The sequence below is a fragment of the Pseudophryne corroboree genome, chromosome 1, assembly GCF_028390025.1.
Source record: "Pseudophryne corroboree isolate aPseCor3 chromosome 1, aPseCor3.hap2, whole genome shotgun sequence".
NCBI lineage: Eukaryota > Metazoa > Chordata > Amphibia > Anura > Myobatrachidae > Pseudophryne > Pseudophryne corroboree.
In genome coordinates this window covers 697,923,141-698,067,319 of record NC_086444.1, presented here as the reverse complement: position 1 = coordinate 698,067,319, position 144,179 = coordinate 697,923,141, and the positions used below count along the sequence as shown (strand labels likewise).

The 144,179-nt window shown below is 45.6% G+C and overlaps 1 protein-coding gene, 1 non-coding gene and 1 pseudogene across 2 annotated transcripts; all 3 read left to right on the top strand.

Moving 5' to 3' along the window:
• Positions 1 to 63,782: 63,782 nt before the first annotated feature.
• ABHD17A (abhydrolase domain containing 17A, depalmitoylase) lies at positions 63,783 to 106,590 on the top strand. Its single transcript, XM_063914820.1, has 4 exons — positions 63,783 to 64,940; positions 66,952 to 67,146; positions 98,663 to 98,842; positions 105,252 to 106,590. Exons 1-4 carry the CDS (start codon positions 64,489 to 64,491, stop codon positions 105,478 to 105,480), a joined length of 1,056 nt encoding a protein of 351 aa, XP_063770890.1. The 5' UTR covers positions 63,783 to 64,488; the 3' UTR covers positions 105,481 to 106,590.
• On the top strand, positions 89,792 to 89,899 carry LOC134932391 (U5 spliceosomal RNA; annotated as a pseudogene).
• On the top strand, positions 91,584 to 91,697 carry LOC134961233 (U5 spliceosomal RNA). The gene has a single exon (XR_010187871.1). It is a non-coding gene; the product is annotated as a U5 spliceosomal RNA (small nuclear RNA).
• Positions 106,591 to 144,179: the final 37,589 nt, after the last annotated feature.

The window sequence follows — 144,179 nt, the reverse complement described above, 5'->3', positions numbered from 1 at the left end:
GGACTTGGTACCCGGAACTGCAAGAAATGCGCACAGAGGACCCATGGCCTCTGCCTCTCAGACAGGACCTGCTGCAACAAGGGCCCTGTCTGTTCCAAGACTTACCGCGGCTGCGTTTGACGGCATGGCGGTTGGACGCCGGATCCTAGCGGAAAAAGGCATTCCGGATGAAGTTATTCCTACGCTGATAAAGGCTAGGAAGGACGTGACAGCAAAGCATTATCAACGTATATGGCGAAAATATGTTGCTTGGTGTGAGGCCAGGACGGCCCCTACAGAGGAATTCCAGCTGGGTCGATTCCTGCACTTCCTACAGTCAGGGGTGACTATGGGCCTAAAATTGGGGTCCATAAAGGTCCAGATTTCGGCCCTATCCATTTTCTTTCAAAAAGAACTGGCTTCACTGCCTGAGGTTCAGACGTTTGTTAAGGGAGTGCTGTATATTCAGCCCCCTTTTGTGCCACCAGTGGCACCCTGGGATCTTAACGTTGTGTTGGATTTCCTGAAATCCCACTGGTTTGAGCCACTTAAGACCGTGGAACTAAAGTATCTCACGTGGAAAGTGGTCATGCTGTTGGCCTTAGTATCGGCTAGGCGTGTGTCGGAATTGGCGGCTTTGTCATGTAAAAGCCCATATCTGATCTTCCATATGGACAGGGCAGAATTGAGGACTCGTCCCCAATTTCTCCCAAAGGTGGTGTCATCGTTTCATTTGAACCAGCCTATTGTGGTGCCTGCGGCTACTCGGGACTTGGAGGACTCCAAGTTGCTGGACGTAGTCAGGGCTTTGAAAATATATGTTTCCAGAACGGCTGGAGTCAGGAAGACTAACTCGCTGTTTATCCTGCATGCACCCAACAAGCTGGGTGCTCCTGCTTCAAAGCAAACTATTGTTCACTGGATCTGTAGCACGATTCAGCTGGCTCATTCTGCGGCTGGATTGCCGCATCCAAAATCAGTAAAAGCCCATTCCACAAAGAAGGTGGGCTCTTCTTGGGCGGCTGCCCGAGGGGTCTCGGCTTTACAGCTTTGCCGAGCGGCTACTTGGTCGGGTTCAAACACCTTTGCAAAGTTCTACAAGTTTGATACCCTGGCTGAGGAGGACCTTGTGTTTGCTCATTCGGTGCTGCAGAGTCATCCGCACTCTCCCGCCCGTTTGGGAGCTTTGGTATAATCCCCATGGTCCTTACGGAGTTCCCAGCATCCACTAGGACGTCAGAGAAAATAAGAATTTACTCACCGGTAATTCTATTTCTCGTAGTCCGTAGTGGATGCTGGGCGCCCGTCCCAAGTGCGGACTTTCTGCAATACGTGTATATAGTTATTGCTTAAATAAGGGTTATTGTTATGAACCATCCGTTGAGTGAGGCTCAGTTGTTGTTCATACTGTTAACTGGGTAAGGTTATCACAAGTTGTACGGTGTGATTGGTGTGGCTGGTATGAGTCTTACCCTGGATTCCAAAAATCCTTTCCTTGTAATGTCAGCTCTTCCGGGCACAGTTTCCCTAACTGAGGTCTGGAGGAGGGGCATAGAGGGAGGAGCCAGTGCACACCAGATAGTACCTAATCTTTTCTTTAGAGTGCCCAGTCTCCTGCGGAGCCCGTCTATTCCCCATGGTCCTTACAGAGTTCCCAGCATCCACTACGGACTACGAGAAATAGAATTACCGGTGAGTAAATTCTTATTTTTCTACAGATGGTTTTACTCCACACAACAAATACACAGCATTCAAAACATTCAAAATTTGTGTTCCCTACAGGAAAAGGCGGTCTGGAAGGCGAAGGGATATGGTCAGGAGTCCTCAGGACTTTGGACAGATGGACACGGAAAGCCAGTGGCTCCCAGAGCATATCTTCCAAGTCTAGCTGAGGCGGCACACGGTCTGACTCATCTGGGCAAGGAGGGTATGTGCAAGCTGGTAAGAGCCTACTGGAATGCGCCAGGATTCTCTTCTCATGCAGGTAAGAAAGCAATGACATGTCTTGCTTGAGGAAGAATATTGGTAAGGCAATACCAACGGAGCCATCCCATATCCCTCCTACAGACGGACCTTTTCAGGTAATACAAATTGACTTCATACAGTTACCACCCTGTAGGAATTTGAAATATGTGTTAGTATGTACTGATGTGTTTTCCAGCTGTGTAGAAGCATTCCCCACTGCCACAAATACTGCTGTGTTCACTGCAAAGAAATCGTGCAGGAATTTGTGTGCAGATATGGTATCCCTAGAATGATTGAAAGAGATAGGGGTACCCATTTTACAGGTGAAGTCTTTCAGTTCATGTGCAAACTGATGGGAATTAATAGCAAGCTGCATACTCCGTACCGGCCACAGGCGAGTGCGAAGGTGGAGAGAATGAACAGCACTATTAAGAATAAGCTGAGCAAAGTTATGGCTGAAACTGGATTGTTGTGGCCAGAAGCTTTGCCACTAGTGTTGTACAGCATCAGAACCACTCCCAGGTCACCGCTTAACTTATCACCCTTTGAAATTCTTTTTGGTCGACAACCCCATGTAATGATAGACCCCCAGGATGATTTGAAATGCAATAACGAAATAACTGTGAAATATGTGGTCAGGATGAGCCAGCAGCTGAGAAATCAACAAAGAAATCTAAAGCTGGTGATCCCTGACCTACCGAACAGTAATTGTCATGACATTGAGCCTGGGGATTATGTGATGATTCGAAATTTTTTACGCTCAGGTTGCCTCATAGACAGGTGGGAAGGACTGTATCAAGTCTTGTTAACTAGCACGACAGCACTAAAGGTCGCTGAAAGACAGACTTGGGTCCACTCGTCCCACTGCAAGAAGGTCGCTGACCCGGAGAAAACTAGTGACAAAGAGCAAGGTGAAGAGAACCTCGTATCACTAGAGAATTTGTTCTGGGAAAGCTGAGAGGCAGGACTGTTGAGACAGCACCTGAGTGCGGAGAACAACAAAATCAAAGACGGTTGTCGTACCATTTTTCTTTTTTTCACCTCACCCCCACTGCATTTTCCTTTATTTTGTTTCCTTTCTTAATTTCCTTTCTGCTCCTTAACGAAATGGATCTACCTCAAGAGACTGCGTTTCGGGTTTTTCTGGTAATTCTGTTTTTGATCAGGACAATCTGTTTTGGTGAGGGTCCCAGAGACGTCGAGCAAGGATCTGGAATGGGTTCTGATGGCGAGTACGGATTTGTAGTATCTCAGGAGCAGCACATCACTCTAGTAAAGGCTGGTATCAGTAAGCGCTCTGGTAGTCACGGAGCTCGGAAGCAATGTGAGGGGTTATTGTCTGATGAATATTGTATTTGTAGAAATTGCGAGAACATTGTCGAAGATGGGTGCATCCAGAGATGTCAGTCCAACATTAATATCGACATGGACCGACATCCGTTGAGTGATTACCACTCACTAGTGGGTAAGGTCTTAAACCAGACAGAATGCTGGGTGTGCTCACAGGTACCTCAAGGACAGAGTAAGTCAGGATTAGTGCCGTACCCTTTAACAATAGATGAGGTACTCGAATTACGGGGTGGGAGACCGGTGGACAATAAATTCAATATATCTAGGCCCCCTAGCTTGAAGCTCCACCAGTATCATGTAGTTAGGTCACTATTGTGTTTTAATATTTCCAATTTCCGAAAACCAGGAAATTGGGAAGTGATGTGGAATAACCAGACAATGACCTTTTCGCACAGAGCTGATAGGATACCTATCGACTCTGAACTTGTACGCAAGATAGCCAACAGTGGAAAGTATTTTCGGTACCGGTATACACGTGGAAGCAAAACCATGTGGGTTGGAAAGGTATTGCATGGGTATTGTGCCCACATCATCCAGCCCGATACTTGTACTGAACAAATGGGAGAACTAGGGACTGGATTCTTTACATGGAAGATTTGCAATATGGTGTTGTTACATTTTATCCCCTATGTTCTCCCAGATGATGCCTATTTCATATGTGGGAGGAAAGCGTACAAGTGGCTTACTCCGAGCTCCGAGGGATTGTGTTATATTGGGAGAGTACTACCAGAGGTCATGACCATAACCCACAACAAAATGAAAGACGTTCAGCGCAACGCTCAGACTCCTTATACTCATACCCATTATGAACACATCATCAAGAGACACCTCATAGATAGGGCAGAGCAAGCAGCCTCTGATTTGATCCATGAATCCACCAGGATTCAGTTCATACTCGCATTAGATATCACCCGTACTGCCAGAGGAACTATAAATTATAGGTACATCCATGCGCTGGTAAACTTGATAGATAATATCACTGAGATGTATGATGACACCTTCAGGTATACAGGAAGGGAGTTACAAGCCTACAAAAAGGATGGGTGTGAGAAAGTTTCTCCTTTGTATCCTGGGAGTCATCATAATTATTGGTCTGATATTCAGGTGTGTTCGAATTCTAACGCGGCGCAAGCACTGCACAAATTTGATGAGTCTAAGGAGCGAGGGCGTTGTTACCACAGCAGATTTGATTTATGACCCATCTATAGAAACAGTGTTATGATAAGGATTGCAAATGAATTTCGTGGCCTGTTTCTTTCACCATTTTTCTCTGTCTCCCCCTTTACCCAGAAACATCCAACCGGAAAAGACGTCAACCCTACCCAATGTTTATGTGAATGTGTTTTTATATATGTGTCTTATCTTCATCTCTGCAACCCTCAGTTAATGGCACACATAGTCGACAGGTGTTTTACACATATAGTAGCATTCACATATGTTCCCCCTCCATGTATCATCAACTAAATGTGTTCCATATTTGTTGGTATTAGAAGCCGAAGAGGCGAGGGTCAAAATCCCTTGCCCGAAAGGATCTCGGTAGTGTTTGTTTGCCCAAGTACAGACCCTTAATACAGGATAAGAAGGATTTAATGTATACTTCGCAATACCTCGAAACTTACTTAGAACATATACGGCACAATGATACATGCCCCTCAGACATTGAGTCATACATACATGCTTTTACTATTCCACTAGGCTATACATTTCCCACCTACAACTCTCCCCCGATCATCCATGCTTTGTATATATTGTATAGGTAATATTTTTAGTTTACTAGTTAAGAGTGGCAGTTATTGATGACTGCCAAAGGGTGGACTGTCGAAGTCGGAAAATATTACGGTACACACATCACGTGCAAACACCACACAGATGGCCTCCATGCGCGTGCTTGTTCTGCCATGCGTACACATACACGCAAGCTACGTATAACCCCTCACGTGTATTAGCACGTGGTATGGGTAAATACGGTAGCATACGCATTCGCACGGGAAAGCCATCAAAAGCCATATTCAATATTTTACCCATATAATGCATAAATCACACACTGTACATCCTTGTAATAGCAAGTTACTGGTCACACATAAATTATCCTCCTAGAAACTCAAGCACAATGTACCAGACTAACTTGTTTACGCAAAGCTTTGTAATCCTATGAAGAAGGCAAATACCTTTGGTTACCCCCATTGTTCTAGAGTTGTCCAGTATGTCGAAGACAGTAAATACTGGACTGTCATTGTCTTACTTGAAGCTAGGACAAACAAGAAGACAATATCCAGAAACCTTGTTTAACTGGAAATAACTCGATTAGCAACAGCTGACAAACTACATACCAGACATTTAGATATCTGAGGTAATAACATTCATAGTCTAAACTTTTGGAAATATATATATATATATATATATATATATATATTTCCTAACAAATTGTAATAGCAGGAATATATGTGAGTGTATGTATATGTATCTATATATATGGATATATGGATATCTTGAGGATGGAAATGGATAATCATATCATGTGTGGGATCATAATGTTCAGGGTCACATAAGCAGTAATCTGGTGGGTATGAAAATATTGTCACATATTGCAACAATAAGTTTTCTCTGACGTCCTAGTGGATGCTGGGGACTCCGTCAGGACCATGGGGATTAGCGGCTCCGCAGGAGACAGGGCACAAAAATAAAGCTTTAGGATCAGGTGGTGTGCACTGGCTCCTCCCCCTATGACCCTCCTCCAAGCCTCAGTTAGGTTTTTGTGCCCGTCCGAGCAGGGTGCAATCTAGGTGGCTCTCCTAAAGAGCTGCTTAGAAAAAGTTTTTAGGTTTTTTATTTTACAGTGAGTCCTGCTGGCAACAGGCTCACTGCAACGAGGGACTTAGGGGAGAAGAAGTGAACTCACCTGCGTGCAGGATGGATTGGCTTCTTAGGCTACTGGACACCATTAGCTCCAGAGGGATCGAACACAGGCCCAGCCATGGAGTCCGGTCCCGGAGCCGCGCCGCCGACCCCCTTGCAGATGCCGAAAAGTGAAGAGGTCCAGAAACCGGCGGCAGAAGACTTTTCAGTCTTCATGAGGTAGCGCACAGCACTGCAGCTGTGCGCCATTGTTGTCACACACTTCACACCAGCGGTCACGGAGGGTGCAGGGCGCTGCGGGGGGCGCCCTGGGCAGCAATGAAATACCTATACTGGCTAAAAGATACATCACATATAGCCCCTGGGGCTATATGGATGTATTTAACCCCTGCCAGGTCTCAGAAAAACGGGAGAAGAAGCCCACCGAAAAGGGGGCGGGGCCTATTCTCCTCAGCACACAGCGCCATTTTCCCTCACAGAAATGCTGGTGGGAAGGCTCCCAGGCTCTCCCCTGCACTGCACTACAGAAACAGGGTTAAAACAGAGAGGGGGGGGCACTTATTTGGCGATATGATTATATATATTAAGATGCTATAAGGGAAAAACACTTTTATAAAGGTTGTCCCTGTATAATTATAGCGTTTTGGTGTGTGCTGGCAAACTCTCCCTCTGTCTCTCCAAAGGGCTAGTGGGGTCCTGTCCTCTATCAGAGCATTCCCTGTGTGTGTGCTGTGTGTCGGTACGTGTGTGTCGACATGTATGAGGACGATGTTGGTGAGGAGGCGGAGCAATTGCCTGTAATGGTGATGTCACTCTCTAGGGAGTCGACACCGGAATGGATGGCTTATTTAAGGAATTACGTGATAATGTCAACACGCTGCAAGGTCGGTTGACGACATGAGATGGCCGGCAAACCAATTAGTACCTGTCCAGGCGTCTCAAACACCGTCAGGGGCGTTAAAACGTCCTTTTACCTCAGTCGGTTGACACAGACACAGACACGGACACTGACTCCAGTGTCGACGGTGAAGAAACAAACGTATTTTCCTTTAGGGCCACACGTTACTTGTTAAGGGCAATGAAGGAGGTGTTACATATTTCTGATACTACAAGTACCACAAAAAAGGGTATTATGTGGAGTGTAAAAAAACTACCTGTAGTTTTTCCTGAATCAGATAAATTAAATGAAGTGTGTGATGATGCGTGGGTTTCCCCCGATAGAAAATTATTGGCGGTATACCCTTTCCCGCCAGAAGTTAGGGCGCGTTGGGAAACACCCCTTAGGGTGGATAAGGCGCTCACACGCTTATCAAAACAAGTGGCGGTACCGTCTCCAGATAGGGCCGCCCTCAAGGAGCCAGCTGATAGGAGGCTGGAAAATATCCTAAAAAGTATATACACACATACTGGTGTTATACTGCGACCAGCGATCGCCTCAGCCTGGATGTGCAGCGCTGGGGTGGCTTGGTCGGATTCCCTGACTGAAAATATTGATACCCTTGACAGGGACAGTATTTTATTGACTATAGAGCATTTAAAGGATGCATTTCTATATATGCGAGATGCACAGAGGGATATTTGCACTCTGGCATCAAGAGTAAGTGCGATGTCCATATCTGCCAGAAGTTGTTTATGGACACGACAGTGGTCAGGTGATGCAGATTCCAAACGGCACATGGAAGTATTGCCGTATAAAGGAGAAAAAGACAACGTCTTTTCAGCCTCAGTCCTTTCATCCCCATAAGGGCAAGCGGGCAAAAGGCCAGTCATATCTGCCATGGGATAGAGGAAAGGGAAGAAGACTGCAGCAGGCAGCCCATTCCCAGGAACAGAAGCCCTCCACCGCTTCTGCCAAGTCCTCAGCATGACGCTGGGGCCGTACAAGCGGACTCAGGTGCGGTGGGGGGTCGTCTCAAGAGTTTCAGCACGCAGTAGGCTCACTCGCAAGTGGACCCCTGGATCCTACAAGTAGTATCCCAGGGGTACAGATTGGAGATTCGAGACGTCTCCCCCTCGCAGGTTCCTGAAGTCTGCTTTACCAACGTCTCCCTCCGACAGGGAGGCAGTAGTGGAAACAATTCACAAGCTGTATTCCCAGCAGGTGATAATCAAAGTACCCCTCCTACAACAAGGAAAGGGGTATTATTCCACACTATATTGTGGTACTGAAGCCAGACGGCTCGGTGAGACTTATTCTAAATCTGAAATATTTGAACACTTACATACAAAGGTTCAAATCAAGATGGAGTCACTCAGAGCAGTGATAGCGAACCAGGAAGAAGGGGACTATATGGTGTCCCGGGACATCAGGGATGCTTACCTCCATGTCCAAATTTGCCCTTCTCACCAAGGGTACCTCAGGTTCGTGGTACAGAACTGTCACTATCAGTTTCAGACGCTGCCGGTTGGATTGTCCACGGCACCCCGGGTCCTTACCAAGGTAATGGCCGAAATGATGATTCTTAGTCAAAGAAAATGGACGATCTCCTGATAAGGGCAAGGTCCAGAGAACAGTTGGAGGTCGGAGTAGCACTATCTCAAGTAGTTCTACGACAGCACGGGTGGATTCTAAATATTCCAAAACCGCAGCTGTTTCCGACGACACGTCTGCTGTTCCTAGGGATGATTCTGGACACAGTCCAGAAAAAGGTGTTTCTCCCGGAGAAGAAAGCCAGGGAGTTATCCGAGCTAGTCAGGAACCTCCTAAAACCAGGAAAAGTGTCAGTGCATCATTGCACAAGGGTCCTGGGAAAAATGGTGGCTTCTTACGAAGCGATTCCATTCGGCAGATTTCACGCAAGAACTTTTCAGTGGGATCTGCTGGAAAAATGGTCCGGATCGCATCTTCAGATGCATCAGCGGATAACCCTGTCTCCAAGGACAAGGGTGTTTCTTCTGCGGTGGCTGCAGAGTGCTCATCTACTAAAGGGCCGCAGATTCGGCATTCAGGACTGGGTCCTGGTGACCACGGATGCCAGCCTGAGAGGCTGGGGAGCAGTCACACAGGGAAAAAATTTCCAGGGAGTGTGATCAAGTCTGGAGACTTCTCTCCACATAAATATACTGGAGCTAAGGGCAATTTACAATGTTCTAAGCTTAGCAAGACCTCTGCTTCAAGGTCAGCCAGTATTGATCCAGTGGGACAACATCACGGCAGTCGCCCACGTAAACAGACAGGGCGGCACAAGAAGCAGGAGGGCAATGGCAGAAACTGCAAGGATTCTTCGCTGGGCGAAAAATCATGTGATAGCACTGTCAGCAGTGTTCATTCCGGGAGTGGACAACTGGGAAGCAGACTTCCTCAGCAGGCACGACCTCCACCCGGGAGAGTGGGGACTTCATCCAGAAGTCTTCCATATGATTGTGAACCGTTGGGAAAAACCAAAGGTGGATATGATGGCGTCTCGCCTCAACAAAAAACTGGACAGGTATTGCGCCAGGTCAAGAGACCCTCAGGCAATAGCTGTGGACGCTCTGGTAACACTGTGGGTGTTCCAGTCAGTGTATGTGTTTCCTCCTCTGCCTCTCATAACAAAAGTACTGAGAATTATACGGCAAAGGGGAGTAAGAACGATACTCGTGGCTCCGGATTGTCCAAGAAGAACTTGGTAGCCGGAACTTCAGGAGATGCTCACGGAAGATCCGTGGCCTCTACCTCTAAGACGGGACCTGCTTCAGCAGGGACCGTGTCTATTCCAAGACTTACCGCGGCTGCGTTTGACGGCATGGCGGTTGAACGCCGAATTCTAAGGGAAAAAGGCATTCCGGAAGAGGTCATTCCTACACTGGTAAAAGCCAGGAAGGAGGTGACTGCACAACATTATCACCGCATTTGGAGAAAATATGTTGCGTGGTGTGAGGCCAGGAAGGCCCCCACGGAGGAATTTCAATTGGGTCGATTCCTACATTTCCTGCAAACAGGATTGTCTATGGGCCTCAAATTGGGGTCCATTAAGGTTCAAATTTCGGCCCTGTCGATTTTCTTCCAGAAAGAATTGGCTTCAGTTCCTGAAGTCCAGACTTTTGTAAAAGGAGTACTACATATACAGCCCCCGGTTGTGCCCCCAGTGGCTCCGTGGGACCTTAATGTAGTTTTGGATTTTCTCAAATCCCATTGGTTTGAGCCACTCAAATCGGTGGATTTGAAATATCTTACATGGAAAGTAACCATGCTACTGGCCCTGGCTTCAGCCAGGAGAGTGTCAGAATTGGCGGCTTTATCGTATAAAAGCCCATATCTGATTTTCCATTCGGACAGGGCAGAACTGCGGACGCGTCCTCAGTTTCTGCCTAAGGTGGTGTCAGCGTTTCACCTGAACCAGCCTATTGTGGTGCCTGCGGCTACTAGCGATTTGGAGGATTCCAAGTTGCTGGACGTTGTCAGGGCATTGAAAATATATATTTCAAGGACGGCTGGAGTCAGAAAATCTGACTCGCTGTTTATACTGTATGCACCCAACAAGCTGGGTGCTCCTGCTTCTAAGCAGACGATTGCTCGTTGGATTTGTAGCACAATTCAACTTGCACATTCTGTGGCAGGCCTGCCACAGCCTAAATCTGTCAAGGCCCATTCCACAAGGAAGGTGGGCTCATCCTGGGCGGCTGCCCGAGGGGTCTCGGCATTACAACTCTGCCGAGCAGCTACGTGGTCGGGGGAGAACACGTTTGTAAAATTCTACAAATTTGATACCCTGGCTAAAGAGGACCTGGAGTTCTCTCATTCGGTGCTGCAGAGTCATCCGCACTCTCCCGCCCGTTTGGGAGCTTTGGTATAATCCCCATGGTCCTGACGGAGTCCCCAGCATCCACTAGGACGTCAGAGAAAATAAGATTTTACTTACCGATAAATCTATTTCTCGTAGTCCGTAGTGGATGCTGGGCGCCCATCCCAAGTGCGGATTATCTGCAATACTTGTACATAGTTATTGTTACAAAAAAATCGGGTTGTTATTGTTGTGAGCCGTCTGTTCAGAGGCTCCTACGTTTGTCATACTGTTAACTGGGTTCAGATCACAAGTTGTACGGTGTGATTGGTGTGGCTGGTATGAGTCTTACCCGGGATTCAAAATCCTTCCTTATTGTGTACGCTCGTCCGGGCACAGTATCCTAACTGAGGCTTGGAGGAGGGTCATAGGGGGAGGAGCCAGTGCACACCACCTGATCCTAAAGCTTTATTTTTGTGCCCTGTCTCCTGCGGAGCCGCTAATCCCCATGGTCCTGACGGAGTCCCCAGCATCCACTACGGACTACGAGAAATAGATTTATCGGTAAGTAAAATCTTATTATTAATAATACCAGATTTATGTATGATTAATGTGATGGGTTTAACTGGTCATGGGGCGGGAACTCAGATGCAAACAACAGAAATCACATCTCAAGACTTAGCCATCGCCCACCGCTTGAGCTGTGCACAGGATATGTCCCACCCCCGAACCAATGGAAGAAGAGCATACAGTGTCTATTGTATCATGAACTGAACAAATGTATAAAAATCCAAGCTGCTTGGCCGGCCACACATTCTCTGAAAGTCATCTATCTTGATTGACCGAGGACCAGGACAGGGTGGCGCTTGCGAACAAACGTATGTATCATTGATTGTAGCCTGTATCTCTTATTGTGATTGTATTATTATTGTAACCCCTGTTAGTAAATAACTGTTGGTGGGTCGGACCTCAACATATTTAAATACAATTGGTGTCGTGTTCCTTTCCAGCTAGGGGTTATAAAGTGTATTCCGCCTCACGTGTAGCTACTCCGTGCTTACAGCGAGACGGCGTGCTTACTCAACGTGTATGTATCTGTTAGGGGTTACACACAGACGCTTAGCGGTCGCAGCGGCCTGCACAAATATAAGTCAAAGGTAATGCTTTTTCTGTCCTGTAAGATAATCAGCTTTATCAAAGGCCGCGCCGGATTGCGATAATAGCGTGCCAAAGAGACCCCTTACCTCCTCTTGTACCTGTGGCCACGCAATTCCGGAGGGCAGGCAGCGGCGAGTGTGTGTGACTGACCAGAAGGACACCGGAGCCTCCGCTGTAGTTACCCGGCAACCAGGGAGCGGGAGTATACAGCACCGCTGGTGGAGTGATGGAGCTGCAGCAAAGGATGTCTGACATTCATGAAAGCTGCAGCCCTTGAAGTCTTCAAATTTCTTCTTTTCTTCTGAAATAAGCTTATTATATGGGCTGCAGGAGCAGCCCCCCTGTTGATTGCCTGCTTACTGCATGGCACCAACTTACAAACTGAGCTCCTGTGCACGGAGGCGGCGCTGTGCATCTTGGGAACAGTCAAAGCTTTGAGCCTGTTGGTGCCTCGGATCAAGATCCTACTCTACACCCCGATGTTAATCCTTGTGGAGCCCAATGTACCCCGCAGCAGAAATATAATTTTTTTCTCTTACGTCCTAGAGGATGCTGGGGTCCACATTAGTACCATGGGGTATAGACGGGTCCACTAGGAACCATTGGCACTTTAAGAGTTTGAGAGTGTGGGCTGGCTACCCCCTCTCCTACCAGACTCCGTTTAGAAAATGTGCCCGGAGGAGCCGGTCACAGTTAGGAGAGCTCCTAGGAGTTTTTCTAGTTTTATTGATTATCTAAGAGTTATTAGGTACAGGCAGGCTGCTGGCAACAGCCTCCCTGCTTCGTAGGACTTAGGAGGGGGGGGGGGGGAGTAGGAACCAACTCTAGAAGTTAATGGTTCTCTATATCTGCTGACAGGACACTGAGCTCCTGAGGGTGCTGATCGCAAGCCCACGAGGCGACCGCTCACTCCCGCAGCATGACCGCCACCCCCTAACAGGGCCAGAAGATAGAAGAGTGGTGAGTATGTCGCCTGCAGGAATGGCGGCACAAGGTTGGGAGCGCAGCTCTGACAGGAAGACTCAGCGGCACACTGTGTACGGCGCTGTGAGGGGCGTCCTGGGCCAGCGCAACATACCCTACACTGGTCACATATGCTAACGGGCTAATCCCACTGTTATCAGCAAAATCACCTCAGGCCAGTATAATCTGTGAAAGCAGGAAGATGCGCCATTACAGTTGGCGGGGCTTCTCCTCAGAGCGGAACCAGCACTCACCAGCGCCATTTTCTCCCCGCAGATCACACTGAAGAGACGCTGACAGGGAGCGCTGCCCTCCACATAACTTCAACATACGGTACCAGGGTGTTATAGATGGGGGGAGAGTGTTAGAATCACTGTTTAATCATATTAAGGTTATTCAGTCAGTGCCGACCGTTAAGTGTATAACTGCCTACTGGGGCGCTGTGTGGCTGGCTCCAAATACTCTGTGTCTCTCTGAAGGTACTCTGGGGGGAAACTGTGTCTGCATTTTCCTGTGTGTGTGTGTGTGTTTATATAGCTCACATAAGCATGTCTAGGAACTCTGGGGGTCATTCCAACCCGTTCGCACGCAGCGGTTTTTCGCTGCGGTGCAAATGGGTGCGGAATGCGCGCGACTACCGGCGGAAGCGGTCGCAGCGGTGACCGCTAAGAAGATTGACAGGAAGGAGGCGTGGATGGGTGGATCCGGACCGTTGGAGAGCGTTTTCGGGGAGTGGTGAGTAAAACACAGGCATGTCCAGGACAATGGAGGGCGGAGGAGTGACGTCAATGCCGGGCCCATCATCGCAGGATCCATCGCACAGGGTAAGTATGTTCAGCCCTAGTCTACTTCTGCTTGAATTTTTTTTAGCTTAGCAGGGCTGCACAAGCGATCGCCCTGCTAAGCTAACATACACTCCCCCATAGGCGTGGACTATTGATAGCAGCAGCAGCTAAAAGTTTAAGACCCACTTGTGCGTGGATTTCTAAAGCCATAGTAAAGTGGTCAGGCACATTACTAGAGGAATTAGATTCTATGGATAGAAGTGACATTGCATTGTTTTTACGTCACATACAGGATTCTGCAGGTTTCATGGTGGAGGCCATGAAGGACCTTGGCCATCTTAATGCAACGGCTTCTTCCATGGCTGTCTCGGCATGCAGGGGACTCTGGCTGCGCCAATGGTCTGCGGATGCAGAATCCAAGAAGAGTGTGGAGAACCTACCCTTCACAGGTCAGGCTCTGTTTGGGGAAGCGTTAGATGCGCGGATCTCCACGGCAACTACGGGTAAGTCAACATTTCTTCCCTCAGCAACACCGCCGACTAGGAAATCTTATCCTATTTCTACAATTCAGTCCTTTTGGACCGTGAAAGTTAAAAAGTCCAAACCCCCTTCCACTTTCTTTAGAGGAGGTCGGGGGAAATCCATAAAACCTGCACCAACAGGTTCACAGGAACAGAAACCTGTTTCTACTTCCTCAAGATCCTCGGCATAACGGTGGACCTCCCAGCCTGGAGGTCGGGCAGGTGGGAGCAAGACTAAGAAATTTCAGTTATGTCTGGGCGTCATCAGGCCTGGACCCCTGGGTAAAAGATATTGTTACCCAGGGGTACAGACTGGAGTTTCAAGAACTCCCATCAGGCTTACCGGCTTTGCTGACAGAAAGTGCTATCCTACAGGAAGCCATTCAAAAATTGCTACAGTCAAATGTCATTGTTCCAGTTCCACCTCGCCTAACAAACAAGGGTTATTACTCAAACCTGTTTGTGGTACCAAAACCGGATGGTTCGGTCAGGCCAATATTGAACCTAAAGTCATTGAACCCTTATTTGAGGGAATTAAAATTCAAGATGGAGTCACTGAGAGCGGTAATCTTAGGTCTGGAGAAGGGGGAATTTCTGGTATCCCTAGATATCAAGGATGCGTACCTTCACATTCCGATCTGACCGCCTCACCAGGCTTATCTAAGATTTGCGCTGCTGGACTGTCACTATCAGTTCCAGGCACTGCCGTTTGGCCTCTCCACGGCACTGAGGGTGTTCACCAAGGTCATGGCGGTGATGATGCTACTCCTCCGCAAGCAGGGTGTGAACATAATTACTTATCTGGACAATCTGCTGATAAAAGCGTCTTCCAGGGAGAAGCTGTTACAGAGCATTGCTCTCTCAATTCAACTACTCCAGGATCATGGATGAATCCTGAATCTCCCAAAGTCGCATTTGGAGCCGACAAGGGGACTCTCCTTCCTGGGGATGATCCTCGACACAGAAGTACAGAGGGTGTTTCTGCCGGCGGAGAAAGCATTGGTGATACAAACAGTGGTCTGGGATATCCTGAAGCCAGCCCGGGTATCGGTTCAACAGTGCATTCGCCTTCTGGGGAAGATGGTTGCCTCCTACAAGGCTCTACAGTATAGAAGATTTCATGCACGGTCTTTCCAACTGGATCTCCTGGACAAATGGTCGGGATCTCATCTTCACATGCACCAGAGGATACGTCTGTCACCGAAAGCCAGAATCTCGCTCCTCTGGTGGCTGCAATCTTCTCACCTACTAGAGGGCCGCAGGCTCAGGATTCAGAATTTGATTCTCCTAACCACGGATGCAAGTCTCAGAGGTTGGGGTGCAGTCACCCAAGGGGAAAACTTCCAAGGAAGGTGGTCAAGTCTGGAATCCATCCTTCCGATAAACATTCTGGAACTAAGCGCCGTGTACAACAGTCTTCTACAAGCGGCACATCTTCTCAGGTTTAGTCGGACAATGTAACGACAGTGGCCTACATAAACCGTCAAGGCGGAACGAAGAGCAGAGCTGCAATGTCAAAGGTAACAAGAATCATCCTCTGGGCGGAAAAGCACGCTGTGGCGCTGTCAGCCATCTTCATTCCGGGAGTGGACAACTGGGAAGCGGACTTCCTCAGCAGACACAATCTCCATCCAGGAGAGTGGGGCCTCCACCCTGAGGTGTTTACGGAGGTGACAAGTCTTTTGGGCGTACCTCAAATATACATGATGGCCTCCCGCCTCAACAAGAAGCTTCGGAGGTACTGTTCCAGGTCAAGAGTTCATGTGATCCTCATTGCTCCAGACTGGCCAAGAAGGGCTTGGTACGCGGATCTTCTAGAGTTACTGCTGGAAGATCTGAGGCCTCTTCCTCTTTGCGAGGACCTTCTGCAACAGGAGCCGTTCGCTTATCAAGACTTACCACGGCTACATGTGATGGCATGGAGGTTGAACGTCAGATCTTGGCTCGGAAGGGCATTCCAAACAAGGTTATTCCTACCCTGATACAGGCTAGGAAAGGAGTAACATCTAAACACTACCATCGAATTTGGAAAAAGTATGTGTCTTGGTGTGAATCCAAGAAGTTTCCTATGGTTGAGTTTCAACCAGGGCGGTTTCTCCTCTTTCTGCAAGCAGGTGTGGATGTGGGCCTGCGTTTGGGCTCCATTAAAGTCCAGATTTCGGCCTTGTCCATTTTCTTCCAGAAACAATTGACTGTCCTCCCTGAGGTTCAGACTTTCTTGAAAGGGGTTCTGCACATCCAGCCTCCCTTTGTGCCTCCTTCGGCACCTTGGGATCTTAATGTGGTGCTGCAGTTCCTGCAGTCGGATTGGTTCGAACCTTTACAAGAGGTTGATGTTAAGTTTCTTACTTGGAAGGTGGTCACACTATTGGCATTGGCATCTGCTAGACATGTGTCGGTATTGGAGGCATTGTCCTGCAAGAGCCCCTACTTGATTTTCCATGAAGATAGAGCTGAGATCAGGACGCGTCAGCAATTTCTTCCGAAGATTGTGTTGGCTTTTCATATCAACCAACCTATTGTAGTGCCAGTGGCTACTGACTCCTCAATTACTTCAAATTCCCTGGCTGTTGTAAGAACTTTGAAGATTTATGTGAAGAGAACTTCTCGTCACAGAAAGTCTGATGCTCTGTTTGTCTATTATCATCCCAACAAGGTTGAGTGTCCTGCGTCTAAGCAAACGATTTCTCGCTGGATCAGGTGTACTATCCAGCATGCTTATTCTACAGCAGGCTTGGAGTGTTCAAAATCTGTTAAGGCCCACTCTACTCGTAAAGTGGGTTCTTCCTGGGTGGCTGCCCGGGGTGTCTCGGCTTTACAACTTTGCCGAGCAGCTACTTGGTCAGGATCGAACACGTTTGCTAAGTTCTACAATTTCGATACTATGGCCTCTGAGGACCTAAAGTTTGGTCAATCGGTTCTGCAGGAGCCTCCGCGCTCTCCCTCCCGTACTGGGAGCTTTGGTACATTCCAATGGTACTAATGTGGACCCCAGCATCCTCTAGGACGTAAGAGAAAATAGGATTTTAATTATTTCGTAGTCCGTAGAGGATGCTGGGCGCCCGCCCAGCGCTTTGTTTTTTTTGCATTTGTTACTTAGTTAAGTACTGCATTGTTACTTGGTTAAGTACTGCATTGTTACTTGGTTAAGTACTGTTGTTCAGCCATTGCGGAATTGTTTCAAGCTGGTTAACTTAGCTTTTTGTTGTTATGTGTGAGCTGGTGTGAATCTCACCACTATCTGTGTATTTCCTTCTCTTGAAGTATGTCCGTCTCCTCGGCCACAGTTTCTAGACTGAGTCTGGTAGGAGGGGCATAGAGAGTGGAGCCAGCCCACACTATTAAACTCTTAAAGCGCCCATGGCTCCCAAGGGACACGTCTATACCCCATGGTACTAATGTGGACCCCAGCATCCACTACGGACTACGAGAAAAAGATTTACAGGTAGGTAATTAAAATCCTATTATCACCTCCTCCTCCCCACCCCCCGGGGTCTTATAGATCTGCATCTGTAACATAGATATGTGTCAACCTCCATTTAGTTGTCTTTTGAAAATGTATCTTTTAACAAAGGGCTGGGACTAATAGTCTTTTGAACATTTATCTTTTAACATCGGGCTGGGACTAATATCATTGCTATACGCTGAAATGTATCCCTTTATTATTCCAGGTATGTTACTATTCTCAGTGATAACAGGGGCCTAATTCAGCATGGATAGCTGCATTCGCAGTCTGAGGCCCTTTGTGGAGTACGCACACCACCCAAGGAGGCCCAGTGAGATGTTAAAAATCATCTCAGAGCTGCGATCGCCTCTGCCTGATTGACAGACAGAGGCGGTCACGGGGCAGCCGTGGCATGTCAGCGGCGTTAGAACGCTGTTGGTGGGCACAGTCTGGACAATGCAGGCGTGTCCGGACCATTGCTGGGGCGGGCCGCGGTGGCTTTGTGACATCACACGCAGCCGCTATGACCCGGGATGCGGTGGGTAGCCGTCTGCCTGTGCAAGGGAGCTACTTGCCGGGTGCAAGAGCATGTCTGAGTAACTGATCGTAAAATCACCCCTTAAGTCTCCCAATGCAGATTCACTGACAATTTTTATGGCTCTTCCTGTATATTGTGCATCTGCTGCATTAAGTGTAATGTGTATTTTGTAACCTAGTTTTCTTGCCTAGGTTGCAGGTCCTTTCAGTCATCACTATGACCGATAGCCAAATTAAACAAGTGTCTGGAATACCAGTGTGCGTCTGCAATGATGACCTAGTGCGAGATAAGCTTATAATTCACTTCCGGCATCGCAGAAATGGCGGTGTGACGTTGATGTTCATTACCCCACGGAAGAGGAGGGTGTGGCCAAGCTGACATTTGAACAGGAAGGCGATACATTACTTGGTCATTGTATTTTTGGTTGTTTTATAATACGTCTTTTCCTTGATCAGACTTGAATCATAGGGGATAATTCAGACCTGATCGCTCGCTAGCATTTTTTGCAGCGCTGCGTTCAAGTCAGAACTGCGCATCCGTATGCACCGCAATGTGCAGGCCCGTCGCTCAGGTACAAAGCGGATCGTTGCTGTGGGATGGGTTTTACGAATAATCCATTCACGCAGCCAATCGCAAGAAGATTGACAGAAAGAAGGAGTTTGTAGGTGTCAACTGACCGTTTTCTGGGAGTGGTTGGAAAAACGCAGGCGTGTCCAAGCATTGCGTTTGCAGTGCGGGTGTCTGACGTCAATTCCGGTTCCATACAGGCTGAAGTGATCACAGCGGCTGAGTAAGTCCTGGGCTACTCAGAAACTGCAAAAGATCTTTTTGTACTGCTCGGCTGCACATGCGTTCGCACACTTGCACAGCTAAAATACACTCCCCTGTAGGCGGCGACTATCTGATTGCAGCGCTGCAAAAAACTGCTAGCGAGCGATCAGGTCTGAATTACCCCCATAATCCGGCAGCAGAGGGCCTAATTCAGATCTGATCGCAGGAGCAAATTTGTTAGCAGTTGGGCAAAACCATGTGCACTGCAGGGGGGGCAGATATAACGTGCAGAGAGAGTTAGATTTGGATGGGTTATTTTGTTTCTGTGCAGGGTAAATACTGGCTGCTTTATTTTTTCACTGCAATTTAGATTTAATTTTGAACACACCCCACCCAAATCTGACTCTCTCTGTACATGTTATATCTGTCCCCCCTGCAGTGCACATGGGGGGTCATTCAGACCCGATCGCACGCTGCCGTTTTTTTTGCAGCCGTGCGATCGGGTCTGAACAGCGCATGCATGGGGGCCGCAATGCGCAGGTGCGTCGCTGGCCGACGACGCCGTCACCGGGCAGCAACAAAAACAAAGAGGCCATCCGGGGTTGTCAACTCACCGTTTTCTGGGCGTGTCGAGGAAAACGCAGGCGTGCCCGGACGTTTCCAGGGAGGGATCCTGATGTCAGCTCCAGGAAGGATCATTGCAGTGGGTAAGTCCTGAGCTGTGCAGAGCCTGCACAAACGTTTTGTTTGTGCAGCTCTCTGCACAAGCGATTGCAGCCCTGCACAGTGAATCCCCCCTTCCCTGTGGGAGGCGATTACCTTGTCGCAGCAGTGCAAAAAATAGCCTACGTGCAACCAGGTCTTAATTAGGCCCCCGGTTTTGTCCAGTTGCTAACAAATTTTCTGCTGCGATCAGATCTGAATTAGGCCCAGAGACGTTATTGGCTGCAGAAAGACTTTTGGCACCATATGGCCTGTGGTTGAGTAACTGCCTAATTCTACCACATAATATCTGACTATTTACAATTATTTGGTGATTATAGATAGTTGTGATGGTGAATTGCTGATGACCGGATTTTGAACCTTCCAGAGTCATATTTGGAACCAACCCAGAGGTTGTAATTTATGGGAATGATCCTAGACACAGAAGTGCAGAGAGTGTTTCTTCCGCAGGAAAAGGCGTTGGTGATACAAACAATGGTCCGGGATGTCCTGAAGCCAGCCCGGGTGTCGGTTCATCAATGCATCGCCTGTTGGGGAAGATGGTGGCCTCTTACAAGGCTCTCCAGTATGGGAGGTTCCATGCTCGGGCCTTCCAACTGGATCTCCTGGACAAGTGGTCAAAGTCTCATCTCCACATGCACCAGAGAATACGTCTGTCGCCGAAGGCCAGGATTTCGCTCCTCTGGTGGCTACAATTACCTCACCTTCTGGAGGGCCGCAGGTTCGGGATTCAGGAATGGGTCCTTCTAACCACGGATGCGAGCCTTCGGGGCTGGGGAGCAGTCACTCAAGGAGTAACTTTCCAAAGAAGGTGGTCAAGTCTGGAAACCGGCCTGCCCATCAACATCCTGGAACTAAGAGCCGTCTACAACAGTCTTCTTCAGGCGGCCCATCTTTTAAGAAATCGGGCCATTCAAGTACAGTCGGACAATGTAACGACAGTGGCTTACATAAACCACAGGGTGGAAGGAAAAGCAGAGCTGCAATGTCAGAGGTGACAAGAATCATCCTCTGGGCGGAAAAACACGCGTTGGCGCTCTCTGCAATCTTCATTCCGGGAGTAGACAACTGGGAAGCAGACTTCCTCAGCAGACACAATCTCCATCCGGGGGAGTGGGGTCTCCATCCGGAGGTGTTCAAGGAAATAACAGACCTTTGGGGGTTACCCCAAATAGATATGATGGCCTCTTGTCTCAACAAGAAGCTTCAACGTTATTGTTCCAGGTCGAGGGACCCACAAGCAGTGGTAGTGGACGCCCTGGTGTCTCCGTGGGTGTTCCAGTCGGTGTACGTGTTTCCACCACTCCCACTCATTCCAAAACTTCTAAAGCTCGTAAGGAGAACAAGAGTTCAAGCGATCCTCATTGCTCCAGAATGGCCAAGGCGGGCTTGGTATGCGGACCTTCTGAATCTCTTGCAAGAAGAGGCGAGGCCTCTTCCTCTTCGGGAGGACCTGCTGCAGCAGGGACCGTTCGCCTATCAAGACTTACCGCGTTTACGTTTGACGGCATGGAGGTTGAGCGCCTGATACTTGCTCGGAAGGGCATTCCGAAGAAAGTAATTCCTATCCTGATACAGACTAGGAAAGGGATAACGTCTAAACATTACCATCGTATTTGGAAGAAATATGTCTCTTTGTGTGAATCCAAGAAGTTTTCTACGGTGGAGTTTCAACTTGGACGTTTTCTCCTCTTCCTGCAAGCAGGTGTGGATATGGACCTGAGGTTGGGATCTGTGAAGGTCCAGATTTCAGCCCTATCCATTTTCTTCCAGAAACAATTGGCTGCCCTCCCAGAGGTCCAAACCTTTTTGAAGGGAGTTCTGCACATCCAACCTCCCTTTGTACCACCTACGGCGCCTTGGGACCTTAACATGGTGTTGCAGTTCCTCCAGTTAGATTGGTTTGAGCCTCTACAGGAGGTTGAGGTAAAATTTCTTACATGGAAGGCTGTCACGTTGATGGCCTTAGCTTCTTCTAGATGTGTGTCCGAATTGGAGGCTATATCCTGTAAAAGCCCTTACTTGATCTTCCACGAAAATAGAGCTGAGCTCCGGACACATCAGCAGTTTCTTCCGACGTTTGTGTGCATTTCATACAACTTATTGTGGTGCCAGTGGCTACTAACTCCTCAATTACATCAAAGTCCTTGGATGTTGTGAGGGCTCTGAGGATATATGTGAAGAGAACTTCTCGTCACAGAAAGTCAGACTCTATGTTTGTCCTATATGATCCCAAGAAAATTGGGTGCCCTGCTTCTAAGCAGACTATTTCTCGCTGGATTAGGTTCACTATCCAGCACGCTTATTCTATGGCAGGACTGTCGTGTCCAAAATCTGTTAAGGCCCACTCTACTCATAAGGTGGGGTCTTCCTGGGCAGCTGCCCGGGGTGTCTCGGCATTGCAACTTTGCCGAGCTGCAACTTGGTCTGGGTCGAACACGTTTGCAAAGTTTTACAAGTTCGATACTTTGGCTTCTGATGATCTGAAGTTCAGTCAATCAGTTCTGCAGGAGCCTCCGCGCTCTCCCTCCCATTCTGGGAGCTTTGGTACATCTCCATGGTACTAATGTGGATCCCAGCATCCTCTAGGACGTAACAGAAAATAGGATTTTGGTTACCTACCGGTAAATCCTTTTCTCGTAGTCCATAGAGGATGCTGGGCACCCGCCCAGTGCTTCGTTTTCCTGCAACCGTTATCTGGCTCAGTACTTCTTTGTTTAGTCATGTACTGCATTGTTACTTGGTAAGTAATGTTTCAGCAGTTGCTGAGTGTTTCAACCTAGTTATCTTGATGTGCCTTGTATGTGTGAGCTGGTGTGTATCTCGCCACTATCTGTGTTAAATCCTTCTCTCGAAGATGTCCGTCTCCTCGGGCACAGTTTCTAGACTGAGTCTGGTAGGAGGGGCATAGAGGGAGGAGCCAGCCCACACTCTCAAACTCTTAAAGTGTCAATGGCTCCTGGTGGACCCGTCTATACCCCATGGTACTAATGTGGACCCCAGCAACCAAAATCCTATTTTTTCATGTCTCAGTTGCTCACTGAAGGAGAGATAAAGGGCGGTATCCTATTAGCAGTGAAATCGCAGCAATTTTTATTGCAATTTTTTTTTCACATCTATCGTGCGAAAATTCCCACGAGAACGCCTTTTTCGCGGGTATGCGAGCTCCCGTTTTTCCCCTATCCTTTTCCAGACGTGCAAAAATGAGACATGGGTGGAAAAAAAAGAAGTGAAAAATCAGGGTGAAAATGTGGAAATCAGCCTGTACCTCAAAAATGCTAAACTTACATAGGACAACATTATAAAAGTGTGTTATAGGTCATATTAAATATATATGGAGTACTTAAATGGGGTCAAATGGCTGATAAATGCATTGTTTTTTTAATGGAAAAATACTATAAAAGCAAAATAAGTGCTCATATTGAATTCAAGGTACATAAAAATGGGTATAAGTATATACTGTATTTGGGTCATTTTATGGTAGTTTTACAAAAAGTGTAAATAGAACGACTTCTCCCATCTGCAAGCTTTAAAACACTTGTCCCTCTCATAAAGCACCCCAATATACCTATCCTATCCCTTCAACATGTCATTATTGGCCAATTAAAAATAATTAAAAAGTCTAAGTGCCTAATTAGTCTTTAGGAGGGGTGTCCCGGGGGTACTGAACCAAATTCCAACATTTTTACCTTAAAATAGAGATTGTCCCCAAGTTTCCAACTGCTATGAGTAGGTGAAGTGAAATTTGCAATAAATTATCGTGGGAAACGTTTTTTCTGCTAATTGGATAGGGTTTGTTTGCGAATTGCAGTAAAAGTCTGTTTTTTTTCGTGCGAAAGCAGGTTATCGTGGTTAATAGGATACCCCTCAAAGTAGAGAAGTTGCCCAATGCAACCAATCCGCTTTTAACGATCATTACATAGAGTGTGCTAGACAGATGAAGTTGTTTTGGCAACTTCTCCACTTTATCTCTCTCCAAGGCTTCACACTTCTCCCCAAACTCTTTTGAACCAATTACCCAAGAAAACTCTCATTGCAGTTTTTGAGGAATCATCAAACCCTCCCCCCATTCCAAATGAGATGTAACCAGCAGCCATCTGGTGAGTTTGGCTGGAGCATAGGTAGTGGTGACAACAACTATTTTGTGCATTCTCAGGGGACCTAGCGACAGTCTGTGCAAAGGAGACACTATGATTGCGCAATGTGCTGATGACTTGGCCACCTCATACAGACTACACTTATCTCTGCACTGTCTCTTTCTGTCTCTCACTCTGTGTATCTTGTTAGTGCTCCTTACACGTTATCTTACCATCTGAAGATCCTGTTTACCACATATTTTGTATGACGTCGTTTATTAAAGGAAACTGCAACATAAAATGTTAGGTACTGACCCACAGGGGACTCTTAGCTAGAGTTACTGGTCCAAACTATGAAGGCTTTCATTCTGTATTTGTTATTGTTGTCTGTGACCTGATTGAATAATTGCCCCAGTGCTACTTACTGTATATTATAAAATCACGGACAAAGTAGCTGTAGATCAGACAAAGGCATTGGTTAGTGTTCATTAAAGAGAATCCAAGTCTATGAAGTGTACTAATTAATGAGGGGGGGTATATAAAGTCCTTTCAGGTCCATGGGGGGAGATGTATCAAACCTTATAAAGAGCGGAAAATTGGTGAAGTCACCCATAGTAATCAGCTTCTTCCTATAATTGTATAGAATGTACCACATAAATGCTAGCTAGGAGTTGATTGGTTGGTATGGGCAATTCTCCACTTGTACTGTTCCCCACTCTTTGGAAGGTTTGATACATTTTCCCCAAAATTTGTTTAGTCTAAAAGAAAGAGGGTGAAAGGTAAATGTGCCACGTATTCCACAGCAACTTGTGGCTTTTCATCACTTGTCTCCGTGGATTCTCTCTTGTAGTATGCAGCGCTTTGTCACATGTCCTGTCACACACAAAAAAAAGGAGTCATTTCCTCCAGCACACTGTAAAGTATCAGCAATGAGATTTGAATACTGCATAATAATAGAAGTGCAGAGATCTGTCATCGCATATATTTACAAAGATATGATTAAGACGCCAGGCTGCATCAAGGTGTCTCTGTTAGTGGCAGTCCCTACTGTTGAGTGATAATAGCACCCCCCAATTAAAATATATTGTTACATGTCCTGTAACATGTTTTGTTGCATGCCCTGTGATTATTTTTTTATTTTTAATAAATTTGCAAAAATCTTTAAAAAACTTTTTCACTTTGTCATTATGGGGTATTATGTGTAGAATTTTGAGGGAAAAAAATAAGAATTTACTTACCGATAATTCTATTTCTCGTAGTCCGTAGTGGATGCTGGGGACTCCGTCAGGACCATGGGGAATAGCGGGCTCCGCAGGAGACAGGGCACATCTAAAAAAGCTTTTTAGGTCACATGGTGTGTACTGGCTCCTCCCCCTATGACCCTCCTCCAAGCCTCAGTTAGGTACTGTGCCCGGACGAGCGTACACAATAAGGAAGGATCTTGAATCCCGGGTAAGACTCATACCAGCCACACCAATCACACCGTACAACTTGTGATCTGAACCCAGTTAACAGTATGATAACAAAACGAAGTAGCCTCCGAAAAGATGGCTCACAACAATAGTAATAACCCGATTTTTGTAACAATAACTATGTACAAGCATTGCAGACAATCCGCACTTGGGATGGGCGCCCAGCATCCACTACGGACTACGAGAAATAGAATTATCGGTAAGTAAATTCTTATTTTCTCTAACGTCCTAGTGGATGCTGGGGACTCCGTCAGGACCATGGGGATTATACCAAAGCTCCCAAACGGGCGGGAGAGTGCGGATGACTCTGCAGCACCGAATGAGAGAACTCCAGGTCCTCCTTAGCCAGAGTATCAAAATTTGTAAAATTTTACAAACGTGTTCTCCCCTGACCACGTAGCTGCTCGGCAAAGTTGTAATGCCGAGACTCCTCGGGCAGCCGCCCAGGATGAGCCAACCTTCCTTGTGGAATGGGCATCTACATATTTCGTCTGTGGCAGGCCTGCCACAGAATGTGCAAGCTGAATTGTACTACAAATCCAGCGTGCAATAGACTGCTTAGAAGCATGAGCACCCAGCTTGTTGGGTGTATACAGTATAAACAGCAAGTCAGACTTTCTGACTCCAGCCGTCCTAACTATATATATATATATATATATATATTTTTAGGGCCCTGACCACGTCTAGTAACTTGGAGTCCTCCAAGTCCCTAGTAGCCGCAGGCACCACAAGAGGTTGTTTCAGGTGAAAACGCTGACACCCCTTTATGAAGAAACTGGAGACGAGTCCCAGTTCTGTCCCGTTCAAATGGAAAATTTTAATATGGGCTTTTGTAAGACAAAGCCGCCCATTCTGACAATCGCCTGGCCGAGGCCAGGGCTAACAACATGGTCACTTCCCATGTGAGATATTTGTCAACAGCATGGTCACTTTCCATGTGAGATATTTCAAATCCACAGATTTGAGCGGTTCAAACCAATATGATTTTAAGAAATCCCAACACTATGTTGAGATCTCACGGTGCCCCTAGGGGCACAAAAAAGCTGTATATGCAATACATCCTTTACAATCTGGACTTCAGGAACTGAAGTCAATTCTTTCTGGAAGAAAATCTACAGGGCCGAAATTTAAATGTTAATGAACCCCAATTTGAGGTCCAAAACACTCCTGTTTTCAGGAAGTGTAGAAATCGACCTAGTTGAATTTCCGTCGTGGAGCCTTCCTGGCCTCACCCACGCAACATATTTTCACCACATGTGGTGATGACGTTGTGCGGTCACCTCCTTCCTGGCTTTGACCAGGGTAGGTATGACCTCTTATGGAATGCCTTTTCCCCTCAGGATCCGGCATTCAACCGCCATGCCGTCAAACGCAGCCGCGGTAAGTCTTGGAATAGACATGGTACTTGCTGAATCAAGTCCCTTCTTAGCTCCCCAGGCCCTTAGTCCTCTGTGAGCATTTCTTGAAGTTCCGGGTACCAAGTCCCTCTTGGCCAATCCGGAGCCACTAGTATAGTTCATACTCCTCTATGTCTTATAATTCTCAATACCCTGGTTATGAGAAACAGAGGAGGGAACACATACACAGACTGGTACACCCACGGTGTTACCAGAACATCCACAGCTATCGCCTGAAGGTCTCATGACCTGGCGGAATACCTGTCCCGTTTTTTGTTCGGGCGGGACGCCATCATGTCCACCTTTGGTCTTTGCCAACGGTCCACAATCATGTTGAAAAACTTCCCTATGAAGTTTCCACTCTCCCGGGTGGAGGTCATGCCTGCTGAGGAAGTCTGCTTCCCAGTCGTCCACTCCCGGAAAGAACACTGCTGACAGTGCTATCACATGAATTTCCGCCTAGCGAAAAATCCTTGCAGTTTTCACTGCCCTCCTGCTTCTTGTGCCGCCCTTCTGTTTACGTGGGCGACTGCCGTGATGTTATCCCACTGGATCAATACCGGCTGACCTTGAAGCAGAGGTTTAGCTAAGTTTAGAGCATTATAAATTTGCTCTAAGCTTATTTATGCGGAGAGAATTCTCCAGACTTAATCACACTTCCCTGGAAATTTTTTCCTTGTGTGACTGTTCCCCAGCCTCTCAGGCTGGCCTCCGTGGTCACCGGCATCCAATCCTGAATGCCGAATCTGCGGCCCTCTAGAAGATGAGCACTCTGTAATCACCACAGGAGAGACACCCTTTTCCTTGGATATAGGGTTATCCGCTGATGCATCTGAGGATGCGATCCGGACCATTTGTCCAGCAGATCCCACTGAAGAGTTCTTGCGGGAAATCTGCCGAATGGAATTGCTTCGTAATAAGCCACCATTTTTACCAGGACTCTTGTGCAATGATGCACTGACACTTTTCCTGGTTTTAGGAGGATCCCGATTAGCTCGGATAACTCCCTGGTTTTCTCCACTGGGAGAAACACGTTTTTCTGGACTGTGTCCAGAATCTTCCCTAGGAACAGTAGACGTGTCGTCGGAAAAAGCTGCGATTTTGGAATATTTAGAATCCACTCGTGCTGTCGTAGAACTACTTAAGATAGTGCTACTCCGACCTCCAACTGTTCTCTGGACCTTGCCCTTATCAGGAAAGCGTCCATGTTTCTTTTAAGAAAAATCATCATTCCGGCCATTACCTTGGTAAAGACCCGGGGCGCCGTGGACAATCCAAACGGCAGCGTCTGAACTGATAGTGACAGTTCTGTACCAGGAACCTGAAGTACCCTTGGTGAGAAGGGCAAATTTGGACCTGTAGGTAAACGTCCCTGATATCCAGTGACATCATATCGTCCCCTTCTTCCTGGTTCGCTATCACTGCTCCGAGTGACTCCATCTTGATTTGAACGCTTGTATGTAAGTGTTCAAATATTTCAGATCTCACCGAGCCGGTTGGCTTCAGTACCACAATATAGTGTGGAATACTACCCCCTTCCTTGTTGTAAGAAGGGTACTTTGATTATCACCTGCTGGGAATACAGCCTGTGAATTGTGTGAGGGGGAGACGTCTCGAATTTCCAATGTACACCTGGGATATTACATGTAGGATCCCGGAGTTCCCTTGCGAGTGTTGCTGAAACTCTTGAGATGACCCCCTACCGCACCTGAGTCCGCTTGTACGGCCCCAGCGTTATGCTGCGGACTTGGCAGAAGCCGTGAGGAGCTTCTGTTCCTGGGAATGAGCTGCTTGCTGCAGTCTTCTTCCCTTTCCTCTCCCCCTGGGCAGATATGACTGGCCTTCGCCCGCCTGCCCGTATGGGGACGAAAGGACTGAGACTGAAAAGACTGTGTCCTTTTCTGCCAATATGTGACTCGGGGTAACAAAAGGTGGATTTTTCAGCTGTTGCCATGGCCACCAGGTCCAATGGACCGCCCCTTTATACGGCAATACTTCCATATGCCGTCTGGAATCTGCCTCACCTGACCACTGTCGTGTTTTCGTCTGGCAGATATGTACATCACATTTACTCTTGATGCCAGAATGCAAATATGCCTCTGCGCATCACACATATATAGAAATGCATCCTTAAAATGCTCTATAGACAATAAAATCCTGTCCCTGTCAAGGGTATCAAAATTTTCAGTCAGGAAATCCGACCAAGCCCCCTCAGCGCTGCACATCCAGGCTGAGGCGATTGCTGGTCGTAGTATAACACCAGTATGTGTGTATATACTGTTATGATATTTTCCAGCTTCCTATCAGCTGGCTCCTTGAGGGCGGCCGTATCTGGAAACGGTAACGCCATGTTTTTTATAAGCGTGTGAGCGCCTTGTCCACCCTAAGGTGTGTTTTCCAACTCGCCCTTACTACTGGCGGGAAAAAGGGTATACCGCCCATAACTTTCTGTCGGGGGAACCCCACGTATCATCACACACTTCATTTAATTTATCTGATTCAGGCAAAACTACAAGTAGTTTATTCCCACCCTACAAAATACCCTTATTTGTGGTACTTGTGGTATCAGAAATACGTAACACCTCCTTCATTGCCCTTAACATGTAACTTGTGGCCCTAAAGGAAAACTACGTTTGTTTCTTCACCGTCGACACTGGGGTCAGTGTCCGTGTCAGTGTCTGTCGACCGACTGAGGTAAATGGGCGTTTTTACAAGCCCCTGACGGTGTCTGAGACGCCTGGACCGATACTAATTTGTCCGCCGGCTGTCTCATGTCGTCAACCGGCTTGCAGCGTGTTGACATTATCACGTAATTCCATAAGTAAGCCATCCATTCTGGTGTCGACTCCCTAGAGAGTGACATCACCATTACAGGCAATTTTCTCCGTCTCCTCACCAACATTTTCCTCATACATGTCGACACACACGTACCGACCTACAGCACACACATACAGGGAATGCTCTGATAGAGGACAGGACCCACTAGCCCTTTGGGGAGACAGAGGGAGAGTTTGCCAGCACACACCAAAAGCGCCATAATGTATATAACAACCCTAGAAGGTGTTGTTTCTATATATGGGCTCTTAATATATAATTATATCGCCAATTTATGCCCCCCTTCTCTTTAACCCTGTTTCTGTAGTGCAGGGGAGAGTGGGAGCCTTCCTCACCAGCGGAGCTGGTCAGGAAAATGGCGCTGAGTGCTGAGGAGAATAAGCTCCGCCCCTTTCACGGCGGGCTTTTCTCCCGGTTATTAGGAAAACTGGCCTGGGTTAAATACATACATATAGCCTTAATGGCTATATGTGATGTATTTATTTGCCTCTAAGGTAATCTATATTGTTGCCCAGGGCGCCCCCAGCAGCGCCCTGCACCCTCCGTGACCGAGATCAGTGAGCCGTGTAGCAACAATGGCGCACAGCTGCAGTGCTGTGCGCTACCTTCATGAAGACTGAGGAGTCTTCTGCCGCCTGTTTCCGGACCTCCGTTCTGCCGTTCTTCAGCGTCTGTAAGGGGGATCGGCGGCGCGGCTCCGGGACGAACCCCAGGCTGACCTGTGTTCCGACTCCCTCTGGAGCTCAGTGTCCAGTAGCCTAAAACTTCAATCCTCCTGCACGCAGGTGAGTTGCAAGTCTCTCCCCTAAGTCCCTCGTTGCAGTGATCCTGTCGCCAGCAGGAATCACTGATTAGAAACCTAAAAAAAAACTTTTCTAAACAGCTCTTTAAGAGAGCCACCTAGATTGCACCCTCTCGGACGGGCACAAAAACCTAACTGAGGCTTGGAGGAGGGTCATAGGGGGAGGAGCCAGTACACACCATGTGACCTAAAAAGCTTTTTTAGATGTGCCCTGTCTCCTGCGGAGCCCGCTATTCCCCATGGTCCTGACGGAGTCCCCAGCATCCACTAGGACGTTAGAGAAATGTATTTATTCCATTTTGGAATAAGGCTCTAACATAACAAAATGTGGAAAAAGTGAAGCGCTGTGAATACTTTCCGGATGCACTGTATGTCCTGTAACGCAGTGGTCAGGGAACAGGGGTAAATTACCCCAAATGGGGTAAAAATGAAATTCCTGGGGGTAATAGACGGTTGCGCTGCCGAGACACAGCCCCGTCCAGCACCGGCTGGCTCGCGATGTTACATGCTGATGTCACACCGCGCTCCCTCCTGCCCGCCCTGCGCTGTGCTCCTGGCCGCCCTGTGCTGTGTTCCTGGCTGCGGTGTGACGTGCTGACGTCACACCGTGCTCCCTCATGTCTGCCCATCCTGCGCTGTCCTATCCTCCCGCCTGCGGCCCGGCAACCCACACACAGAACTTGAAGTGTTCTGTGGCTGACCACTGACGGAGTTCCGCAGGATCAGACAGTGGCCCACATAACAGTGGGAAATTCCCACTGACATTACTGAGGTGAGGGTGTGACCATCTGTCTGCTAAAAGTCGTGTCCCCCCCCCCCCCCCTCCACCCCCCCTTCCTACACCCCTCATCCATCTTTCTTACAGTCATTCTGTTGTTTTGGGGAGAAAGTGTTAATTAACCCATTCATTTGCAAAAATTAATTGGCAAAAAAATAATAATTTTATATGCTTTTGACACTGTTGACCACTCTCTTCTCATACAAACACTACAATCCCTAGGTATTCAGGACACAGCCATTTCTTGGTTCTCATCCTGCCTATCTAACCGCAAGGCTCAGTCTTAGGTCCTCTCCTTTTCTCTACCTATACCACATCTCTTGGCAAACCAAATCAACTTTCGGATTTCAGTACCATCTGTATGCGGATGATACTCAAATCTATCTATCCTCCCCTGATTTGTCACCATCTGTATTGGGCCGTGTCACTGAATGTCTTTCTGCCATTTCATCTTGGATGTCATCTCGCCATCTCAAACTTATTATTTCCAAAATAGAATTAATTATATTTCCTCCGGCCAATAGTAGTTTCCAACCTGATATCTCTATCACTGTTGAGAACTCGGCAATCATCCCTACCCCACAAGCTCGCTGCCCAGGTGTCATTCTTGACTCTGAACTGTACTTTGTTCCCCACATTCAATCTGTCTCAAGATCATGTTACATACATCTAAGAAACATATCCAAAATATGACCATATCTTACACAAGACACAGCAAAAACTCTAATCCATGCTCTCATTATCTCCCGCATTGATTATTGTAATAGTCTCCTGACCGGTCTTCCCAAACATAGGCTCTCACCACTACAATCCATTTTGAATGCAGCTGCGAGACTAATCTTCCTAGCTAGACGTTCATCGTCTGCAGATCCGTTCTGTCAGTCCCTCCATTGGTTACCGGTATTCTACCGTATTAAATATAAAATACTTTTACTGATATACAAGGCTATTAACCAAACTGCACTAACATACATCTCTGCACTCATCTCAAAATATCTCCCTACCCGACCTCTCCGCTCTGAGCGCACAAGATCTACGTCTCTCATCCACACGCATTACTTGTTCACACTCAAAATTACAGGACTTTATCCGGGCTTCACCCACTCTGTGGAATGCCCTCCCATGCACAATAAGGCTCACCTCTAGTCTCCAAACCTTTAAACATTCCCTGAAAACTCACCTCTTCAGACAAGCCTATCAAATTCCAGACCCACCCACATAATCTTCAGTGCTTCCCTATCTAATTACATCCTCTCTGTACAGTATACATATCATCACATATCTTGTCTTTCTTTACTCTCACACCCTCCTGACACTTGGCCAACATTGCGGGGTATCATCATACAACCCATTAAGAACCTAGAAATCTGGTGGACCATTATGCAATAGATAGCACCTATCCTTGTGTATCTGTGCCTATTTCCCTATAGATTGTAAGCTTGTAAGCAGGGCCTTCCTACCTCTATGTCTGCCTGTTTTTACCCAGTTTTGTTCTATTACTGTTGTTCTAATTGTAAAGCGCAACGGAATATGCTGCACTATATAAGAAACTGTTAATAAATAAATAAATAAAATAGAGGCCCTCATTCCGAGTTGTTCGCTCGCAAGGCGAATGTAGCAGAGTTACACACGCTAAGCCGCCGCCTACTGGGAGTGAATCTTAGCTTCTTAAAATTGCGACCGACGTACGCGCAATATTGCGATTACAAACGAGTTAGCAGTTTCAGAGTAGCTCCAGACTTACTCTGCCTGTGCGATCATTTCAGTGCTTGTCGTTCCTGGTTGACGTCACAAACACACCCAGCGTTCGCCCAGGCACTCCCACCGTTTCCCCGGCCACTCCTGCGTTTTTTCCGGAAACGGTAGCGTTTTCAGCCACACGCCCCTGAAACGCCGTGTATCCGCCCAGTAACACCCATTTCCTGTCAATCACATTACGATCGCCGGAGCGAAGAAAAAGCCGTGAGTAAAAATACTTTCTTCATAGTAAAGTTACTTGGCGCAGTCGCAGTGCGAACATTGCGCATGCGTACTAAGCGGATTTTCACTGCGATGCGATGAAAAATACCGAGCGAACAACTCGGAATGAGGGCCAGAGTCCGAAAAAAACTCACCTGACCATCCGTGTGCTGTGATCTGAAAAAGAAGGAAGTACAACCGCCTCCATCTCCACAGCATTAGACAAGGAAGACGCACCAGCCTGACTAATGTTCTGCTGTACCACAGGCACTGCCACAGTGGCCGGAACATTTTGTTAAACCAGGCCAGGAACCAAAACTCTCAATATCTGTGCCAACCATTCCGCTCCTGCCACACTGATATTAGCTGGAGTCATGGCTTGTGTATGTAGCGCTGGTACTTCTGTCACTTCAGCACACAGCAGCACCGGCTGGGCAGTGGCCAGCAGTACTTGACAGGTAAGAAGTGTTATGGGGAGAAAGGGATTTGCCCCTGAGTGGGAGGAAGTAATCAGTTGGGAGGAGGGGCTACATGCATTTGTGGAGTGAAGTGGGAATGCCGGAGTGTAAAGGGAGATAAGATCAGAGATGTAAATGGGAGAGGAATGGATGAGAACTTTGTAAGTGAGTTTGAGGAACTTGATTTTGATTCTGAAGTGGAAGGGGAGCCAGTGTAGTGCTGGTAAGAGAAGGGACACAGACGTACGTTTGGAGAGGAAGATGAGCCGGGCAGCAGCATTGAGGATAGATTTAAGTGGAGAGAGGTGGTAATCAGGGAGGACAGATAGGAGGAGGTTAGAGTAGTCCAACCTGGATATGATCAGTGAGTGGATGAGGGCCTTAGTAGCATTCAAGGTCTGATCCTGGAAATATGTTTGAGATGGAAAAGACAGGACTGCGAGAGGTACTTTATGCGTGGTTTAACGGAGTCAAGGATAACTCCAAGACAGAGTACTTGGGGGCTAGAGGATATAGTGGTGCTGTCAATAGATAGTGAAATTGTGAGCCAGGTGAGGTTTTCCAGAAGTGTGGGAAGATGATCATCTCAGTCTTAGACATGTTAAGTGTAAGAAATTGGTGGGACATCTAGGAGGAGATAACAGAGAGACAGCCGGAGAGGAGGAGAGGAGAGATCTAAGTATCATCAGCATAGAGATGATATCGGAGGTCAAATAAACTCACCTAAAGAGGACATATAAAGAGAGAAAATGAGATGTCACACTTGGGGGTTTTGTTAATAGAAACAGAGTCAGGGACAAGTCTGTGTGGGTGTCTGGAGGAGTGTAGCTGAATCTGACAAGAAAATCCATAATGCCTCCCTGACTGGGAAACGAGAATGCCAGATCGTAACCACTAGACCACTAGGGACGTCTGTGTTGGTGATAGGATGATATATGTTGCTGAGAAAGTGTGGCAGTAGATTAACCAAGATGGATACTGGATTGATGCTGTAGATATGAGAAATAACACTCTCCTTACTTGATAACTGTAATCTGGAAATACTGGAGTGTCAGACTTGGCAGGGTATTGACCAGGGTAGTACTGGGTTGTTGAGGTGATCCGAAGTCTGGAAGCACTCAGATGAAGAAAAAAAAAGAATGTTTTTATATATATATATATATATATATATATATATATAAATGCCCGTATCCTGGCTAACACTTTTATTTATATAGCAGCACCTCTGCAAACTGTTGGATCCATGGAAGGAGACACATGTGGAGGCTAGCTAGCTGTCATTTTACTACTATTGTGGACAAATCTAATTAACCACGGAGTGAGACTTGAATTTTGCATTTAATGATTCAGTTATGTTATGAACATCCACCATCTTGTGAAAGACCTTTAGAGACACTTGTTGTAAAATCCTTGTTGTGAATATCTTTTTATGAAAATGATATAACCCCTGATGAAGTCCTTGGGACAAAGGGGGTAATTCCAAGTGGATCGCAGCAGGATTTTTGATAGCAATTGGGCAAAACCATGTGCACTGCAGGGGAGGCAGATATAACATGTGCAGAAAGAGTTAGATTTGGGTGGGTTATTTTATTTCTGTGCAGGGTAAATACTGGCTGCTTTATTTTTACACTGCAAATTAGATTGCAGATTGAACACACCCCACCCAAATCTAACTCTCTCTGCACATGTTATATCTGCCTCCCCTGCAGTGCACATGGTTTTGCCCAATTGCTATCAAAAATCCTGCTGCGATCAACTTGGAATTACCCCCAAAATGCGTAGGGTTGCTCAAACATCATCCACATTTGTATTGAAAGCTTCTATCAACGGATTAACCCCAAGTATTGGAATTCAAATATGAATTCTTCTTTTGTGAAAGGCTAATTGTGCATGTACATACTTTTATGATTGTAATGTTTTTAATATGATTAATTGTCTGTTGGATTTTAAGATTTCTAGTCATTGGTAGCCCAAAAGTGTAAAATTTCTGGGTGGAATGAATACACTTACATTTCAACTTAACGCCCTCTAAGATATACTAAATATATATATATATATATATATATATATATATATATATATAAAATTAACCTTGCATCTGTGCCGCACTCCTGGATCGTTAAACATCACTCTGACACCAGTTTCTGCATTATCAACGTTTCATGGAATACACCATTTCATCAGGATACAAACAGTTTAAAGTGTGCTCACCTTATAAAGGAACCCACCACCATGTGCTCTGGTCAAACAGACGCCGGCCGGGGCCCGCGATCCCCTCTTCCGGCGCCATAGTGACGTCATCATTACTGGACAGCTCTCTGTTTGCACTCCAACACCGGAGCATGCGTTCCACTGCCACCTGAACACACCCCCATCACCGTGGCTACACAAATACAACAGGATATACATAGTAACAATACCAAATGGATTACAGCTTTACACTGCCTGAATCTTTAACATTAATATCAAACATCTAAGTTGTCTTAAATATAGATCAAGTTACACATATCTTCTGCTGCAAATCACACCCATCTCCAGTACATAATAATAATATATAATAATGCCTACAGCAGCTCTGATCATGCCAATAAAAATTATAGGTTAATTCATGATTATAACAGTATAAATATACCATACTACAAAAAATAATTAAGGCCTAATTGTTCGTTAAGTCCTTTAGGGGTTAAGGTATTAAGTCGGTAAATCCATTCAGACTCTCGTCTGAGCAATTTTAATGATCTGTTACCCCGCCCCCCTAATAGATTCTGGGATGTGATCAATCATACGGTACTTCAATGACACTAATGGGTGTCTAAATTGCACTAAATGGCTGTTATGATTCTAATACTCAGGTCTGGGGTGATCTTATATGAAAGGACCTGAATACCAGAACGTAATGCTGGGAAAGGGGAAAGGAATGGGAATAGCCCCTGGCACCCTATCTCCGTTGTCTCGCCCGTGCTGTCAGTACACTCTTGCGAGACTATGGTTGCTTGGGCCCATGGCAGCCGCGTTTGAAGGGCGGATTACGTCTGCCCAACTCCGATGCCCCCTCAGGTCTTAATGAGAGACAAAGAGTGAACCGAGACAGGGTGATAACAAGGGGCCCTCTAACTAAACAACAAGGCCAGGGGCTACTAACAAACCTAAAACTAAAGTATGCGTGGATTACCGCCAGGGAAAAGAACAACCAAAATACTCCACTTGTCCACTCTCCTACACGGCACCGCCGAGTTCCGGAGAGGACTGTGGAAGCGGATACCTCCGCAAATGCTCCAAAACCAGAACACAATATAAAGCGGCCTAGGCCGCAGCACGCGGCAGAGCCGCCACTCACGAAACCAAACGAGATCCTCTAAAGACTGTCACAGGTAAATGAGGACCAGGAGAACTCCTTGGGATAAGATGACAAACACCAAGACTCAGGAACTCAGAGGACTGGAATGACCGGGCACAGCAGACCAGGAACAGACGTTCACCAACATGAGCAGCATGCAGAAAACTATCACCGGCGTCTGTGTGAGGCACTGAGAAGGTATTTAGCAGGGAATCCTCCAATCAGAGTCCAGAGCCTGATTACAATGAATGTCGTGCAGCTGCCTTGCTGCACGACCAGAAAACATGTGTGCACAGTTAAATAATCAACCCAGCAACGGGGAACGCGGTCCGTCCGTGGTGTCCCCGTTGCTAGGGTCCCGGCGGCTCGGCGCGCCCGGCGTCCTAGCGTTGCTAAGGGGCCAGCGGCTCAGCGCGCACGGCGTCCTAGCGTTGCTAGGGACCCGGCGGCTCAGCACGCTCGCCGTCCCTAGTTGCTAGGCGCCGGGCCGGGAGGAAGTCCGGACCGCGGCGCCTAACAGTACCCCCCCCCTTGAGGAGGGGTCAACGAACCCCTAAAGCCAGGTTTCTGAGGAAATTCCTGAAAGAATAATCTCTTGAGTTTAGGGGCATGTAGATCCTTATCCAAGACCCAAGACCTTTCCTCCGGACCATAGCCTTTCCAGTGAACCAAAAAATAAAGCCGGCCCCGGGAAACTTTTGAATCTAACACCTTCTCTACCAAGAACTCCTGTTGTCCCTGCACATCCACTGGAGATCTACCCTGGGAGGTCCTCCGAGGAAATCTGCTGGAAGAAACATATTGTTTCAACAGGGAACAATGGAAAGTATTCCCAATTCTGAGAGATCTTGGCAAGCGTAGCCGAAAAGCAACTGGGTTGACCTTCTTAATGATAAGAAACGGTCCAATAAATTTGGGTCCCAGTCTAGCGGAGGGTTGTCGAAGCTTGATGTTGCGAGTTGACAACCATACCTTATCTCCCACCTTAAAAGTGCAAGGACGTCGGAGCCTATCAGAAAATGTCTTTTCTCGGAAGGCCGCTTTTCTGAGGGCAAGGTGCACTTTTCTCCAAATTGCTCTGAGATGGGAGGTTAAGGTCAACGAGGAAACTGGAGAATGATGGAAAAAAGAGTTGGCTCTAGGATGAAAACCAAAGACTGAAAAGAATGGGGACTCCTTGGTGGAGGAATGACAAGAGTTATTATAAGCAAATTCGGCCAAAGGAAGAAACTCGGACCAATCATTCTGGAGTTTGGCCGAATACAAGCGTAAGTACTGTTTTAATGACTGGTTGACTCGTTCGGTTTGCCCGTTAGACTGTGGATGGTAACCCGATGTTAAAGTCAGTTTCATCTTCAATGAGGCACAAAAACGTTTCCAGAATCGTGCGATGAATTGTGGACCCCGATCAGAGACAACATCAGTGGGCAAACCATGGAGCCTGAACACATGGCGGAGGAACAAAACTGCCAACCCTTGAGCAGAGGGTAATCGGGGAAGAGCAATGAAATGAGCCATTTTACTAAAACGGTCCACTACCACCCAAATGACTCGCAATCCAGCTGAAAGGGGAAGGTCCACCACGAAATCCATGGAAATATGAGACCATGGCCTGAGAGGAACGGCTAAAGGCATAAGTTGCCCGATAGGCAACGAACGAGGAACCTTATGCTGTGCACAAACCTGACAGGAATGGACGAATTCCTTAACGTCTTTAGAAAGACTAGGCCACCACACTGAGCGAGAGACTAACTCCAAGGTCTTAGTGATACCCGGATGCCTCGAGACTTTGTTGTCATGAAACTCAGTTAAAACAGTGCCTCTCAAAAATTCAGGGACAAAAAGACGACCAGCAGGAGTCAGTCTAGGAGCTTGGTGTTGAAGCTGGTTTAACTGAGTAAATAAATCCTGTGTGAGGCCTGCCCGGATGACTGAAGATGGAACTATGGAGGTAGTAACAGGATTGCTATTGTGAACCGGAAGAAAGCAACGTGACAGGGCATCAGCTTTCGTATTCTTGGAACCAGGCCTGAAGGTGATTATAAACCTGAAACTAGTAAAAAACAATGCCCAACGTGCCTGCCGAGCATTAAGCCGTTTAGCTGATTCAATATATTGCAGGTTCTTATGGTCAGTAAAAACAGTAATAGTATGCCTAGCTCCCTCCAGCCAATGCCTCCATTCCTCGAAAGCCCATTTTACTGCCAGTAATTCCCGATTACCAACGTCATAGTTGGATTCAGCGGAGGAGAATTTCCTGGACATGAAGGCACAAGGATGTAACTCCTGAGACTCCGGATCTTCCTGAGAAAGGATAGCCCCCACTCCAACCTCTGAGGCATCAACCTCCACAATAAAGGGAAGCTCCGGATTAGGATGTCTGAGGATAGGAGCTGAGACAAAGGCCTGCTTCAAGGCCCGGAAGGCTAACTCAGCTTCAAGCGACCAATTGGAGGGATCTGCTCCTTTTTTAGTCAAAGCTACTATGGGAGCGACCAGGTCAGAAAAAGTATGAATGAACTGCCTATAATAATTAGCAAACCCTAAAAAGCGCTGAATTGCTTTTAAATTAGTGGGTTGCGCCCAATTAAGGATGGCCTGGAGTTTTTTCGGTTCCATGAAAAATCCCTGGGGAGAAATAATGTACCCCAAGAAAGACACCTCTGTGATGTGAAAATCACACTTCTCAAGCTTGGCATATAAATGATTCTCTCGTAATTTTTGAAGAACCAGACGCACCTGGGTAACATGTTGTTCCATAGACTCAGAGTATATCAAAATGTCGTCAAGATAAACGACCATGAACTTCCCAAGGAAGTCACGGAGAACATCGTTAATGAGGTCTTGAAAAACCGCCGGAGCATTTGACAGGCCGAACGGCATCACCAGGTATTCATAGTGACCCGACTGAGTGCTGAAAGCCGTCTTCCACTCATCCCCAGATTTTATTCGGATGAGGTTGTAAGCTCCCCTAAGATCAATTTTCGAAAAGATCACGGCGGAGCGTAACTGATCAAAAAGCACTGAAATTAATGGCAAAGGATAGGTGTTTTTCCACAGAGATCTTATTCAGAGCCCTAAAATCAATACATGGTCTAAGTGACCCATCTTTTTTCTCAACAAAGAAAAATCCTGCACTCAACGGAGATTTTGAAGGCCTAATAAAACCTTTTTTAAGGCTTTCCTGAATGTAATTATTCATGGCCGTGGTTTCTGGCCCGGACAGGGCATATAATCTCCCCTTAGGCAAAGTGGCACCTGGTACTAACTCAATTGCACAATCGTAGGACCGATGGGGAGGCAGAATGTCCGCATTGCCTTTGGAGAACACATCGGCAAAATCCTGATATTCCACAGGAATAAGCTCTGGGACGATTGCTGCAACCCGGACTGGTTAAGAAATACATTCCTTAACACAAAAAGGACCCCATTGGGAAATCTCCCCGGACCGCCAATCAATGGTGGGATTATGAAAGGCAAGCCAAGGGTGACCCAAAACTACAGGAACTGCCGGACAATGTGTAAGGTAGAATTCTATATCTTCAGAATGTAAGGCTCCTACTGTAAGTAATACTGGAGGTGTGCGGTGAGTAATTATCCCATTGGAAAGCGGACCCCCATCTAACCCGTGCATGGTGATACGTTTATCCAATGGTATCTGTGGAATGCCTAAGGCCTTAGTCCAAGTTAAATCCATAAAATTTCCTGCAGCTCCACTGTCGACAAAGGCCGACACCAATGAACTGAGGCTGCCAAAGGAAATTTTAACAGGGACTAAGAGAGAGTCATTTGAGGAGATAAGCTGCAGACCTAAGTGAACCCCCTCACAATTCACTTGGTCAGAGCGTTTCCCGACTTGTTCGGGCAGTTGCGAGCAATATGTCCCTTACCACCACAGTACAAACAAAGTCCAGAACTTAATCTTCTGGTTCTTTCCTCTGGGGACAGCCGGGAGAGACCCATCTGCATGGGCTCCTCGACGTCCTCTGGAAAGGTATAAACACAAGGACTAGGCCTAACAGTTGTTCCTCTTTCAGCCCTCCGCTCTCGGAGACGACGATCTATTTTTATAGTCAGCTCCATGAGTTTATCGAGAGTCTCAGGAGCGGGGTACTGGAGGAGACTGTCTTTAATAAGTTCAGATAAACCGAGGCGAAACTGACTGCGCAGGGCCGGGTCATTCCAGCCACAGTTGTTCGACCAGCGGCGAAATTCGGTACAATACACCTCTGCTGGATTTTTACCTTGTTTGAGAGCACGCAGGTGACTCTCAGCTGACGCCTCTCTATCTGGGTCATCATACAACAGACCTAATGATTTAAAAAAGGCGTCTACAGATAACAAAGCAGGATTTTTAGCTTTTAACCCAAACGCCCAGGTCTGTGGATCCCCCTGGAGTAACGACATAATAATCCCAACCCGCTGAGATTCAGTACCAGAGGAACTAGGCCTTAAACGAAAATATAGCTTACAAGCTTCTTTAAAATTAAAAAAATCTTTTCGGTTACCCGAAAAACGGTCGGGTAAATGCATCTTTGGTTCTGGGACCACCCTCGGGGAGGCTCGCAAAAGATCTTCCTGCGATCTCACCCGAAGAGAAAGGTCCTGAACCATCTGAGTAAGTTCTTGAATTTGGTTAACTAAAAGCTGACCGGGATTTGGTCCTAACCCTGCCGGATTCATGAAGCCGGTTAACTCTTACCAAAACTGAATGGGGAAAAATTTAAAACCCCTCTTTTTTTTTTTTTTTTAAAGTTTTTTTGGGCCGGTGATAATGTTATGATTCTTATACTCAGGTCTGGGGTGATCTTATATGAAAGGACCTGAATACCAGAACGTAATGCTGGGAAAGCGGAAAGGAATGGGAATAGCCCCTGGCGCCCTATCTCCGTTGTCTCGCCCGTGCTGTCAGTACACTCTTGTGAGACTATGGTTGCTTGGGCCCATGGCAGCCGCGTTTGAAGGGCGGATTACGTCTGCCCAACTCCGATGCCCCCTCAGGTCTTAATGAGAGACAAAGAGTGAACCGAGACAGGGTGATAACAAGGGGCCCTCTAACTAAACAACAAGGCCAGGGGCTACTAACAAACCTAAAACTAAAGTATGCGCGGATTACCGCCAGGGAAAAGAAAAACCAAAATACTCCACTTGTCCACTCTCCTACACGGCACCGCTGAGTTCCGGAGAGGACTGTGGAAGCGGATACCTCCGCAAATGCTCCAAAACCAGAACACAATATAAAGCGGCCTAGTCCGCAGCACGCGGCAGAGCCGCCACTCACGAAACCAAACCAGATCCTCTAAAGACTGTCACAGGTAAATGAGGACCAGGAGAACTCCTTGGGATAAGATGACAAACACCAAGACTCAGAAACTCAGAGGACTGGAATGACCGGGCACAGCAGACCAGGAACAGACGTTCACCAACATGAGCAGCATGCAGGAAACTATCACCGGCGTCTGTGTGAGGCACTGAGAAGGTATTTAGCAGGGAATCCTCCAATCAGAGTCCAGAGCCTGATTACAATGAATGTCGTGCAGCTGCCTTGCTGCACGACCAGAAAACATGTGTGCACAGTTAAATAATCAACCCAGCAATGGGGAACACGGTCCGTCCGTGGCATCCCTGTTGCTAGGGTCCCGGCGGCTCGGCGCGCCCGGCGTCCTAGCGTTGCTAGGGAGCCGTCGGCTCAGCGCGCACGGCGTCCTAGCGTTGCTAGGGACCCAGCGGCTCAGCGCGCTTGGCGTCCCTAGTTGCTAGGCGCCGGGCCGGGAGGAAGTCCGGACCGCGGCGCCTAACAATGGCACGCGACAGGTTGATCACTACTGTTAGTAGTCAGTGCTGCCTTAATGGAAGATTTGTGGCCTGCCATTCTCTCACGGAATGTCCGCTCGGTCTTCCCTATGTAAGAGAGTCCGCAGGGACATATTATTTGATATACCACAAATTTTGTGAGGCAGGTTAGACAATGTCTAATAGAATATTGCTTTCCTGAATGGCGGTGGTAAAATTTGTCACCTGGAATTAAAAAACTATAGGTGGTGCATGAACATTTCACGCACCCCTTTCTAGTATTCACAGCATACTGCTTAGTGTCTTGTCCCGTAATATCAGTTTTCACCAACCTGTCTTTAATATTGCAGCTGCGGTTATAGCAAGCCATAAGTCTAGTATCACCCAATTTCAGTTCTTTGATATACCATTGATATTAGAGCTCATATCTGTAAATTCACTCACCCATGGGATCATGGCTTTTTAGTTTTAATAGTTTTCTTTTTCAAGAGCTCCTCTCTACACATACTGAGTACCTTATTTTTATTTTTTAGATATCATCAGTAGTTCTAATGGGTAACCCCTATCCAGGAATTTCACAATGAGATCATCCATTTGTTGCAAAGCAACAGACTGATCAGTTGTTATCCTTCTGATCCGCAATAATTGCAAATAAGGTAGTCCTCCTTTGAGGGATTTGGGTTGAAAACTACTTTTATGGAGTAAATTATTTCTATCTGAACGTTTTGGAATATAATGAGGTTTCTAATTTACCATTATTGACTGTTATTTTAACATCTAAGAATGTAACATCTGTACTGCTGATATTAAAGGTAAATTTAACAGGATGGTCTTTGCTGTTATGCTCATTGATAAGATCAATAAATGCCTGCTTAGGACCTCTCCACATAATCAATAAATCATCAATAAACGTGAAAAAAACTCAGTATTTGCTGTAATGTCCGGATTGTCAAAAAAGTCTCGTTTTCAACTAAAAACATAAAAATATTTGTGTATGATGGGGCCACAGAGGACCCATCGCACACCCAACGAGTTGTAAATAAAATTTACAGTTGATCAGAAAATTATTTTTTGTCAAAATCAAATATAACAATTCCACAATCAATTCCATCCTAGGTCCCTCATAGTTTGGAATTTCTTCTATGATTTTTTTAACAGCTGCTACTCCCATATCATGCGGTATTATAGTGTACAAATTGCACACATCCACACTACAAAGCCACACGTCCTTCATATCTTCTGGTACCTCTTGTAACTTCCTAAGGATTGCTGTATCCAGCAAATAATTGGGGTGTTGTTGAATATATGGCTGTAGTATGGCATCCAATAAACTGATATGGGCTGAAACAGTGAATTTACGACTGATATGATAGGCCGTCCTGGAGGGCACGTCATACTTTTATGGAGCTTTGGTGTGGCTAATTGTGGATGTACATTCTTTTATGATTGTAATGTTTTTAATATTATTAAATGACTATTGAATTTTAAGATTTCTAGTCATTGGTAGCCCAAAAGTGCAGAATTTCTGGGTGGAAAGAATACACTTACATTTCAACTTAGCGCCCTCTAAGATATACTATATATGCTCGGTCTACCCCATCTGTGTCACCCCTGTCTGTCTGCCCCTCTCCTTTAGAATGTAAGCTCTCACGAGTAGGGCCCTCTTCCCTCATGTGCTTATCCTTTTCTTACGTTAATAATCCTCAACTGCCCAAATCCTAAAGTTTTTTGACCACGTTGAAACTTACCTCTATGTCTTTTACTGGTGTAGTTATGCTTGGTTACCCTGTACTTGTCCTATATTGTCTTCAACTGTAAGTCACTGTTTTCCTGTTTTGATTATGTGCATATGTACTCTGTAATTGGGCGCTGCGGAACCCTTGTGGTGCCACATAAATAGAGGATGATAATAATAATAAATATATACATGTTGAGTATCCCATATCCAAATATTCCGAAATACGGAATATTCTGAAATACGGACTTTTTTGAGTGAGACTGAGATAGTGAAACCTTTGTTTTTTGATGGTTCAATGTACACAAACTTTGTTTAATACACAAAGATATTAAAAATATTGTATTAAATGACCTTCAGGCTGTGTGTATAAGGTATATATGAAACATAAATGAATTGTGTGAATGTAGACATACTTTGTTTAATGCACAAAGTTAGTAAAAATCTTGGCTAAAATTACCTTCAGGCTGTGTGTATAAAGTGTATATGAAACATAAATGCATTCTGTGCTTAGACTTAAGTCCCATCGCCATGATATCTCATTATGGTATGCAATTATTCCAAAATACGGAAAAATCCGATATCCAAAATACCTCTGGTCCCAAGCATTTTAGATAAGGGATACTCAACCTGTATATATATATGTATATATATTGGATCAGTTCGGCACTCCCCACTTTATGCATTAAGGTGGCTACATGCCCTTACACCCTGCTTAAGACAAAAGGCTGTGTCTCGAAACGTTGAGGATTAAAAGTTAATCATTTAATCAGTGCTGCATTGCCGTGCTTTTACTCACACACCTTGTGACACTCTCTCTCTCTATATATATATATATAAGTTATTTACCGGTGGCGGAATCCTGACAGTCGACAAAATGCCGCCAGTTGGAATCCCTACCAAAGCCCCGAGTTCCCACTCAGGTGGTGGTCCCTCCGAAGCGTGAAGTGTGCAGCAAGCTCGCAAGGGGACTCACTGCACTAAGATTCCAGCTGTCGGCATTCCAACGTCGGTCTCCTGAGATCCCGACCGTCAGTATTACATATGGGACCCATATACTGTATATGTTTGTACTGTTCTTTCTTGTGTCTCGCTTGACGGGAGCCCACTCGTAAAGATGCTATTTTAGACTTGACACTCACAAATTGTGACAAAATATCAGACGTAAATGTGGGTGAGAACCTGGGATCCAGTGACCATCGAGCAGTATGATTTAGTATAAATAATAACAATTATTTTATTTATATAGTGGTCTTTCTACAATAGTACTCAAGACGCTTAACAGATAAAATGAACATATGAAGTACAGAAAAGCTTTACATAAACAATGAAGTACAGAAAAGCTTTACAGAGCATGGAGATACTAAGGAAATGTCTGAGTAAACAGGAAAGTCTTGAGTGTTTTTAAAGGATTCTAGAGTCGGCGCCCCTCGAACTGTGTGGGGAATCAAGTTCCATAGAGTCAGAGTCGCATGGCTAAATGCTCGACCCCAGATGAATTATTGGAGATTCTTCATACTGCTAAAAGTCCTTCATCTACAGATAGCAGTAATCGAGCGGAGCAGTATGGTATCAGAAACTGCTTTAAGTACAGGGTCCGACTTATGCCACACAAAAACAAAGGTGTTAGGTTTTAGGAAGGCTGACTTTGCAGAGATGGGGAGGTGTATTACTGATTCATTGGCAGATTGGAGGAACTTGGAAGCACTGCAGAAGAGGTGGGGAAAAAATAAAAGTTGCAAAACTAAAGGCAACTGACCTTTTGTATCGAAAGAGTTTGGAAAAGCACCAGGTAAGGGAAGCCAGTGTGGTTTATGCAAGAAGTACAGATATGTCCTTATACATCTTTACAGCAGTCACGCCATAAGGCTCCTCTTGGCACATCAGGTTGCGTGAGAATCTTCTAGCTTTAGGCATCTTTTTTTTGCCAAAAATGTCTTAGTTGCAATGTAATGTGACTAGGCCGCACCAGAAAACTGCTGATGACACTTGTGTATAAGATGTCACTTCAGTCTCACCATACAAATCATCTCCTGTGTAAAGTGGTATCAGCCCTCTAGTGTATTGCACAAACATACAGTAATAGCTTTTTATTTTGAGATTTGCGTATCTTTGTTTGAAAGAATTCACTGTATATTATGTGGAAGATCCACAGTGTATGAAAGAGGTTCACTTCTGTGGGAGTACACTTTATAATTCTATATGCTATCATAAGTGTACACATATATCTGAACTTGTTATAAGTGCTGTACATGCATGTATTTAATGCTCCGTAAGTGTCTATTTCACATAATTATTGGCTGTAAAATGGTGAATTCCATAATTGTAAATATACTAATACTGCAGGAGATGTCCTGTGTAAATATACACCTCCTGAAAGCTTCTGTGATCCACTGCTGCATCCAAGAACACCTACAGAACCCGTCCCCTTTTTGCAGAACGGTCCAATGCTCCACCCCCAAACGGCTGCAGCCTGTCGAACAAGCTGCAGCTTGGGGATACCGCAAGGACCTGTTTTGCACATGCGCAGGCCACCCGCCATCAGAGTGGTACGCAGACCTTTAGGTTTGTGTACTGACTACTGGTGTTTTGTATGTATTTCTGTGTGCCACACTAATCTGGGTAAAAAGGCAAAAGACAGAGGTCCAAAATGATTGAGCCATGCCACACCTCATGCCACGTATCATTATGCTTAATCTGTGACTTTATACCAATTTCTCTGACGTCCTAAGTGGATGCTGGGGACTCCGTCAGGACCATGGGAATAGCGGCTCCGCAGGAGACAGGGCACAAAAGTAAAAGCTTTAGGATCAGGTGGTGTGCACTGGCTCCTCCCCCTATGACCCTCCTCCAAGCCTCAGTTAGGTTTTTGTGCCCGGCCGAGAAGGGTGCAATCTAGGTGGCTCTCCTAAAGAGCTGCTTAGAGTAAAAGTTTTGTTAGGTTTTTTATTTTCAGTGAGTCCTGCTGGCAACAGGCTCACTGCATCGAGGGACTTAGGGGAGAGAAGTGAACTCACCTGCGTGCAGGATGGATTGGCTTCTTAGGCTACTGGACACTAGCTCCAGAGGGACGATCACAGGTACAGCCTGGATGGGTCACCGGAGCCGCGCCGCCGACCCCCTTGCAGATGCTGAAGAGAGAAGAGGTCCAGAAATCGGCGGCTGAAGACTTCTCAGTCTTCATGAGGTAGCGCACAGCACTGCAGCTGTGCGCCATTGCTCTCAGCACACTTCACACCAACGGTCACTGAGGGTGCAGGGCGCTTGGGGGGGCGCCCTGGGCAGCAATGAAAGTACCTATGCTGGCTAAAAATACATCACATATAGCCCCTGGGGCTATATGGATGTATTTAACCCCTGCCAGGTTGTCAGAAAAACGGGAGAAGAAGCCAGCCGAAAAGGGGGCGGGGCCTATTCTCCTCAGCACACAGCGCCATTTTCCTACACAGCTCCGCTGCTAGGAAGGCTCCCAGGCTCTCCCCTGCACTGCACTACAGAAACAGGGTTAAAACAGAGAGGGGGGGCACTTATTTGGCGATATTATTATATATTAAGATGCTATAAGGGAAAACACTTATATAAGGTTGTCCCTGTATAATATAGCGTTTTGGTGTGTGCTGGCAAACTCTCCCTCTGTCTCCCCAAAGGGCTAGTGGGGTCCTGTCCTCTATCAGAGCATTCCCTGTGTGTGTGCTGTGTGTCGGTACGTGTGTGTCGACATGTATGAGGACGATGTTGGTGAGGAGGCGGAGCAATTGCCTGTAATGGTGATGTCACTCTCTAGGGAGTCGACACCGGAATGGATGGCTTTTTTAGGGAATTACGTGATAATGTCAACACGCTGCAAGGTCGGTTGACGACATGAGACGGCCGGCAAACCAATTAGTACCTGTCCAGGCTGTTATGCACACCAGTGCCTGCAGGAAAGTACTAGTGTCAGAACTGTTATGCACTCCAGTGTCTGCAGGAATGTACTGGTGTTTGAACTGTTATGCAAAACAAATGGACTCACAGACAAACTGGGGAATATGACATAACGTACACAGAAGGTGATAGGGTAACAAAATACACACACAGTGAACAGAGAAGCCCAGAGGCTAAGGAACTGGGTATCTCCCTTGTATTAGAACTGCTCAGATGTAAAAAGCAAGATGTTGTGTTTTAATACGTAGAGAACCCGAAATGCTGTTGCTAAGGGCAACAGCAAAACCCTAAAGGGTTACCAACGGGTGTGGCAGTAAACTCCTTGGTCAGAGATGGAATGATAGACACAAGGAGAGCCTCCACAATCCTGATTCTCACTTGCAGTGCACAGGTTTAAGCTTACTGCCACTAAACTGACCCCTGACACCTAGCACAGTGAGACAGGATTAGACAGGCAAGTGTTAGAATACAGCCGCAAACTTGCTAAGTTCACAGAGTAATAACAGAACCCCAGCAAGCTAAACGACTGACTCCAGTCTTACTGCTAGGTCTGGATTGGCAGAGTGTAATACCAAATCCCCAGGCCTATTTGCAGTAAGCAACAAACAAATACAAAGCTACACAGTACTGGCTAACTTTCATGAACTGACTAACCAACAGAGATTCAGCAGCATCTGCTTACCCTGAAAAGAGGCCTTATAAAGCAGGTGCTGTCCACGCCCCACTCAGACCTCACAGACTGTGAGCACAAAAACCAGCACCGAATCCCCTGCCGTGCACAGAGCCTATAACCACTGCACAGCAAAAGACCCGAACCGGAGTATCAGCTGCGCTCAGGTTACTCCACTAGCACTTGTCTCCCGGTTGCCATGACGACGTGGCAGCACAGGGCAGGAGACCCTAACAGTACCCCCCCTCTGACGAGGGGTCAAAGAACCCCTACCACCGGGTTTATCGGGGAACTGCGAGAAGAAAGAGCGTATCAGTCTGGGGGCATGAAGATCACAACTGCGCACCCACGACCGCTCCTCCGGGCCATACCCCTTCCAGTGCACCAAAAATGACAGCCGACCCCGAACCACCTTGGAGTCAAGAATCCTTTCAACAACAAACTCCCTCTGGCCACGTATCAGAAGAGGGGAAGGTCTTCCACTGGAAGAAGGATTACTAATCGCCCGTTTTAAAAGGGAACAATGAAATGTTTTATTGATACCCAAAGAACGGGGCAGATCTAACTGAAATGCCACCGGATTGATAACCCTGGTGATCTTATAAGGGCCGATGAACCGGGGCCCTAACTTATGAGATGGCTGTCTCAACTTCAAATTCTTGGTAGACAACCAGACGAAGTCTCCTAATTTGAAGCTGCAGGGTCTTTTCCGCTTATCAAAAACCCTTTTGGTCACTAATGACACAGACACAAGGGCTTTCTTCACTTTCCGCCAAATACCTCTAAGGACCGAAACCACAGAGGAACCACCAGGCGTGGAGTCCAGGGGGTCAAAAGAATTGGCCTTAGGATGATGCCCATACACACAAAGGAAGGGAGAGATCCCTGTAGCAGAGTGAGCCGCGTTGTTATAGGCAAACTCCGCCATGGACAGATGAGCAACCCAGTCAGTCTGACACTTGGAGACATAACACCTGAGGAACTGCTCCAAGGACTGGTTCACCCTTTCAGTCTGCCCATTAGACTGCGGATGGTAGCCTGACGACAAGCTGACAGAAATCTGGAGATCGGAACAAAATGCCCTCCAGAATTTGGCCACAAACAGGGATCCGCGGTCAGAGACCACATCAAGTGGCAACCCGTGGAGACGCACAACATGCAGCATAAATAATTCAGACAGGCGTCTGGCTGATGGCAGCCCAACCAGTGGAACGAAGTGCGCCATCTTCGAAAACCTGTCAACGACAACCCAGATGGCTGTCATCCCCGAGGATTTGGGCAAGTCCACCACAAAATCCATTGAAATGTGGGTCCATGGCTTAGATGGGATAGGGAGTGGATGTAATGGGCCAACAGGAACCCCTCTAGGAGTCTTATTTCGGGCACAGATGTCACATGCCCGAACCCACTGATCCACATCCTTAGCCACCGAGGGCCACCACACCGCCCTAGATAGCAACTCCCGAGTTCTGGCAATACCCGGGTGACCTGCCGACTTCTTGGCATGGAATTCCAGGAACACTCGCTGTCTTAACCTAGGAGGCACAAACAAAAGACCTACCGGAAGGTCTGGAGGAGCCTGCTCCTGTGCTCTAAGGACTAATGATAAGAGGTCCTGGGTAATGCCCACTTTAATACATGATGGGGAAACAATGGGCAACGGCTCCTCGGTGGTCTCCTGGATTGGAGCAAAACTCCGCGAGAGCGCATCAGCCTTGATGTTTTTTGACCCAGGGCGATATGTTATCAAAAAATTAAAGCGAGCAAAAAACAAAGCCCATCGTGCCTGCCTGGCATTGAGACGCTTCGCTGACTCTAAATATGCCAGATTCTTATGGTCAGTGAGAATTGAGACCACAAACTTAGCCCCCTCAAGCCAGTGTCTCCACTCCTCGAGTGCATCCTTAATAGCCAACAATTCCCGGTTACCCACGTCATAATTCATCTCGGCAGGCGAAAATTTACGGGAAAAGTAAGCACAGGGATGAAGGCGATTATCAGACACTCCCATCTGAGAAAGCACTGCCCCAATACCCATCTCAGAGGCATCCACCTCCACCACAAAAGGACGCTCTGGATCTGGGTGTCGCAGCACCTTGGCCGAAACAAATGCCCTTTTGAGACGGGCAAAAGCCGCTTTAGCCTCACAAGACCAGTGAGCAACATCCGCCCCTTTCTTAGTGAGTGCCACCAAGGGCGCCACTATAGACGAAAATCCAGCGATAAATCGTCTATAAAAATTCGCAAAGCCCAGGAAACGCTGAAGCGCCTTCAAACTAGTGGGCTGCACCCAATCCAGGACTGCCTGTACCTTGGAACCCTCCATTTGGAAACCTTCTGGGGAGATAATATATCCTAGAAATGCGATTTGCTGAACTTCAAATTCGCACTTCTCCAGCTTCGCCCCAAGCCGGTGGTCTCTGAGTTTCTGGAGGACTAAGCGTACATGCTTCCGATGTTCCTCCAGGGAATGGGAGAAGATTAGGATGTCATCTAAGTATACAACTAAGAATCTATCCAAATATTCCCTGAGCACATCATTCATGAAATCCTGGAAGACTGCCGGGGCATTACAGAGCCCAAAAGGCATCACCAAATATTCATAATGCCCTGAGTGGGTATTAAAGGCAGTCTTCCATTCATCCCCCTCTCTTATTCGGATTAGATTGTACGCACCGCGTAGGTCAATCTTAGAAAAAATGGTGGCAGTACGAAGCTGGTCAAACAAGACCGAAATGAGAGGCAGTGGGTATGAGTTTTTAATCGTGATACGGTTCAATTCCCTGAAGTCGATGCAGGGTCGCAACGAACCGTCCTTTTTACCCACGAAGAAGAACCCCGACCCAACTGGAGACTGTGAAGGTCTGATAAATCCCTTAGCCAAGTTCTCCTGAATGTACTCTGCCATAGCCTGAGTCTCAGGACGTGACAGGGAGTACAACCTGCTCTTGGGAAGCTTAGCATTTGGCAACAAATCAATGGCACAGTCATAGGGGCGATGGGGAGGTAGTACCTCTGCAACTTTTTTGGAGAACACGTCCGCAAAATCTGCATAACACCCTGGCAATCCTGGCAAACTTAGCTGCGAGAGCCTGACTGGAAGGCTCAAGCAACTCCTGAAACAATCAGTACCCCAACTAAGAATCTCCCCAGAGACCCAGTCAAATTGAGGATTGTGGGCCCTTAACCAGGGTAACCCCAACACCAATGGGGCAAAAGTACAGACAGTCACATAAAAGGACAATTTTTCAGAGTGTGTGGCTCCAATAAACAAAGAAATCTGGCTAGTGCAAGAGGTAATTTTACCTTGGGATAATGGTTCCCCGTTTAACCCACAAATCTCAATTTCCGATGCCAAGGGTACTAAGGGAACAGAGTGTTTTAGGGCGAATTGGCGGTCCATAAAAACCCCGTCGGCCCCACTGTCCACAAAGGCCTCAGTCTTGACAGTTTGACCGAGGATCTTCAAGGTCACCGGAATGATAAAAGTCTTCTTGGGAAATTCTGACTTCTGGCCTGACAGGATATTTCCCATCACCCTCAGGCCCTGAAGTTTTCCGGCTTTTCTGGGCATGATACTACCACATGACCTTTATTCCCACAGTACAAACACAACCCCTGCTGTCTCCTCCGCGTCTTCTCACGCGAGGAGAGGCGGGTAGCCCCAATCTGCATAGGCTCCTCAGAAAATTCCTCAGAGTCTGAGGTTCCCTTGGGAAGGAAGGAAATCTCAGTCTCCCTTTCAAGCCTACGCTCTCTCAGCCATCTATCCACCCGGATGGATAACTGCATGAGCTGATCCAAGCTATCAGTCAAGGGATATTGTACCAGTTGGTCCCTTATCTGGTTAGAAAGACCTCTTCGGTACTGGTGTCTCAGGGCTGGGTCATTCCACTGGGTATCATGGGCCAACCTCCGAAACTCCGTACAGTAAACCTCAACTGGCCTTCGCCCTTGCTTAAGGATCGAAATCTGAGCCTCGGCTGAGGCCGTCTTGTCAGGGTCATCATACAACATGCCCAGTGCCGTAAAAAAAGCATCAACACTTTTAAGCGACGGACAGTCAGGCTGCAACCCATATGCCCAGACCTGTGGGTCTCCTTGTAGCAAGGAAATCACTATGCCCACCCGCTGAATCTCCGACCCAGAAGACTGAGGCCTAAGCCGGAAGTATAGCTTGCAGCTCTCCTTGAAACAAAAGAACTGCGAGCGATCTCCAGAAAAACGATCCGGGAGATTTACTTTCGGCTCCTTAACCCCTGCAGGTGCTGCTGCTGCGGGAGCTCCGCCAGCAGCCTGGGAGGTGTGCATTTTAATGGACAAATCATTAAATTGTCGAGTCAGGACCTGCACCTGATCGACCACCTGTTGCAACGTATTTTGAGGGGTATGCTCCATATTCCCACAAAATTTCAACAGGAGTATTAGGCTGCTGAATATGTTATGCACACCAGTGCCTGCAGAAAAGTACTAGTGTCAGAACTGTTATGCACTCCAGTGTCTGCAGGAATGTACTGGTGTTTGAACTGTTATGCAAAACAAATGGACTCACAGACAAACTGGGGAATATGACATAACGTACACAGAAGGTGATAGGGTAACAAAATACACACACAGTGAACAGAGAAGCCCAGAGGCTAAGGAACTGGGTATCTCCCTTGTATTAGAACTGCTCAGATGTAAAAAGCAAGATGTTGTGTTTTAATACGTAGAGAACCCGAAATGCTGTTGCTAAGGGCAACAGCAAAACCCTAAAGGGTTACCAACGGGTGTGGCAGTAAACTCCTTGGTCAGAGATGGAATGATAGACACAAGGAGAGCCTCCACAATCCTGATTCTCACTTGCAGTGCACAGGTTTAAGCTTACTGCCACTAAACTGACCCCTGACACCTAGCACAGTGAGACAGGATTAGACAGGCAAGTGTTAGAATACAGCCGCAAACTTGCTAAGTTCACAGAGTAATAACAGAACCCCAGCAAGCTAAACGACTGACTCCAGTCTTACTGCTAGGTCTGGATTGGCAGAGTGTAATACCAAATCCCCAGGCCTATTTGCAGTAAGCAACAAACAAATACAAAGCTACACAGTACTGGCTAACTTTCATGAACTGACTAACCAACAGAGATTCAGCAGCATCTGCTTACCCTGAAAAGAGGCCTTATAAAGCAGGTGCTGTCCACGCCCCACTCAGACCTCACAGACTGTGAGCACAAAAACCAGCACCGGATCCCCTGCCGTGCACAGAGCCTATAACCACTGCACAGCAAAAGACCCGAACCGGAGTATCAGCTGCGCTCAGGTTACTCCACTAGCACTTGTCTCCCGGTTGCCATGACGACGTGGCAGCACAGGGCAGGAGACCCTAACACAGGCGTCTCAAACACCGTCAGGGGCTTTAAAACGCCCATTTACCTCAGTCGGTCGACACAGACACAGACACGGACACTGACTCCAGTGTCGACGGTGAAGAAACAAACGTATTTTCCATTTGGGCCACACGTTACATGTTAAGGGCATTGAAGGAGGTGTTACATATTTCTGATACTACAAGTACCACAAAAGAGGGTATTATGTGGGGTGTGAAAAAACTACCTGTAGTTTTTCCTGAATCAGATAAATTAAATGAAGTGTGTGATGATGCGTGGGTTTCCCCCGATAGAAAATTATTGGCGTTATACCCTTTCCCGCCAGAAGTTAGGGCGCGTTGGGAAACACCCCTTAGGGTGGATAAGGCGCTCACACGCTTATCAAAACAAGTGGCGGTACCGTCTCCAGATACGGCCGCCCTCAAGGAGCCAGCTGATAGGAGGCTGGAAAATATCCTAAAAAGTATATACACACATACTGATGTTATACTGCGACCAGCGATCGCCTCAGCCTGGATGTGCAGCGCTGGGGTGGCTTGGTCGGATTCCCTGACTGAAAATATTGATACCCTTGACAGGGACAGTATTTTATTGACTATAGAGCATTTAAAGGATGCATTTCTATATATGCGAGATGCACAGAGGGATATTTGCACTCTGGCATCAAGAGTAAGTGCGATGTCCATATCTGCCAGAAGATGTTTATGGACACGACAGTGGTCAGGTGATGCAGATTCCAAACGGCACATGGAAGTATTGCCGTATAAAGGGGAGGAGTTATTTGGGGTCGGTCCATCGGACCTGGTGGCCACGGCAACAGCTGGAAAATCCACCTTTTTTACCCCAAGTCACATCTCAGCAGAAAAAGACACCGTCTTTTCAGCCTCAGTCCTTTCGTTCCCATAAGGGCAAGCAGGCAAAAGGCCAGTCATATCTGCCCAGGGATAGAGGAAAGGGAAGAAGACTGCAGCAGGCAGCCCATTCCCAGGAACAGAAGCCCTCCACCGCTTTTGCCAAGTCCTCAGCATGACGCTGGGGCCGTACAAGCGGACTCAGGTGCGGTGGGGGGTCGTCTCAAGAGTTTCAGCGCGCAGTGGGCTCACTCGCAAGTGGACCCCTGGATCCTACAAGTAGTATCCCAGGGGTACAGATTGGAAATTCGAGACGTCTCCCCCTCGCAGGTTCCTGAAGTCTGCTTTACCAACGTCTCCCTCCGACAGGGAGGCAGTATTGGAAACAATTCACAAGCTGTATTCCCAGCAGGTGATAATCAAAGTACCCCTCCTACAACAAGGAAAGGGGTATTATTCCACACTATATTGTGGTACTGAAGCCAGACGGCTCGGTGAGACCTATTCTAAATCTGAAATATTTGAACACTTACATACAAAGGTTCAAATCAAGATGGAGTCACTCAGAGCAGTGATAGCGAACCAGGAAGAAGGGGACTATATGGTGTCCCTGGACATCAAGGATGCTTACCTCCATGTCCCAATTTGCCCTTCTCACCAAGGGTACCTCAGGTTCGTGGTACAAAACTGTCACTATCAGTTTCAGACGCTGCCGTTTGGATTGTCCACGGCACCCCGGGTATTTACCAAGGTAATGGCCGAAATGATGATTCTTCTTCGAAGAAAAGGCGTCTTAATTATCCCTTACTTGGACGATCTCCTGATAAGGGCAAGGTCCAGAGAACAGTTGGAGGTCGGAGTAGCACTATCTCAAGTAGTTCTACGACAGCACGGGTGGATTCTAAATATTCCAAAATCGCAGCTGTCTCCGACGACACGTCTGCTGTTCCTAGGGATGATTCTGGACACAGTCCAGAAAAAGGTGTTTCTCCCGGAGGAGAAAGCCAGGGAGTTATCCGAGCTAGTCAGGAACCTCCTAAAACCAGGAAAAGTGTCAGTGCATCATTGCACAAGGGTCCTGGGAAAAATGGTGGCTTCTTACAAAGCGATTCCATTCGGCAGATTTCACGCAAGAACTTTTCAGTGGGATCTGCTGGAAAAATGGTCCGGATCGCATCTTCAGATGCATCAGCGGATAACCCTGTATCCAAAGACAAGGGTGTCTCTTCTGTGGTGGCTGCAGAGTGCTCATCTACTAAAGGGCCACAGATTCGGCATTCAGGACTGGGTCCTGGTGACCACGGATGCCAGCCTGAAAGGCTGGGGAGCAGTCACACAAGGAAAAAATTTCCAGGGAGTGTGATCAAGTCTGGAGACTTCTCTCCACATAAATATACTGGATCTAAGAGCAATTTACAATGCTCTAAGCTTAGCAAGACCTCTGCTTCAAGGTCAGCCGGTATTGATCCAGTGGGACAACATCACGGCAGTCGCCCACGTAAACAGACAGGGCGGCACAAGAAGCAGGAGGGCAATGGCAGAAACTGCAAGGATTCTTCGCTGGGCGGAAAATCATGTGATAGCACTGTCAGCAGTGTTCATTCCGGGAGTGGACAACTGGGAAGCAGACTTCCTCAGCACGACCTCCACCCGGGAGAGTGGGGACTTCATCGGGAAGTCTTCCACATGATTGTGAACCGTTGGGAAAGACCAAAGGTGGACATGATGGCGTCCCGCCTGAACAAAAAACTGGACAGGTATTGCGCCAGGTCAAGAGACCCTCAGGCAATAGCTGTGGATGTTCTGGTAACACCGTGGGTGTACCAGTCGGTGTATGTGTTCCCTCCTCTGCTTCTCATACCTAAGGTACTGAGAATTATAAGACGTAGAGGAGTAAGAACTATACTCGTGGCTCCGGATTGGCCAAGAAGGACTTGGTACCCGGAACTTCAAGAGATGCTCACAGAGGACTCATGGCCTCTGCCGCTAAGAAGGGACATGCTTCAGCAAGTACCATGTCTGTTCCAAGACTTACCGCGGCTGCGTTTGACGGCATGACGGTTGAACGCCGGATCCTAAGGGAAAAAGGCATTCCGGAAGAGGTCATTCCTACCCTGGTCAAAGCCAGGAAGGAGGTGACCGCACAACATTATCACCACATGTGGCGAAAATATGTTGCGTGGTGTGAGGCCAGGAAGGCCCCACGAAGAAATTTCAACTCGGTCGATTCCTGCATTTCCTGCAAACAGGAGTGTCTATGGGCCTCAAATTGGGGTCCATTAAGGTTCAAATTTCGGCCCTGTCGATTTTCTTCCAGAAAGAATTGGCTTCAGTTCCTGAAGTCCAGAAGTTTGTCAAGGGAGTACTGCATATACAACCCCCTTTTGTGCCTCCAGTGGCACTGTGGGATCTCAACGTAGTTCTGGGATTCCTCAAATCACATTGGTTTAAACCGCTCAAATCTGTGGATTTGAAATATCTCACATGGAAAGTGACCATGATGTTGGCCCTGGCCTCGGCCAGGCGAGTGTCAGAATTGGCGGCTTTGTCTCACAAAAGCCCATATCTGATTGTCCATTCGGACAGGGCAGAGCTGCGGACTCGTCCCCAGTTTCTCCCTAAGGTGGTGTCAGCGTTTCACCTGAACCAGCTTATTGTGGTACCTGCGGCTACTAGGGACTTGGAGGACTCCAAGTTGCTAGATGTTGTCAGGGCCCTGAAAATATAGGTTTCCAGGACGGCTGGAGTCAGGAAAACTGACTTGCTGTTATCCTGTATGCACCCAACAAACTGGGTGCTCTTGCTTCTAAGCAGACGATTGCTAGTTGGATGTGTAGTACAATTCAGCTTGCACATTCTGTGGCAGGCCTGCCACAGCCAAAATATGTAAATGCCCATTCCACAAGGAAGGTGGGCTCATCTTGGGCGGCTGCCCGAGGGGTCTCGGCTTTACAACTTTGCCGAGCTGCTACTTGGTCAGGGGCACACCCTGGCTGAGGAGGACCTGGAGTTCTCTCACTCGGTGCTGCAGAGTCATCCGCACTCTCCCGCCCGTTTGGGAGCTTTGGTATAATCCCCATGGTCCTGACGGAGTCCCCAGCATCCACTTAGGACGTCAGAGAAAATAAGAATTTACTTACCGATAATTCTATTTCTCGTAGTCCGTAGTGGATGCTGGGCGCCCATCCCAAGTGCGGATTGTCTGCAATACTTGTACATAGTTATTGTTACAAAAATCGGGTTATTATTGTTGTGAGCCATCTTTTCAGAGGCTCCTCTGTTATCATGCTGTTAACTGGGTTCAGATCACAGGTTGTACGGTGTGATTGGTGTGGCTGGTATGAGTCTTACCCGGGATTCAAAATCCTTCCTTATTGTGTACGCTCGTCCGGGCACAGTATCCTACCTGAGGCTTGGAGGAGGGTCATAGGGGGAGGAGCCAGTGCACACCACCTGATCCTAAAGCTTTTACTTTTGTGCCCTGTCTCCTGCGGAGCCGCTATTCCCATGGTCCTGACGGAGTCCCCAGCATCCACTGCGGACTATGAGAAATAGAATTATCGGTAAGTAAATTCTTATTTTCTTTGTGACAGATGGATACAGGAGAAGAGAAGTGTGTGTCTAATACACTATAAGCAACTGTGGGGCTAATTCAGGTTGCAAATCGCGATCCAACCGGAATTATTACGAACTCCCTGTGGACACATGCGCAGCGCCCATCCTGCGCATGTGCCCGCACTTTCTGCAGGGAAGCGCAAAAAATGTGATTGCCTCTGCCTGTCAATCAAGCAGATGCGGTCGCGTGGCGCGGGGGCTGCAAAGCTCCGTTTCCAGGGCGGAGACGACGCGTTGCATGGGGGTGGTGTGGCGCTAACGGGGGGGCGGAGGCGGCCAAACAGGGGCGTGTCGGGGGCGTGATCATGGCAGCTACGTGCCGTCACACGCAACCACCGTGATTGAGAACATGGCGGGCCTACTGTGGGCGCAGATAAGCCGAGCCGGCAGGAGGCTTCCTCAGTTTCTGCTAACATGCAGAAATTGTGATGTGTTCGCAATTTCTGCTTGTTGAACGGCGGGAGGCGCCGGTCAGCATGCTGGGCGACCTTGCTCAGCGATGGGTGGCCCCCAGCATGTGATCTAAAGTATCAATTAGCAGAATTTGCAATCCTTACTGAATTAGGCCCTGTATGCGGCTACAATGCGAAGAAGTATAGGAATCGCTGCCTGTCATACCAAGCGTCTTGTGACATATGCCATAAAACACTAGGTGAATGATGACACATCTGTACTCCCATCTCTTTAGCCAGCCTGCACTGAAGGACAAATTCTAAGGACACTCCAATGACCATAGCACCTCCTGCAGAGTCCACAGCAGATAGTAAACATATATTATACGGACAAAAATATTTGGAAGCCTGAGCATTACACCAACAGGGATTGTAATGACATTGTATTCAAATACAAATACTTTAATATGGAGTTGGTCCCCCTTTTGCAGCTATAACCGCTTCCACTCTTCTTGGAAAGTTTTCCACAAGATTTAGGGAATTTGTGCCCATTCATTCTGTAGAACATTTATGAGGTCAGGCACTGATGTTGGGCACTCTCCATTCCAGTTTATGCCAGAGGTGCTCGGTGGGGTTGAGGTCAGGGCTGTGTGCGGCACTGCGGCCCAGTTAAGTTCTTCCACACCGAACTCATCAAACCATGGGTGGAATGTATTGAAGTCCAAGTTCAGCGGCCGTGCGGGATGCCAGCCAAACTCGGACATTTTTAAAGGGGCAATCATTTACAAGGCAAAACCATTGCCTTGTAAATGATTGCCTCTATAAAAAAGTCACAGTTCGGCCATTATCCCGCGTGGCAGCCGAACTTGGACTTCATTACATCCAGGCCGTGATGTTTATGAGGTTAGCTGGATTAATATATTTCTGTGAATCAGGTGAATGTGAGTGGGGCAAGTGGTTGGGGCCCAGATTTGGTGAAATGACACCAGCTAATAGAAGCAAGAGAGAGAGAGAAATACAGTTATAGAATGTTTATGAATTTTTTTATGGTGACAGGATGTGGATGTTATTGTCAAAAGTACAAAAATAAGTAAAACGCTCATGGCCCTCATTCCGAGTTGTTCGCTCGCTAGCTGCTTTTAGCAGCATTGCAAATGCTAGGCCGCCGCCGTCTGGGAGTGTATCTTAGCTTAGCAGAATAGCGAACGAAAGATTAGCAGAAATGCTACTAAATATTTTCTTGCAGTTTCTGAGTAGCTCCAGACCTACTCCTAGATTGCGATCAGCTCAGACCGTTTAGTTCCTGGTTTGACGTCACAAACACGCCCTGCATTCGGCCAGCCACTCCCCCGTTTCTCCAGACACTCCTGCGTTTTTCCCTGACACGCCTGCGTTTTTTAGCACACTCCCGGAAAACGCTCAGTTCCCACCCAGAAACGCCCCTTTCCTGTCAATCACTCACCGATCAGCAGTGCGACTGAAAAGCGCCGCAGGATCAACAGCAAAACTGCTAAGTTTTGTGTTAAATAACTAAGCGCATGCGCGCTGCGTACCATGCTCATGCGCATTTAGCAACAGATCGCAGCATAGCGAAAATCGGCAACGAGCGAACAACTCGGAATGACCACCCATGAGTGTTAATAAGAGGTGAGTGAATATTGCGTATTTGCGAGTAGACTCCCTCACCAATTGCTTGAGGGATGGTCCCTGTAAGGAATTTAGAAATATGCCACTTGTTGTTGAACTTGCAAAAGATCCCTCCCAAGTTACATCAGGTAGTTAAAATCTCCCATGATTATGATCTCTTCCTTTTTTGCCATTTTAGTGATAACCAGCAATAGGTTCTTGTCCAAATCCTGCCCCTGGCCTGGTGGTTTATAATCACACCAGGGCGAATAGTGTATTTTCCCCCCATTTCTATGGTCACCCAAAGTGCCTCAGTTTTTTCTTCAATATTTTGTTTTAAAGTAGCATTTATGCTTTTTTCCCACATACATTGCTGCCCGTCCTCTGATTCTTCCCATTTTGTCCTTCCTAAATAATTTGTATCCTGCTGTAGCTATGTCCCAGTTATGATTTTCATTGCAACATGACTCTGTAATAGCCACAGTATCCAAATCATGCCTTACCAGCATATCTCCCAACTGTCCCGATTTTCGCGGGACAGTCCCATTTTTTGGGAATGTCCCACTGCCCCACCCGCGTGACACTGTGGTGGTGAAGGGGGGGGGGGGGGCAGTTGAAAGGCTCTTGTCCCTCGCTGCTCTGTTTAGAGCAGCGGTGAATAGATGCTGTACGCATGCGTACAGCGTCTATTCATGGGAGATACAGGAGCATCTCATAGAACGCTGGCCATGCCCCCATTGTGATGAAAATGGGGGCTTGGCTCACGGACCGCGCCCCATCAACGGTATTCTAACACCTTTGGCACGCCCCCTCCCGCCCCATGACCGTCTCTGCCTGATTGCTTTTAGCATCTCACGGGCCTCCCAGGGTGTGCACGCGCAGTACGCCTACAACTCCGTATAGAGCTTAAGATTTTGATCGCTGCAGCGATCCAGTCTGAATTAGACCCCCTGGCTGGTCAGCATATGTTTCACACTTACACCAACTGCAAATGGCACCAGGAGGAAATACTGGTCCTCGTAATGTCATATTGAGGAATATTGTGTTACCTCCAAGTATGTTAAAACACATAAAGGTATGATCCAAGAGGGGCTCATATTGTTTAGTGTTAAAACCAGAGGTAGTTTCATGTTGCTGTTTATTATTATAATTATTATCCTTGATTTATATGTCGCCACAAGGGATCCACAGCGCCCAGTTACAGAGTACGTAAATGAATAACCAAAAGAGGAAAATAGTGACTTACAGTTCAAGACAATGTAGCAGGGACGTGCGGTGAGGTAAATGGCTCAGGAGACACTTGCTAGTACCAGAGCCAGATTTACACACAATATATGAGCCAAAGTGTGCATCCAGTATGGACATTATACACAGGTGCAGCAGTATATACTGCTGGAAATTTGGTGAGTATTGATCAGAGCTGTGCAGAAAAGATAGGCAGGGGTAACTCACCTGCCATAGACTTTTTACTCCAGAGTTTTGATTATAAAAATGATTAGAATAATACAAAGAATCTATTTATAATATAGTCTTTGTATTTTTCATATACTTTATATAGTCAAAACTCTGGTTTATACGTTAGTATGACAGGAAAGACTCTGCCTCACCCCACCAAGCATAGGTACATCAGCAGACAACATTTACATAAGTATCAGGGTATTAGAAAATCACGGGATTTTCGATATACTGTATAATAATATATAAGCTGGTGGCTTATTAGATATTTGGAAATGTGTGTAACTGAGGGCCTAATTCAGACCTGATCACTGTGCTGCTAATTTTGTTGTCCTGCGATCAGATAGTCGCAGCCCAAAGGGGAAATGTCCCTCAGTCAGTGGGCAGCTGCAAATCCGTTCGCAACTCACTCACCATCTAATGGTTTTTCCAGTGTGTGCAATCTGTGTGCAGCCCAGGACTTAAAAGAACAGGCTGATCTGGTACGGAGCTGACGTCACACACCCTCCCAGAAAACGCTTGGCCACGCCTGCGTTTTTCCTGACACTCCAAGAAAACGGCCGGTTACCACCCACAAATGACCTCTTCCTGTCAATCAGCTTGCGAATGGCCGTGCGATCGAAATTTTCGCACCAGCTTGTCACTTGCGATGCATGTGCGCATTGCAGTGCATACGCAATCGTTAATCGCCTGCTGTGTGAAAACTGCCTTTTTTGCTGGCTTATTACTGCAATGTGCTGGATGCAACTTTTGTGTTTTCAATGATTCATCCTGTTTCAATGAAAAGTTATAAGAATTAAAAATGTTACAAAAAAGATGTTGGTACAGCAAACTGTTGAGTACCATCAGAAAAAATATATACTAACAGGAGCTTTTGGGGCCAAAATCCATAAGACTGGGCCAATGAAGACTTTCTAAGGATCCAGTAGCACACTTCTCAGACCAATAAATGATTAATAAGTGACTAATCCTCATTTTATGACTGTCAGTGTAATAAATCGCCTGTGGCACTTTCGAGTGAAAGCAGCAGTAGCCAGTCACTAGCCAGCCTGCCAGAGCCCTATATAGTCTGCAGCAGCGCAGCACATTCCTATGTAGCCCCGCCCCTGCTCGGATTTCACACTCCCTCACCTTTCCAGCTCACAAAAAATTGCCTGCGAGTAAAAGGGTGCGGGGCATCACATAGGTTTGTTACTGTTGGACACGCCTACAGGGCGTGGTCAACATGCCAATCACAGCTTGACCACACTTGCCATCCCGGTTCTCCGCCCCTAAAGCTAGAAGCCAAGCAACAGACAGTACAGGCGCCCATCAATCATCTGTAGAGCGGCTGAGGCAGAGGTGTGTTTAATATTAACCCTCTCCGACCCTCTTATTATGCCTTCCCCTTTCTACTAGCCCCGCCTCATCCCCGGGTCACACGGTTTCTCCCTGCTCGTTCCCAGTCTCCTGGTCTCTCCCTCTCTCGTCACTTCCAGCGTGAGAGTCACATCCGGCACCTGGAGACATCCAAGCTACAAGAAAGAAGAGACGTCCAGAGACAGCCGGGAGGTGTACGGAGAGAGACAGCCAGGGGGCCAGTTGGAGTCACCTGGTGACAGCCGCTGCGGTTACGGACTCTGCCGGGCACGGTCACCTTGCTGAGCCATGGAGCCTCTGGACTTAGTCGGCTGTGGAGGGGTCCCTGTGACACCCGCATAGAGATCGGGAGTCCCGCAGCAGCAGGTCGGCTGCTAATCAGGGCCGGCAGCAGCAGCCCCGTGTATATAGACACACAGCAGGGACATGTAGCCCGGGCTCCGGCGTCCCTGTAATTGCTCTGGCAGATCTGTTCCTGGCATCGGGAAGTTTTGCTGTGCTGGGCAAGGGTCCTAGCACTGCTGGTGCCCCTGCTCCCTGTGTCCTTCCCCAGGCTGCTGCAATGAGCAGCACAATGTATGTGTACGGTCATACACATGTATCCAGACACACAGACGTGTAGCAGTGTACTGTGTGGAGCACTAGTGTTACCCAGGTTTCAGGAGTGTCTGACCGGCGAATATAATACATACAGCTGATGAACCGGAAAACACTAAACTCCATGTCCAAACTAGCTGCATTTTCTATATCAAATATGTTTCTTTCCCAGAAGCTGGCCAATCAAGCTGTGGTCATAGTTTTATAGTGATTTTGTTCTGGGGAACCTTGTATGCATGGCCACTATGGGATGTTATTAGATCTAGCTCCAGATTCTTATTATTATTTTTTACTGAAAAACAAAGGCTTTTTTTTTTTTTTAATATTTTGTTTTAAGACGTTTTTAGTTTGTCTGCTTTTGTTGTGGGAGATGAACGGGTTTTCCATAAAGGAGTTGTGCTGCCTGTTCTGTTGCCCTCCATTTCCAGGCAGGATTGCAGCCAAGCTGGCATTCCTGCCCCCCTCACCCACCTACACTATCGTGCCAGAGCAAGATGCCTCTACAAGGGCTGCTGCTGGGCGAGCTGGGACTGGGGTCATGGGACGCTGGAAGCTGCATCTGTCTGATCGTGCTGACTTCCAGTACACTCAGCATGAGCTGGACACCATAGAAGTTTTTATGGCCAAGAGCAGCCGTGGAAACAGAATTGCCTGCATGTATATTCGTTGTGTTCCTGGTGCAAGGTATTTGTAGTCACTTCTATTCAATGAGTTGTCAAGTTGATTTACATTGGTAACAATACAGGAATGTATACTTAAGGGCCTGTCACAATGGACGTCATGAACGATATCGTTCATTATTTTCCCTTGAACTTCCTGGACTCCAGGGTGAAAGGATAATGAACGTGATAGAGCGGCCACACCGAGTGATTTCATGAATGACTGAACGATATGCCTAAATCGTTTGACTCTATGGTTTTGGCGCCTTTATTTAAATGTTTGTTCTGCATGTCATCGCTCAGCATTCGCACAGGCCGCACTGAACGATATGCACTGTGTCGTCAACGATGTAGCCAGAATTGAGCTGCCGGGACAGACGACCTCGTTGGCGACCGGCAGGAGAATGCATTGATCGGTGTTCACACCGGCCACAATAGGCGATATTTTAAACTATGTCGCTCAGAATGCTCAAAGTGAGCGATATTTGAAATATCGTCCAATGTGGCAGGCCCTTTACATCAGGGTAGGTGCTAGATCCAAGTGGCCTAAGGGACCTATGATGATGTCACACCCATGTGACCATCCGTCACCATTGGGGGGAGGAGTCATTATCAGCGCCACCCGGCCACTGCTTCTGCTTAGTGCATCAGTCCCTCCCTGCATGAACGCACCTGCATAAAGGTGAGATCATTTAAAGTCCCTTGTGTTAGCTGTGTCTCTGCTTCAGACCCGAGCATATGCCCAGTACACTTCTCGTGTGTGTATATAATCCTTCATTGAACCCGCGCGCACCCTGTGCTCGATACGTCTCGCGCTGCCACGTGCTGCTGCTGCTGCGGCTGATCATTTTATATATATATATATATATATATATATATATATATATATCACTTGCTGCATATGCCCTGTACACTTCTCGTGTGTGTATATAATCCTTCATTGAACCCGCGCGCACCCTGTGCTCGATACGTCTCGCGCTGCCACGTGCTGCTGCTGCTGCTGATCATTTTATATATATATATATATATATATATATATGTATATATATCACTTGCTGCATATGCCCTGTACACTTCTCGTGTGTGTATATAATCCTTCATTTAACCCGCGCGCACCCTGTGCTCGATACGTCTCGCGCTGCCACGTGCTGCTGCTGCTGCTGATCATTTTATATATATATATATATATATATATATATATATGTATATATATCACTTGCTGCATATGCCCTGTACACTTCTCGTGTGTGTATATAATCCTTCATTGTTTTGCTTGCACTTACAATCTGAAACAAGGATTTATATATTATAAACCACAAAAACATGCTTGTGGCATTAGTGAAGTTCACAATTTATATTGTGCAAACGTTTTAATTTTCTTTATATGCAGATATACATCTATGTAGTATTCAGGAAACTGTTTTAGAATGTGACAAACCTTATATACAAGCTGAGATGGAGAGATCCTACTAACATTCACAAATACATTTGTACACCCCGTCCCCTGCATACAGTTAGCAAACTTTAGCTATTTAGATTATGCAATGCATTTACAGTGCAGCTCTGCCGGACTTTTGTTTTGTGATTAGACGATTGTGCTAAAAGAAAGCGAGTCTGGCTGTGTTTTCTTTAATGGTGGTATGCACAGGAAGACTGCTGTGTGTAGGGAAATACATCCTATGTATAAAAATGTTTTTGAGTGCCTACATTTCTGATGAGCTCCTGAAAGTAGTATGTTTGTGAATGTTTGGAGCAACTCCCTTTTATATGTCAACTTGCATTTTCAATATAGTGATCCTCATTTCAGAACTGTAAAAACTGTGTGTAATTTAGCCCCTTGTAGTAAAGAATGGTTTACCTTGGAGAGAAAAATGAAAGAATCGTGACAATTATTCTGATTTTACTTAAGTGAATTATTTTTAATAAAACGTTGTACTACCGATCTTTCCCTCCTTCTTTTTTTTTTTTTTTTTTTGCTTACGTCTTCTATTTTTCTCTTCCCCCTATTTTTTTTTTGTCTATGTCTGTTTGTACAGGTTCACACTCCTCTTTTCTCATGGCAATGCAGTGGATTTGGGACAGATGAGCAGTTTTTACTTGGGCCTAGGGACACGAATCAACTGTAACATCTTCTCATATGACTACTCTGGTTATGGAGCTAGCTCAGGACGCCCCTCGGAAAAAAACCTGTATGCAGACATTGATGCGGCCTGGCAAGCTCTACGTACTCGGTGAGTGAGATGTGGATACAATTACTTTGTTAAACAAGGCCTTATTTCATGACTTAGGACCTGATACAGAGGAGTACTCAAAGCCGATGGTTGTAGATCTGTACTGCACGTGTCCAGATCTTTTTCTGCGATGAGGGTCGCAGTGCCCCATATGCCCCAGCATGATTGACATGCTATGGCAATTAGGAGGCACGTACAGCCGGGTGTGGATCATATGGTTGACAGTCATTAGGTCGACCACTATTGGTCGACAGTGACTAGGTCAACACTGTCATTAGGTCGACATGGAAAAAGGTAAACATGAGTTTTTTTTTTTTTTATATATATCTATATATTTGGGGTGTCGTTATCTTCGTAAAGTAACTGGGAACCCCAATTAGTGCACCATGTCCCCTCGCATGGCTCGCCCTGCTTCGGCCAAGGTGCCTCGCTCTGCTACCGATGCACTTGGCACATGTTACTATTCTCAATCGTAGTCCGCATGGATCGTAAAGTATAAAAAAGTTAAAAAAAATAGAAACATGTAAAAAAGCTGATGGCGACCTAATGCATGTTGACCAATAATGGTCGCCCTAAATGTTGTCGACCTAAAGACCGGATACCGTATGGCCAGTGTTTCAGAAAATTTGAGCATGTTGGCCCCATATTCTGGATGTGCCAAGGCCAGTGTCCGCTTCACTTGGCCAGCCAGTGTGAAAACTCTGAGCATCCTGCGTAAGATGGAGCAGATGATCTGTTCTCGGGCACAGCAGCGGATCAGAGAAGCCAGCAGGAGAAGTCTATTTACAGAAGACACCTCTTACGGTATTGGCATATTTTAGCACAGCGGCTGTGCTAATGCGTCCATCTGTGAATCAGGGTTGTAACTCATAACTACCATTAAAAGTTGAATAAAAGCTAATGTCTTGTTGCTGTGGCCCACAGCCATAATGAACTGTGCCATGAGATGAGCACCGTATGTCAGGCAGTGAAAAGTTGGAAGAGGAAAGGGTGAAATTATCTTCAGTTGGTAACTGAGAAGTCTAAATGACATAGCTTTGATCTACTTAAGAAGACCCGCATTCATATGTCATACTGTATTTCAAAGTTTAAGGAACAGATGTGTGTGCTTTCCGCACATAGTAATATATATATAAAAAAAAAAAATTGACACAAGGTTCAAACGCAGCGGTTCCAGTGCGTCTTCTCGATACTCCATGTGACTTCCAGGTCAGAACTGTTATCCTGCTGTGTTCAGATAAGTATTTCTCTCCTAACCCTAATCTCTACCCCCTAACCTTCCCTCTAGTGCCTAAACATAACCACCCCCCTAATGTCGACACTCTGACAATGTTGACATAATGAGTGTCAACATTGTAATTTTTTACTACATTCCATATGTCCCCAAAATTATTATGAGTTTATACATATCAACCTGGAGTGAAATACTTTTCTTGTATGTACAGTGCGTGTGTATATCACCATTACCGGCCGCTAAATTATCAGAGCAGTGAGTCCTTGACCGTTCCCTTTGCTGGCAGTTAATGAAACCCAGATTTCATACATGAGGACTTCCTGAAATTAACTAGTCACTACTTATGTGTGGAGAAACAAAAATAGTTAACAGTGCTGTGTCCTTCCATTCATTTTAAGGAGTACTTCTACGTGGAGATTACAATCCCATTGAAATAAATTGGGAATTGCTATGAATGTGGCGTAAACGGCCAAAACAATTATGTAACCTCTTGTAAAAACCTAAATCTGTGCTACTAAGAAAAGACTTTCCTAATGTGCAATGACCCTGAGCTGGATTCCCTGGGTCTGCTATGGCTGTACTTTCAGCAGTGCTTCATCTTAAGGGGGGTACTCACGGAGTGATATTCTAAGCAATCTGACTAGATTGCTTAGAATATAAACCTGATCGCTCCGTGTGTAGCCCTTACAGCGATAGCGATGCGCAGCCCCGCGCATCGCTATCGCTGCTGCTAGATTGGCCTGCCGTGCAGGCTAATCTAGCGGGTCGCTCACTTCACCCGCTGGGTGAAGTGAGCGGCCCCCCCGCACGCTCAGGACAGATCACGCTGTGCTGAGCGGCAAGAGAGATGTGTGCTGAGCGGTTCGCTCAGCACACATCTCTCCCCGCATTGGCCCGTCTATATGGGCCTTTAGTCTTTGTTTAGAAGGAGAGAGGGCTGATCACAATTCTGAGTGATGAGATTGTGATTGGTCCTCCTGCTGGACCTCACTCCCTGCCTGGATCTCAAGCTGGGGGGACATGTTCTAACATTTCCTAGGCCTTGGTGTAACCTTAACAGAAGTTTTGGATGCCTGCCAATTCATGCTGTAGTAAACTGGGAAAGTAAGGTTTTGAGAGTCAATGTAATGTATTAAGTTATATCCGTGCACTCTTTAGCCCTCAAAATAAAACAAATAATATATGCTAATTTTGTACCAAGCAGCAGCAGAAAAGTTAATAACAGTAATTAATAAATCGTATCTAAACTGGTGTACCTAAATAAAGTGCAAAGTAGTTGTTTTTTTTCCTGAAAAGTGATGTTTCTAAGCTTTCCCATTTGTAGTACCACTATTTATTGCCACACGCATTACCTTGTGGTGGATCCCAAGCAGTACTGTAACAAGGCAGCAGTGTGCCTTGTGCCTGGCCCGACCCGAAACACATAACATCATGCCTAGTTGGCAGGACCGCTGGCTCTGGGAAGTATAGCACTTTCCGGAGCATCCTAAGGACGCTGTGGGCAGCTCCACAGACTACCTGCCTGGAGCATCCCTTGAATGCCCCAGGTGGCCCTGCAGTATGCAAAATGCTGCTTCAGGCAACCAAGTCACATGCAGGTGTCATGGGGCAGCAACTGTATGGCCCCATGTGATTCATCGCTCACACACCCCTAATTGCAACTTTGTCTCTAAGGGACAATGATACCTTGGGGAAACCCATGAGGACACTTAAGGTGGGTACACACTAATAGATATATCTGCAGATATATCTATGGTCGGATCGGGACTGACGTCATGAACTGGGCGGGCGTGTACACACGCCCGCCCAGTTCAGCTGTCAATCACCGCCGGCCGCCGCAGCATGTGTACGGGCGGTCGGCCGACCGCACCGTACACACACAGCGACGCGCCAATATATAACTGAGTTCACAGACGTATCGGCCGTACACACTGGCCGACGGTCCCGCGATATATCGGCCGTTCAAGAGAACGGACGATATATCGACCAGTGTGTACGGGCCTTAAGAACTATTGTATATGATTTCTTGTCCCTGAAAGGGTGCACGAATCTGAGAAATTCAATTGTTGCTCTGTTTAGGCATCCAATAGCCGTGGGAATGACCTCCTGAGGCGCAAGAAAAAATATGTGGAAATTCGCCATCGTGGATGCCCAAAGATGGGAGTTTAGACAGGTGTAGCCATTTTAGGCAGTTCGGGCGCGACATGCACAATGTGCATGGGAGCCCAAACACAATTGAATTGTGCCAATTTTTCTAAAAAGTTTCGCTTAGATGGGATTTTTAGATGCCCAAAACCATTGAATCAGCCCCTTAGTGCACTGTGATCACTGTAGAAGTGCTTGTTACCTATACACGGTGGTCCAGTTCTTCATAAGGGCCATCCTCTTATACCCCTTTTCCACTAGCTCTAAAAACACGGGTAAATGCGCGGGGAGTATTTTGGAAATGTGTTTGGAGTTTGTTTATTGCCAAACTCTACTGACAGATTTCTGACTTGTGATCACTTTTTTTATTTAAGTTACTTTCTTTTCTCTGACGTCCTAGTAGATGCTGGGAACTCCGTAAGGACCATGGGGAATAGACGGGCTCCGCAGGAGACTGGGCACTCTAAAAGAAAGATTAGGTACTATCTGGTGTGCACTGGCTCCTCCCTCTATGCCCCTCCTCCAGACCTCAGTTAGATTTCTGTGCCCGGCCGAGCTGGATGCACACTAGGGGCTCTCCTGAGCTCCTAGAAAGAAAGTATATGTTAGGTTTTTTATTTTACAGTGAGACCTGCTGGCAACAGGCTCACTGCAACGAGGGACTAAGGGGAGAAGAAGCGAACCTACCTGCTTGCAGCTAGCTTGGGCTTCTTAGGCTACTGGACACCATTAGCTCCAGAGGGATCGACCGCAGGACCCGTCCTTGGTGTTCGTTCCCGGAGCCGCGCCGCCGTCCCCCTTACAGAGCCAGAAGCATGAAGCTGGTCCGGAAAATCGGCGGCAGAAGACTTCAGTCTTCACCAAGGTAGCGCACAGCACTGCAGCTGTGCGCCATTGCTCCTCATACACACTTCACACTCCGGTCACTGAGGGTGCAGGGCGCTGGGGGGGGGCGCCCTGAGCAGCAATAAAAACACCTTGGCTGGCAAAATAATCACAATATATAGCCCCAGAGGCTATATATGTGATAATTACCCCTGCCAGAATCCATAAAAAAGCGGGAGAAAAGTCCGCGAAAAAGGGGCGGAGCTATCTCCCTCGGCACACTGGTGCCATTTTCTCTTCACAGTGTAGCTGGAAGACAGCTCCCCAGGCTCTCCCCTGTAGTTTTCAGGCTCAAAGGGTTAAAAAGAGGGGGGGCACTAAATTTAGGCGCAATATTGTTTATACAAGCAGCTATTGGGGAAAACTCACTCAGTGATAGTGTTGTTTATCCCTACATTATATAGCGCTCTGGTGTGTGCTGGCATACTCTCTCTCTCTGTCTCCCCAAAGGGCTGTGTGGGGTCCTGTCCTCAGTCAGAGCATTCCCTGTGTGTGTGCGGTGTGTCGGTACGGCTGTGTCGACATGTTTGATGAGGAGGCTTATGTGGAGGCGGAGCAGATGCCGATAAATGGGATGTCGCCCCCTGTGGGCCGACACCAGAGTGGTTGGATAGGTGGAAGGTATTAACCGACAGTGTCAACTCCTTACATAAAAGGCTGGATGACGTAACAGCTATGGGACAGCCGGCTTCTCAGCCCGCGCCTGCCCAGGCGTCTCAAAGGCCATCAGGGGCTCAAAAACGCCCGCTCCCTCAGATGGCAGACACAGATGTCGACACGGAGTCTGACTCCAGTGTCGACGAGGATGAGACATATACACAATCCACTAAGAACATCCGTTACATGATCCCGGCAATAAAAAATGTGTTACACATTTCTGACATTAACCCAAGTACCACTAAAAAAGGGTTTTATGTTTGGGGAGAAAAAGCAGGCAGTGTTTTGTTCCCCCGTCAAATGAGTGAATGAAGTGTGAAAAAGCGTGGGTTCCCCCGATAAGAAACTGGTAATTTCTAAAAAGTTACTGATGGCGTACCTTTTCCCGCCAGAGGATAAGTTACGCTGGGAGATATCCCCTAGGGTGGATAAGACGCTCACACGTTTGTCAAAAAAGGTGGCACTGCCGTCTTAGGATACGGCCACTTTGGAGGTACCTGCTGATAAAAAGCAGGAGGCTATCCTGAAGTCTGTATTTACACACTCGGGTACTAGACTGAGACCTGCAGATAGTGCTGCTGCAGCGTGGTCTGTAACCCTGTCAAACAGGGATACTATTTTGCGAATATAAGACGTCGTCTTATATATGAGGGATGCACAGAGGGATATTTTGCCGGCTGGCATCCAGAATTAATGCAATGTCCATTCTGTCAGGAGGGTATTAGAGACCCGACACTGGACAGGTGATGCTGACTTTAAAAGGCACATAGAGCCTTATAAGGGTGAGGAATTGTTTGGGGATGGTCTCTGGGACCTCGTATCCACAGCAACAGCTGGGAAGAAAAATTTTTACCTCAGGTTTCCTCACAGCCTAAGAAAGCACTGTATTATCAGGTACAGTCCTTTCGGCTTCAGAAAAGCAAGCTGGTCAAAGGCGCTTCCTTTCTGCACAGAGACGAGGGAAGAGGGAAAAAGCTGCACCAGTCAGCCTGTTCCCAGAATCAAAATTCTTCCCCCGCTTCCTCTGAGTCCACCGCATGACGCGGGGGCTCCACAAGCGTAGCCAGGTACGGAGGGGGGCCGCCTCAAAAATTTCAGCGATCAGTGGGCTCGCTCACAGGTGGATCCCTGGATCCTTCAAGTAGTATCTCAGGGGTACAGGCTGGAATTCGAGGCGTCTCCCCCCCGCCGTTTTCCTCAAATCTGCCTTGCCGACAACTCCCTCAGGCAGGGAGGCTGTGCTAGAGGCAATTCACAAGCTGTATTCCCAGCAGGTGATAGTCAAGGTGCCCCTACTTCAACAAGGACGGGGTTACTATTCCACACTGTTTGTGGTACCGAAACCGGACGGTTCGGTGAGACCCATTTTAAATTTGAAGTCCTTGAACACATACATAAAAAAATTCAAGTTCAACATGGAATCGCTCAGGGCGGTTATTGCAAGCCTGGAGGAGGGGGATTACATGGTATCCCTGGACATCAAGGATGCTTACCTACATGTCCCCATTTACCATCCTCACCAGGAGTACCTCAGATTTGTGGTACAGGATTGCCATTACCAATTCCAAACACTGCCGTTTGGACTGTCCACGGCACCGAGGGTCTTTACCAAGGTAATGGCAGAAATGATGATACTCCTTCGAAAAAAGGGAGTTTTTAATTATCCCGTACTTGGACGATCTCCTTATAAAGGCGAGGTCCATGGAGCAGTTGTTGGTCGGAGTAGCACTATCTCGGGAAGTGCTACAACAGCACGGATGGATTCTATAGATTCCAAAGTCACAGCTGGTTCCTACCACACGCCTGCTGTTCCTGGGGATGGTTCTGGACACAGAACAGAAAAAAGTGTTTCTCCCGCAGGAGAAAGCCAAGGAGCTGTCATCTCTAGTCAGAGACCTCCTGAAACCAAAACAGGTATCGGTGCATCACTGCACACGAGTCCTGGGAAAAATGGTAGCTTCTTACGAAGCAAAATTCCATTCGGCAGGTTCCATGCAAGAACCTTTCAGTGGGACCTCTTGGACAATCGCATCTTCAGATGCATCGGCTGATAACCCTGGTCCTTGGAGACAGGGTTATCTCTACTGTGGTGGCTGCAGAGTGCTCATCTTCAAGAGGGCCGCAGATTCGGCATACAGGACTGGGTCCTGGTAACCACGGATGCCAGCCTTCGAGGCTGGGGGGCAGTCACACAGGGAAGAAATTTCCAAGGACTTTGGTCAAGTCAGGAGTCGTCCCTACACATAAATATTCTGGAACTGAGGGCCATTTACAATGCCCTAAGTCTGGCAAGGCCTCTGCTTCAAAACCAGCCGGTACTGATCCAATTAGACAACATCACGGCAGTCGCCCATGTAAACCGACAGGGCGGCACAAGAAGCAGGATGGCGATGGCAGAAGCCACAAGGATTCTCCGATGGGCGGAAAATCACGTCTTAGCACTGTCAGCAGTGTTCATTCCGGGAGTGGACAACTGGGAAGCAGACTTCCTCAGCAGACACGACCGACACCCGGGAGAGTGGGGACTTCATCCAGAAGTCTTCCAACTGTTGGTAAACCGTTGGGAAAGGCCACAGGTGGACATGATGGCGTCCCGTCTAAACAAAAAACTATATTGCGCCAGGTCAAGGGACCCTCAGGCAATAGCTGTGGACGCTCTAGTGACACCGTGGGTGTACCAGTCGGTTTATGTATTCCCTCCTCTGCCTCTCATACCAAAGGTACTGAGAATAATAAGAAAACGAGGAGTAAGAACGATACTCGTGGTTCCGGATGGGCCAAGAAGAGCTTGGTACCCAGAACTTCAAGAAATAATATCAGAGGACCCATGGCCTCTACCGCTCAGACAGGATCTGCTACAGCAGGGGCCCTGTCTGTTCCAAGACTTACCGCGGCTGCGTTGGACGGCATGGCGGTTGAATTCCGGATCCTAAAGCAAAAGGGCATTCCGGAGGAAGTCATTCCTACGCTGATAAAAGCCAGGAAAGAAGTAACCGCAAACCATTATCACCGTCTTTTGGCGAAAATATGTTGCGTGGTGTGAGGCCAGGAAGGCCCCAACAGAGGAATTTCAGCTTGGTCGTTTTCTGCACTTCCTACAGTCAGGAGTGACTATGGGCCTAAATTTGGGTTCTATTAAGGTCCAGATTTCGGCTCTGTCGATTTTCTTCCAGAAAGAACTGGCTTCACTGCCTGGAGTTCAGACATTTGTAAAGGGAGTGCTACATATTCAGCCCCTTTTTTGTGCCTTCTGTGGCACCTTGGGATCTCAACGTGGTGTTGAGTTTCTTAAAATCACATTGGTTTGAGCCACTTAAAACTGTGGATTTGAAATATCTCACGTGGAAAGTGGTCATGTTATTGGCCTTGGCTTCGGCCAGGCGTGTGTCAGAATTGGCGGCTTTGTCATGTAAAAGCCCTTATCTGATTTTCCATATGGATAGGGCAGAATTGAGGACTCGTCCCCAGTTTCTCCCTAAGGTGGTATCAGCTTTTCACTTGAACCAACCTATTGTAGTGCCTGCGGCTACTAGGGACTTGGAAGATTCCAAGTTACTGGACGAAGTCAGGGCCTTAAAAATTTATATTTCCAGGACGGCTGGAGTCAGGAAAACTGACTCGTTTTTTATCCTGTAGGCACCCAACAAAATACGTGCTCCTGCTTCTAAGCAGACTATTGCTCGCTGAATTTGTAGCACAATTCAGCTGGAGCATTCTGCGGCTGGATTGCCGCATCCTAAATCAGTAACAGCCCATTCCACGAGGAAAGTGGGCTCATCTTGGGCGGCTGCCCGAGGGGTCTCGGCTTTACAACTTTGCCGAGCTGCAACTTGGTCAGGGGCAAACACGTTTGCTAAATTCTACAAATTTGATACCCTGGCTGAGGAGGACCTTGAGTTCTCTCATTCGGTGCTGCAGAGTCATCCGCACTCTCCCGCCCGTTTGGGAGCTTTGGTATAATCCCCATGGTCCTTACGGAGTTCCCAGCATCCACTAGGACGTCAGAGAAAATAAGATTTTACTCACCGGTAAATCTATTTCTCGTAGTCCGTAGTGGATGCTGGGCGCCCATCCCAAGTGCGGATTGTCTGCAATACTTGTATATAGTTATTGCCTAACTAAAGGGTTATTGTTGAGCCATCTGTTGAGAGGCTCAGTTATATTTCATACTGTTAACTGGGTATAGTATCACGAGTAATACGGTGTGATTGGTGTGGCTGGTATGAGTCTTACCCGGGATTCAAAATCCTTCCTTATTGTGTCAGCTCTTCCGGGCACAGTATCCTAACTGAGGTCTGGAGGAGGGGCATAGAGGGAGGAGCCAGAGCACACCAGACAGTACCTAATCTTTCTTTTTAGAGTGCCCAGTCTCCTGCGGAGCCCGTCTATTCCCCATGGTCCTTACGGAGTTCCCAGCATCCACTACGGACTACGAGAAATAGATTTACCGGTGAGTAAAATCTTATTTTTTTTTTTTTTTTAATTCATCTATTCTTCCTCAGCTTTATCTAATCATTTATTGTTAGTACAGGTTCAGTATCCCATATCCAAAATGCTTGGGACCAGAAGTATTTTGGATATCGGATTTTTCCGTTTTTTTGGAATAACTGCATGTCATGGTGATGGGACCTAAGTCTAAGCACAGAATGCATTTGTTACATATACACCTTATACACACAGCCTGAAGGTCATTTAATACAATATTTGGAATAATTTTGTGTATTAAATAAAGTTTGTGTACATTGAGCCATCAGAAAACAAAGGTTTCACTATTTCAGCCTCACTCAAAAAATTCTGTATTTCGGAATATTTGGATATGGGATACTCAACCTGTGTTTACCTGTCTACCTTCCATTCCCTTGCTGCAATCTAGACAGAGCCGGTTCGAGCCCTCTCCGCGCCCCGGGCAGGAAACGGGTGTGGCTTAATACAAGGGGCGTGGTCATTTACGCCCCCTGTACAGTAGTAGCGCCGCTTACATGCTGAGCGGTACACAATGATGTCATCGCGCACTGAACAGCAATAGGTCCTGTCCACGAAGGGAAACTAGACGCGTAGCGTTTAGTTCCCTTCATGGAGAGTACCTTTGCAGTGCGGTGCGCGATGACGTCATCGCGCACCGTTCAGCAAAGGTCCTCTCCACGAAGGGAAACTAGACGCTACGCGTCTAGTTTCCCTTCACAGGAGAAACAGCCGCACAGCCGGAGGGCACCGCAGTGGCGCCAGCGCACTCCGGAAGGCGGCGCCCCGGGCAAAAGTCCTGCTTGCCCGTGGCAAGATCTGCTACTGAATCTAGAGTTTCTCTGTATTTAAAAAACAAAGTTTATAACTTCAGAAATACCTCACTTACAGTTTTCTTGCTTTTGCCTGTAAATTGTCTCCAGGCTTATTACTGAAAGGTACTAAAAATTTACTTCACAAATACTGAAAGGATAGCTCACAAATGAGAACTTACTCCTGCATCAGGCATCTATTTCCTTATTCACACAAGCTCAATACCTTTATTTCATCTGTCTATTGAAAATACGTAATTGTTTAAAATCCAATCAGTCTGTTTAATATATTCTGTCTATATTCAATCGGTTAACTCAATGAATAGCATTTGTGATTATTTTTGTGTGTGCAATATCTTGTAAAGTAAGGATTTTAAGTGGGGTACACTGCGGATTATAAATCTGCCGATTGCACAGATTGGAGCGACACCTCATCTAGTATGTACCAATGATGTGCGTGCTCCAGTGGGTCGCTAGCGACATCCCCCATTGGCTCTGCAGCAGGGCCTACAGGGGGGGATATCGCTAGCAATGCAGCATTTCATATGGCTCCCTTAAACCCCACTTCCCCTACGTTGGACCCGGCATATGCAAGTGTGTATGCACTTGCCGCATGCCGGGTCCTATTGGCGGCGATGTCGGACTGGGTACACAACGCTAAGTGTGTACCCAGCTTCATATTGTAAGCATATGCTATTACTCTGCCAGCTGAACAAGTCCCTTCCATGGTCAGAGTTAGCATGGTGAAACTGTTTTGGCATGGGTATCGGGTATCCAAGGCCATACCTAGGGTCGGGGAGCCCCAGCCAAAGTGAAGGACTTGATATGCAGTTCCTGTCCACAGAGATACGGAGGCTGCAGCCTGGTGCTAGACACGTGATGCATTGTTCCCTCCCTCTTATTGTCAGGATTCCGGACACCGCTGAATAGCGCAAATGAAGCTCAATATAATGAAGAAGAATAATAAAGGTTTAAAATGGGCTATCTGTGCCATCCAAAGGGACTTGTTATAGTTGTTTCATTTCTTACATTTTTATTTTTTTATTTTTTCATGAAAAACTGATTTATATTTTCTTACTGGTGTTTTCTTCTCATCTGGTTATTACTCCAGTTGCAACATGTCACCTTGACCAGGCATGCTGGTAGTTCCCTTTTTAGAGGTGTAAACATCTGGTATCACTTTAAGAAATATATAAAATTATTGTGTCTACTATTGCTATCATTACCAGGGCAAATATAGATTACCATTCACATTTGCCTTGATCCACATTTGTTCTCATCAACCTTAATTATTAACTTCAAGAATCTCCATATGTATAATTTATTACCAGTTATTTATATAGTGCACACATATTCCGCTGCGCTTTACAGAGAATATTTGATCATTCACTTCAGTCCCTGCCTTAGCAGAGCTTACAATCTCTATTCCCTACCACATGTACACGCACACTAATTCACGCTAGGGTTAGTTTAGTTGGGAGCAAATTAACCTACCTGTATATTTTAGGATTGTGGGAGGAAAACAGAGTACCCGGAGGAAACCACCGTGAGCACAGAGAGAATATACAAACTTCGCACAGTTAGGGCCATGGTGGGACTCAAACCCATAACCTCAGTGATGTGAGACAGTAACCATTACACTGTGTGTGCGCTTTCAGGGCTTGTTGCGAGTATACCGCTGGAGGTAATTGCATGGCTCTGAATTCTTAAGCCCCATACACAAGGGAAGATGTGTGCGGAGCGATCTAGCACAGACCCCTCAGCGCACGTCTCTCCCCCGCTCAGCACAGCGCGATGTGTGCTGAGCATGGGAGGGCTCACTTCACACAGCAGTGAAGTGAGCGATCTACTAGATTTAGCATGCATGGGAGACCGCGCATTGCTATCACTATGGGCATACACACGGAGAGATCCGTGCTTAATTTCTAAGTAATCTAGTCAGATTGCTTAGCATTTAAGCACGGATCTCTGTGTGTAATTATGTCCAGTGGCTACTTGAATTGTCCCACCCTTGTTAAACATATTATAGTGTTCACAAACATTAAACCAGCCATTTGTCAAAAACAAAATCTTAGACTGTAGTTTATGAGTTGTCTTGTAGAATTGGATCCACCTCTGTTATGATCCAGTGTTTTGTTTACTTCTATATTTGAAGTATTTTCATTTAATAGTGAAGGTCAAAACAATGAATTATACCCCACAATTGAGCATTTCTTATCTTTATATACCATCATAAAGTAGATAACTATTACTGTGCTCTTTTTTGTTTTTGGCCATTCACCATGTCGACAGTGTATTTTTCAGGCAATGCTAACGCTTTCACATGTTAACCTAGTGATTTTCAACTTTTTCACTGCATACCATACTGACTTTTTTTTCTACATGCATTTCACATAAAGTAACATGCATAGACACAGACTTGAAACTGTTGATTCTAGTGTCACCAAAGACATTGGTATTTTCACCAGTGTTGCTTTTATTTTTTTTGTTTGTTTTTTTCTTACATCAAGATAGAGAGAGGGAGATATATATATATATATCTCTATCTCTATCTCATCTCGCATACAATTAAATTATGACTATATATTTTTATTTTTTTTCTACCACTGAGCATAAATAAAGCCCCAGGGAGTATATGGTCTTACGGAGGGCCCAATTAATTACTAGTCTTACCAGCGGCATATTTAATTTAGAAACATAGTTGTACGAACAAATATGCAGCTGGTATTTGAGGTGACTACTTCTCCAGCAATGACCGTTTTGACATGGTCCTTGTTTAAATAAGAAGTTTGTTTATTAAACTGAGTGTTTTCGGGCAAGACAAAATTGTGTGAGCCAGTTACATGTTGTTTCTACGAAGATTGGAACCAATCACATTACTTATTATTCAGTGGTACAGTTGATATGTGAGGTCATTTTGTGGCTGTTATATAATATTGTTATGGTTACACTCAGTTTCGCAGTTTTATATGTGGTGCCTTGTAACGCTCACGCAATTACCCACTTCCCAGCAGTCTTTTAGTCTCCTGCATCCAAAGACTTCGCCTATAGCAGCCGCCTTTCCAGGGTGAATTAGGTCCTCCCCGTACTCGGATGCCCTCAGGTTTTCTGTATATACAAGGCGACTATCGGAGGCTGGGCAGGGGTAAATGCAGTACCCTGAGACGTTCACCTGACACAACCTTACTGCTATGCGAAGGCACAGACTGAGGAGTGTGTTCTTAACATAAACAAAATGTACGTATAACAATGCATAGTGTTGAAAGCAATGACACTGAATATACAAATTTTGAATGCAACAATGCATAAGATGTAATAAGCAACTTAATAAATATGAAAGCAACAATGCTCAAATTTGTTATAAGCAACCAGACTGTAATTACATGCAACAATGCACAGGATGTATATAATAAAGAAATGCAGGCAAAGCAGAGCCTGTGTGGAAACTCCACAAAAACCTGAATACAAGGCTAGCTGGATCTGATCAGGCAATCAGTCTGGCAAGGTCTCCGGGTCACGGGTAAAACGCAGGCAGACAGGTTCACACTGAAGCAGGAACTATTACCAGCGACCTGGGGAGTGAACTGGAAGTGAATATTTGTGGGCATCAACCAATCGCCCTCCAATTGCAAAACAAGTGCAGCTGCCCTGCTGCATGTATATCTATTTCCTAAGGAACGGGGGACGCGCGTCTCCTGCTGCTGACAAATATACATATTCTAAATAAACTTCCTTATTTCTACAGTAAATAATGTTCTGATAAAGATTGGTATAAACTTGTAAGAATTTTGCACTGCTAAGAAAGCTTCATTATTTAAATACCATTTTCTAGTTATGAGGCATTTGAAGCTTTAATGACATTTCTCCTGCTGATGTGCAAGATCTGGTCTGACACCGGTTAGACATGTCACTGCTTTGATCAATGACTTGCATAAATTTGAAAGCCTGCACAGGAATTTTCCAATGTCTTTGTTGTGCAACAAAGCTATTTCAAGTTACGTTGAAGGTGTGACCGATCACTTCACTATGCCCTGCTCTATATACCTATGCCTGAAGAACTAGGACCTCGACAGAGGAATGGGTTCCCAAGCCAATCTACTAGATGAATTTTTAAAAGCACATTCTCCGCACAGTGCGGCTGCGGCGTGTTTGCACACTTCCAAAGGCCCCAGCATGCGAACGCTGCCGCAGCAGTGTTCCATGCTGAATCGGGCCCTTTGTTTCTCTACATTGTTCTGTTCGAGTTAGCAGAAATTTGTTAAATGTGTTAGACTTAAAAAGGAAGAGCCTGTTCGCACTGCAGATTGAATACTACTAATATAATTATTGTATGAAAATTCGTACAAGTTTATACCAATCTTGATTGTATTTATTAATTACAGTAGGTAGCGGCTAAGGCAGCCTTCATTTGATTTATTATGAAGTCACCTGCTTTTGATAATTAACAAATTCTTCTATATCCTCCCATATTCAAGATGTAGTCAAACTAGTTGTACTGTATACAGTCGGCTGTTGAACCAAATGCTCTAGTGTAATGTGTTGAGACTTCTAGTTCTACAATAGTAGGGAAGACATACATTGCCTAATTACAGTTACACTACCTTGTCTCACCCATTACTCCTCCCGTCAAAATGAGTGCTGAACTATGGGGGGAATTCAATTGCCGGTGAAGGGTTCGAATTGCCGTTGATTATTTTTTTTTTTTTTTTTTTTTACTTTTCATTTATTTAAATTTTTTCCCAACAAAGGATTAGTTTGTATTTGTCCACATGTTTTATTACTGGAAGCCACAAGCACTGGTTTTGCCTATTACATTGACCATAAATAATTTGATTTGGTCCTGGACCACCAACCCCAGCACACCTCTATGTGCTCTGAGGCACCCCAGGGTGTCACAGCACCCGGTTTGGATACCACTGGGTTCGCTGGGTTAAAGTATTTTTGGGGAGCCATCTTATGTAGTTAGATCGTAATAATAATAATTATTATCTTTGTTGTTCCTGTGTCAGTAGAAAGAACTCTGGCAATTGAGATATAACATCATCAGCTCCCCCTCTCCTCCATGAGGTGCAATAACGCATGCTGTGTTGACCAGATGTTTGTTGTATCCACAGTCAATGCAGCATTTGTCATTTAGAATTTTACAGTATTAATCACCATTTTGGTGAAAGCTTAAACTGTGTCCACTTTCAGTTCCTCATTACGCTGTTACCTTTAGCTGGGTTCGTACTGCATAATGTTTGACCCAGCTAACAGTGTGATGCGATGTAAAGATACATTGAAGGTGCGGTACATGGTGCACAATCTGGTGTACGACCGTGCAGTGCGTTGATACAGCTTGCCTGTAACTTCCGCTGCACGTGCACAGTTGTGCAACACACTAAATGATGTGTACGAAATATCATACAATGGGCGGTATCCTATTAGCAGTGGTACTTTACCGCTGCTAATAGGATCATTTGGGGCTATACTTTTAGCCCCAGTGCCAGCATCGTTTTCTCCAGATGCTGGCACTTATTGGGGATTAGTTTTCAGCTGCCTCAGGCACCCAAAGCATAATCCGCGATAAGGGGCCGCCGGAGTCGCGATAACACATGGGATCATGTTTTTGTGCAATCCCAGGTCCAACTTTAGCTGATCAAAACTGCCTCTATTTGGATACCATGTTAATGAACATCGGTCATACATCGCCGATATCAGCCTATTTTAATGGTCTGAAGTTGCATTGGAACGAATAGGATACCGCCCAATATATCTTGTAGTGTGCACCCAGTCTAAGAGCCAATTCTCCTATTTTTACTTTTGACATAGTTTCCTCCTCCCTGAATCCTACTGTAAAGAAAATTTTCACTTGACCCCACTTGTGTTTACATCTATGAACCATATTGCTTCTCCCCATGAACTCTAAACTTTTGGCCCTTGGTGTGCAATTCCATTGTTGAAAATAATCTATTTGACAATCTACAATCTACAGCACATGGTTAAGGATCAATGGGTCGACCAGGATAAGGTTAACAGTCATTAGGTTGACCACTATTGGTCGACATGGACAGTGTCAAAATGGGAAAGGTCGACACAGTGAAAAGGTCAAGGTTTTTGGTGTTGTTTTCTCCGTAACATGACCAGGAGCTCCAATTAGTGCACTGTGTCCCCTTGCATGATGAGCGGCTGCAGGCAAGGTGCCTCACTGAGCTTGGCACAGGTTACTGTTCCCAGCTGTAGTCCACGTGGATGGTAAAGTATGAAAGAGGTAAAAATAAAAACAAATTGTAAAAAACTCATGTCTACCTTTTAACAATATTGACCTTTTCATGTCGACCAATAGTGTTTGACCTATTGACTGTCGACCTACCATCCGGATACCCAGCACACATGACTGAGGGTACTCTTTGAGTACTTCTGGAAAATGAAAAAAAAATAAAAATATTTCTAACTTTTAAGATATAATGTTTTGTAACTTAAGGCCCGTACACACTGGTCGATATATCGGCCGTTCTCTTGAACGGCCGATATATCGCGGGGACCGTCGGCCAGTGTGTACGGCCGATACGTCTGTGAACTCCGTCGTTCACAGACGTATCGCGTCGGCCGCGCAGCACAACCGTCGGCCAATATATCTACCGATATATTGGCGCGTCGCTGTGTGTGTACGGGGCGGTCGGCCGACCGCCCGTACACATGCTGCGGCGGCCGGCGGTGATTAACAGCTGAACTGGGCGGGCGTGTGTACACGCCTGCCCAGTTCATGACGTCAGTCTCCGACTGATCGAGCAGTGTGTACGCTGAACACACTGCTCGATCCGTCCATAGATATATTTGCAGATCAATTGATCTGCAGATATATCTATTAGTGTGTACCCACCTTAAGGGGGATATCCAATTAGCCCCAGTTTTTTAGCGGGGCTAATAGCCCGCGGCGGGACAATCTAATTAGCCCCGATAAGCCGCGGCACGCACCAACTTATCAGGGATTTTGTTTCACCTGCTTCCGGCAGGCGAAGCAGAATCCCCGGAACCTGTGTGTTTTCGGGAGAAAGGTTTTTTTGTTTTGTTTTTTTTAACACGCGACTTAACAGGATAGCCTGTTAAAAAAAAAAAAAAAAAAAAAAAAAAAAAATATATATATATAATCTGTGAAACATCGGAAAAAAGTCAGATAAACGGCCGTTTTTCGGACCCAATGTTTTAACGGGGATAATTGGATATCCCCCATAATCTCGAATTATGTTGTGTAAATTCTTGTGACAAACCCAGTCTACCAATGTTCTGTAAATGTATTAGCCCATCTGTAGGAAATCGCTGACCCTGGTATTATCTAGTCCAAATGAATACTTTTCGTTACTACTCCTTGCCCTATTAGCAGATGGGAAGCGGTTAGCATACCGCCAGTCAGGATCCCAGTGATCACAATATAGATGCCGGAATCCCAACAAGCAGTGGAACGCCGCCTGCGGAATACTAGCAACACAGGCTATTCTCCCTCTGTGGGTGGAATTAGATTAACTTCTAACTGTAATGTGGTCCCTGGTACCTCCCATCTTTGGTACGGTCTCTTCTGTCCCGCTTTTTTGATGTGCCCCAAGACTTAATTATAGGCCTGCATGTTTCAAATGCAAATTCTACCTTCAAACAACTGGTATGCTTCCATTATAGCTTCTGCATCAGGCTATGTGTATGGTATTATGGTAAAATACCCTACTTTGCTTCAGTGTTCCATTGTTACCCTGTTATTTTGATGCGCATCTATTACTCCCAATGTTCTCTCTGTCTGCAAATGTGTCTAATAGTTGAACTGGCAGTTGGAATCTGTTTAAAGGCCCATACACATTAGACGATGTCGCTCTGTGAGCGACATAGTCTAATGTTTCCCCCTCCCGGGCCGGCCGGTCGGCGGCCGCCTGTACACACTGAGCGATATGACCGCTCAGTGACGTCACGCCCCCGCCAGCCCTGCATGAAGGTCGTGGACGACAGTCCATATCCTTCATGCATGCCCTACCGACAGCGACTATCGCTGCCGACCCGCGGGGCTGTGCATCGGTCGTCGCTGGCGGCATACACACTTGACGATAAAATGAGCGACGTCGCTCAAGGAGGGGGCAAATGAGCGACGTCGCTAATTTTATCGTTAAGTGTGTATGGACCCATAGACAATATTTTTTATTTATTTATTTTAAATCATGTATTACAAACCTTGATTAACCATGTTTTAATGCTTTCTAACAGTAATGTTGTTGGGCTTTGATTTACAGCTTATTACTATTACATCTGAATATATGTAGATAGACTAAACATAAATACTTACAAAGTACACTTAAGAAATAATTGAAAATAAGAACAAGTTAATGTTAAGCATTAGTCCTACTTATTACTTAGTATAAGTAGATCGGAATAGTAACACAAAATGGAAAATGCAAAAGCACTATTCAGAGAAACGCGCACATATGCAATAAAGGAGTAGTTAAGCATTTGCACTAGGCATGCCACTGGCATTAAACGTTATGAATAAAAACACTAGTTTTTTTTTTATCATATTAGGATTTTTTTTTTTTAAAGCGACTACGACGTGGTGGCCACGACGTCTGAGGAGTAGGCAGCAGGTCTCGGGAGCTCCCCGGCTACCAAACTCCTGATACCCATCCTGACTCCCTCTGGTGCTTCTGCCCGGCCGAAATACTCACCCCGTACTGCTGGCACTGACGGGCGTCCCTCTCCGTGGTCTCCGGGTCCCGTGGAGGCGGCATTCACCGACGTCCGGCCCTGCGGCCTACAACTCCTCCGGATCCCCGGCCTCGATTGGCGGCCTCAGCCGCGGGACACCCGGAGCTCGAGCGGCGGGCTGCTGCTGCTGCCAGACGCCGCGGAAAGACTGTGGGGGGGAGATAGCCTCTCCTCTGCCTCTCGGGCTGTGACCTGGGACCCTGAAGATAGGAGGATAAGCAGGTACTCCTGGGGAAGGGACACTGCGGCCATTTTGGGAGTGAATTATAAAGGCTGCTGCCCATGCCTGCACGTCTGATGGGCTGCCTGATGGGATTCTCCTGTGACCAGTGAACTGTTTTTGATCTCTGAGACCTTACTGTCAGTTGCTCTCATTCATTCTCAGCCTCTCAATATCTATATTACCATATTAATTCAACATACTGTTGGAAGCACAGTCAGGTGTTCCCGCTGCGCAGCTCTCCCATTCTGCCACATAGGAGCTGCATATAGATTGGAACTGACTACGCTGCTGTACTGCACTAATATCCTTCAGTGTACTACACACCAACATCCTGCCCCTGCCTCCCGAAATTGCTGCAGGATATTCCCTCTCCAATATTCCTGTCCGTATTGCTGCTGCTTCTACACAAGCCTGTATTTTCTATCCATTGATATTTTGACACAAAGACCGGGCACGGTTGCTTCCCGCCACCAATTGTATACGTCCTTGCTGCTACCGCCTTCTAATTACACTTCTATACAGAAAACCCTGCCCTAGGGTGGATGTGACTGCTCCTGTCCAATATGGTTAAGGGAGGCCAGAGTGCGGCCGCGGCCAAACTAGAAAGATATGCCAGGCAATCCATTCCCAAGGTGTCATCGGCTCCTTCTCAGGGAGCCTCTCCGACCCACTCGGATTCCCCCTCTGTGTCTGCTGCCGGCTCCCCGGGGGTGGCGGAGGCGCCGTCTATTCAGCAGGTGCTGGAGGCTATAGCTGGCAGTGAGCAGCGTGTCTCCGATAAGATGGAAAAGGTGCAGTGCGACCTCTCCTTACTCCGACAAGATGTTCAGCGTATCCGTGAGAGAGTGGGTGAGGCGGAAACACGGGTCTCCAACCTGGAAGATATGTGTGGCCCCCTGAAGCAGTCCGTATCCACGGTGACCCAGCAGGTTTCCTCCCTTCAGACCAAGCTCTTAGACATGGAGGGACGGCTGCGCAGGAACAATGTAAGATTTGTAGGCCTGCCTGAAAGAGAAGAGGGCTCGCAGCCGGAGGACTTCCTCGAATCTTGGCTTAAGGAGATGTATGGCGCTGAGTCCTTTACGGCTCAATTCACGGTGGAGCGTGCACATAGGATACCATCTCGGTCGCTACCTCCTGGTGCCCCTCCTCGCACCTTCATTGCCAAATTCCTGCATTATAAGGACCGGGACTCAGTTCTCCGCCTAGGTCGTACGAAGGGCCCGTTGGTCCGTAATGGAGTCAAGGTGTCTGCCTTCCCGGATTTTGCCGCAGACGTCCAGAAGGACCGAGCCCAATTTATGCCCATTAAACGGCGTCTGTGAGATCTCAACATCTCATATTCCATGCTGTTTCCTTCAAGGCTCCGAGTTGTTGCGGATGGGGAGACCAAGTTTTTTAATTCCCCCAGGGAAGCGGCACAATGGCTGGACAGATTTGCACCGGGTGCTCGGCAGCTGGCTCCGGACTGATTTCCTGCGCTGCAGAAGCTGGGGTCTAGACTACCGGAGGGAACGATCATAGATCGGGGAGCCCCCCTCCTTTGCATTGGTGGCTCAAGACTTTTACGTCCAAGTGGTGTTGATTAGAGAAGGGTTGGAGGTTTAGTTGAGAATCTAGGCCTTCTCAACACTTGGAAGCTTGGGTTGTTGGTTTGGGATATAAGTATGCCGATGTTCGGGGGGGGGGGTGTACGGGGAGGGGAGGGATAATTGGGAAACTGCTGGTTGCGGCTTCCTTTGTTGCTGTTTTTGGTTTTCTTTCTTTAGTTTGTTGTTTTTCTTTATCATCCACTAGGGGTCACTGGAGTACTCTTGGGATATGGACGGGCGTAGCCCGAACAAAGGCACTGAATATTTAAATTTAGGCCTCTCCCCCCCCTCCATATCCCCGAGTACCTCAGTGTACTCTCTCAGTGTTTTTTCGGTGCTCACAGCACGAACATTGGCTTGTGGTATAACCACACTTGGATTTTTATTTTTAATTTTTATTTTTAATTTTTATTTTTACACTTAGCACATCCCTTCCCAGTTTCTGGAAAAACATGGGTCCGGGATAGTGCCGCTGCACGGGCAGCGAATGGCGTGTCGGTCCTCACAAAGAGCACCCTCACAGCCACAGGCGCTACAAGGCAGCGCATGGCGTGTCGGTCCTCACAAAGAGCACCCTCACAGCCACAGGCAGACACTGTCTCCTACTGCAACTGGACGGAGCTTACACAAAGAAGCCCCGTCACAGCCAGGATGAAAGCCCCGTCACAAACTGGACGGAGCTTACAGGAGTGCGGCACTACAAGGTATGGTGGGGGGTCAGGGCGGTCAGCTCACGCTGCCGCCCTGCTGTGTGGGGAAAGCCTTTATTGTTACAAGAGAGCGGCCGCACGTCACTCACAGACGCCGGCCGCTCTCCCAGCCACTGTACCAGAACTCTGCCTCTGTAAAGCGGCCGCACGTCATTCAGACGGCTCTCCCAGATCTCTGCCTCTGTAGAGCGGCCGCACGTCATTCACAGACGCCGGCCGCTCTCCCAGAACTCTGCCTCTGTACTCCCAGCCACTGTACCAGATGCCACTGTACAGCGGCCGCACGTCATTTACAGACGCCGGCCGCTCTCCCAGCCACTGTACGCGAGCGCCGCCCAAGCAGCCACTCTGCGTACCCGGGTCTAAAGCTCCGAGCGGCCGTACGTCACTAAAGACGCCGGCCGCTCTTCCAGCGCTGCACCCGGCCACTGCTGTATGAGGCGCCGCCCGTTCTTCCGGCCCGGCGCACTATACCAGCGCTCCCCGGGTTTCCCTAGGCTCCCTGCACTCGCTTCCGGCCGCTGCACAGGGAGAAGCTAAAAGCTACATCACAAGCAGCGCGGCTGCAGGGGGGTGACGGTGAGTAAAGCCCATAGCAGCAGCAAAGGCTGCATGGGTTAAGAGACTGCTCAGTTTAAATAAGCAGCAACAAAGGCTGCTTGGAAATAAGATACATCACTGCAGGCAGTGTTGAGTAAAACCCATAGCAGCAGAAGGCTGCAGGGGTTAAGAAACTGCTTAGTGTTTAAACAGTTAATGGAATAACTGGAAGGCTAACTAAAGAATAAGGCTGCATAATGTATTGTAAACTGCATTTTACTGTATAATACATCTGTAACTGTAGAATAGGCTATTAAGCCTATATTTAATGTATAATAGGCTATTAAGCCTATAGTAACACTGCAGCAGGTAACCTGTCCTGTGATTTTCAGTGGAAGCATGGCATGACGGTCATTTTAATCATTGCTGTTCTTACAGGTTATAATTCCAGAACATTCCGCCCATACACCTATACTCCACAAGGAGGCGCAGGGGTGTTAGTGGGAATTTTTTAGTTCAGTTTTCACATAAATTAGCCATGTAATCTGTATTTCTACTTAATTCTAGAACATTCCTGCCCTACATCTCTAAGCCACCAGAGGCGCAGGGAAGTTAGTAGGAATTTGGTTCAGGTTTCACCATGTGAACTGCTTTTCACATAAAGAATACTTTGATTTCTCTTCATATCGAATAAATCTTTCGTTTTTTGCTAAAGATTTCCGTAGAGAGAAACAAGCTTGAGTTTCATATGAATATGCTGTTCAGCAATAACATATATATATATATATATGCCACATAATAACTTCATTAAGTCGTGCAGGTGTCTGTCTATTGCCTATTATGGTGTCTGTCTACATAGCGAGTAAGGCTATAGTGCAGACTAAAAATAATTTTAAAAATCCTATGTTAACATTGGCAATTCAAATTTAAAGAGCGGTAACATCGGAGTCTCGGAATGACTCCGCCAGCTCTAACAAAAGACAGTCTTTCCAAAGGGGCCAATTTCCCTTTGGGTACCAGAGTGTTTATTTCACTGGTCTTATAATTTAATGCACGATTCTATGTCAAATTCACACCGATAACTACGAGTGAGAACGGTACATTAGTCCAGCACTCAGATAGTGCGGGGGGTTTTTTAACAACATACATAATCGTTTCCAAAAGGACGCGATCCACCATTGGTAAATGATTTTCTGTCAAACATTATAAAAACCCAGGATACATTTGGGTCACTAGAATCTATGTATGAAACAATGACGATCACTGGTAAAACAAGCTGCAGAGTATATCTGTAAAGCTTCTGCTAACGCCGGTTAATTTCATTGTCGCTAGTTAAGCGCGACAAGGCCAGAGCTTGTTTGCTCATAAATTTAATATACTTGTAACGGTATTTTATCCCTTTATGATATTCAGCCATTACCGCATACAGTATACTTGTAACGGCGTTTTATCCCTTTATAAGAAACAGTCACGCATTGTAACGACAGGACGTTACAGTCAGCAAGCCAGTGGTTTAATGACCTCTTTTACAATTGTGGAAGCGCGTCTTTACATGTTACATTTGCGAGGTTTCAGGACTTCAACTCATACATGTCTCAGCTATTTACAGCTTAAAGTACAAAACTGCCTCTGTCGAACGGTTTGGCAGGTTGTCATTTAGTCTTTGCTGGTTTATAAACCAGGCAGTAGTACGCCAACAGAGTCAGAGTTACTTATTCACCTCTGTTTCAGCAAGACCAAACAGCTCCGTCGCAATATCAAAAGTCATTTACTACAGTTAGAAAATGGATTTTCTGCGGTTAGTATTTGCTTATTGGAGCCACAAAATTTGCATAATTGCATTTGATCTTGACAATGCGTATTTACCCAGTCCGGTTTGTTCATCACAGGTTCTAGCGTTTGCAAATCGCCACAACCATTAACCATTTCATATCTACCGTTGCTTATCGCTTTGGGTATTTACCAAAGTGATGTTGGGATGATAGCTCATCTCACATAAGAACTCTGTCTCAACAAAGTTCCTCTAACTTGCGCTACTAAGGTATACTGCGGTAGCAGATCAAGTTCGAAAACAATCGCATCTAATTCCGTCTAAACGATGTCAATTCCTAGGTAAGATTATAAATACGGTAAATCAAAGACTTTTACCTACTACACCAGCAAGAACAAATGTACATCTAGTAATTAGTGCAAAACACGCACACTAGCGATACATTGGTGTATTCACCTATTAAGAATAAAGATGTGTTTTCAATTTAGTTCGCCACCCTTCACTCGCGTTTCCCACAGAGGGACAAGGGTGCATATACTCTGGACGACAGTCGCAGAGGGTCAGGATTTGTAATTAAAATCAGCGACAAAGGTTCTAAAACACGACAGATTGCTGTCGATAAATGTCCTAGAACTCTGTGCATTTTACAATGCAATACATGATTCGCTTTCAGTCTGACCAGGGATATACTCTGGTTTCTCTTCAGAACGAATAAATCTTTCGCCTTTTACTAAAGATTTCCGTGGAAAGGAACAACCGTGAGTTTCATGTAAATTTTTGATGCCTGCCTCACGCTGGCCTTAAGCAGTCAAACAAGGCAACGGCAGTTGCATACACAACAACCAGTGAGAACCAAGCCGCATGGCAATGCAGCAGGTAACTCAAATCCTCAATGGCTCAGAACACCATTATGTGAAAATGTCAAGAGATCATTCCGTGACTGGACATCTGTTAGACAGATGATCTCACCCGTCAGGATTTGGATACTGAAAACTGGACATTCAATCCAGAGGTGTTTCATATGTGAGTCCACAGAAGGGGGTTACCCTCAAGTATACATGATGGCATCTCGCCACAATTAGAAAAGCTCAGTATGTGTACAAAACAGATCAAAAGGGCAGTGGCGGTGGAGTCTCTCACATTCATGGGATCATTCAGCATCGTGTATCTGGCTCCACCATTTTCCGCTGCTCTCTCCGTTGCCAAAACGGATCATAAGACAGTTTGTCACAGTCATACTGGTGGTATCTCATGGGTTTCGGAGAAGTTTGCTTCTCGAATTTTCAAGGAATACTTGCACACGATCTTGGCCCGCTCATAATACGTCCAACCTGTTACATCAGGGAACGTTAGTTTACCCATAGTTACCTATGTACCTATTATCTATGTACCGCAGCTGCGGTTGACGGGGTGAGGGTTCAGACCGCCCTCTTAAGAAATAGAGCATTACAGTATCGGTTATACCAACCATGTTACGAAATAGTAAGCCGCTTAAGGCAGCTCATTATTACAAAATTTCGTGTGCTTACATAGGTTGTTAACATCGGAAGTTTCCAACATCATCCTTCAAGTTACCCGTATTCTGTTAAACGGGATGGGATGGAAAACTGCGTTGATCTGCACTAAGAGTGCAGGTATCTGTGTGGTAAACTTATTTTCAAAGACGTTTGCCTCTGTTTGCGTCTGTACACATCTTTCTACAAGGTGTCATCAAAGTTCAGACTCTATTTATCCCACCTACAGCGCCAGGCGACTTGAAGTTGGGTTCAGATTTCTTACAGTTTTCATATTTTGAACCTTTTCAACAAATGGGAATTAAGTTTCTCACTTTGGAAAACAATTTTTGTCTAGCCTTGGCTTCGGCAAGGGTTTTGTTTTCATATTTGTTTTCATATTTGGGTGCCTTGTATTCCAAGCCACCGTATTTGAGTTTTCTCATAACAAAGCAGATCTTCGGACGAATCACGCTTTCGTATTCTTCACATCAATATACCAATAGGGGTTCCTGTGTGGACAGCACATTCTAGAATTCTGAATGTGGTACACGCATTACGCGTTTATATATGTCCCGAACGTCAACAGTACGTGATATGAATACGTTGTTTGTTCTCTATGATACTGCCAACTGGGGTTAGCCAGTTTCTCAGCAGACATTATCCAGTTGGGTAATAATAATGACTAAAAGTCAGGCTTACGTTAAGGCTAAGTTACAATTGCTTACGTCAGTAATAGTTCATCCCACAGGTTCGGTGGGAATGTCACACCCAGGGGGTCGTGGAGCGTCTAAAAAACGCGCCTATATAGCCTTCATAGCCTTCATGTGCACCACGTTTGTGCACGTTTACACGTTATAAATGGTGGCGCCATCAGCATCTAGCTTTGGGCTGCCTACTGTTACAAGTATCAAACAGCTCTCCCGCCCACGAGGGAAGCTTTGGTACGTCCCAAGAGTACTCCAGTGACCCCTAGTGGATGATAAAGAAAATAGGATTTTGGTACTTACCAGGTAAATCCTTTTCTTTGAATCCATAGGGGGCACTGGACGCCCACCCAGAGCAGTTTTACCTGGGTTGTTTTAAGCTCAAGGGAGCTTAGGGTAACAAGTTTTACTTCATTGATATTAAGCTCAGAGGAGCTTATGGTAACACATTTTCACCGATTGGTTCAAATTATAAAGTTCTATCGGTTATGGTGTCAACTGTTTAGTTGACAGTAAGGTTATGGGTCAACATTGTTGTTGTCCGTTATGTTATAGGTATTCTCCATTGTCAACCTCTCTATATCGTTCCTGTTCGCTCAGTAAAAAACACTGAGAGAGTACACTGAGGTACTCGGGGATATGGAGGGGGGGGAGAGGCCTAAATTTAAATATTCAGTGCCTTTGTTCGGGCTACGCCCGTCCATATCCCAAGAGTACTCCAGTGCCCCCTATGGATTCAAAGAAAAGGATTTACCTGGTAAGTACCAAAATCCTATTTTCTTACCTAAGTTTTTTCTGAAGCAAGGATGTTTAATGATTCAGACGCTATGGCTTATAGCGCGGGGCTTATATACGTCATGTGTTGCTGGTATTAATACTGTTGATTCTCAGTTATATTTTGGGAAATGTCTATCCGGGAGACGCATTGAATCTACATGGGGTTATGATTAACCTGAAAATTCTGGCATGGAATGTCCGAGGTCTGAATAACAAAATCAAACGCTCTTTGGTTCTAAATATGATTAAGAAATATGACCCGGATATTGCATGCCTCAGTGAGACCCACTTAGAGGGAAATAGGTTATTGTCTTTACGACGGGCCTGGGTGGGATGGGCTTACCATGCCTCTCATTCTTCCTTTTCTAGGGGTGTCTCGGTTCTGATTAAAAAATCAGTGCAATTTGAATTGTTGTCGATCAAAACTGACCCGTATGGAAGATTTGTATTTATGGAATGTAAACTGAGTTCCCAGTCCTATTACATTTTAGCGGTGTATGTCCCCCCTCCTTTTTCATATGCTGTGCTGCAGCAGGCTGCCTCTTTTATTGCTTCTTCTCCTACCACCCCAGTGATATGCCTGGGCGATTTTAATAATATCCTAGATTTATCCTTGGACCGATGGCACTCCCCGAATGTTGCGCTAGCGGGTGGTGGCCTTACCAAATTTGCTGACTTCTTGGATAGTTTGCAGTGGGTAGATGCGTGGAGACTCCGTCACCCTGCGGCCCGTCAATTCTCCTGTTTTTCCAGTACTCATGGCTCCTTCTCCAGGATTGACCTGATGCTAGTGTCCCCTGCCCTTGTCCCTGGGATCATTGACATCCACTATGAGGCTCGAGGAGTCTCTGATCACTCCCCTCTGTTGATGACTATTGCTGTAGAAAGTCAGAAGGGGCACTCTTATTGGAAGCTGCACCCCTCTTGGCTGACCCAACTAGGTGACTGTAGTGACCTGGAGACTCAGTGGGGGGGGGGGTACTTTAACGATAATGTAGGGTCAGCCCCGGCTACGATAGTTTGGGATTCATTTAAGGCGTTTTTGAGAGGTTCCTATATTGGACGCATAGCGGCTCATAAAATGTCCTCAAGGGAGAGAGAACAGGCCCTTGAAAGTGACGCCAGGGAACTAGAGTCCCAATACTTGCTAGATGGTGCCCCCGCGACGTAGGTACGCTGGCTAGTGGCTCAGTCGGCTTGGATGGCCCACCTGTCCGATAAAAACTCACGTTCCCTCCTTTTTAAAGCTACTAATATTTATATGCAGGCTGATAGGACGGGGGGACTCCTGGCCCGTCTGATACTTTATGATCGTCCTGGGTCTACGATCACCCAGATGTCTGATGGGGATGGCTCCTTTGTTGACACCACGCCGGACATTGCGCAATTATTCAGATCTTATTACTCTGAGATATATAGCTCACAATTGACGTGCTCTACTCTAGATCTCTCATATTACCTGAGGGGTATTGCGCTGCCCGCACTTTCCTCTGGAGCCTGTGAGCTGTTGGAGGCGCCTTTGAAGCTCGAGGAAGTGACTGCGGCCATTGGTATGTCCCCTAATGGCAAGGCTCCGGGGTGTGACGGGATTCCCTCCGAGGTTTATAAGAATCATATCGATTTTTTTTGGGCCCAGACTCCATGCCCTATACTTAGATATATTTGCCAATAACGAACTTCCCCTCTCTATGTCAGAGGCGATTATAATAGTGATTCCAAAGCCCGGTAAGGACCCTGGGTCTCCAGACTCCTATAGGCCGATTTCCCTGATTCCCACCGACGCTAAGATCCTGGCAAAGATATTGGCAGTACGGCTTAACACAGTAATCACCTCCCTCGTTCACTCGGACCAGACTGGCTTCATGCCAGGGAAGTCCACATCTATTAATCTACGTAGATTATATACCATTTTGCAACTCCCACATGACTCCCCTTCTGATTCGGCTGTGGTCTCGTTAGACGCGGCCAAGGCCTTTGACAGCATTGAATGGGCTTATTTATGGGAGGTGATGGCTTGTATGGGCTTTGGACCCAACTTTATCAGATGGACTAAATTACTGTATCAACATCCGAGTACCAGGATCTTGGTGAACGGCTATGTATCCCCCTCTTTTCAACTGTCCCGTGGTACTAGGCAGGGCTGCCCCCTATCCCCCGCACTGTATGCCCTGGCCATCGAGCCCCTGGCCTGATTGATAAGATCGCACCCAGATATTGTGGGAATCGGTATGGGTTCACGTGAGGATAGAATAGCTCTTTATGCCAACGACATGTTGTTGTTTTTACAGGATTACACCAAGTCAATGCCCACTCTGCTCCGTGTGATTGAGTGCTTTGGTAATTACTCGGGTCTTAGAATTAACTGGTCTAAATAATACATTATGCCAGTCATAGGCCCCCCCCTACTGTTCCCAAAATCCCCCTGCCATTATGTTGGACGATACAATTTAAATACCTCGGGATTCAAATAACTAATGACCCTTCTGATTTTGTCCCTCTGAACCTGGACCCAGTTATGCGGTGGGTCGTGGGTAAATCCAAAGCCTGGTGTAAGCTTCCACTGACGGTGTCTGGCAGGGTTAATATCATTAAAATGATTATACTGCCCAAACTTTTATACATTATTCTCCAGTCCCGGTATATATTTATCCGCCATTCTTTAGGAAATTAAATAGTGTTCTATCCTATCTGATATGGGCTAACAAGCGACCTAGGATACAACTAAATACCCTTACCAGGCAGCGCTCTGACGGTGGCCTGGCTCTGCCTAATTTTCAGATTTATTACTACGCTGCTCAGCTGACTCATATTAGTGTGTGGGCGCAGGATTCTGAGGTTAACTCTTTACATTGTGAGTTCATTCGCTGTTACTTCCCCCACCTCTCTCCTATGCAAGTGCTGCTGAGTGGGAGCATAGCTCGGTTTATTCCCCCTATTATTTTCCAGGCCTTAAAGATATGGCGGGCCCTGAGAGTCCTTTTGAGATACGATGGTATGGACCCAGATACCCCCCTTTGGTACTCTGACTGGCTCCCAGAATTGCATGCGCTTGAGGGGCGGGAGGTATGGGCCCCTAGACTGGTGGTTTCTATTTCTCAACTCTACCTAGATAATGTACTCAAATCCTTTCAACAACTGAAAGATGAGTTTGACTTACCCAATTCCTATTTTTTCAGATATCTCCAGCTCCGTCACGCCCTCCGGTCCCAGTTTGCTGAGTCCCCCCCACGAATCCTCCCATTTCCCATCAAGACCTTTGTGGCTACTTTGGGTCGAGCTAAGATGGTCTCCCTGGCGTATGGATATTTGCTTACTAAGCTCCATGCGGACCCTCTGACACGTCTCCGTGGGAGGAGGATATGGGTTTAATAGCTGAGGAGGACTGGGCCCTTGCTCTGGAATACCCTGCCAAAGTTACCAAATCTCTCAGATATCAGCAAATCCAATTCTTCATTTTACACAGAACATATATGACTCCAGCTAGACTGGCTACTTTTGGTACAGGCGGATCTGGCCTTTGTCCTAAGTGCGAGGGGGAGGTGGGAACATTTTGGCATCTAATGTGGGATTGCCCGAGGCTGAGGGTGTTCTGGTTGGGGGTTAGGTCACTTCTGGAGAGTACGGGAGTGACTGGCGGACTGCTTACCCCGCAATTCTGTATTCTGGGGATGGGATGCTCTACTTCTATGTCTGTTTCGATGGGTCTTTATGCTCACAGTGTATGTGCCTTGGCTAAGGTTTGCATTGCGAGGCTATGGATGGCCCCTAGAGCCCCTTTGGTTTCTGCGCTTCAGACCTTAATCAATGATACAATAATTAAAGAAAGATATGTATATATGAAACAAAACGCATCAGCCAAATTCGAGAGGGTCTGGTCTCCATGGCTTGACTCCCCCCATTCTCACCCGATCCCACAACTATAGAGGGCACTGAAGTGCTAATTTTCCAAAATTTACTGTTTCATGATGTATTTGAGACGCCTGGCGGCTGAGCCCTGTGTGGTCGTCTGTTCAACTGCACGATTAATGTGGTCCTGAGTCAGGATATTCCTTCTCACTTTGCTTCTGTTTTTTGTTTTTTATTTTTATGTTTCCTATTGGTTAGTTTAAGGGCGTTAATATAAAAGTTAAATGAGGATTTATATATATATATATATATATATATATATATATATATATATATATATATATATATATATATATATATATATATATATATATATATATATATATATATAGCTACTGATCTTGCAGACCTAACTGATCTGAACAACAGGAAATTTTATGTACTATACCCTCATAGACATGTCCTGATACTCCACAGTTGTGAAATTACTTCAAAATGAGGTTCTGATTCAAGTTAACTGATATATTTTTTGTGATGTGCTAATGCTCTGCAATGTCTGTACCTTATTCTCCAGACCGCTGAATAAAAATTACTTTATTAAAAAAAAAAAAGTGACCTACGACGTGCCAGTAGTCACAGCATAATAAAAAAAGTGGTTTAAAAAAACCAAACTTTTGGTTTAAATCTGCCAACCCTGGTTTAAGACCCCTGGAATGGCCGTGAAATCCACATTTGTGAGCCTATAAAGGTTTATTATGAGTCTTAACCCTAGTGAGTATGTCAGAAAGTTTATTTATACCCTTTTGTAGCTATCAGAATATGGTTTTTAACTTGTATTTTTGGTTAGCGGCACTGAGATATATCTTACTCTGGTTATGGTCTACTGATAACAGATCTTAAAGAGAGCTACCATGACTCCTTTTACCCTTCTATTTCTCATAGTTATGGGATCTGCCCTGAAAACATCCTGCTGTATGGACAGAGCATCGGTACAGTTCCAACAGTGGATTTGGCATCTCGTTATGAGTGTGCAGCTGTAATTCTACACTCGCCACTAACATCTGGAATGAGAGTGGCATTTCCTGACACTAAGAAAACCTACTGTTTTGATGCCTTCCCAAAGTAAGTGCCATTGGCCTGTATCTACAATGTCATTGAAATCATTTGTATAATGTAAGGCGATCAGACTCCTAATGAAAGATTTCTGTGTAGTTATACTGAAATGGTAAAATCCTAAAAAAGCATTGTGAGAATATATCATAATGTAGGGTGACCATATTATTCCTTTTACCTGGGACGCTCATGGATTACACAGGTTCTGTGGCTGGCTGACTACAAGCCTACATTTCAGCTGGTTTTAATCAGCCACAGAACCCCTGTGTAATCCATGAGCGTCCCAGGTAAAAGGGATAATATTGTCACTCTACATAATGTATTACACTGTGAATTTACTTTTATTTCTTTACGTGATAAAACAATATTTAGGTATCCAAGCACTACTAAACCATAGCCCACTGGCAAACAATACGCCTTTTTGAGAAGGGTACCACCTTGAACAAAATTCTGGTTACCTGGGCTTTACATAACCTACCCTAGCATAGTCAAATATAATTTTGTTTGGAAAACATTTCTGGAAAGAATTATAGAAATATCACCACTCTGTCCACAGGCGCTTATGGGTTCACCCGGAACAGAAATCCTCAATGGAAATATACTGTCTGTCCTTCTTGTAATAGAACCATGTGTCTGCACACATAAAAAATAAATAAAAAATAAATACAGAAAAGAATAGTGTAATATTGTAGTATAACCTCCAGTCCAACATATCTAGATCCTCTATAGGGATTATTCTCGTACCAGACTGTTTGGTCTACTGTTTATGCTAAACATAGATCGCATGCATGGGAGAAGGTAACACCTTGCTGGATAATCGTCCACCAGGTCCTTCTACTGCTTCCACTGGTATCCTCAACAAGAGGATCCACGTGTGGAGACATGTGGTTCTATTACAAGAAGGACAGGCAGTATTCTGTTCTGGGTGAACCCATAAGCGCATGTGGAGTGGTGATCTTTCTATAATTCTGTTGTTGTTTAAGTGGGTGGTGATATCTTTTTTTTCTCTACCTGGTTCATGTGTGGCTGCTTGTGAAAGCACACTGGTTTAGTCCAAATATTTTTTGTCAGCATTTCTGGAATTATAAATGAGGCCCTAAGTGTAAATACAATTTACTTTCAGGACAGAGTCATTATTTTTTTTTTTATTTATTTTTTTTTTAAATCTGTACTTGACCTGCATTTAAAATCTGTTGGGATGTTATAAAATAATGTATGTAAAGTTATTAAAATAAGCTTACATTTTTACAAACTAGACTGTCCTGAGTTGATTGATAAAATACTTGTGTAGTTTCCAGACATGTATGAGCAGCATATCTTCCTAGGCACAACTGTTCTTACTTTCAAAACCTTTAGTGAAAGTCAGAAAATGCTAAAATTTATTACCTCCAAAACTAATTATATTTGGGGTTTAGTAACATACATTTAAAAAAAAAAACGCCTTTACATGAATGGCCTGTTCAACCAGAGGGATGCCACTCCCAATCTTTTTTCCAATTAAGTGTCTGTAGTGGAGTATGAAAATATCCCATCTACTGACTAGCAATTTTGGTAAGGTGTTGGAGTCTAGATCTCAAAGCCACCACCATAAATTAGCCAATTGGGAGGCAAATTAATATAACCAAAAATGTGATACCACATGTCCCCCCCCCCCCCCCCCCCTGTGGTCTAGGTCTTGTAAGTATATAACAGTTTATTCAAGCTTGTTTATTCACCAATATAAAAGATGGAACAAGGCTATACATTTGCCTGAAAAGCACAATGTGGAGAAAAACTGGGGCATTGTGAAAAAATACAAAAATTTAGGGAGTATAACCATCTTTATCAAGTTGACCTGTCAATGTACAGATGTAGCCATGCTAATCGTGGCTCCGTCTGTGCCTGGGCGCGGCCACCTCGGCATGCCCATCGCAGCATCTGGGCCGAGCGCACGTCCGTGACGCGCACGCACCCCATTCACTACAATGGGATCATCTTTGTGCACTCACGTAGTGGGGCTAGGCGTCGGATCGCCTAGTCCCGCCGGGAGTGCACGTTTGCGATACTCGCACTAGATGAGCACGGCTCCATCTGTAATAAGTAATTTTCTCAAACTTCTTACCCGGCTTTCGGAATTCCGGCTGTCAGCGGTTTGGATTCTGGCGTCTGTGTCCTTACTGCCGGCAAATTAACTGCATGCCTAATTGATATTATCCTAGGCATTAAATCAGGAGAGACGGGCTAGGCCTGTCCTGGAGAATGAACCATATGTATATGAGAAGCAAGAATACTGCCTCACACCAGGATTTCTCCTCCATACATCCACCAAGCCCATCTCTATCACAAGTGCCACAAACTGACTTCCCTAAACAGGAAGAGACCTACAGTAACATTCAGCTTCCAACGATCCATCACCAGGACCAGAACATTATTAAAATCCCCAATACAAATAACCAGGTATCAGGAAACTGAATTAAGAACTCAGAAACTTTCTTAACAATTTCATGTGATAAGGCGGGGGAATATATACTGTCAATATTAGTTGGGCATAGAGGACACAAAACATTCAATAAACACACAGTGCCCCGAAGGGTCAGTCTGTAAACACCCCAATTCAAAAACTACTGTTTTTCTAATTAACACAGACACCCCTTTGGAAGCTGCTGTGTATGAGGGGTGATATGTCCAACCAACCCAAGATTTTTTTAAACATTTTTTTTGTAAGGACATCTGCTTACTGCCTAATAAATGTGTTTCAGAGAGGCATACTATTTCTGCTTTATATTGCTGAACCTGCTGGAGGACCAATGACCTCTTGATTTTGTCACTAAGCTCACTGACATACAGTTTAGCACCTTAATCTGCGAAATAGCCATTCCAGTTTAGATGAATAAATACCAAGCCCAGCATTCCCATACAGACACATGTTCCATATATTTCCAACATGGAAAACAAATGAAGACAACCATCAAAGAAGAAAAAAAAAAGACAATTCAAAAAAAGACCATCCCACCTCACAGTAAAAATACACAAAATCCAAACATAGACAACCCGTTCCATACCCCATTCCGTGTATACCTAACTCCAACTTTGGCATACATACGAGGGGTGATTGGTAAGTACAAGTGTTTGAAGACAGATGGCACCACTGACGTCAAACCTGTATATCATCGTTTAGTGTCATCTGTCAAACAATGACTGTCAGAATTTCAATGTACTTTTGTTTTGGTAGCTGTTGGAAGTGAGCAAGTTTGAGTTTTTTTCTAACTATGGAGAAAGTGCAGTACCGATCGGTGATTAGATTCTTATTTTTGGATGGGAAGACGTGTGAGGAAATCAAAGAACAACAAAATCCATGATATCGTATTGGCAGACCGGCGAGTGAAGATCAGAGAGATTGTTGAGATCGTAGGCATCATTTGGGCATGACAAAGCGATTGGCAAGATGGGTTGCGCGTTTGCTCACTGTGGACAAGCGGAATCGAATGACCACTTCAAAGCAGTGTTTGGACCTGTTTAAGCGCAAACCGAAGGAGTTTCTGCGTCGTTTCGGGACTGTTGATGAAACAGTCAGAAATGAAGAAACAGTCAAACCAGTGGACTTCACCCGGCGAACGTGCACCAAAGAAGGCAGAGACTGTTCATGGCCACCGTTTTCTCGGATTCCAAAGGCATAATCTTCATCGACCTATTTGGAAAAGGGAAGAACGATCACAGGGCAGTGTTATGCTCTATTATTGGACAGATTCGACGACGCATTGAACAGAAAATCACCCCACCACGGCAATGCACCGGCACACTTGTCCCACGTCGCCACGGCAAAATTGGTGGAATTGAGCTACGAATTGCTGCCGCATCCGCCGTATTCTCCAGACTTTGCCCCCTGCGACTTCTTCCTGTGTCCAAACATGAAAAAATTGCTTGTCGGAAAGAGATTCACATCGAACGAGGAGGTCATCGATGAAAACTGAAGCCTATTTTACAGAGTTCAACACCTCCTATTTTTTGGAGGGCTTGAAAAAGTTGGAATATCGTTGGGCCAAGTGTATTGAGCTAAAAGGGGACTATGTTGGGAAAATCAAAATTTTCCCAATTAAGGGGTATGTTCAATTAACGTCGAAAGCTGCCGTCTGTCGAAAAGACAGTTTTCGACTTTTTTTTTTTTTTTAGGTCGGAAGGGGTTCCGACCTATTCAATATTTTCGACAAGTTGAGAAATTTGACTTGTCGAAAAGCATGTGGATCGGCAGTATAGCTACCAATCCACGTGCTTGTGTCGAAACGGGGCCAAAACCCTTTTTTCGACCATCTCAGTCCGACATAAAAAAATGTCGGACTGAGATGTGGACCCAGAGGAGGAGAGGGGGGAGAGCCGCAGGGAGACGGGGGGGCAGTCGCGGTCAGCTAAAGGAGATCAGCGCTGCAGCAGGATGTCACACAGCCGCGCCGCTCACGGCAGCTTCCACCCGGCTCCAGCAGGCTTGCTGGAGCCGGGTGGACACTGCCGTGAGGTCGGGCGGCTGCATGACATCCTTCTGCAGTGCTACTGTAGCGCTGATCTCAGTTTGCTGGCGGCTGTCCCCCGCTGGTCTCCCCGCGGCTCCCTCTCCTCTGGGTTCCTCATCTCAATTCGACTTGAAAAAGTCGAATTGAGATGGGATAGAATAGGGGTTGTCTGATCCATTCCGACAAATGCATGTTGGAATGGAGCCGACGCCAATTGAATATACCCCTTAATATTTTATTTTTGCCTAACACGGGTACTTATCAATCATCCCTCGTATACCCCTATAACCCTAACCTAAAACCTATAGTAAGAAATAAATCATAAAAGGCGTAGAGAACCTCCTTTATCTCAGCTTACAAAAAAGAGGCACAAAGGAACAAAGTTGCCACTAGGCAAGAAGCACTCCAGCCAAATTCACCCCCAAGGGCTACACGCTAAAAAAGAAAATATGCATAATATTCTATAACCCAACATCGTAGTGGTATTAAACCGTACAATCTAATCAAAATCATGATGCAAGGAAATCATGAGAATGTAAATTGCATTTTAATAACATTGCCTGACTAAGCTGTTGTGTGTATTGATCTGTAAGAATAAGGATGTTTTATAAAGACATGCCATGCCTACAGTTACTGGGTTTGAATGTAGATCTGTGTTTAAGGGTGATGTTTATCAATTCTATGAAACTAGTAACAAGAATACATTAACATCCATATGTTAATATTTAAAAAAAAAAAAAAAAAATTATTAAAAATACTTTGAGTCTTATATTGTCCTATTGCCGGGCTTACCTATCATTCTGAATCCTTCTAATTGCCAGGAATGTAGATTTTACTTTCCCAACAATTAAGGGACCACAGAACACTTGACTGGTATGTCTGACAGCTTTGATTTGCTTGTGTACCTTTTCAGCCCTAACAAAGCTACCTTTTTGTTTAAATCAGTGGTTCTCATCCTCAACCCTCAAGTGTCCCCAAGAGCTCATGTTTTCAGGTTTTCTCTGTGGCAGCAGGTGGGATAATTACCGAATCTGCAGCATAAGTTAACTCTCACCTGTGCTTGATTAAAGATATCCACAAAACATGGCCTGGTGGTACTGAGGACTGGAGTTGAGAACCTTTGGTTTAATTAATAGCAACAAGCTCTGTTGCTAACTGCAGAGATTCACCTTTATTGTGGAATTATGTTCCAGTGAAGGTAAGATGTTGGTGTTGCCTTTAAAGCAAATACGCTTGCTTGAGACATCAGTACAGTTCCATATTCTTGCAACATTGACAAGTTATTTTGTTTCCCTGTATCCCAAGAAGGGCATCATTTGTGCTAGATCACCGTTCTGGCACTTTTTTGCACGTAGTCTTTAATATTAAAAACTTACTTTAGATAGCCTTCCATCTTATCTCATATGTTTATGTTGAGTTCCATTTATTTTATTTCTTTTTTTAAATCTAATGGTGTGTACACACGGTGAGATATTTTCTTACGTTTTTGACTATATAGTTAAAATCGTAAGAAAAGTTAGTGCAGATCGCAAGGTGAAAGTCACCTTGCGATCCCGATGCGATGTCCCACGTGGTCGGCATCTCAAGCCTAGATAGACTGTGCAGGCAAGACAGTTTTGACTATCTCATAGAAAAGAGTCAAAATTGACACTTAGGCAAAATTGCACATACTCAATATCGTAAGCACACTCATTATGTGCTTGCGATACCGACCTAACCCCATCACATAGTGAGAATCGGGGTAAGCCTGAATCTCACCATGTATACACACCTTAAGTTCCATTTCTGTCCCTACGTACAAAGCACCGACCTCAGTCAAAAAAATACAGTAATCTCTAAGCTTTCATTTTCACTGTGATGTTTTTATGCTTTTTGGAGGAGGAAACTGTCCAGTATTTTATCTCACTTAGTTTTTTTTTTTGTTTTTTTTGCAGTATTGAAAAGGTGTCAAAGATAACCTCTCCAGTGTTGATAATACATGGGACAGAAGACGAAGTAATTGATTTTTCTCATGGGCTAGCACTTTATGAGCGTTGTCCCAAAACGGTGGAGCCTTTGTGGGTAGAAGGTGCTGGGCATAACGACATTGAATTGTACAGTCAATATCTGGAACGTCTGAGACGCTTCATCTCGCAAGAGTTGATCTCCCAAAACAGTAACTGACACTGTGAACAAAGTAATGGCCAACTTCTCCGTTGACTGAAAAAAAAGCGGATTTTCCTGCTTTTTATATTTTCAAAAATGATTCAAGGCCAATGGTGATTCTGCTTTTTTGATTAAAAAAAAGTCTAGATAAAGTTTGCTATTTTTCTGTGTGTCGTAATTGACTGTGTTAAGCAAACTTAATGAGCGCTTACTCCAGAGTACAAAATAAGAGCACCCGATGAAAATGTATTATACCACTTTCACTCTGAAATCACTAGCTGGTGGATCTTACCAAATAAGTTGTGCATCTTCTGGCCAAAGAAAAGTTTTAAAAATAGTGATATAAACCCTGTGAGTGGGTTCAGAATGAATTAATTTCTTGTACTGTACATATGTGAAGCAGATATTTTTAGTTTGATGCCTGTTTCTGGTACCCGTAGGTACTTAGAAATGTGGCAGTATGCAATAAGGGGATGTCATTTTAAATTCATTCATAGCCCATTTAACATTGATTTCAGAAGTAATCGCAGACTGCATATCCTTTCTGTTGGAAATGTTATCACAATTACATTTTGGTTTTCATCACTGAACTTATGTCTGTTCTATGTTAACTACCCCTAAGTAAAATATTTTACTAATGTCTCCCTCCAGCTAGCCAAAGATCCTGGGTGTTGCTACATGCAGTCACTTTTCCTGGGGCTCTGCCGATAACTCTGTAATGTTATCTTTGAATGCTGACTGAAGGTGTGTGTGAGTGGGAAGACCAATAACGGCCCAATGCTGGGGCTGTAAGAGGAACAGAGGAGCCCCTGGGAAACTGACTGCATGAAGCAGCCCAGGGGGCATCCACTTGAAGGAGGTACATCATAGGTATTCACTGGCACTACAGGTTTAAAGGCATATTTTTAGTGAGTGGTTAACCATGACATGGCTGCAGGTCATGTGTTGATAGGCATGTCCCATATTAATGTGATTCTGACCTGGGCTTAAGTGTCCGCATATCTGCATTTTTATTCTCGTGGTGACTATACGTTTTTTTTGTTTTTTTTTTTTTCATATGAAACCAGTTAGGGTTACTGGGCAAGGATTGTATGTGATGAATGAAGAATAAAAATTGGAGAGCAATAACTGCAGATGTGTCTGTATCTCTGTTGTACAATAGTGAACACAAGTACAAAGATCAGTAATGTCACATTTCTTTTATTACCAAAATATAATAAAGTGGTGCATAATGGGATCACAAGACTGCTTATGTAATAGGAGGCATCTGCCTATATAATGTCATTATTTTGCTGAAGTTTTGCACCCTCCTGATTTTTATTTTTCTCCTATCCCAGGCTCTTAAAAATATAATGCAAATAAGTAAATATATATTTATGGTTAGTCTTTCAATAACTATATAAGTTAAGTTGTTCAATAATTATGAAATTACCATCTATTGCTGTCGTGGAATATATGCAAACAATATAGGCTCTGCTTTCTGTGATATTAAGGAACACTACCATTAATATACAAGATTATTTTCAAGAATGACCTCCATCTTTCCCCACACTCTCGTGCATTCTCCACTTTTAAATTTTTTAGCAGTGCTCGTCAGTGACCTCAACAAATGACGCCCAGAGAGTACCACTTTCAAACCACATAATTTTATTCTATTTCTCAATCTGGTGTTTAGAACTTTCTAGTTGTGCAGGTAACGTAATACTTTGGTTAGGAAACAAATCTCTTATAATGCTGTTTAGATAGCTAATATTCCAATAAACTAAATTTAAGTCAAGGAAAAACAAGCAGTAGACCATATCAGCATACAAGTAAAATATACTTTTAAACTATTCCTAGAAACACCTTAAAAAAAAAAAAAAGCACAGTGACGTTGACATACAGTAGCAGTGCAAATTATGGAGGACTTTCATTAGCGTGTCTTGATAGTATTTCTATGATTGCAGTGATACTTCTGTGTTAATCTGAGTTATAATTTGACACAGTGGGCCAATGGTAATAGCCCATGATTTGTGGGAGCCGATTCCAGCGAGATAGTCACTACATTTAAAGTGGCAATCTGTTCTGTGACTGACATTGAAAGCAAAAATTAAGATTTATTTATTTTTATTAATGCAATTTGTTTATTAAGATCCATCATATATCTATATTGACAAACCATCATTTTGTACATACAAAGCAAAGTCAATTGAACGTGAAAGTTGCCGTAAGTTATTAAAGACCAATATAAACATTGGATCAAATTTTACAATTAAAACCGAGCAGTACATATATTGGGCTTGCATTCATAACATTAAACAGAAAACAATAGAGGGTAAGAACAAAAGAGACATGGGGGGAAAGGACCAGCTGCCATGGATTGAGGCATAAATGCCTAAACACAAAGAATGGTAGTGCACAGACCCCTTATATAAGGTGCCAAACTGCCGTAACCTCTAGATGAATGTGTAGCAATGGCAGTATATAGTCGTGCACACCATTCAACCATAGTTGGAAAAGTCACAGAACGCCTGTGAACAAGGATGACCACCTTAGAGGTGCTAAGAATGTGTCATAGCACAGTTGTTTTAAACAGCATAAGGGGTCTACGTGTGAGGTTCAAAAACTAAAAACTAGGGCAGGAGGGGAGATCCTGGAGAATGATGCCAACCGTCTCTACCACTATGTTCCAAAATGGGCGGAGTGCTGGGCATTCCCACCAGATATGGAGCGGTGTGTCCATGGCTGTATTGCACCTCCAAAAAGTATTCGGGACCCCTGGATAAATTTTAGCCATTAGACTGGGACAATACCATTGTGTCATTACTTCACTTTATAATGGTTTCCACCAACAACATATTTACAGAGCTGGAGAGTGTTATTGAAGATTTCCGGCCAATCATTCTCTCCAACCAAGCCCTGTAGATCCATCTCCCAATCGCTGAGTAACTTAGGTTTGAAAGAGGTTGTCTATGAGCAATTTATAGATAAAACACATGGGGTGTGGTGGGTATGTCTGAGATGGATTCAAATGGGGTAAGGGGGTAATTCAGATCTGATCGCTGCTGTGCATTTTTGCACAGTGGGCGATCAGGTTCAAACTGCGCATGCATATGCACCGCAATGCGCAGGTGGGTCGGACAGCTACAACGGGCATCGTCATATTGAGTCCCTTTACATTGACAGAAATTATTTGTAATCGAGACATCATGTATAGGGCGGGGATAATAGGAACACAACATATATCGCCATGGACCAACCTTCGGAGCTAAAAGGTGGGTAACACACTAGCCAGGCAATAAATGAAGAACAGTCAAATCCACAGCAGCTGGGAGACTGAAAAGAAAATAGAGGGACGCAGGGGTGAAGAGAGAGGAGTAAAAGGCAGCGAAAGATGCCAGAAATCAGAAGAGGAAAATACCACCGCTCCTGAGTGACAGAATGGCAAAAAAACTGTTTCACCATTGAGCTCAGGACCATAAACAGGCAGTGAGGGGGCATCATGGGCTATAGTAACATAGCTTCTGAGGTTGAAAAAAGACAATTTGTCCATAGAGTTCAACCTATTTGTGGCCTCTTGCGCTGTAATATTTATGACTAATTTTGTCTATAGCTAATGTCGGCCGTTGTGTTTTTATTCCCCCCCCCTTTTTTTTTTTTTTTTTTTTTATAACTATAGTGCGTGACTGTGCATCATAACCCTGTATATCGCTATCCATTAGGTACTTATCTAGCCCATTCTTAAAGGTGTTGACTACTCTCTCAGGCAGGGAATTCCAAGCAAGTATTGTCCTTACCGTGAAACCTTTAAGTGTCTGTGTGTGAAATCTCCTCTCCTCCTCCAACCTAAGTGGGTGTCCACGTGTTCTCTGCATTGATCTTACCAAAAACTGATCCCCTGCAAGCTCTGTGTATTGTCCCCTTATATATTCGTAAATGTTAGTCATGTCCCCTCTTAGTCTCCTCTGTTCCAGTGTAAACATGCCTAGTCTTGCAAGCCTTTCCCCGCATTACAGCGTCTCCATCCCCTTAATTAGTTTGGTCGCCCTCCTCTGAACCTTTTCTAGTTCCAGGATATCCTTTTTGTAGTATGGTGCTCAAAATTGTGCACAGTGGTCAAGATGTGGCCTCACTAGGGATTTATATAATGGGAGTATAACACTCATCCCTTGGGTCAATTCCCCACTTTATACATGCTAATACCTTGTTAGCCTTCTTTGCTGCAATCGTACTTTGGGTACTGCTGCTTAGTTTGCTATCTATGTGAACACCTAAGTCTTTTTCCAGTACAGAATCCCCTAATTTTACCCCATTTAGTATGTAGGAGTTATTTTTGTTCTTGCTACCAAAGTGCATTACCTACTTGTCTGTATTGATGCTCATTCTCCATTTTGCTGCCCATGCTTCCAATTTGACAAGTCGTTCTGAAGAGACTCAGCATCTCCCTCTGTATTTATAACCTTACACAATTTGGTATCGTCTGCAAACATTTATACCATGCTCTCTAGATCTACTGCTAGATCATTAATGAAAATGTTGAACAATAGTGGTCCAAGTATAGGGGGTAATTGAGAGTTGATTGTAGCAGCAAATTTGTTAGCAGTTAGGCAATACCATGTGCACTGTGGGGGGGCAGATGTAACGTGCAGAGAGAGTAGATATGGGTGGGGTGTGTTTAAACTGAAATCTAAATTGCTGTGTAAAAATAAAGCAGGCAGTATTTACTCTGCACAGAAACAAAATAACCCACCCAAATCTAACTCTCTCTGCAAATGTTATATCTGCCACACCTGCAGTGCACATGGTTTTGCCCAACTGCTAACACATTTGCTGCTACAATCAGGTCTGAATTACCCCCATAGTCCCTTGTGGCACACCACTTAGCACTTCAATCCAATTTGAAAAAGTTCCATTTACCACAACGCGCTGCTCCCTATTATCTAACCAGTTTCTGACCCAAATGCATATTGTGCTCCCTAGTTCTTGTAACTTATAGATAGTACCGCACAAGACTTATGTCGAAAGCTTTAGCAAAGTCTAAAAAGATTACATCCACCTCCTTACCCTGATCAAGGTTCGCACTAACCGTTTCATAAAAGCCTAGTAAGTTTAATTGGCATGATCTATCCTTCACAAATCCATGTTGGTTCCTATTAATAACCTTATTGGCTTCAATGAACTTCTGTATACTATCCCTTAGAATACCTTCCAGTACTTTCCCCACTATAGATATAAAATTTAACTGGTCTATAATTACCCGGGTCAGCTTTTACTTCCCTTTTTGAATATCTGCACTACTTCCGCTTACTAGTTCAGAGTGAAGCTCCATGAGAACCCTTGGGTGAATTCCATTGAGACCAGGTGACTGGTCTCAGACTACCTCCTCACTTAAATAAGCACTTAGCAGTGAGACATTATCTTTGTTGAGATTGTGTGTTAATCCCTGCATCTGGTCTTCTTGTGAGTACCGATGAGAAAAAATCATTTAATTTATCCGCAATGTCATTATCGATTTAGATTAAGACTTCCAGCTTGTCCTTTAAAGGGCCTATACTCTCCTTTGTTCATCTTTTGCAGTTGATATATTTAAAAACATTTTTGGGTTTGATTTTTTTTCCTTTGCTACTAGCTTTTTAATTTCTACTTTAGCCACTCATTTCTTTTTTGCATATTTTGTTACAATCCTTATACTGCTGGAATGACTCAGCATTCCCGTCTGATTTGTATTTTTTGAATGCTTTCCTTTTTTTTGCCCATTAGTTCCTTAATCTTTTTGTTAAGCCACATTGGTTTGGAATTTTTAGTCCTTTGTTTGCTGCCCATGGGAATAAATTTGTGAGTATTACGAACGAGCAGTGATTTTAATACCTCCCATTTCTCCGTAGTATTTTTTCCTTGAAACAAAATTTCCCATTCAATGTCCCTTAAAGCTTCCCTCTTGTCGAAGTTGGCTTTGCTAAAGTTTGGAGTCCTAGTTGAGCCAATATAGTACTGCTTATGAAAACTGATATTGAATGTGACCATATTGTGGTCACTGTTTCCTATAGGCTCCCTTACTATAATATTTGATATCAATTCCCCATTGTTAGGTAATATCATGTCTAAGACTGCATTTTACCTAGTTGGTTCCTCGATTAGTTGACGTAAGTAGTTGTCATTTAGTGTGTTTAAAAACATATTACCCCTGTCAGTATCACATTAATCATTTATCCAATTTATCTCTGGATAGTTAGTCTCCCATCACTATTACGTTACCTACTCCTGCTGCTTTTTCAATTTGCTTCATTAACATTTCCCCATCAGACACATTAATACCAGGTGGCTTGTAGCATAGCCCCAATACTATCTTTTTTTGTTCCCGTTCCCCCACATGCAATTTCTACCCATAACGTCTCAACAATATTTCCAGTTCCCTTGTGAATATCTTCCTGTATATCAGGTTTTAAAAACGGCTTTACATAAAGACACACCCCTCCACCACGTTTACTTAATCTATCTCTCCTGAACAGTGTATAACCCTTTAGATTGACTGTCCAATCATTAGATTCGTCCCACCAATTTTCAGTCATTCCTATAATATCATACTGTTTGCTTGCCGCAAGGACTTCTAGTTCCCCCTTTTTAACTGTAAGGCTTCTAGCGTTTACATACATACAATTAAGATAAGTATTTCCCCTTGTGCTAGGAACATCATTTTCTATATGCAGTAATAATGACCCATAATCGTTGTTAGTGTTTTGACAATACCTTTGGTAATACCCTTGTTAGTACCCATGTGAATACCCTTGCCGACTGCTCTTTCCCTCCCCCCTTCTCCACCCCCATTTCGTTCACTATCTCCATCCTCCCTATTCTCACTGCATGACCCGTAGTTTCTAGCTAAACCCTCCCACCAGGCTCCTAGTTTAAAAACTTCTCCAACCTCCTAATCATCATTCCCCCAGCACTGCATTCAGGTCTTGTAGTCCAGGAGGAAATGCAGAGAGGTTGCTAGCGTCTCCGAGTACTGGATGAAGCACAAGAAGCGTGGAAGATATCCTCTCTATGGGGGGCTAAGGGGAGCAAAAGACGAGCCTGGGTGTTCTGCCATTCCGGAAGAGGGACACGGGTGATATCCAGCACAGAGCAGAAAGAGGTGATGTCATCCGGAGCCCGAAGAGTGGCCGTCTTACCACCGTTAGTCCACTGTAAGACTAAATGGATAACCACAGCAGTACTTGATGTTCTGGGAACAAAGACTATCAATCAGGGGTTTCAGCTGGCGTCTCGACTGTAATGTAAACCAGGAAAGGTCTTGGGACACCTGGATTGCATGCGCATTGAACTCTAGACCTTTGAAGCCTTGGAGTTTTTTGAAGAATCTTATTCTGTGTAAAGTAATGGGGTGGGGGCGTGGCTCCGGCGAACATGGAGTAGCACACAGGCTGTGTGTCTCTCCAGCTACCTCGTCCTGATTCATCATCCTGTGTCCCCCCCCTGGGCCTGCAGTCCACCCCAATACCTGCAGTACAGTGTGGAGGTACAGCTGTACCGCTCTGGGACCCGTCTATCCGCTGCAGCAGAGTGTTTCTAGTGTGCGGGGGCCCCGGGCCTGCTAGAACACATGGGATGCCGCCATCCTGTTGCCCGCGCTGAGAATCTGCACCCGGCTCCCGTCTTGAGCGCTGCTCACACCCAAGTCCGTGGTTTCCCCTCTGCCGTCGCTGGAGAGACTGTGGCGGGCGCCTCTCCTACCTTGCTCCTGTCTGAGCCTGGGAGCGTCTGCAAGGGGTCCCCGGTCGCGGCGCTGCCACGTGACCCGCTGCCGCTCTCCTTGCTCGCTCCGGCGGCCCCAGCCTGTACCCTCTGGCTCCTGCACTGTTATCCTGTGATCTACTGCTGGGGAGGAGGTGCACGACACGGCTGGGTACTATAAGTGCCTGTGCCCTCCTCATGATATAACTGCTGCCCTGCTGAGCTCTGCTCCACATAGGGACGGGGAGCAGTGTGTTATTAACCCTTGGAGGGCTTCAATGTTGCTCAGTCTCAGCTCCACAGGGCATATTTAATCCAGTTCTATGCTGCATGTGCCCCATATGCTGAGGGGAAAAAATATTTTTATATCCTGTTGCATTTACTCATTCTGTGCTGATAGAGGCTGATTCTTCCGATATCATACATATTCACTGGTCAGTTTTGATATACTATACTTACCCGCAGGCAGCGACTGGACAATTCTGATATACTACATTGAATTATTCATTGGCCGCCCCTGGACAGTTCTTGATATACTATTTACTATACTTCTTGCTCCCTGCCATCCGCTCGACTATAATGGTCAAACCGCATCAGTTTGCCGCGGCTGCGGCGAAGTTAAAGAAGTTTGCCAGATATCCGCCGACGCGGTCCCAACGGGGGGAGGTGCGGTCGACCTCGGCACCGCCTTCTCTGTCGGCTAGCTCCTCATCTGTGGAGGCCACAGATGCTACTTTGCAAAAGGTGCTGGATGCGGTCACGGCCAGTGAAGCTCGCTTGGCCGACAGGAACGGTCAGGTCCAGGCGGACTTATCCATTATACACCAAGACCTTCAGCGGCTGCGAGAGAGGGTCGGTGAAGTTGAGACGCGCACCTCCACGCTGGAAGACACGGTTACGCCTCTCGGTAGACGCAGTTCTGCTCTGGAGTCTCAGATGACGGAGGTACATATAAAGATGACGGATATGGAGGGGAGATTGCGGCGAAATAATGTCCGTTTCGTCGGACTCCCGCAGAAAGAGGAGGGTGCATCCCCTGAAAAATTTCTTGAACATTGGCTGTTGGATGTGTTTGGAGCGGAGGATTTCACCTCACACTTCACAGTGGAACGCGCCCATAGGGTCCCGATGTGCCCATTACCTCCAGGGTCACCTTCCCGTACGTTTATTGCCAAACTCCTTCATTATCGGGATAGAGATGTGATTCTGAGACTGGCCCGTACTAAGGGTCCCCTTAAGTGGAACGGTTCCCCGGTTTCAGTTTTTCCAGATTTTGATGTCGACGTCCAGAAGGATAGAGCTCAGTTTGTCCCTGTGAAACGCAGGCTGCGTGAACTGAATATCCCCTATGCCATGCTCTTTCCGTCTAAACTGCGGTCTCGGATGGAGAAACAAAATTCTTCATGACCCCTCGTGAAGCATCAGTGTGGCTGGATGGACGCTTTCCGGCACGGCGGGCATTAGCCGCTGATTGAACTTATGCATTTGATTTCTCTACTTGCAAGTATACTGCTTCTTTTATGCCTGCTATGTTATTGTTATAGTGTCTTGGGAGGGATGTATAGTTGTTTGTGGATATGTTCTTTATGACTCCCTGCGAGATGTCAGTTTGGCTGGATAGACGCTTTCCCGCTTGGGGAGCGGTGGCCGCTGATTGCACTCCTGTATGTGATTTCTCAGCTAGTCAATACGCTACTGTTTGTGTTGTGCTGCTATGTTGCTCACGTATGGGGCTTTCTGTGGCTCTTATGGGCCTTCACTGGGAGTGGGTGGCTCTGTGGAGACGGGCGACTGTTAGACGTTGCCTCTATGCTGATCTTGGGCCTTACACTCTCGGTGTTTGCTCTGCCATAAAGTCTTTAAGGGGTAAACGGTTATTTAGTTGGGGTGGGTGTAATGGTCTAGGGGGGGATTGGTTTTGTTTTGAGTTTAGCTGGGAGATTCTCCTGTCTCAAGGTCATTATATTCTTGGCCCCCTTAGTGGATATAGGAATTTGGCCTTGGTTGGTATTGGCGGAGTATGTTACGGTGCTCTCTGCCTTAGCTGTTATTGTTAGTAGTTAGGGTGTTTTGTTGTTAGGGAACCAGGTATGCTGCTAGTTTTAGGTGGTATACGGGGTGGGGGTTATTTTAGACTTAGTATTGATGTGTTTTCATTTTTTGCTGTGCAATGTGCTTATTTCCGCTATGTCTATGTTGCAACTAACTGCGGGCGTATTTCCTTTGATATTCACTGGCGGTGGCTGGTTGCGGGCACTCTGCAATATTACAGCAATGCTCTGCTATGGCTTTGGTTAAGTTTCTGTCGTGGAACGTGCGGGGGATCAATGACAAAATTAAGCGCTCCTTGGTCCTTCGACAGATTAAGCTTTATGCTTCGGATATAATTTGCCTGATGGAAACCCACTTACTGGGTACTAAGATTATGTCCCTTAAAAAACCATGGCTGGGCTGGGCTTACCATTCTATGCATACTGCAGCATCCCGGGGAGTGTCAATCCTAATTAGGAAGTCTGTTCTCTTTGCGCGTGATTCTGTGCAAACGGATCAATGGGGTAGATATGTATTTCTCAAGTGCAGAATTAACTCCGTCCCCCTGTTATTGCTGGCTATGTATGTACCCCCTCCATATTCGCATGACGTCCTTAAAAAGGCGTCTGCCTTTATGGCTGCTTCCCCTGGGATAGCCGTTATCTGTATGGGGGACTTCAATAACGTTTTAAATCATGAGTTGGATAGGTTGTCCGGGGCGTCCTCCAACCCACAGCCCAAGCATTCCTCATTTGCAGACACTGTTTCGGAGTTGGGTCTGATTGACCCCTGGAGATTGAAGAATCCCGATTTGAGGCAATGCTCATGTTTTTCACGCTCTCACTCTTCCTTCTCTAGGATAGATTTGGCTCTTCTGTCCCGGGAGCTTTTGCCCAAGTTCAAAATGTCAAATATGAGACATGGGGTATCTCGGATCACTCCCCTATATCGTTACATATTGACTTAAACTGTCAGCGAGGCCAAGCAGTGTGGAATCCCTTTTGGCTGACGCATATGGGTGAGGGATCCGATTTGGAGGCTAGCTGGTTAGAATTCTTTGTTATGCATGATGACACCTCGGATGTGTCTCTGCTATGGGACACTTTCAAGGCTTTCTTAAGAGGAACATTGATTAAACGGGTAGGGAGTCTTAAATCCTCCTTTAGAAAACATGAGTCTGAATTGGAGGCCCGGGTGGTTGCTTCAGAGATGACGTATGTGCGGGATGGCTTGGATGCCTCTAAGTTGGTGTGGCTCCATGCGCAGGGTGAATGGAAGGATTATCTGTGGGGGCAAACCCAGCAGAGACTTCTCTTCTCCTCGCATGTCCAATATGCTACTGGGGATAGACCAGGTTCTTATTTGGCCAATCTTGCAAGGGGTGACCATTCCTCTCATACTGTAGTGGAGATTTTGGATTCAGCTGGGTCTGTACTGGACCACACCTCAAAGATCGTGGCGGAATTTGTCTCATACTATCAGGCACTATATAGTTCTAAATTGACCTGTTCCCCACTAGAACTGTGTAACTACTTGGATGGAGTCCACGTGCCCCGTATCTCCAGTGAGGCCAGGGCCCTTTGTCGTGGAGGAGATTGAGATTGCGATCTCTGCCTCCCCCGATGGTAAGGCCCCTGGCCTTGATGGCATCCCATCAGAACTGTATAAGAAACATACACAATTCTTTTCCCCTCAGTTGCTTGAGCTGTTCTGTGAAAATTTTGCCCAAAGTGCGCTTCCCCCATCTATGGCGGAGGCTTTGATTATAGTGATTCCCAAGCCAGATAAGGACCCCAGGAGGCTTGAATCCTACCGTCCTATTTCCCTGTTGCCCACGGATATTAAAATCCTGGCCAAGGTTCTGGCTTCCAGACTTGGCCGGGTTATTTCCCAAATTATTCACCCTGACCAAACGGGCTTCATGCCTGGCAAGTCCACTGCTGTGAATTTGAGGTGCCTGTTCACTCATTTCCAGGTTTCTCGGGGGGAGGACTGCTCTGCCGTTATAGCCTCCTTAGATGCCGCAAAGGCCTTTGATTCGGTGGAGTGGGCCTTCCTCTGGGAGGCTATGAGTATGTTTGGTGTGGGCCCCAACTTTATAAATTATGTTAAATTATTATACTTTCAGCCCATGGCCAGAGTCTCGGTGAACGGGTTTGTTTCGGACTCCTTCCCCCTATCTAGGGGAACGAGGCAGGGCTTCCCTCTGTCTCCGACTCTGTTTGCCATTGCTATTGAGCCACTGGCATGTTTGATTAGGGCAACTCAGGATGTTGTGGGTATTAGGGTTGGCGCAAGAGAGGACAGGATAGCGTTATACGCTGATGACCTATTGCTCTTTGTGGACGATTACGTTTCCTCCTTACCTAAACTCCTTGACTTAATAACTGACTATGGCCGTTTCTCCGGGCTCAAAATTAACTTAGATAAATCCACCATTACTCCACTTAGAGGCCCCAGTGATTCAAACCCCCCTTAAATGGGTAGATTCTTTCAAATACCTGGGTATATGGGCATCGAATGACCCTTGTACCTATGTTTCCCTTAATATCATGCCGCAGATGGGGTATCTTCGCTCGAAGGTCAGGGTTTGGGGGTCTCTGCCCCTGACTGTTACTGGCAGCGTCAATTTGGTAAAAATGGTATACTTGCCTAAACTCCTTTATGTTCTCCAGCAATCCCCTATATATATTAACTTGAAGACATTTCGACAGATTGACAGTTTGCTCTCATTTAATATGGGCCAGCAGGAGAGCGCGGTTGAGACTTGACGTTCTGTCCAGTCCGAAAGTGCTGGGAGGCTTAGCTCTCCCTATATTTCGATTTTACTATTATGCAGCGCAGTTGGCACATATATGGGAGTGGGTGAATGCCCCAGATGCTCTCACTATACACTCCCAAATGCTTTTACAGGTCTACCCTGCCGGCTCTCCATTACAGATGCTTCTTTGTGGGAACCCTAGCTTGTCCAAGATCCCTAAAATAAAACCGTCCTCATATGGAAACAGGTACATGTTATCCTACTAGGCCAGGGTATTGACCGAGATACTCCTCTGGACAATGCCCTTGTCTTCCCAGAATTGGCCTCGCTGCGGACTGGGGTGGTGTGGGGGAGGTGGGGAGTGACGTCCCTGGGACACTTATATAACGATGGTATACTGAGGTCCTTCTTACAGCTTCAACAGGATTACAGTATACCCTCTTCACATTTCTACCGATACCTGCAGCTGAGACATGCGCTTAACGCACAATTTCCCGATACTCCACCAATGATTGCTGACTCCCTGGTCAAGTCTCTCCTACAGTCCCTGGGAAGCGGACATCTGGTGTCCAACATTTATACAAGCATGCTTCGATCTCACTATTCTGACCCGTTGTCCCTTCTCAGGAACAAGTGGGAATCTGACTTGGGTGCCATCTCTGATGAGATCTGGGAGGGTGCTTTATGTTCTCCACGATTATCCACTACCACCACTAGATATCAACAAATCCAACTGTTTATAATACACAGAGTATATATGACACCAGTGCGTTTGCGACATATAGGGGGTACCCACTCCTCCAGATGTCCTAAGTGCGATAGTCTGGATGCGGACTTTTGGCACATTATCTGGCTATGCCCCAAGGTAGCCGTATTCTGGTTGGGTGTTACTGATGCCCTGGTGTCAACGGGTATTCCCTCGTCTGTATGCTCCCTGACGACATGTGTGTTATCTGCTGTGGAGGAGGATGCCCTGGACCCCCCTGCCAAACGATATGTAATTAATCTGTGTGGCCTGGCCAAGGTGTGTATCGCCCGGCTTTGGCTAGCCAAAGATGCGCCCACACTATGGTCCTGGGTCTCACTTGTAAATGATACGGCCTCTCATGAGAAATATGTATACTTAGCTAGAAAAGCGGAGAAAAAATATCAGGACCTGAGGGGTAGATGGCTTGAGTCCCCGCTCTCTAGGACCCAGAGTGTCTGAGCACCCGCTACTGAGGGCTCCATGTCTGGATGAGGGGGAGATGAGACATGCAACGGGGGGTTAGAGTGGGTGTGTGACTTTAGATCTGCATCGGGTGAACTGCCTCTTTTTGTTTGTGTTGTCCCCTGGCACCCGCAGTCAGCCATTCCCATGCCAGTGCTATAGCTGTGTGATCAGCTCAGTATTTAGGATGTGTTGCCATAGACGACTATGTACAGCATACATTGGGGGTCATTCCGAGTTGTTCGCTCGCAAGCTGCTTTTAGCAGCTTTGCACACGCTAAGCCGCCGCTTACAGGGAGTGAATCTTAGCATATCAAAATTGCGAACGAAAGATTAGCAGAATTGCGAATAGACACTTCTTAGCAGTTTCTGAGTAGCTCCAGACTTACTCGGCATCTGCGATCAGTTCAGTGCTTGTCGTTCCTGGTTTGACGTCGCAAACACACCCAGACACTCCTCCGTTTCTCCAGCCACTCCCGCGTTTTTCCCAGAAATGGTAGCGTTTTTTCACACACTCCCATAAAACGGCCTGTTTCCGCCCAGAAACACCCACTTCCTGTCAATCACACTCCGATCACCAGAACGAAGAAAAAACCTCGTAATGCCGTGAGTAAAACTCCAAACTGCATACCAAATTTACTTGGCGCAGTCGCAGTGCGGACATTGCGCATGCGCATTAGCGACTAATCGCTCCGTTGCGAGAAAAAAAATAACGAGCGAACAACTCGGAATGACCCCCACTGTTCTTTAAGCTCCATGTTAACATGTGATATTGATTCTAACTTATAATCTATGTCTCGGAATTTAAGCCTGCACCTGTTTACTATGATAACTGTGATAACTGGTCCCTACTGGACATGGGAATCTGCGCATTCCCTGGGTTGGGGATCTGTTTTGGGTTTGCTTTGTTTTTTCTTTGTATTTTTGTTTTAATGAAAAACAGAAAATCAATAAAAAAAAGTATTGAATGGATTATAGGCCTCTGGGGCGCAAGGCCCGATGAGCCCTGTCAAAGACAATTGAGTCATTAGGATCAAGATTTCATTGAACAGCTTCATGAGAACATGCTGCAGGCCTTGCGGAGGAATATTTTCTGGGACTGCCGCGAACGTGTAAGTTGTTGCAACAACCTCTATAATTTGGATTATCGAGGCGCTCACGAAGATTTTGTAGTTCAGCAGCTTTATCACATCACCCAAAGCATGCTGGAAATCAACAGTCACCTCTCTGTGTTCTTCCAAGGATGTGATACTGGCTTCCAGATGTGTCAGGTTTGCTTTAAGCGTAGCAACTTAGTCTTCGCTCCAGTGATTCACAATCTGCCTTACAAGTGAGTACTGATTTAGTAGCAAGAGACTTGAGAAGTTGAGACAGATGTGGCCTCCGAAGCCAAAGATGGAGGCGAAGGGATAGGTCCCGGGAGGTGCTCATAGTCAGGTCGTTATGCGAGTGAAGAAAGAGCCGGAGATCCGTACCAGGAGACTTCTTAGCAGGCTAGGGATTTCTTTTCGCACCCCGTCTCCTACGTCGACTCATGTAAGATGGGCACCACTGACAAGGCACTTAGACAAAGTTTGAAAGTACAGATGGTCATTGTGAGTGAACACACACTGGGAGGTCGTCACTGCACACACGCCTAAGGGATAATGACCAGGGCCCATTAGTAGAGTGTGAGAGCAGGCGTCGACTCCAACAGGGCCACAGTGCAGGAAGAGACCACCATACTTCAGCCCAGGCAGAGCAGAGCTGCGCATAACAGAGTAAATAAAGATAATCAACCATCACATGATGAAGCAGACATGAGAATTATCATCGGCCGCTGTTCTCCATAGTGGTGTTAGGCAGTAATTTGGGAGACATGGGGAATAGCTGTGACAGTCACATGATGTAATATGTCAGGAGATGCTATGATATCACAAACTTGTCACAAGGGGGAGATACTGCTTTAGGAGTGGACTCCCAGCTTTGTCATACAGTCCAAGAGTGGTTATAGGAAATAACTATAGGTTTAATAACTGGGGACCTCCAGGCATATAATATTGTAAAGAATATTGGGGCAGATGTACTAAGCCTGGACAAGTGATGAAGAAGTGATAAGTGCAAGGTGATAACGCAGCATCCAATCAGCTCCAATATGTAAATTGGCAGGAGCTGACTGGCTGGTGGATTATCACCTTGCACTTATCACTGCTTTATCACTTCTCCAGGGTTCTCAGGGGAGGGAGGCTTGTATATGAGGAAAGAGACTCACACCACAGCTGTGGATCCCACTTCACTGTAAGGAAACTGCCTTGCCTTATAATACCCCCATCTGAGGACAGAACGGACAGGTAGCACTGCACTCTGGTGGTGTGGTCAGGCAATGACACCTGTCACCTGAAACTGCTGCCTCAATTATCACAGGAACAGCTGCACAGAAAGAACCCCAGCAGCAAGTGGATGTCACAGGGAGGCAGGTAGACCTGGAGCAGGCAGAGGGGAGCCGAAAACGAGTCCCTTCTTTCAAAAGATGTAGTTTCAGCTATTGCCTGCCGGTCATTTGTGATAACCAGACAATCACCTAATGCTATAGAAAAATGTTGTTTTCAATACTTTTGGGAGGGTACATTGTGCCTTAACACTTCCATATTGTCCCAAACACACATTGAGTGGGGGAAGGAATCTTCTCTTTGAAGGAATGTTTGATAGACAGGAATCTTCTCTTTCAATTAATCTGATCTCTCAGTCATTATTTGTGTATTGATCACCAGACAATGACTAAAATAGCACACACACAAAATAATTCCGTTTACGGAGGGAATCTAAATCTGAGCTCTCTCCCATATAGTATCAAATCAGAAATAAAGTGTGTTTCCTAGTTTAAAAGACGGTAGGCCTTGTTTGGCCTACATATGGTTAGTGTTTAAATTGAGTGTGTGTGTGTGTGTGTGTGTGTGTGTATTTATATACAGTAACACAGCATACTGCATTGCATACCAGACCTATTCGCAGCCACTGATCACTCAAATAATTCCATTAGGAATTATTAGAGTGAGAAAAACAGCATATGGAGTGTGGGGTTGTCAGTATGGGTGCTACGTACCCCACTTTTTGCACAATGGTACCCATGGACTCTAGACCCCCGTTAATGTGGGAAATGGTTACCGTATGGCCGAGAACTCCCAGCTATTATAGACTCAGAGAGTGAGCTGTATTACTGCTGTTCACTGTTTCCTTGATGGCTCCTTGGTTTAACTTTTTGGTGCCCAGATATGTTGCCTCTGATCCTCCTACCTGATGTGCAGAGTTGGATGGTGTTGCTCTTTGCAGCTGTCGTTCCCTGGGCCAGCTTCCTGGTGACTCATATCCACAGTGGTGACACTGTTTCCCAGGACAAGTACTCAAGCCACAGCATTTCAGGATTTCCAGTTTCACTTCTTCAAAATGCAGCATTCCAGGATTTCTAATCTCATTTATTCAAGTCTCATGTTATCCGCTCTTCAGAGCCCTATCCCAAGCCTGACCTGACACAATGACACATATTGCAGCAGAATAACTTGGCTAGCACACCCTCCGGGTTCTCAAAACAGGCTTAGCAAGATGGTTGGCCGCTTGAGGTCAAAGTGTGAGCAGACTCTGACTGAAACCGACACTGATGAGACCGGCAAAGACAAAAAGGGATGCCAGCTGGGTCCCTGATGCTGCCTGTTAGTGTAATACCCTGGGGTTGGTGGGTGTTTAACTGGTTATAGATGGGTTTCACAGGTGTTCAGTGGCTTGGTGATGGACCCTTTCTCTAAGATGTTTTTCCCCATACCTTGTTCGATGTGAGTGGTTCAGAGAGGTAGCACAGATTGATACATAAACAGGAAGGTCATTTAACAGCAATCTCCGTGGAGAGTACTCTTTATTTTACCTCAATTAATGCTGGATAGAAAGAAGATTATTTGGTTCACACAATCAAGATAACAAAAATGATATTCAAGAATATTAAATCACTGTAGCTCAGGCCTAACTCAAACAATGGTTAATAAGGACTCTGATTTATAATCAATCTAATCACATATATACAAGCAATAATCAGTACAATTTTCAAAAAGACAATGAAAAAGATGATTAAGAAAACAGTAATTTGCATAAAAATCAATCAAAGTCACAATCCTTTATTTTCCCTCAATATCCCTACACATAGTCCCGATCTTCACAGGCAATAAATGTTGGAGCTCATGGATCCCACATTGCCACAATGCTGTATTGGGGTTCTGAGGCTAAAACTGAACTTGTTGCACAATGGTTATAGGACCTTCTTAAAGAAATATAGCTTCTGTAATCAAATATTGGACTCTATCAGGGTAGATGTGTCACTGTATTCCAGCTATGTACAGGGTCTTTGTGGCAGGTGTGTCTTTAGGTTCCAACTTAAATACAAAAATATCTGTGTAACCATTGCTTAAAATAATGTGTCTCTGTACTGACAGCGCTGCCTTCAGACAGGGACCAATCAGTGGCAGTTATCTGTATTATGACTCCAAGCACTCTTCTCAATGTGGTAGCTGGACGGTGTTTATGTATAAGTAGAAATCCCTGTGGTTTAATAATTAACAGAGTCTCTGTAACTTATACAGACTCTCATTGGCACCTCCACGTCCACACTTGTCTCCACATGACATCCACGTCGTTGCATATGCCTGGCGGCATCTGGTCCCCAGGTGCAGCATCCCATGCCGGATCTCCTGCAAGCACCCCTGCTGCCTTAGCTCTGCAGCGTGTCTTACAACTGCCTCCTGCGTGACCACCCAACTCTTCGATTCACTGCTCTGCTCCTCTCACACATATTTGCTCTCTACAACGGCACCAGCTCAAGACGCGCCACTTCCTTCTTCCCACAAGGCTCCATCCAATCAGATCCCGCCACCTTGATCATCAGTCATTAACTTATATGGTGGTACATGGTTTGTAATGGTGGACTAACATCTTTAAGGATACACTCATGCCTCCATTGCACCAGATGTATAGTGCAGGGTGAGCCCCAACCTCTGTTACATAGGTCACTGTGATTTTCCCACAGTAGTGGGAATCCCTCAGCCACCCTCCCTCCCTAAGAATCCTACCAATAGCATACCTCCCAACATCAAGGAAGGTGGAGCCGAGACTTCTTTGCGGTGAAGACGCGCCTGTGTCCAAAAGGGGGGGTGGCCTCAGGGAAATGGGGCATGGCTTAGAGGGGATGATGCGGCGTCTGCAAGCCACACCTCCTGATTTCGTCACTTAGGGGGCATATCCTGCACTCTGTGAGCTACTGGCATTCCCCCAAGCCCCTCTTTCTCCATTCACTGTTGCTCCGAGGGACAGGAGCCTCCCAACTGTCCCCCCCCCATAGGAAACAAATTTTAACCTGCATATTAATATTACTACTGACCGAAAAACCCTTCTTTACACTGATTTGCTAAAAGGTCCTTCTTGCCAGGGCAGTGAATGAACTAATAATCAGGACAGGTGGTCTTCAGGTTGCCGGTGGCCGGGCTCCTGACGACCATCATACCAGCGCCGAAGTCCCGACTACCGGCATACCGACAACTTTTCTCCTTCTTGGGGGTCCACGACCCCCCTGGAGGGAGAATAGATAGCGTGTAGCGCGCCACCGTGCCCGCAGCGTGGCAAGCGCAGCGAGCCTGCAAGGGGCTCATTTGCACTCGCCCAGCTGTCGGTATGCCTGCGGTTGGGATTCCGGTGCAGGTATGCTGGTCGCCGGGAGCCCGACCGCCAGCAACACATACTACACCCATCAGGACAAATCCTGGGATCAGTATTGCAATCTGACGCACTCCATTCAGAGTAGTGAATAACAAAAGTCCTAGTGCTATAATGGACTCAGGGCCTAATTCACTATGGATCACTATTGAGGCTGAGAAAGAGTTTTTCACAAATCTGCTCTTGTTAAAAATCGCCTGTGAAAAGCCACCCAGAAAAGATAAAAGACGCCCACAGATGCATTTGCAAATCTGCGTATGCATTAGTAGAATCGCAATGCATACGCAAAAAAATTAGTACCATCGACAGTTGCGGCTGACTCTAGTATACTCCAATGAGAATGCAGCTGCACCGGGCTGCATGTTTTTGAATGCAGCGTTCGCAGATTACATCAGATATGTGCCCTAAAAACGTCCATGACACGCCTGCGTTTTCCCAACCACTCCACACAAACGCCATGTTACCACCCACAAACGGTCACTTTCTGTCAACCAAAATGCGTCCTCTTTACAATTAGGCTGCATTTGCAGTGTGATCGCATTATACCCTTCATGCACATGCAATGTGCTCATATCGCATGCACAGTCTGCCGATAATCGCTCACATTTGCAAATGGTAGTGAATCGGCCCTCAATTACTCTTCATCGCCACAGAACCTGCACTGAATTATACTCCTTTCAGACTGACAAAAAATTCCCGGGTTATTGCACATGAATGCGCATCAACCCGGGAATTTGCTCAGTGTGAAAGGGTACAGGATCAATATCCCGGGACGAGCGTCCCGGCATTTCATCCCAGGTCTCGACCAGGGTTGAATCCGGGATCGTCCCGGGATGTGCGCAGTGTGAACGGTTATGCTGGGTCAAGGTGACCCAGAACCTGTTCTCTGCATAGGAGGAGGCGGTGCTTGGAGATGATTATCTCCAAGCACAGCCTCCGGTAACGTCAGCGATGATGTCACCAACCCGGCAATATGCCAGGTCGGGCCGCAAGTCTGAAGGGGTCTCAAGCCGGGTCGCACCTGGGAAGTACCCGTGTACACATTCCCGGGTGCGACCCGCTATTGTCAGTGTGAAAGGGGTATAAGAGACCCAGCATGTAGTCCACAATAAAACACCTCATTTGAGGTTACACCTGAACAACTGCCTAAAAGCAGATCCAATCCCTGCCAGGTAGGGACATTAGCTAGGAACACATACCTAAGATAATCTCACATAGTCATCACTTAGCAGGATGCCACAAAAGAAGGTTTTAACCATGATAAAATTGAGCATTATCCAAGTCCAGCTGGATCACTTGCCATTCAGATCACTATTTTAGATTTATATCACAGCGACTCTTTGTGAAGTCTAAAAAACTATCACTGATTATAACCCTGTATAGATAATTTATGCAGAGAGCACAAGTCCAAATAATGTTCACACTGCAAAATTATCATTGAACTCTGAACATTAACTTTGTTGCAACTAACACCCCTTTCAGACTTACAGAGCCGCCTCCTCCTATGCAGAGAACTGGTGCTGGGTCACTTTGACCTGGCTTACCCGTTCACACTGCACGCATCCCGGGTCGATTTCAGCTTCAACCCGGTCACGACCTGGGATGAAATGACGGGATGCTCGACCCAAGATATTGCTTTAGGACCCTTGCAGACTAAGCAAAATCCCGGCTGATGCATGTTCACAAGCAATAACCTGGGAAATTTTTGCTAGTCTGAAAGGAGTATGATTGTTTTTTTGTATGGATTTTATCCCCTTTTTGTATTGTTTCATCTCCATCAGGATTTCTTTTTTTCTGATTAGTCCCTATTGAATACTACTTTTGTTTAATTTACCGGCCCCCTGGAGATGGAAAGATATTTCTACAAGAAATTGCAGACACTGTTGCTGGCCTGCTTCTGGAACATCAAAGATGGCTCATCCTCGGGGATTTCAATGCATGGGTAGATGATGAACTCTCTCGCCTTGGCCAAGACCTCCTGTGCACAATGAATGGTCTGGGCTTCACACAGGTCATTCCTTCTGCCACACATAAAAGTGGTCACACTCTTGATCTTGTCTTTCAGATTGGATTAGAAGTCACTGACCTAAAAATAAACCCAGTCATCTGGTCAGACCACCACGCCCTTTGGTTCTCAGTTGCAACCTCTCAAATAAAATCTCTGCCCGTGGAGTTGACCAGGTATCGTCCAAGGAGGGGTATGACTCCCCAGGCTCTAACAGCAAATCTGGATCTTTCTGCTATACTGGGTGCCTGTGAAGATCCCTGTTCCCTAGTCCGTTATTATAATAGGGATGTTATGGCTGCAATTGATATTATCGCCCCTGTGCGTATAAGACCTCGTAAACCACAACGTCGAGCTCCCTGGTTCGACAACAGTGTTAGTGAGTTCAAGAAAAGGGGGCGTAGACTGGAAAGACGATGGAGGAAGACTAACCTAGTGGATGACAAAATAAAACTAATAAAGCATAATGAAGAATATCAATCGACAATCACCCGTAAGAAATCACAGTTTTTGTCAAATGAGATCACGGCAGCAAACAATAGGCCAGCTCAACTTTTCCGCACAGTGGAGATGCTTTGCAAGCCAGCATGCCTGCAGACTGATGAAACCCTCTGCCAGGCAAGATGCAACGAGTTTGCAAACTTCTTTGCAGATAAAATATCCACCAGTCGGGCTGGAATCTCCACAGTGCCATCAAAGGAGTGTCAAACTACAAAACCTGCCAATATAAGCCACCTGCCTTCATGGACCAGCTTTCACCCAGTGGATGTAAAGGACACTGCTGAAATTGCTCGGATTTTGCGTCCCACCACCTGTGACCTGGACCCTGCCTCAACCAAGCTTCTAATAGGTTGTTAGGATATAATTGGTCCTGTCTTTGCAAAAATTGTTCAATGCTCTTTGCAGACAGGCATATTTCCTGGACCCCTAAAGGAAGCAATTGTTAGACCTCTTCTTAAAAAATCTTATTTAGATCCCGACTGCATGACCAACTATAGACCGGTATCAAACCTTCCTTTTCTAGGAAAGGTTATTGAGAAAGTGGTTGCAAATCCACTGGAAACCCGCCTGACAACCCATGATATTTATGATCCATTCCAATCAGGATTCAGGAGAAGACATAGCACTGAAACAGCCCTGGTGTGTGTGTTAAATGATCTTCTGACGGCAAGAGACAGAGGCGACTGTTCAATATTAATCCTTCTGGATATCTCTGCAGCATTTGATACCGTGTACCATGGGCTTCTGATTGAGCGTCTGATACATTTTTGTGGACTGGATGGCACAGTCCTAAATTGGTTCAAATCATTTCTCACAGGCAGGACACAGAGAGTATCGTCTGGATTATACTCATCACCAACAGTGCCATTGCCATGTGGTGTTCCACAACGTTCTATACTATCCCCCATGCTTTTTGCAGTATACATGCTCCCGCTGGGTGAAATAATCAGGCGCCATGGGCTAGTCTACCACTGCTATGCAGATGATACTCAACTGTACTTGTCCTTTGCTCCGGGCACTGATAACCCAATAGCAACCCTAAATGGCTGTCTAGCTGAACTCCAGGAGTGGATGAGTGCTAGTTGGCTGCGACTGAACCCGGATAAAACAGAGGTCCTTATGATAGGACCGCAACATCAAAGGACAAGACTGCAGCATAGCCAACCAACTGGACTTACACTCGGAGATTCGGAATTACAAACCACTGATCGTGTGCAGAATCTTGGCGTTGTCCTGGATGGTGGCTTGACACTTAAACATCAGATATCAGCCACAATCAAATCCTCATTCTTTCACCTGAGGAACCAGAATCAAGCACTTAATTCCCTCAGATGATCTGCAAAAAGTCATCCACGCATTTGTATCATCTCGATTAGACTACTGTAATGCCCTCTACCTTGGTCTCCCAGCAAAAGAATTGCACCGCTTACAGCTGGTGCAAAACACAGCTGCCAGGCTGTTAACCAACCAGCCCCATTCTAGCCACATAACACCCATCCTCTACTCCCTTCACTGGTTGCCTGTAAGATGGCGAATCATCTTCAAGATTGGCTTACTGAGTTTCAAAGCACTACATGACCAGGGCCAAAGGTATCTGAAGCAGCTACTGACCCCATACTGCCCCACTCGATTACCGCGATCTGTAGATGAAGGACTTTTAGCAGTACCTAGAATCTAACGTAATTCATCTGGGGGTCGAGCTTTTAGTCATGCGGCTCCGACTCTATGGAACTCACTTCCCCGGACAGTGCGAGAGGCCCCAACTATAGAATCCTTCAAAAGTAGACTCGAGACTTTCCTTTTTACTCAAGCATTCCCATAATTGTCCCTTAAGTATCTCCATGCTTCTGTATTTTATGAAAATCTGTTCTGTACTTCATTATTTTCTGTACTATATTATGCTATGTATCTGTTAAGCGCCTTAAGTCCTATTGGAGAAAGAGCGCTATATAAATAAAATTATTATTATTATTATTATTATTATTTCATAACCAGCATTTCAGAATATCAAAACATCAAGTCCAAACTTGCCAGTTGCTCGTTTGGTACATTGAAGGACACAATTATTACTGTACATATTGTGTAGTGAAATACAAGAAAGAAAGGTGAGACATTTATTTTGGGTAGGAGAGGAAGTCAATTGGGAGAAGCCAAATCAAAAAAGATGGAGAAATATGTAAGTGGAAAAGTCATGGAGTTATTTATAAGAATATTGTGATTCCTTAGCATGGGGAAGCATAGGTCAAAAGATAGAAAACGCGGTAGCTGGGCAGCAAAGTAAATATGTACTTTATAGGCAGTACTAGAGGTGGTTTAAATGAAGGTGGTTTAAATAGAGGGGTTAATGGTTTGCCCTCAAATGGGTAAAAAGATACTACTCAGAAAGAATGAATAAAAAGGTACAGAAAGGAGAGATTAGGATGTCTACATTGCTACCTTATCTACAGTATCTTCGGGTTTGGGACTGTGGGAAAAGAGATCCCAACAGAAGCGAGCTATGGTTTAAGAGAAGAAAAATGAATGAAGGCATTTTGCACGCAGGCACGGGTTATGCTCCACTTTGAATTTACCCTGTATCTTTACTGGAGAGATAAGGAGTTTAAAGATTAGTGTGTTGGAAGTGGGTGGAATAAATAAAAAATAGAAATAAAGCATATGACTGATGATGTGATGTGAGAGAGGTGAATACGTGTAGGCTAGTTGGGTTAAAGGTTGAGAAAGTGGGGTGGATAAATTAAATAGAATAGGAACCATTGTGTTGCCTGTTCTTTTTGCAGCAAGTCATGGTCAGCAGGGTGTATTTAGGGGTCCGAGCACCCCTAACAAAGTAAGAGACTGGTACCCCCCTCCCAGGGACACAGAGGAGTTACAGGGAGGGTGCGGGCAGGGGATGCAGTTAAATTACTGGCTGCGGGACCTCGGCTATCAGGAGACTGACACCGGAATCCCGACAGCCGATTAAATTCCACTAGGCGAAATCCTGACCACGGCAGGTTATTCCCACTTGGTTGGTGGGTCCACGCCACCAACTCAGTGGGAATATAACCTGTGGTGAGCGAAGCGGGCCAACATGCCTGAAGTGTGCCTCGCTGCCAGGATTCCGACAGATGGGATGACGCTGTATACCGTCTGGCGGTAAAATCATATGTATTCCGTGGGCAGGGACACTGAAAGGGAGTTACAGGGAGAGTACAGGCAGAGACAGAGGGGATATATATATATACAGATATGTCCTCATTCATCATGCTGCAGTCACGCAAAATGGCCTTTCTTGGCACACCAGATCACTTGAGAATCTTCTAGCATGGGGCATCTTCTAGCATCACAACACTATGCAACTACCACACACGAGGAGACTGTGCTGATTAGTTTGATATATGACACTTGTATATCTGTGTGCTACTGAATCTACAGCATTTTTCCACTACAAGTTCTGTTCTGCTCCATATATAGACTCCGTCATATGCAATATACAAGGTTCATACAGTATATCAATCAGCACAGTCTTCACATGTGTCCTAATTGCCCACACACCCAAATACCCCTCTGTGCCCGCACACCCCTCGGCAAGCTCCCATGGCATGCGCCACCCTTGCCAATAGGTAGATATGATCCTGGTGTTCAAGACATCATTTTTTTACTCATCAGAATACTTGGCTCAAGACAATGTCTCCGTTAGCAACTGAACTAGGCTGGGCCCCTCCAACAAGCCCGGGCCCAGGTAATTAGCACCCATATCCCCTCCCCTCTCTGCACCCCTGCACAGGGAGAGGGCTAGGTACCTCCGGGTAGGGTCAGACTGTTTAGGCACCACTGCAGACGGTTAGGCTTAGGCTGCTGGGGGGGAGGGGAGGTTAGGGTTAGGCTGCACAGAGGGAGGGTTAGGGATCGAGGGGGTGGGGGGAGGGTAAGCATACTTACCCCTTACCCTGGATGCTGAGCACACAATTGCTGACTTAATTACCTCAGTTATTTTGCTTTAACTATCTGTGATCAAGCATGGATATCACTAAAACATGGACTGTTAGTGCGCCTTGAGGACTAAGGTCAGGAACACTGGCCAATACAATCTACAGCATCTATAGTGTTAATTATTAATACTGTTTTCCATACAATATCTAGTATATGAAAAGACCAACATGTACATATATGTACAAGGTCGGTACTAGGTTCTTATACCGCTCGCCCCGACTCGGGGCAGAAGATTGTTGATTTGGAAACCCCCCCTCTAGAAATCCTGCGTGCAGCCAAGACACAACTCGCTCACTGTTAGGGCCTAATTCAGCATGGATCGTTAATCTAAGAAATTGCAGTTGTCTGTGAGAAGAAAGGCGTCAACCTGGCAAAAAAAAAAACGCCCCCTGCAAATTTGCGAATGCATCGCAGATCGCTATCCACGGATACATTCAAGAATCTTTGCCATCTGAGCAAATGTGAGTACGTCTGAGGCTGCCACTAATCTGCAACTGAGATGGCTGGAAGTGGTCTGCACTGACGTCATAGACCCTCCCCAAAAAACGCCTGGGCACACCTGCATTTTTATGACACACCCAGAAAACAATAGGTTTCCGACCACAAACGCCGACTTCCTGTCAGTCAAACAGCGGCTACATCGCGTTTACGATCTGTACGCATTTTCTGTCGCTATTACCCCACCTGCGTGCGCTATGTGAATGCTACGCATGCGCAGTTGTTCCATAATCACTCGATTTGCAAATTCTCTAATGCTTTAGCGATCCATGCTGAATTAGGCCTTTAGTGATGATACGCAGGATGTCCTTTCACGTCTGAAATATTATTTTGCTGATTGAATAAAATATATTTTACCATTTTTAATGCTATTTATTTTAGCTATTAGGGAGACATGTAAAGTTACACAATCTATTTTCTTTTATTTGCTTTGCTAATAAAGTAAAAATGCTTGTGAATAAATGCATCTATTCATTTATTTAACCTTTCCTTTTTAATGTACAGTACACTATCATTTTTCTACATAAATATTATTATTTACCAACTGTATGGACTCAGAGTAGAGATGGTAGTGGTACACTGTACTAATGTCACCACAAGGTTGTGCACTTGTTCTGATGATTGTACATACTGTACTTAGCCAGTTGATGCAAACATACTGTATCTGGCTTCCAGCAGGGTGGGGTACATCTTGACCCTCCATATAAGGAACATCCTCTCCTGCTTTATTCACATGCACATAACATGTCAGGCAGAAGGAGATGCCCTTTGGCTGTGTGTCCCACAATGCACTGCTGTGCTATCTTGTTCCAGCATTCAAGGAAATGCAGACTGACAGGTTCATAAGAGGACACATAAAACAAGAAATGTTGCTAGCTATTATGTTTTTGCTAACATTAATTGTCCAGATGCTTCACACTCTTTCTTAAGCATACTGTTAATAACACTCTTTTTCTAATTGTTCCTAATGATTAATATGGTTCATCAGCCCTTTGATGTTTTAAAATTTACCTACAGTATGTCGTCTTTTATCTATTTTTTTATGTAAAATCAGTAAAGTGGTAAAGGAATCTTTCCCCTTTCCTCCATATGCCTCCTATATTCAATATAAGAGATGGGAAACCCTGTTCTGCATCACTCCATCCAAGTTTGAAAATGTAAAGGAAGTAATTAATACCAAGTGCCTGGGATGCCCCTGCAGAGGAAAAAGGGGGTATTGCCAACCTCATATAATCCATGGAGAATAAATAGAGAAAATCTACCATCAATGTTTTATACCACCATCACCATCAATAGTAACCATTGATGGCAGACATGCCAATGGCAATCTCTAGGCATATTAACATAGGAGGAGTCCTGTCTGCAACCTCCTCTGTCCAGATCCCCTCCTCTCTAGCCAGCAGCACTGTAAAGTCAGAGATCTAGGGGCACAGACTCTATTGCACATGTGCAGAACTCTGGGGAAATAGTGCAGTGGCCATCTTCCTGGAGATTTCCTTAGTGGTCATGTGCAAAATGCTGGGGAAATGGCTGCTGTGCCATTTTCCTGGTGATTTGTGGTTAGGTTCTGCTGCCGACAGGGGACTCCGGAGAGGTGAGTATTGAAAAAATGGTTGCAGGATGTGCGGTGTGTGCCCCCTCCTCATTATAGATACATATGTAAGCAAATTAATTCCTGTGTGAAATACATTGTTCAATAGTCTATAGTTTGTTAGTTTAGGATAGATTGTAACAAAGTAGTCAAGTTTGTGGCAACTATCCATTTGTAGCCAATAATGATACCTAAATAAATAATGTACTTGCAGCAGTTCCCTATATGAATAAAAGGTAAGTAATGTCCACGGGGTCGATTCTTTTAGCAGCAATGATTCGCACTTGCAACAAAAGTGCTCACTGTCCCATAGGGCTCTGAGTGCGTTGGTGCGTATTGAGCCCGAAATCAGCTCGCAAAAGGTGCAAGATCGGGTGTCATTGCTGTCTTTTAAATGCCGCGGCAATGGCACATTGTACCCTTCGCGGAAAATACGATCGGCCCCCATTTATATACGATATCTTTATGGACTCCAATTCAATAATAATGGTAAGAGTGGGCGTTAAAGTATAGCGCTGGCTAGGATGATGGAAAACCAGCCCAGGAAATCTATGGAAGCAGTCCTAATGGGGGTGCTGTCTGATGCAGGGGTTGTGTCTGTTGAGGGGGTGAGATCCCATCTCATAGGGTGTGATTGTACGCAATTGCAGCCTTCCTTGCGTCTTTTGCTACAGTTGTGTCTGAGACCAGGGGTGGGTTGGGAATTAAAAGTGTCCCTGTTACATTTTGTAGAAGTGGCTCAACATGGGCAGCACAAGAGGTATTACATACCATGTAGCCATGTAGCATCACTGGATGGCAGAGTTGCTGTACTGCAGAGATGAAATAAAATGATTGGGGACAATGCAGTGTACTGAGTGTGGTGGGCTGCCTGTCATGTGGGGGGTAGGGCCACATGACAACACAAAGAACAGGCCTCACACATGTCGGCCTACCAGGAATCTTCCTGGTGAACCCTATGGCCAATCCACCCCTGGAGCCGGCAGGTGGTGCAAAGGTAGCTGAAGTTGCCTGGAGCAAAGAACTGACTGCACAATGGGGGTTATTCAGATCCCATAGCTATTGCTAAAGGATGCACAAAGTACCAATTATTAGTACTTTGTGTATGCGAGTGTGCGAATGGGTCCTGCGCTGAAGGTAGCAGGGCGGCAGCAGACTGTCAGTGTTTGATATGGGTCTTGTTGCTACCAAGAGATTTTTGAGTAACCATCCCCAATATAATGGTCCAGAAATCAATTTTTATATATATCTAATAGAGATGATCAAAAAATGTCTTACTTTATGGCAAATTCTATTTGCAATGCCGTGGATGTGCGATGGGGTCCAGTGTGGGCTCATCCTACTCAAACATATTCATGTTTGAGGTCGAACATGATATCTTCTTCACTGATACTGATATAGCAGACAAAATTTGTTTTTACTGTAGCTATATAGACAACCTGCTATTATTCTAGAGAGGCACCAAGGAGGAGTTTATAGCAGTTATTGAAAATCATAACTCTAAAAAACATATGGTGAAGCTAACATATTTCATTAGTAATACTACATTAAATTTCCTGGATGTCAATATATCAATTATGAATGGTACACTACAGACAGCAATTTTTACTAAACCCTCAGATAGGAACAATTTGTTACATATGACCAGCTTTCAACCCAAACCACTCAAACTTGGCCTCCCATATTCTCAGTTACTCCATATTAAACGGATCACGTCCGATCTGATATTGATGGAGATGCAAATGGATGAAATAGTGCAGAAGTTCATTGAAAGGGGTTAACATCCATCTATGTTAGAAGAGGTTAAACAAAAAGTTCTAACTCTAGATAGAACCACGGCTCTTGCACATAGCTCTTCACCATCCACACAACCATTATTACCGTGGGTCAGTGAATATAACCCTGCTAGTGAAGGCATTAATCGAATCTCTAAAAAATTGTGGCCCATTATCACGTCCCACAAAGATCTTAATCTTGGTAATGCTAGATTGTTATCTTGTTACCATCATAAAAAAAATAATCTTAGGGATATTCCAGTGAGAGCGATTATCATCAACAAATCCATCATAGGCTCCAATTTTCTCACAGCCCGTAAAGGATATACCAAATGTACATTTACTACATGCCAATATTTAATAGCGGGTGACACATACCAGCATCCCCATTCTGGCAAGAACTATAACATTCGGCATAGTTTAACACGTAGTTCGAAATTTGTCGTGTACCAGTTATTGTGTCTCTGTGGACTGTTATACATCAGAAAACCGAAAGAATGTTTAAAGAATGTATGACGGCCCACAGATCCACAATTAAGTCAGCCATCCAAAACAAAATGAGTGATCAGCCAGTGGCAAAATATTTCCATGAGGTGAAACATCCTTTGACCACATTAAAATATCGTATGATTGACCATGTTCAACCTTCGTTATGGTGGAGGCAATCGTGGTCAAAAATTGCTTCAGTTGGAAATACAGTGGATTTTTAGACTAGGAACTCTAGCACCTAAGGGATTCAATGAGAGTTTGGGTCTCAATTGCTTCCTCTATTTACAGTGTATATATATCTCAAACCCTTCTATTTTGAGATATTTAGATATCTTATGCTGCGCTGTATGATAATTAATATGTCAGTTAACCTGCTATAGCAAGCTGTATTTAGGTTCCCGAGATGTAGCCCATATTAGAGTCTTTGGGGCAGATGTATTAAGCCTGGAGAAGTGATAAAGCAGTGATAAGTGCAAAGTGATATCGCACCAGCCAATCAGCTCCTAACTGTCATTTTTCAAACCTATATTGATTGGCTGGTGCGTTATCACCTTCCACTTATCACTGCTTTATCACTTCTCCACGCTTAATACATCTGTCCCTTTAAGCATTGTAAAATGTAGCCATGCGCTATACCAATGCGTACTATTCTTTTCTGTTATTAATACATCTAGCTTAGCCATCCTAGGCATGTGCATCATAGTGTATATATACATTTAAACTGCATCATTGTATTCTTATATTGTTATGTATTCCAGCTGTAGCGTTTGTTGTTACTATGGTGGTGGGGAGCACTAAGCTTCAGCATAAACTGTTGACGTCATTTGTCAAGCGCTGTCTGGGCGAAAATGCCGCATTAACAACAACAGATATGACATAATCTATTGTGATGTCATTTGTCATGTCATCCATGCCATCTGTGATGTAATTTGCATTGGCATCTGTGATGTCATTAATTGTGATGCCATCTTTTATGTGATCCATTGTGATATCATATGTCATGCCATCTATTGATATGCCATCTACTATGATGCCTTCTGAGTTGGCATCGTTTGGGATATTATCATTATGACATTGTTCATTTTAATGTCATTTTGATGATTATTTCATCTACTGTGATGTCTGCCATACATCAAATGTGATATAATTTGTCACATCCATTGTGATGTGATCCATTTTGCGGTGACTTATTGTGATGTTTTCTGGGATGTCAGCCTGTGTAATGTCATGTATGATGTCATCTGTAAAGTCATCCATTGTGAAGTTATCTGTTATGACATCTATTGCAATGTCATCCATTAACTGCAGTTTACTTTTGCTCTGTGTGGCCAGTTTATCATCCACTGCAATTTTGCCATTGGGTTTAGCCTTTGAAAAGCTATTTAGAGCTTGGTAATTTTCACAGTCTTCATGAAACAGTATGGGAAATGTTACTGTGAATTGAAACAGAAGGTCTACACACATCTCTGAAACATCTCTTGTGACACTCCATGTTAACCACTTGTCTGGCATGGTCACATCAGATGTGACCATACCAAGCTGGGGTTTTTCTGACAGCAATGCCCACCGGAAGGCTGCTGGAAGCTGATCTACCGGCAGATGCTGGGCTCAAGATACAGTGCTGGTCCCTCTGCTACCTACTCCCCAGTTCCCTCCTTCCTCCCCAGCAACAGTGAATCACCCAGCCGCGGCTGCAGGAAGACAAACTTCCTATAACACAAACTAGGCTAAAAGTGCTGAAGACGGGGCCATGGACCAAACTGTTACTGACTGTGATCAAAGTCTGAGGCTTGGCAGCATGCTGCAGTCTCACCTCCCCCAGTAGATGCCACCGAGGTAACCCTTGTGTAGTGGGTAGTTGCTTCTTTTTGATTCTGGAATTATATCCTCAAACCAAAAAATAAAATAAAATGCAGATAGAGAGAAGCACACACAGCTTTGTTTGCACTGATAAGCTGTGTTTGATTTCATATGACAAAATGCATATGACAAAATGCATTTTTGCTCCGTGGCAGACAAATGAAATAGCAGTAAGACACATTTATCATTCATTGTTCATCTATTATACTGATGTTATCCTGATGAAGTTTCGTAATGGAATGAAACGCACAGGGTGATAGTGTGTTACGAGCCACTGCGGTGGCTCAGCACTAGTCCTGGTCATTGTTAGGCAACCAGGATGTCACAGTGCTTCCACCCATAAGCTTCTCTGATGGTCACCTAGGCAACAGGGTTGCTAGGTGGCCGCGGGCGGACTGTGAGTTATCCACAGGGACGTGCAGTGCTCATACTGCATGGAATTAATAATTAAAATTGGGCTTGTCCCAGCTGGCCTCTGGATTGGCTCTCTTCCCCTTTATCTTCCAGACATTTGTGCCTGACCTTGCCGGTTATAGTCCTTTCTTACCGTGGGAGCCCTTGTCTCTCTGCATTGTACTATGAATCTTTCTAGCTTCACCTGTCTGCCTCAGCTGTTCCTGAATTCCTGCCCTGTCTGTTAATATCCTGCTTGGTCAGGCTGTAGCTACCTTTGTATTCCTGGTTGGACTGCTAACTACCTGCTGCTCATGAATTTCAGGCCTGTTTACCAACATCTTGCAAAACTAAGTCACATTTGTTTCTTAAAACCTGGCATAACTGCTAATGTCCTGCAAGGCTAAGCTTTAGCTATTCCTGTATACCTGACTTCTAATTTCCTGCAAGACCAAGTCAAAGCTGTTCCTTCACCACTGTGAAAATCCTCTTGAGGGCTCCAGAAGTCTCATCACAGTAGTATTGGAGCTCCCCACTCCTTCAAGCAAGTCCAAGCATCCTAATATTCTCACTCCTTTCCAAGCATCCAAACATTCTTACTGCTTCAAGCAAGTCTAAGTTTCCTAACATGGTGTTGTATTGGTCTACCGCCACCGCCTTGGAGGAGTCAGATGCTAGAGGTCAAACTTGACCTCTAGCGTCTGACTCCCTTGTTCCTGCACAGCACTGTAGCGTTACCCGGAAGTACTGGGAGTGCTCAGCGCTGGCGGTGGCACTAGCTACTACCCGCCACTGTTACACCACTGGCAGGAGCATTCACCCCTGGCAACGGACATTAACCCCTGGCAATGAGAATTCACCCCTGGCAAAAGACATTCATCCTTGGTAATGAGCATTACACCCCTGGCAACAGGCATGACACCCAGCACATGAAACCCCTGCAACAAGTATGACAACCAGTGCATGAAGCCCCTGGCAATGATCATTACACCCCTGGTAACAAGCATGACACCCAGATCATGAAACCTCTAGCAACGAGCATTAAACCCCTGGCCACGACTATTACAGAGCACGAAACCCCTGGCAATGAGCATGGAACCCAGAGCATGAAAACCCTGGCAATGAACATATAACCGAGAGCATGAAACCCCTGGCAACGAACAGGTAATTTAAAAGTAATTAGAAGCCTTACTGTGGAGCATAATGTGTCAGGAGCATTGTGGTGTGTGGCATATTGTTTCACAGGCTTTACAGTGTATGTGGCATAATATGTCAGTGGCATTGTGGTGTGTGGCATAATGTGTCAGGGGCATTGTGGTGTGTGGCATAATGTGTCAAAGGCATTATGGTGTGTGGCATACTGTATTACGGGCATTGCTGTGTGTGGCATAATGTGTCAGGGGCATTGTGGAGTGTGGCATAATGTGTCACAGGAATTGCAGTGTGTGGCATAATGTGTCGGGCATTATGGTGTGTGGCATAATGTATCAGGGGCATTACAGAGTGTGGCATAATGTGTCAGAGGGATTGGGGTGTGTGGCATAATGTGTCACAGGCTTTACAGAGTGTGTAATAATGTCTCAGGAGCATTACGGTGTGTGGCATATTGTGTAATGAGCATTATGGTGTGTGGCATAATGTCTCAATAGCTGTATGGTGTGTGGCGTATTGTGTAATGGGCATTACGGTGTGTGACAAAATGTGTAAGAGACATTACAGTGTGTGGTATAATGTGTAATGGGCATTGCGGTCTGGCATAATGTGTACGGAGAATTACTATAAGGAGGAAAAATAACAAATAATGTAAGGGGCATGAATCAGGTTTTTTTTTCCTGTGGTGGCCAACGTCTGGGTGTGCAGGTTGCAAAACTGGGGTATAAGGTAGTAATTTCCTGCAATGCCATGCCCCTTGCAGTGAGGCCACACCACTTCCAGTGAGGCCACACCCTATTTTTAAATGGGGAGGAGGCGGCGGAATTTTTTTGGGCTTGGGGGACCAAAATTTCTAGTGACGCCACTGGTCGTGAGCTCACACCACATACCGTTGGGTGAAGGCAGGAAACTGGTGACATGTTCTCCCTTCTCTGTGGGTGATGATTTTTTTCTTTTTCTTTTTTGGTATGATGGTATAATTCCAGAGTCTAAAAGAACCAACTACTCACTACACAAGGATAACCTTGGTGGCTTCCAAAGAAGAGTTGACATATAGAGAGGACTTTCACTTTCACATTGAGTAACTCAAATTGGAAATGAAGGGATGTATTCAATAAGTGTCGGAAGCTGCGGTCTTGTCGGAAAGACGGCAGCTTCCAACAGATTTAGGTCAGAAGGGGTTCTGACCTATTCATTAGAGCCCTGTTTTTTCCGACAAGTCAGGAAATTTGACTTGTCGGAAGCCTGTCAGAATACATGCGGATTGGCGGCTTCAGCCGCCGAGCTGCGTGTATCGTCGGAAGCGCAGCCAAACCCGATATGTTTTACCCCCGTTTACGACAATGTCAATCCAACTTTGTCGGGTTTGGCTGCGGCACTGATTACTGACCTGTCATATCCTTTCCGTTGGAAAGGATCCGACAGGTATTGAACATACCCCTAAGGTTATGTACACATTAGGACGACATCACAAACCATGCAATGTCGTCCATGACGGGGGGAGGTGTCTGTGTGTATGTGTGTCTGTGTGTGTGTGTTTATTTATTAACACAGCAAAGTTTTATTTCTAAACTGTATAAAACTATTTTTTTCCAAATATGTCCTCAAAGTTGTCATTAATTTTATTAACAAATTGAGTAAATAGCTATGTAAACTTGACTAAAACAAATTTTATTGACATAAATATCTGCATATTTGTTGAAAAAAAATACTTAATCAGGTTTAAATAGTTATTTTTTACATCATTTATAAAAGTAAATCAACAATATTAAGGGCGGTTTTGGGAAAAATATTACCTAGTTAAGTGGTTAAATAGCTTCCATGTTTAATTATTGCAGAAATCTTCTGAAAACTACAGTACAGGTTTGAATCACAAAATTAGGCCTTATTGGTACACTGGTGTCCAGAGGATTGATCTGCAATTGTATTTTATTTCCGTTGTAAATTTCTGCAGTTAGTCCTGTAATACTGCACTCTAGGTGGTACATTTACTAAAGTGCGGGTTTATAGAAGTGGAGACTGGATGGGCCAAATGGTACTTATCTGCCATCAAATTCTATGTTTCTATGAGATGTTGACCAATCAGATTCTATGCATCATCTTCTAGAAGGTGCTAGATAAATGATAAGTAAAATCTGATTGGTTGCTATGGGCAACATCTCCATTTTTGTAAACCTGTACTTTAGTAAATATACCCCTAGGAGTGAGTATGTATATGTTTACTTGTATGTGTTTTCATTTGGATTTGTGTATGAGAAGGGTGGCCTTCTGCTTTCTCAGTAGTACCCTATGTTTCTAAATATGTTACATTGTATTTCTGTATTTCTGTGAAGGACAGAATGGCATGAATGCTGCTGCCGTCAATTTAAATATATTGTTGATGTACAATGATTTGTAGTTTAATTTAATTTTAATGTAATTATTCTCCCCATGCAGTCTCTGCCTGAGCACGTGGGCTGTACACACCCTGCACTGTAATCATTGGTAATTTGCAAGCCAATTTATGACCACTGTTGCCTGGGTGACAGATGAACAGTGCATGATGCTAAAAAAATAATGAGAATAGAAAAATACATAAAGAGATAGTGCGAAGAGATTGACGTAGTGTGTTACAGATGATGAAAGATTTGTGGAGAAAGTAGAAAAAGAAAAAAGAAAGCAAGAGAAATAGAGGAAGATATAAAGAAAGATTTTAAAGAAAAAAAGGTGGAAAGCGTTAAGAAAAAAATATGGAGTGCAAAAAAGAAAACTACTAAAATACAGAAATGGTTATTGATTGCAGAATTACATTAAAATAGAAAAGGAGTTGAATAGTTTTATATGTTAAATAACATTGAATAAGGGTGTATTTACTTAAAATAGAGAAATCTGAAGATTAGATACACCTCAAGTACAGGTCAGGGTGGTCAAGATGAGCCACAAATAATCTACTGGAAACATCGCAAATAAAAAAAATGTTCAGATATGATTTGTTTTCTGCAAGTCACCAAGTCCACTGTACATACATACTGTATGTCAGAAATCTTGTTCTATGTAAAATGACACTTTTCCTACCTGCACTGGTAGTTTCGGTGAAGAGTTAATGCAGCATCCTTTGATTAGGCTGTTAATTAACTGCCTAATCAATACTCCCCCTGAAACCTCAGTCTGAGCCTAATAAGTTGGCATTTCATAACTGTGCTCTCATTAAATGACCACGGAGGAAAGAATTGATTCAGAAGGACAACTGAGAGAAAGGGAGAGGAAAAAGAGGAGTGAGGCATGGAGAAGTTAGGGAAGTGCATTGTGAGAGTTAGTACAAAGATGCAGCTTGGAATCATGTTCAGGGCTCATGCAGAGGAATAAATTGTTCAAGGACTTATGAGGAGGGAGAAAGAAAGGAAGAGAGGAAGGAAGGAGAGGAAGGAAAGGAAGGAATGAAGGAAGGGTGACAATGTTAACCACAAAAAGAGAGGAAGGAAGGAGAGGAAGGAAAGGAAGGAATGAAGGAAGGGTGACAATGTTAACCACAAAACTATGTAACAAGTCTCTAATGCAGTATTTCACAAACTCAGTACTCAAGGCACACTTAAACTGTCCACACACAAGACGATTTTATGCATGATTTCGATGCATTGGAAAGAAAAATTGGTCAAAATTGTGCAAATCGTGCAACTTCCATGAAAGATAGTGATCTGATGCACCGTCCCGCGGGTCGCTGGTTGTATCTTCAGATCTTTCCTACTGCAGGGATAGTTTGTAAATCTCGTTAGCGACACTTTTTGCACAATATCGCTTGTCCAGTACTGCCAGGGGAGTTCAAAGGAAATCGTTAACGGCCATCTTTAGACCCCATTTAAACATCAGACCCGGGAAACTGGCAGGTCTAGCACGCCGGCAAATTCACGTGTCTGAGTTCCATGACACTGGTTGATAGAAGGGTCAAGGACATGGGGAGTCATTCCGAGTTGATCGTAGCTGTGCTAAATTTAGCACAGCTGCGATCAGGCACTCAGACAGGTTCCCCCCCCACCCCGCAGAAATGCAAAAGCATCACACAGCGGCGATGCTTTCGCATTTCAGGAGTAACTCCCAGCCAGCGCAGCTCCTGCGGCTGGCTGGGAGAACCTCCTCGCTGCCCAGATCGCAGTGGCTGCGTGTGACGTCACACAGCCGCTGCGGCCTGCCCCCCCCAACGGTCCGGCCACGCCTGCGTTGGCCAAACCGCGCCCCCTAAACGGTGGCTTAACGCCGCCGTCCAGCCCCATCCCGCCCAGCGACCGCCTCTGCCTGTCAATCAGGCAGAGGCGATCGCTACAATACAACAGCCTTCGGCCGCCCAGCATGCTCCGGCACATGCGCAGATCCGACCCGATCGCTGCGCTGCGATAAACTGCAGCGAGCGATCTGGTCGGAATGACCCCCATGGTACGTAGTCCCGGATCGTTTGCATTCAGAAATATTAAAATCCTGGGTTGATACGTGTTCACGTGCATAAACCCGGGATTTTGATGCAAGTCTGAAAGGGGTCTAACAGTGCAGGTTTTAAGGTTAGCCATACTTGAACACAGGTGACCTTTTATTTAAGCATCTGTGCTCAATCATGGATATATTTATGATTGTTCCAGGTTTCTGTTTTAAGCCACCAGGAAAATGTCTGTTTCTGCAAAACAGACTTGGTTAGGTTATGGGCTGTGGTAAATCTGGTTAAGGGTTTCTGAGGGCATGGATAGAGAGAGATGGCAGCAGTGTCAGACTGGGGCATGAAGGGCCCTCTGGGGGAATGCAGTGATAGGGGCCCATGCTTACAGGTGTGGCCAGCCTTCAGAAGGGGTGTGGCCATTCTCCACAGAGGCTTGGTTAACCAATAGAGTGTGCATGGTCTGGGCCCCTTTATAAATATACAGTATGTATTGTAAATACTGCAATACACTGTAGAAAATACAACATAGACATGTACATTATAATGTAACTTATGTATATTGCATAATGCAAGTGCACAGTCTGATCCTGACCCCTAAAGGAAGGGGTGGGCCCTCGGGCAGTGGGGCCCACTG

Coding starts and splice junctions, on each gene's coding strand:
- ABHD17A (XM_063914820.1), top strand. CDS start 64,489: ATGCATGGCCACTATGGGATGTTATTAGATCTAGCTCCAGATTCTTAT. Junction 64,941..66,951: donor CGTTGTGTTCCTGGTGCAAG/GTATTTGTAGTC, acceptor CTGTTTGTACAG/GTTCACACTCCTCTTTTCTC. Junction 67,147..98,662: donor TGGCAAGCTCTACGTACTCG/GTGAGTGAGATG, acceptor TATTTCTCATAG/TTATGGGATCTGCCCTGAAA.